This window comes from Pan troglodytes, chromosome X, assembly GCF_028858775.2.
Source record: "Pan troglodytes isolate AG18354 chromosome X, NHGRI_mPanTro3-v2.0_pri, whole genome shotgun sequence".
Classification (NCBI taxonomy): Eukaryota; Metazoa; Chordata; class Mammalia; order Primates; family Hominidae; genus Pan; species Pan troglodytes.
Genome location: NC_072421.2, coordinates 26360870 through 26505048, shown reverse-complemented (window position 1 = coordinate 26505048; position 144179 = coordinate 26360870). Strand labels below are relative to the sequence as shown.

General features: G+C 35.7%; 1 long non-coding RNA gene across 1 annotated transcript; it reads right to left on the bottom strand.

The window, feature by feature from the left end:
* Nucleotides 1-48402: 48402 nt before the first annotated feature.
* LOC107971065 (uncharacterized) lies at nucleotides 48403-113329 on the bottom strand. Its single transcript, XR_001713988.3, has 3 exons — nucleotides 113252-113329; nucleotides 50584-50705; nucleotides 48403-48490 (listed from the first exon to the last, which is right to left on the bottom strand). It is a non-coding gene; the product is annotated as an uncharacterized LOC107971065 (long non-coding RNA).
* Nucleotides 113330-144179: the final 30850 nt, after the last annotated feature.

The following is a 144179-nucleotide window of genomic DNA, read 5'->3' as shown; positions in this document are numbered from 1 at the left end:
AATACCTTATTAAAATTGTAGATTTTAATTCAATAAAACATTTTTATTAACTTTAATAAACAGTCATCCATCTACTTTTTCTCTGAACTTGTAGTATGGGTTTCTGAAATAATTTGGAAATATTGAGGTCCACTTGCCAATGAACTTGCTTCCTTATTTGCAAAATAGGATAATGAATTAACTGCCAGAACATGATTGTTGTGACTATAATGTGACAGATTATAGAGAAAGGCCTAAATAAAAGAAACATCCTACAGAAATATAAAGCATTTTATCACGAAAATAATCAAATATTTGTTCCATATTTTTTGAGAATCAAAAATTATTAATCAAGAAGAGCAAACAAACCCATCTGGATTTTTTAGGATAAAGATCAGTTTATATGACAAAAACGAAAACACACATGGATAAAAGTAGACAAAAGCATATTTATTTCTCAGATGAGCTCAATAGGCTAAAGGTGTGGCTCAGCTCAATCATGGTATACAGTGGTGTAGATACTTTCGACACTGGTGTAGCATCATTCCCTAGCATATAGATTTCTTCTGCATGGTCATAGTTGTTCACTGCCTCATTTGGCTTTAACCAAAAGGGAATAGGAAATAGGGAAAGTTCAGATTCAGAAAAAATTGTTTACGCTTATATTTTATTAGCAAGAATTTAGTTGAGTGTCCAAACATGGCTACCTACAAAGGAGGCTGGAAATATTGTCTTCAATTGGGTTAGCCTATATGACCAGGGAGAAAAGTACAACAAATTTAGAGGAGAAAACTACCAGTCAGTTGCATCCCCCTATGCAGCATATCTGACCACTTCATATTTACTATGGAATTCAGTAATAATATTAATGAATTTCTTTGTATTCATGATGTAATTGACTTTGTGCCTAAGTCATACCGTTTATCTTTTACTCTGTGTGGATTTTCTTTACAGACTATAATTTAGTATGAGATAAAAAATAATTTTGACAAGTCTTCTGCATTTTATAAGGATTTTATCTCTTCTAGTCACAAAGGAACTCTGCTCCATCATCAGATGTCTTGCTTCTCAATATGGCACTGTGTAAAACTTCATGAGCACTATGGAATAAATTAATGGTTGAAATTGGTTAACTTTGATGGTATCTGTGAGGGATACAAAAAAACGGAGAGAGTGAGGAGAGAATGTCTGAGCTATTTCAGAGAAAAACACATTTTATACAAAAAGCTTGTCATGCAACTTACAGATTTGGCAAAATGCCCAAGAGGTAGTTTAACATGCCATAGTAATGGGAGGTTGCTTTAATACTGCTCATGAAGAAGCAATTTCTTTGTTAAAGGGCTTTCCAATTGAATGAGTATGCCCTGTGCATACCGTAGGAGGCCTTCCTTTCCTAGGAACCCATGTTCATTGCTTAATGCATGTCTGGAGACAAACCTAAACTTGATTTTCCAAGGAAAAACAATCTTACCTGTAATTTGAAAAATGGACTTAATATATCAACCCATTAAGCCTTTCATTATTATTAAGTATTATTGCTAGGATTAGGAATAACCTTATACTATTCAAAACTCCCTCTGTTACAAGAAGCATGTGGTTTGGGACAGAAGGTCTCAAATCTAATTTCAAAATTTCCATGGTTAGTGTAAATTACTTTGGGCAGAAAGGTGGTAGCAGAGTTCCTATGAAAGATATTATTTTAAATGTCATGGAGAGAATTGATAATCAAGGTTTGTAACATAAAGTTTCTTTTGGCAGATACAAGAATGAAGAGAGGCTCTATAAATTCCCTAAGATCTTGTGTCTTATTCCTACATAAGGAATTAATAGTAAGTGAACAGTTTGAGGAACTTAAAAAAATAATTCCTTAATGATTTGGAGAATGAAAAATAATGAGATTCAAAAGAATGTGTTAGAGTCATTAAGCAGATATTTCAGAAATTGTGAAAAATAGAGGACGTGAAGTCATCATAGTGAGAAACCAGATATGTGCTTATTTTTTTAAAAAAATTTACAAAAATGTATCATAGATTCAGACAAGTACACAAATCTTAACTGTGCAACTTGTTAAATTTTCACTAAGTAAACACATCCATATAACCACTGCCAAGATCCAGAAGTAGAATATTACCATCACCCTTGAGGTCCTCCTTGTACCTACTTCCAGGCTCTAAGTGCCACAGTAAAAGTAACCACCATCCTGCTTTCTAACACCTTCAACAAATGTTGCCTGGTCTTGAACTTTATATGAATGAAATTATACAATATATAGTCTTTGTTTGGCATCTTTCACTAAATGTTATGTTGATACTTATTGATGTTAATGGTGTGTAACAATAATTTATTTCCTTTTGTTATGTAGTGTTCAATTGTATGAATATTTCACAGTTTATTCTTTCTAGAGATGATATGCGTTTAGATTGCTTCCAGTTTAGACCACATATGAATAATACTGCTATGAACACTTTTGTGTCTGTAGATAGATAGATGATTGATAGATTAGATAGATAGATGCAGGTACACACATTATTTTGGGTTATGTATACTTAGGAGTTGAATTTATTTGTCATAGAGTGTACATGTGTTCAGATTTAGGAGATATTGACAAAGATATTTCCAAAGCAATTGTACCAAAATAAACTCCCACCAGCAATATATGAAGGTTCCAGTTACTCCCTATCCTCAGCAATCCTGAAAATTGTCAGGCCCTTTGGTTTTAGGCATTGTGATTGGCATGTGATTACAACTTCTTCTGTTTTAAAATTCATATGTAAATTTGTATTTAAGCATATAAGAATAGGTTAATTCATATATGATTTAGGGGCAGTAAAATTATATAATATCACTAAATATAATAAATCATTGCAAACGTCAAGCATTCTGCACTATATATGAATATATATGTATAGAGAGATTTCAGTTTGTGAATTATTGACATGTTACCTTAATAGCAATTTATTTTAGTGGAAATTTTAAGACCTTCATTATCCTTTATTTAGGAATCAAATGAAACGTTTTCTACATTTCCATTTGACTGAATCGGTTATATCATAAAATATAATCAAATTATTGAAAGAATCACTTTAAATTAATAGCACATGCTGAGTTTCTATCACAAAATTTGGTTCAAGGAGTTTATGTTCCTTTCCGTTTAAGGAGTTGAGTCATTATGCTGCAATAATGAGAAATTAATAGATTTTTTAAGTTCTGCAAGCAACAAAGATCTTACACTCCTACATTATTCTTAATTATAAAATGTTATGGCTGATTTCCTTCAATGTTGATCTATACAACAAAGGTACAATTTTAAATGGATGTAAACCTTTCACTAAGACACTCGGAAAATTTAGTTTGTTCTTTTTTTATTTTATTTTATTTTATTATACTTTAAGTTTTAGGGTACATGTGCACAATGTGCAGGTTTGTTACATATGTATACATGTGCCATGTTGGTGTGCTGCACCCATTAACTCGTCATTTAGCATTAAGTATATCTCCAAATGCTATTCCTCCCCCCTCCCCCCACCCCACAACAGTCCCCGGAGTGTGATGAATTGTTCAGAAATTAAATAGCCTGCAATTTAAGAATCATAGATTTCCTGCTAAAGAAATAGTTGATACAAAAACTAAAATGTCCTTATAGCTCACTATCTCCAGACCTTCTTGAGAGACGGAGCTGGTCTTCAATTATCACTGTTTTGTAGGTATAGAAAATAATCTAAAAAATAGTAACAAGGCTTCATAAATGTTTCTTTCATTGATTTTATTTCTTAATATAACATAGTCTGATAATAAGGTGGATTAATCTGTACAAGTTCTCAAATGATCTAAGGTTAGAGGCACTGAATATAGAAAATGAACCCACAGGTTAGAACTCAATAACATTCATTTACCCTTTAAACAACTGGAGAAATCCATGATCACTCTGTTTAAGATGACTATCTTATTGCCAGCTGTACAATGTTTTATCTGCTTTGTCAAGAATTAAACTCTAACCCTGTTGGAGCAATTTAAACTCAATCCTACTGCTTTCCTCTCTGTAGCATGCCCTTTCTCATGTGACTTTGTAGTTTCTCTAGAGGCAGAGTTAACTTTCTTCTTGATTTGGGCTCAACCATATGACTTGCTTTGGCTAATATGTTTTAGCAGAAATGATGCAACCAAAATCATGAAACCTACTTGGTTAGTAGGGCTATGCTCTTGAAATTGTGCCATCACTATGAGAAGAGAATGGGTCTCAAAATGAACTTATGTTGAATAAAATGGAGCCCAGTATATAGCCAGGAATCATGCCCAGCAGAACTTGAAATTTGAAGCAGCCACTCAGATGATTAAAGGAGTGATTACCCAATCCACAGTTAACCTCCATACCCATGTATGTGGTATATGTAAAAGTAAATCTTTATGGTTGCATGCCACTAAGTTCGTTATATAGCATTGTTTTTGCTGTAAGTCATTGATATAATTCTTTTTTTTTTTTTTTCAAGATGGAGTTTCGATCTTGTCACCCAGGCTGGAGTGCAATGGCTCAATCTCGGCTCACTGCAACTTCTACCTCCTGGGTTCAAATGATTCTCCTGCCTCAGCCTCCCGAGTAGCTAGGATTACAGGCGCCCACCACCATGCCCAGCTAATTTTTGTATTTTTAGCAGAGACGGGTTTCACTATGTTGGCCAGGCTGGTCTCGAACTCCTGACCTCAGGTGATCCACCCGCCTAGGACTCCCAAAGTGCAGAATTACAGGTATGAGCCACCATGCCCAGCCTCACTGATGTAATTCTTAAAGGCAGACACTTTGTTGAATTTGAGTTTGTCCATAGCTTTTATCTAAATGCATATAGTAGGTGATCAAAAAAAGATTATGATATGAAATATATGAAAAGAATTATTTTCAAAAGCTCAAGCTTTGAGGACTTCATTTTCTTCTCAGTATTTTATTTATTTATTTGCTGTTATTTTATTATTTTATTTTTTATAATTTCAACTTTTATTTTAGATTCAGGGGATAGCATGTGCAGGCTTGTTACATGGGTATATTGTGTGATGCTGAGGTTTGGGGTATGATTGATCCCATCACCTAGGGACTGAACATAGTACCCAATAGTTAGTTTCTCAACCCCCACCCCTTCCCTGCCTCCCGCAACTATTAGTCTCCAGTATCGTTGCCATCTTTATGACCATGAGTACCCAATATTTAGCTCCTACTTATGAGAGAACATGTGTTTGGTTTTCTGTTCTTCCATTAATTCACTTAGGATAATGGCCTCCAAATGCATCCATATTGCTGCAAAGGACATAATTTTATTCTTTTCATGGCTGCGTAGTATTCTGTGGTATATATGTATTATGTTGTATTTATATAGTACACCATTGATGGGCACCTAGGTCCATTCCAGGTCTTTGCTATTGTGAATAGTGCTGTGATGAACATAGGAATGCATATTTTTGGTATAATAATGTATTTATTTATTTTTTGATATATACCTAGTAATTGGATTGCTGGGCCAAATGGTAGTCCTGTTTTAAGCTCTTTGAGAAATCTTCAAACTGCTTTCTACAGTGCCTGAATAATTTGCATTCCCGCCAACAGTTTATAAGCGTTCTCTTTTCTCTGCAGCCTCACTAACATCTGTTGTTTTGGGACTTTTTAGTCCCATTCTGACTGATACGAGATGGTATCTCATTGTGGTTTTGATTAGCATTTCTCTGATGATTAGTGATATGGAGCATTTTTTCATATGTTTGTTGGCTGCTTTTATGTCTTTTGAGAAATGTCTCTTGATGTTTTGCCCACTTTTAATGGGGTTGTTCTTTGCTTGCTGAATTGTTTAAAATTCTTATAGGTTCTGGATATTAGGCCTTTGTCAGATGCATAGTTGGTGAATATTTTCTCCCATTCTGTAGGTTGTCTGTTTACTCTATTGCTAGTTTCTTTTGTTGTACAGACGCTCTTTAGTTTAATTGTGTCTCACTTGTCAATTTTTGTTGCAATTGTTTCTGGGGACTTACTCATAAATTCTTTCTGAAGGTTGATATTCAGAATGGTGTTTTCTAGGTTTTCTTCTATGATGTTTATAGTTTGAGGTCTTACATTAAAATCTTTAATCAATCCTGAGTTAATTTTTGTATATGTTGAAAGGTAGTGGTCTAGTTTCATTCTTCTGCATATGGCTAGCCAGCTATCCCAGCACCATTTATTGAATAGGGAATCCTTTCTCTGTTGTTTACTTTGCCAGCTTTGTTGAAGAGCAGTTGGTTGTAGGTGTGCAGCTTTATTTCTGGGTTCTGTATTCTGTTCCATTGGTTTATGTGTCTCTTTTTGTACTGGTTCCATGCTGTTTTGTTTACTGTAGCCTTATAGTATAGTTTGAAGTCAGCTAATGTGATGCCTCTGGCTTTGTCCTTTTTGCTTAGGATCGCTTTTGCTATTTGGGTTATTATTTTTGTTCCATATGAATTTTAGAGTAGATTTTCTAATTCTGTGAAAAGTGACATTGGCAACTTGATAGAAATAGCACTGAATTTATAGATTGCTTTGGGCCATATGGCCATTTTAACAATATTGATTCTTCCCATCCATGAGTGTGGAATTTTTTTTATTTGTTTGTGTCATCTATGATTTCTTTCAGTAGTGTTTTGTAATTCTCCTTGTAGAGATCTTTTACTGTTGTCAGTATTTATTATCAACATTGATACTCAGAAAAGCTGAAAGAATAGTACAGAGAACACCCATATACCCACCACTTATATTTGCAAACCTAACCTAAAAGTTGAGATGCCATTTACAATAACCAATAAAATAAATAATCTCATAGAATGTTCATGCACTTTTCCCCCATACATTGTGGTTATCACTTTGTATTATCATTTATTACATTCCTTAAGTAACTCAGAAAAAAAAAAAAACAGATCAAGGCTAGTATGCTAAAGGATAACTATTTCAGGGCTTATCATTCCATCCACTATACATTGTGTAACTATAAATAAAGACTCAAAGGTGTTTAAAACAAAGAGGTTATGAAGTTGAGGCAGCACAACCTGGGCTAAACCACTCAGCATGCTATACATCTCTCTCATGCTATGTGCATTTGTGTTTTTTGTTGTACTGTTGAAGCACACCAAGTGTGCATTTAACTCATACTAATTTAACTACATACACTCAAAAGGGAAGAATGGAGGAATAAGAGAGAGAAGAAAAACAATTAAAATAGTGGCAGTGATTCGGTAGTTATTCCATTCAACCAAACATACAGTTAGATAGAAGAAATAAGTTCTGTTGTTCAGTAGCAGGATAGGGTGACTATAGTTTGCAACAGTATATTGTATACTTCAGAATATTCTGAAAAGACTTGAAATGTTCCTAACACATAGTTATTATGAATACTCAAGGTGATGAATGCCCCAAATTCCCTGACTTGATCATAATGTATTCTATGCAAGTATCATATACTCATATGTACTCCGTTAATATGTAAAATACTATGTATCAATAAAATATAAAAAGTAAAAAATACATATTTTCATATAGTATAACCTTTAAATATAAGCAAAATAGTTCATCTGTTGCCAAACTGAAGAAAGAGAGCTCTCCTAAAGGAAGAGCTAGAGAAAAAGCTATCTGTGAGATGGGATGTCCAGACAAAATCAACCCCCACAATTCTAAGGATGATCAAAGGTAATTTTGACTTCAAATGATATTGTGTACACTGATGTTAAAATCTAAGTCTCATGAAAAATTAATTTCAGTCCCCTGAAATGAAAATAAAACCTCCAACTCTCAAATGAATTATGAAGTATCCAATCTATCACATAGAAATAAGATTTATTAAATTTTATAATGAGTTAATATTTATCACATACTGCTATTATATGAATCATAGTTTTACTGTTTACCATCTGTAAAACGATTTCCAGTAGTTATTTGCCTAAGTTTCTTATCTCCTATACTAGAATCTGGACGTTTTGCTCTCTTTGCATCGCTCAGAGCAGTAGAATATTTCACTGCATAATCTTGTGAATGAACAACTAAATAAATTAATTAAAAAACATGAAATGTAAACAGATACCTGAACACTTGGGAATATAGATACTATGGTTTTATATTATGCTAACTCAAAATAGAATCAGACAAATTATGTTAAAAACAAAAGAGGAAAAAGCAGTGTTCTATAACAGCACTTCCATTCAGACCCCTGATATTTGGTAAATCTTTTATTTCATTTTGATAAGCTGTAAAATTACAACAAAAGGCCACTTTGACCTTAATTACAATATACAGTTAGAATTTGTTAAATATAATTTCAATATTAGGTAAAGGTACAATATTAAAAGGTCAAATGTTACTTCCACTGCTTGCTTTTTAAATAGCCTGTGTCCCCAAATAAGCAATCACATATATCAGCAAAGACACATTTATACTCTAAAAACGAACTTCCACAATTAAAATACCTAAGCTTTAAAACTTCCAGAGGGAAGGTTTCTAATTAGGAAGAGGGGAACATAACACTTTCATCGGTAGTAAGAAAAGTGCCTAACAAAGGATTTTAGCTAATCCTATGTGAATGGAAATTTCAGTCAAGAGAAAAGAAACCTTATAAAAAAGACGTTGAATAGAAAAAAATAAACTTTTTTTAATGCTATAGGAAGGAGAAATACAGTAACTTTCCAAAATTTGACACATTTGTCTGTGTCACCAGATTATAGGGCAAACATGCTATATGCGTCTATCAGAGTCAATAAGAAAACACCTTTTTAACACCTCCCATGTGATATGACCTAGGTCAGTAAAACTCAGACCTAAGGAGGAGACATCCTTTTTTTTCAGATGTGAGTGGGAAAATACTTTGCAACACCATTGAGGTCATTATGATGAAAGTGATTAAAGGTGATCTGGGGCAAATATAACAACATAGTTTACTGACTGACGGTACAGAGTCTTAAGGTTGAAATAGCTGTATTTGATCCTGGTTCTCCTATATTTTTCTGCATGGCCATGAGTAAATTATGCAGCCTTTCAGGTCTCATCTTGCTTCTCTTTATATAATACCAAAGTAATAGACTTCTTATAAGGAATAAACAAGATTTTGTATGTGAAGCTCTTGGGACAGTGTCTATAATACAGCAGAGCTGTAGTTATGGGTTTGAGATGTTAACAAGTCTCATAAGACAAAATTAGACTTTACTCTGATGCTACATTTACTTAGTTTCATAGAACAATTCAAGGCAGGAGATACAACAGGTAGATCATCAGCATCTCATTGGCAGGCCCAGCATCTATCCAAGTTCACAGATTCTTTTTCCCTGTTATTCTTCTACAGCATGAGCACCAAGGTGCCTGTGGGTCACCTTGAAATACAAAAGCCACAAGCCCATCTCCTTATTAATCTTTTATACGGTCCCAGTCACATAGGCCAGAGTCCTGCATGCCAAGGCAGAGCTCTGTCAACATAGGCAGTTTCCCACAACAAAGGGGGAAGACATAGCTTTTCCCATTTATTCTTTACTGTTTGCAAGGAAACAATGATTCAGATCCACAGATCATTCTCTGTAAGGTCTGCATCAGCCCAAACCTGATGATAATCCCTGATTCACAGTCAAGAATGTAGAAAATGTTCTAAAAATGTTGCCTTAGCAAAACAGGTAATATTTTAGGTGAGTTAGTGTGTACTCTCACGGCTAATGAAGGGTACTGACAATAACACATAAAAGTGAAGACTGTGGAAGAATTTAAATTATCCATTGAGTATTGAGATAGTAACTGTATGTTGAAAATAGTAGGAGTTGCTTTTTTTGTCTGATCAGTATCCACTTCCTCTTTATTCTGGTAAGAATATACTATTGCAGTTTTTCTTTGTGAGGTTCATTCTTTCTTCAATCCCATGTAGTTCTGATGGGTTGACCCACACTTCTATCTAATGGTAGGACTTGCATCACAAACATCTGCCCCTGTGGTTAATTCAGGACTGACATGTGACTTAAGCTAGGCCAATGAGTATTACCTTGGATTTTTCCAGAGACATTACGAAAGAAAAAATGTTTTTCAGCCATTAGTTTGTCACAGTAGCACTTCCTGGGAGAGTGTCAATGAACAGATACCAAAGGATAAAGCCTACCTGGGAATAAAGGAGACACAGAGAAAATCAATTACAAAAGATGAAAAGAAGATAAAATCTGAACTCTCTGGAATTTTCAAAAATGTAAGTCAATAAATTCCCTTTTTATTTTCAATTCAGTTTGAATTTGATGTCTGTTAAATGTAGTCTATAGGATTCTTGACTAATACAGGGCATGAATTGGATGGGGAGATGCACATGGAAAGAGCCTGCTTAAAGAGAAAGAGCAAAATCCATAACAAATAATTCTAGCAAGTATTTGCCAATGTAGATCAATTCCATACATGTATCAATGGCTGAAAGAGGTGGTCTGAGAAGGACTAGGACTGAGGTTGGAGAGAGGGTCAGGTAAACCATTTATTGAGAATAGACACTTATGAATGTCCCCTGGCAGATATGAACGGTCTATTGTAAAGCAAAGATGAATTGCAACAAGCTTAGTTCCTGGATAAGATTGGCAAACCTTTGGCACACAAGACATATCCAGTCTGTTGCCCAAGACATAGGACGTGGCTTCTTTCAGGAACCGGAAATCCAGTGGGGATGGAAAAACCTGGGGTTATCCCAGAGACAGAGGCAGAAGCAGCCAGAGACCAGAGGGAAGATGAAACTGACATTTAAGAAAACTTCCTGATTGTGTTAAAAAAAAATTCTCATGGATCCAGTGTGAGCAGTGTGGAGATGAAGGAGGAACATGGCTGGTATTTGGGGAGGGACTACTATGGGGCAGGCCTTGCTAGTTTACATTACTAGGAAAATATAAAAGATATTATTTGTTTCCCAAAATTACTGGGTAAGAAAATAAGAGGCCAGTAGAGCTAAAAGATTTTTTAAATGTTTGCCATTCAAATGAAATAAATACTTTTATTGAATCCAGTAAAGTTGTAGGATACAAAATCAACATACAAAAATCAGTTGTTTCTCTATTCACTAATAATACACTATCTAAAAAGAAAATTAGTAAAGCAATCCCATTAACAATAGCATCAAAAAGAATAAAGAAGTGAAGGACTTGTACAGTGAATCTCTGAAACCATAATAAAACAAATTTTAAAAGACATGAAAATATCTCCTGTTCATGATAGGAAGAATTATTATTGTCCAAAACAATCTACAGCCTCAATGCAATCCCTATCAACATCCCAATGACATTTTTTCCAGAAATATAAAAAACTATTAAAATTCATGTGGTACCACAAAAGACCCCCAAACAGCCAAACAATCTTGATAAAGAAGAACAAAGCTGGAGACATCACACTTCTTGATTTCAATATATATTACAAAGTTACAACAGTGAGAACAGTAAAGTACTGGCATAAAGACAGACATACAGACTAATGGAATGGAATAGAGAATCCATAAATAAACACACATATATGGTCAACTGATCTTTAATGAAGCTTCCAAGAATACCCAATGGAGAAATAATAGGCTCTTCAACAAAGGGTGCAGGGAAAATTGAATATCCAGCTGGAAAAGAATTAATTTGGATACTTGTCTTACACCATACATTTTATTCCAGTCAAAATGGATTAACGACTTAAGACCTGCAACTATAACACTTGTTGAAGAAAACACAGGAAAATTCTTCATGACATTGGTCTTGGCAATGATTTCATAGATATGACACTAAAAGCACAGGCAACAAAAGCAAAAATAGATAGTGGAACTAAGTCAAGTTAAAAAGCTTCTGCACAGCAAAGCAAACAACAGAATTAAAAGGCAACCTGTGGAATGGGAGAAAATATTTGCAAACCATATAGCAGATAAGGGGTTAACTGCCAAAATATATAAAGGACTCAATAACAACAACAACAAAACCCTAATAACCCAGTTAAATGGGCTGAGGACTTAAATAGACATTTCTCCAAAGAAGATAGACAAATGTTCAGTAAGTATATCAAAAGATGCTCATCATGACTAATCATCAGGGAAATGCAAATCAAAATTATAATGAGATGTCACTTCACATCTGCCAGGATAACTACTATCAGAAAAGTCCTCTAAAACAAAAGACAAATGTTGGCATGATTATAGAGAAATTGCAACACTTGTACACTGTTAGCAGGAATGCAAAATGGTGCAACCACTATGGAAAACGATATGAAGGATCCTCCAAAAATTAAAAATAGAACTGTCTTATGATCCAGCAATCCCACTTCTGAGTATTTAGCCAAAAGAACTGAAATCAGGATCTCAAGAAGTTATTAGCACTCCCATATTCACTGCAGTACTATTCGCAACAGCCAAAATGTGGAAACAACCTAAATGTTCATCAAGGGATGAATGAATAAAAAATACAGCATATGCATACAATCGAATATTACTCTAAATATACAGAAGGAAACCCTGCTATATGCAGTAACATGGATGAGCTCTGAGACACTATGCTAAGTGAAATAAGCTAATCAAAGAAGGGCAAATACTACATGATTCCACTTTTATGAAATATCTAAAATTATAAAATTTATGGAAGCAAATAATAGAATTTGGGGTATCAGAGATTTGGGGAAATGGGGAGTTGCTAATCAGCTATGCAAGGTGAATACATTCTAGAGATCTGCTACACAACATTATTCCTGTTAACAATATGGTATTGTATACTTTAAAATCTGTTAAGAGGGTAGATCTCATGTTAAATGTCTTACCACAACAAATTTTTAAAAAAATGAGTAACATAGTTAACAGCAAAAAAGCAGTGATTATATATTTTTTAAAAATAGTAGAAAATGGGACAATTTCTCTTAAGGACAGTCTCATTAGTGGAGATGTTATGTAGCATTAGATATTCACATAAAAACATCAAAATTTTTAAAAAAGCAGTATCATATATATAGCAATAAAATATTTCTCTTATTGGTTAATAGAAAATATTGATGACACACAAATATACTAGAGACTTAAAATCAAACTTGATATAACACAAGTAAACATTACAGGGTTATGTGATATATTCTGGTCAGGCATTTCTGTAAATTAGGTAAAATGAAGCGTATATATACAAAAGTATCAGTATATAAAACATCATTCCTAAAAACTGCAGAAGATTGAAAGTTAAGCTGTGTTCTTTAATAGTCTAATATAATTTATTCACAATTTACCACATGATAATGTTAACAATAAGCATATAGTACTTAATGAGGGCTCACTATGAATATGTTGAGTAGTTTCACATATGTTTTCTAATTTATTAAAAGAATTCCCTCAGGCTCCAGCACACTACAAGATCAAATGGCATCATATTAAAAGTAAAAACCTAGATTTCCATGGCTCTTACCCCCAGTGCTTATAAAGGACCTCCACTTACCTGCAAAAATCTCACGCAGTTATATCTGAGAGTCTGCAGGTGTGAACCTATGTATGTTCATTTAAGTGCCTAAAGTTGCTGGGTACCTTCATAGTCACAGACAATGGGCATACTATTCAAAACTATTTATTTTCAGGCACTGTGGGACACTCTGTTATTCCTCCAGACATCCAGAGACAAAGTCTCTCCTAGTCATCCTCTGGGTGCCATGTCCTATTTCTGTTAGGTCAGACATCTAGAATCGTCACTGAGCACTACAAATGAAGCCCTGACACACTTCTGTTGGCAAAGCTGTCCAAGACTGGTGCAGTGAAGTAGTACAGTGAACCCTTAAATCAGAGTCTCTGGGTCTACCTGCCTACTGTGGCATGTGCTTGTTCACTGTTATTAGTATACTGCAAAAGATGAAGCATCTGATAAATGTTGTCTTCTCTGCTGTGTTTAAGTTCCCATTCAACCAGATATTTGGCTCTTTGTTCATGCCAACTTGCAAAAAAGTAACTGACAGCCATGTATTAGCAATGAATTGGCTGGCCATCAGTTCAGTGTTGTTTTGGGGATACTGCCAATGCAATGGCTCAAACTCCCCATAACCGACCCGATACTCTAGCCAGAGATTTTTTAAAAATTATATGTTAGAGATGCTCTAAGTTTGCGTGGAAACAAACATGAGAGTATTTTCTCCATCTATTTAATACAACATTGAATCAGTATGTCATTAGCTCTTCCCTGGCCACCTCTAAAAGTCACCATATTGAGAAAGCTCCTCAGCTTACCTTCATGATAAAATTAAAAGCTTAAAGAAAAAGAAGGAGGTTGTTTCTCCTGTTAAGAAAATTAAGGCCTGAAATGATATTTTTAAATGCCTATGCAGTTGAGAACACAAAAGCAGTCAAGAGTAAAATCAACCAGCAAGGATCCATCCACAAAGGAGCACTTGCCCAAGGATCTGCATCCCTAACATTTACACTCATTAAGATTTGAGAAACAATTTGAGGCAGTTGTTACCAACCCTTGCAGTATAGTAGAAGCATCTGGGGGAGGATTAACAAACACTGTATTCTGTATCCCAGCCCCAAATCTCTGATGTAATTGGTCTGGCATAGAGTCTTTGTGCTCCACGGGTGATTCTAATATGCAGTGAACGTTGAGAACCACTGTGACAGGGGAATATGATATTGATTGCTGAAAACATTTACAAAGGTGTTTTCAAGGCCATTTCTCTTCTGAGGAGAAATGTGAAGAAAGTGTTCATCAGTATGACAAAAGAAACTGGGGAGGTTTTTCTAGGAGAAATAATGGTGAATATGAAAACTCAGAGGCAAGCCTAAGACATGAACTCTCAAAAGTAATTAGGTTTGGAATACAGAGGTTTGTGAACATGACCGGGTGGAAAATAGGGACGTTTAGATAAAAGTGAATAAAGAAGTTGAGTACCTTACTACCTGGAATCAGGAAATTAAATTCAAATTGAGAGCCAATTAAGAGCCATCACAGGAGTCTGCAAATGGCAGTGGCATGATGAAAGCCATGTTTAAAAATGAAAACGTTGGCCGGGTGTGGTGGCTCATGCCTGTAATTCCAGCACTTTGGGAGGCTGAGGCAGGCGTATCACTTGAGGTCAGGAGTTCGAGACCAGCCTGGCCCGCATGGCAAAATTCCATCTCTAACAAAAATACAAAAATTAGGTGGACGTGGTGGTGCGCGCCTGTAATCCCAGCTACTCGGGAGGCTGAGGCAGGAGAATCGCTTGAACCCAGAAGGTGGAGGTCGCAGTGAGCCGCATTGTGCCACTGCACTCCAGCCTGGGTGACAGAGTGAGACTCTGTCAAAAAATAAATAAATAAAAAGAAAAAAGAAGAAAACATCACTAATAGCATAGCAAGGTAGTCAATCCAATGTATGTTTTTAAAAAACCACCTCAAGGGAGCTGCATTTCCTTGTTTCTCCCTAAAAGGCATTTTAAGCTACAACAATGAAATAAATATATCCACAAGGAAACTGTGTGTAGGATCATTAAATCATCTAATATTTAACAATGCAATTTTATTATGTCTGTTGAGTTAGGCCAGATTACAATTGTTAGTATATGTTTAAAGATTGATGAAAATGAAGATTTCAAGTTAATTTGACTTTGTTGCAAACAAGCAGGGCAAAGGATCCATGTACCTGCACGTGACGCCATGAAACCTGAGTTGTTCCTTGGCAAGCAAGTATGCTTGAAGTTAGATTGCCAGAGTAAGCAGGAAGTGAGGACTCTATCATGTGAGAAGAGCCAAGAACCATGGACTCAGTACTTTTAAAATTATTCTGCTTAAGGTTTTTTTTTTGTACGTCAGCATTCAAAGATCCCCTTCAATATAAAAGGACATCGTTGCAGGACCGCAGTAACATACTTTCTTGTTCTAATTTTTACTTTGTTCTTGGGACAGCAGTGGGCCTGAAGACTACCAACCATACCTGGCAACAACCAAATCAGGAATGTGTTCTGTTGAACCACTGGGTATGTTAACGGTGCTTGTCAATGGAGCTGAGTAGATTCAGATAAGGAGATGCTCTATCTAAGAACTAATCAGTGACTGGATGATTCGGTTTAGGTGTCGTGCTTCTAATCTAAATATATCAAATTAAAAGTCTTTAATTTGGGACTTACAAAACAAGGATTTGAGGAGAACCCAAAAAAATATTTTGGTAGAATCGTATGAAAGATGTATTAAATAGCTAAACTTAGCACTTATATAATTAATTGTAACAAATTTGGCCCAGTTATTGTCAGACTCTGCCAGGTTTCCAAGGCTTATATTCCCCTTTCCCAACATATGAGACAATTTGCCTTCCACCTGATGCTTCAAATTTTAAGACACATTATGACCTTATGTGGTCAGAGTTCCTTAAGGTATAATCCTTGACCAGCTGTATTAAAATCCCCGAGCTTCTTTCTCCAAAAATGTGACTCCTTGGTCCTATCAGAGACCTCTTCACTCAGAACATCTGGTGGATAGAGACCATTAATATCGATTTGTCTATGTTATCCAAATACCAAAGTTGAAAACCACTGCTCTGGTAACTTTCAAATATAGTACTTCCTAAAGTCAGGGAGTTGTATACTAAGCAGGAGTTTTATGCTACCAGACTAATACCAGACTGGGTACCAGCATTTGGATACTGATGTTCTAAGGCCTGCAGGTATCACATCCCCACTTGACACAAATTCCTCCTGGTCCTGTTGACCAGTTTTGGTCCTCGCCTAGTATTAAAGTCACTCTCCCAGACTATCACATATTTTGGTTGTTAATAACCCCACTGATGCTAAATCTCAGTGATTGCTATGGCCTCCACTAGCACATTGTCAGCTTCTAACAGTTCTTTCTCTATGGTCTGGGATGGAAAATGATACAATATTTCAAGATACTGCTGATTATGGTCTGATTAGCAGTAATGAGACAGAAAAGAATAAGGAGAGCCACTATCTCAAAGTAGACATACCCATTTGAACAGGTATATTCTAGAGGGCAAACCCAATTATTAGCTTAGATAGGAAATCCAAGCCCTAGGGTGTGGATGAAGGATCAAAGTGTTTTTTGTTGTTGTTGTTGTTGTTTTTAGTATTTATTGATCATTCTTGGGTGTTTCTCGGAGAGGGGGATTTGGCAGGGTCATAGGACAATAGTGGAGGGAAGGTCAGCAGATAAACATGTGAACAAGGGTCTCTGGTTTTCCTAGGCAGAGGGCCCTGCCGCCTTCCTCAGCGTTTGTGTCCCTGGGTACTTGAGATTAGGGAGTGGTGATGACTCTTAACTAGCCTGCTGCCTTCAAGCATCTGTTTAACAAAGCACATCTTGCACCGCCCTTAATCCATTTAACCCTTAGTGGACACAGCACATGTTTCAGAGAGCACGGGGCTGGGGGTAAGGTTATAGATTAACAGCATCCCAAGGCAGAAGAATTTTTCTTAGTACAGAACAAAATGGAGTCTCCTATGTCTACTTCTTTCTACACAGACACAGCAACAATCTGATCTCTCTTTCTTTTCCCCACATTCCCCCTTTTCTACTCGACAAAACCGCCATCGTCATCATGGCCCGTTCCCAATGAGCTGCCGGGTACACCTCCCAGACGGGGTGGCGGCCGGGCAGAGGGGCTCCTCACTTCCCAGATGGGGCAGCCGGGCAGAGGTGCCCCCCATCTCCCGGATGGGGCGGCGGCCAGGCGGAGGCGCCCCCCACCTCCCGGACGGGGCAGCTGGCCGGGTGGGGGCTGCCCCCCACCTCCTGGACGGGGCGGCTGCCGGGCAGAGACGCTCCTCACTTCCCAGACGGGGCGGCTGCCGGGCGGAGGGGCTCCTCACTTCCCAGACGGGGCGGCTGCCAGGCGGAGGGGCTCCTCACTTCTCAGATGGGGCAGCCGGGCAGAGACGCTCCTCACCTCCCAGACGGGGTGGCGGTCGGGCAGAGGCTGCAGTCTCGGCACTTTGGGAGGCCAAGGCAGGCGGCTGGGAGGTGGAGGTTGTAGCGAGCCGAGATCACGCCACAGCACTCCAGCCTGGGCAAGATTGAGCACTGAGTGAGCGAGACTCCGTCTGCAATCCCGGCACCTCGGGAGGCCGAGGCAGGCAGATCACTCGCGGTCAGGAGCTGGAGACCAGCACGGCCAACACGGCGAAACCCCGTCTCCACCAAAAAATACAAAAACCAGTCAGGTGTGGCGGCGTGCGCCTGCAATCGCAGGCACTCGGCAGGCTGAGGCAGGAGAATCAGGCAGGGAGGTTGCAGTGAGCTGAGATGGCGGCAGTACAGTCCAGCCTCGGCTCGGCCTCAGAGGGAGACCGTGGAAAGTGGGAGACAGAGATGGAGATGGAGAGAGGGGGAGGGGGAGAGGGAGAGGGAGAGGGCAGGATCAAAGTGTTAAATGTAGGGATGGTACTCCAGGGACTCTTTATTGGAGGATTCAAAATAAAACTGTGCTGATTTCTTAATTGCTGGCAATGGCAATGGAAGAAACAACAGTCAACATTGGAAAATCAGGATTGACAGATTTTGGGATCATGTAATCTTAGAAGTGGGTAACAGAGTTCCAAGTATTGGTCTTTACTATAACGGCAGAATTCCACCCAATTGGAGTGAATTTTTTTTTCTTAAACTTCATTTCTTATAGAAGCTACCAAGTCAATAACTTACAAACAGGCAACCCCTCTTTGGCATATGATATAGGGACATATCTTAGAACCTACCAGAAGAAAGGGTGACTTGATGGGCTGGAGCCTCCTAAATCTCTCCTGTGTTAGGTTGAGCCTGAGGCTGCTTATCAGAATTATCCTCAGAGCATCTTTGTTATTATTATTTTGTTGTTTGTATACAGATCCAGAAATCCAAGAAGCATATAATGAGAATCTCCTATGTTTTGTACGTTTTAAAACTGCACTGGTCATTCATATGAGCTACCAGTCCTAAAAATCAGAATCAGGCTGAGTCTGAAAGGGGTACAGGGCAATGGGCAGTAGTGGTGAAAGTGTCAAGTGGATGTAGCTATTGGGCCAATCAAAATAAACCTCTGGGCAAAGTGCTATTAAGAATATTAATCCTTAAGAAACATAAAGCAATTCTTTTTTTCTGGTCCACCTACTCCCTTGAATCATAAAATGTAAATAAAAAGAGTTCTGCTTTGTATTCCAAAATTGTGGAGGGTTGAGAATTACTGCAATCCCAGGAACGGGGAGCCTTTTCAGCACTTTTACCTTTCTCTTGCCCCTGCAAATATAGGTTACCTTGACACACAAGATTTTGTTTATACCCTATGGACCATTACACATTTAAGTCTGTTATTCAAAAGAATTTCCTACTATGAAAAATCTCTGAAACATCTAAAGAAAGTAATTTTGGCATTTTTCTATCATTCAAAAATTGATAAGTGATTCACTTCTCACCTCCCAGTTATATTATTTTAGATGAGAGAATTTTGTTATCAGTGATTCTTTCATATCTGTCCAGAAAACCCATTACAAACAACCACAGGAAAGCAACCATCATCTCTCTAAAAGTGAGAGTAAACACAAGGCTTAATTTGTTCATGTGCAGTAAACAGTTTATTTTTGAAAGCAGAACCTAAAGTGATTTTATTTCTTTGTGGTCATTTTGATCTCCCCAGTTGAAAGATATTACTGAGATAAGAAGTGTCAAAACCTAGCACCAAGTAATCAGAGTTGAAGGAATATAACTTTCTTTGGCATTATTGTCTTAAATCTTCTTTGGCTCGGGATAGTAAAGCTTGTACCCCTTACGGGCTTTCTTCTGAGATGGCTTGAGATACGAATCAAGCCTGTAGAGACTTTAGTAGCCAAATAGTGAAATACAAAGATTCAGTTGGTAATTAGGTGCTTGGGATTCAGATCTTGCTGCCAAATGAGGAAAAGAAGGCAAAATCTGTTATATTGCTTCTAAGTTGGAAAGGCTAGGTCACTTTGTGATTATGTTTGTCAGATACCCAAGATCATTATCACCATGGAAAAAGACAACCAACTCCAAAACAGCTTTGATCAGCAGGAGTACACACCATGGATCTGGGACTAGAGAGGACATCATATCCCTGAGACCAGAGTGGCTTTAGAGTGGGAGTTTAGTATTGCTAATTGGCTCACTATTTACTGAGGGATACACCCTCCTGTTGCAACATGCACTCAGACTAGTAGAGCTCTTGTATGCATTGTCTTTTTCTTTTAAATGAAAATATTAATTCTATGAAAGATGATTTCACAGCAGGTATAAATATCTAAAGCTGCAGTTCTTTACTGATGCCAAGGAATCCATACTATTTGTTGTTTAAGTTGAAAGTCAGTTCTCTTGTGACTGTACCTTATTCAGTTATATTTTGACTTTGACAGACATTATTTTTCCTCACGCAACCTTTTCTGAAGCTGAACAGACAACCTCCATAAACAAATAATTGATACTTCTCTAGAAAATATAAACCTCAAGGTGCAATATTCTGTCTTTGGAAATAGTAAAAATATATACAAGGAATAAGCTGGTTTATAACAAGAAAGCCAACTATTATTTCAAATCTCCAGACTAACACTTTCACCTTTTCACTTTATTCCAGATAACTGCTGCATGAAGGTAAGTATGGGGGAAAAAGGAATCTGACACAAACTTGGTTTCTAGTGTACTCTGGAATGAGATGATCAGTGCTGGATCGGACCCTGATCCAACTTGGGTCAACCATGCTCTTTTCCATGGCAATTTTAAAGTCAGACTGAGAGAAAGAATGGCTAACCCTGCTAAACATAAAGTCAACATCTATGAGTTGTTTTTGACAAATCATCTACCATATTTTTTTCTTTAGGAAAATCAGGGGAAGCCTATCTCAAAGGGAAAAACAAAATAAGCAAACAAGCATAGAGTGACAAACAAGATGTGCAAAAGGAATACCAGGGAAAACTGCTTATAGTTCACTTCTGTGTTCTGGAAAAATCCCTGACTCAAAGTTCATTGAGATACCTCTGAATCCTGATAATAAATATCACCCCCACATTTTGTATGTATAGTCTAACGCAAGTAATGCAGTTTCCCTGACTAGCAACAGCAATCTTTTCTAATACATTAATTTTAAAATGTGGAAAAAAAGATCTTACTGCTAGTGATCAAAAATGTAAAATCTCTGGTAATAATAAACTTAATACAATGTTATAAATGATATGGGATTTTATATCAAAAATATATTACTAAAGTATATAAAAGATTTACATAAATGGAAAGAGGTAATCAATTTCTATGTGAAAAAGACTCATATAAAGACAAATTCTCATTCACTTAAATTATATTCTGGATAAATTATGGCTATCTTTTAACTTAACAAAATGATTCTAAGCTTCTTTTTGGAAGAATTAACAAAAAAATTAGAAGAAGGTAACTTCCAGTGCTGTATATTAGAATCTATATTAAAATGCTAATTATTACAATACTGTGTAAAAGTGCAGGAATAGAGAGATCTCTGAAACATAAAATCCAGAAACAGATCAAGTTTTACCTAAACAATTACTGTTTAATTAAGAAGGATAATCTAATAAATAGGGCTTGGTTAAATTATTATTTTTGGAAATATAAATTAAAATTGGAGCCATATATGCAACTATACAACAAAATCAAGCCCAGGTAAATTAAATACAGAAATGTAGTTAAAAATCACACATGTACACAAATTAGAATAATGTATGGTTAAATATTAATTTGATTCCTGGTCAAGGAAGACCTATTTAAGTACAAAAGTAAATAAATAAATAGGAAGGCCTAGCTGGAGGAATCAGGCAAGAGAAAGAAAGAAAAGACATCCAAATAGGAAAAGCAGAAGTCAAAACATTATATCTCTTTTCACTGATTATATGATTCTGCACCTACAAAAACCTAAAGACTCTGCAAATAAGCCTCTAGATCTGATAATTTCAGTAAGATTTCAGGATACAAAATCAATGTACAAAAATAAGTAGCATTTAAATACACCAACAGTGTTCAGACTGAGAGTCAAATTAAGAACACAATACCATTTACAATGACCACACAGAAAATTAAATACCTAGGAATACAGCTAACTAAGAAGGTGAGGGATCTCTAAAAGAACTACAAAACACTACTGAAACAAATCAGAGATGACTCAAATTAATGGAAAAACATTCCATGCTCATGGATTAGAAAAGTCAGTATCATTAAAATGGCCATACTGCCCAAAGCAATTTACAATTTCAACACTATTCCTATCAATCTATGAACATCATTCTTCACAGAACTAGAAAAACTATTATTAAATTCATATGGAACCAAAAAAGAGCTGAAATAGCAAAAGCAATCCTAAGCAAAAAGAACAAAGCTGGAGACATCAGGCTACCTGACTTCGAACTATACCGTAAGGCTATAGTAACCAAAACAGCATGGTACTGGTAAAGAAAGAGACACATAGACCAATGGAACAGACTAGAAAACTTAGAAATAAAGCCATACATTTGATCTTCAACAAGGTCAACTAAAGCAATGGTGAAAGGACTCCCTATTCAATAAATAGTGCTGGGATAACTGGCTAGCCATATGCAGAATAACGAAACTGGATGCTTACCTTTCACTACATATAAAAATTAGCAATGAAGTATTCTAAAAATGTGTCAAGTGTCTCTTTTTTCTATTGTAAGTTCTGTTTGATTCTCAGTAAATATTATGGAGTAATGATTTGGAAAAAAGTCATTAAACACTATTGAATGAAATATGGCTCATAACAAAAGATGACAGTACTTACCAAAATAAATAACATGGTAGAAATGCAAAAAAAAAAAAATTAGCTTAAGATGGATGAAAGATTTAAATGTAAAACCTCAAACTAAAAATCCTAGGAGAAAACCTAGGAAATACTCTTCTTGACAGTCTTGGCAAAGAATTTTTGGCTAAGTCCTCAAAAGCAATTGCAATAAAAACAAAATTTGACAAGCTGGACCTTAATATTTAACCATACATTATTCTAATTTGTGTACATGTGTGATTTTTAACTACATGTCTGTATTTAATTTACCTGGGATTGATTTTCTTGTATAGTTGGATATAGGGCTCCAATTTTAATTTATGTTTCCAAAAATAATAATTTAACCAAGCCCTATTTATTAGATAATCCTTCCATATGGCTGTTTGTTGGCCATGTAGATCTATGGCATTTAGGGATTCTTGAATTTTAGTTTTAAGTTGCTTTATGTCTGCTGTTAAATTATCATGTAAGGTTCCCCAGAGGTGTTGTTTCACCTCATCCCAACTACATATTGATTGATTCCGTGGTAGAGAGGTGACACAAATATGCTTATGTTCCCAGTCGCAGTTTAATTGCTGTTGGAATGCCAGTGCATCTTGTCGTTCCCCTACATATTCCAAGGCAGCCTCAAGGGCTTGCAGACGTGCAAGAATTTTTTTTATCTATACCCTGCTGTAGGAGAAGTTCATTAGACACATTTCTGGCTAAGTTATCCACAAAGGTAGCTGTTTGTACCAATTCAGTAATAGATGCAACAGCAACACTAGCAGTGGCTAGGATGACTATGGCTGAGACTTATAAAGGCTATAAGTGTACCTATGAATCTTTTGTGTCTGACCTGGGACAGGGCTCACTCTAAGGTGGCAAGAGCAGAGGAACCTTGCCAATCAGGTGTCAAATTGACCGGTAGTAATGCCTCCGATTGTCTTCTTAATACCATGACACTAGTAATATTTAAATTACATATATTGTAATTAGTGATACATGAGGCGAACCAAGTCTGTCCCTGCACTCAGGTCACAAACGTGGAGTTTTGGGGTGTTATGGAAATACTGGTTTCCATAAGGAAAATGTATGGATGGGAAGTGCAAATCAGGCATTGAACTGTGTTATTACGAATAAAGGTCATACTATAATTGTTACTGGAATTTTGATATTTCCTATGCCAGGTTTTAAGGGTGGTGCTAAGATGTCCCAGGCACCATAAAGTGTCTTGGAGAGGCATGGACTTAATCTGGGGTCTGGAATATCCCATCCCCCCATCGGCCCAAATCATAGGGGAATGGGATGTGCCTACGAAACTGTGATTGATGCCACGATGGATGCGGACATCAGTATGGTTAGCCTGCAAGTGGCTGTGGTGGCTCCAGTCTATGATATTATAATCGCCTAACTGGAGGCTATGGGCTTGTCCCCTATGACAGATCTCCCAGCCAAAGTGGAATCCATTACTTTCCTGCCTTTGTTCTTTAGCACAGGGAGGAATGTCGGGAAAGTGGCATTGGTTGCCTTGCCTGGTTTGAGGCTACCTGCAACCAAGAATGTTAAGGCATTTCCTTTGCCATGATGTAGCTATAATTATTTTTAGGCAGGTACACAGTAGGGGTTAGAACTTTTATAACTTGCACACAGTGGGAGGATAGTGGAGTGATATGTAGTGTTACCTGGCATCTTAGTCCAATGTGTGCCATTAATGAGGGACCCTGCTGGGGGTATGTCAGTCCCTCCTAGCCAAGTAGTCACATTGTTAGAGGCTGGGAAGGGGGTGTCCGCCCAAGTAACAGGGTGAAAGAAGGGCAGATCCAGAAGATGGGCCCAATAGAGGTAGCAGGTACGGGTTGCAGGCAGAGTGAGAGAATAAGAAAGGTTAATAACCTATGAGAGTTGCAGTGTACAACAGAAAGCATAGCAAGGAACAAATTATCTGGAGTGAATGGCATCTGTGTCCAGAGCAGGATTCGCTCAGCCTTCTGAGTTGTCATCTTCAGCATCCCCCAGGTAATATCCAAGGTCTGTGTCATCCAAGGAAGCCGCATCGTCTGGGGCTGTGGGTCCTGCAGGGTCATTTTATTCATTTCTGGTACCAGGTTGGGTCCTAGCCACACCACAGTATGGTTTGGTGTGCTGTCCAAAGAGGACCTGGGGGGGTGTGAACACGAGCATATTGTCTTCCCCATGTTAACAAATCATTTGGACCACACAATACATTACTATTTACATCTTTCCAGAAAGCCGTGGGTTTTGTGTCTTAAGGGGCTTTTGCAAAATGCTTTTCTATGGCTGATTGAAATTTATCTAAATTTAAAAAGTCAAGGGTAAATAAGGCTTGTGCCAATAGTGTTATAGGGTCCTTACTCATATTCCCCCTTTTTTGTTTTCTGAGTACATTTTTAAGGGTGGAGTGGACATGTTCTACTATGGCCTGTCCTTGGGGGTTATACAGGATGCCTGTGAAATGTTGGATGTTCCATGTGTGACAAAACTTGTGAAATTGTGAACTGGCATAAGCCGGACCATTATCAGTTTTAATTTCTGTGGGCCATCCCATAAACGCAAAAGTTAAGTTGTTTAATGACATATTGGGCAGACTCTCCAGGAAGAGCATGAGCACTAATTAGGTGGGAATAGGTATCACTGGATATATGTACATATCTTAGTTTTCCAAATTTAGGGATGTGTGTAACATCTGTTTGCCATAATTGATTAGGTTCTAGTCCTCTAGGGTTAACACTTGTTGAAGGAGGGGATGTGCCTGTGAGCTGGCAATCTGGGCACTGTAAAATAATTTGTTTAGTCTTTGGGTAAGTTGAAATTGTTAAGTTTCTCCAATTTTAGTGGAACAATTGATGCGATTGGGTGGCTTGGTCAAGCAGTGACGTCATAACCGGCAGGTCTGCTTGATCATTGTCATGAATTAGTGGACCGGGAAGCAAGCTGTGGGCCTGAATGTGTGTAATAAAAATAGGATATGTACATTGATCCAGCAATTGCTGAAGTTGAAGAAAAAGTCCACACAGGGTGGGCTTGACAGTGGACTTAATGAGGGCTGTCTCAAGGTTCTTCAATAAATAAACAGAGTAAGCAGAGTCACTAACAATATTGATATGCTGAGCAGAAAGGGTTTCTAGGGCCAATATTAGGGCTTTAACCTCAGCTCTCTGAGTACCAGTAAATCCAGATTGAGGGAGTTATGCGGTTCCTACCAAATAGCTGCTTTTCCATTTTTACCAGAGCCATCACTGCAAAGTGTTAAAGCGTTAGGTATTGGGGAGTGAACTACCTTTGTAGGTATAACTATAGGAGTATGAGATAAGAACTGGAATAGTCAGCGGGAAGGGCGTTTTATATGACCCGCATATTCAGAGTGCTATCTGAAGGTTTAGAGATAGGGGCAGGACTGCTTCAAATTGTTTACTTAAGGGTATTCTTATGACATCAGGGTCTTAATCCTAGCAATTGATTGCATCGTCTGCGGCCTGTATAGATGACTTTACTAAGTAGCTGGACATAGGGAGATAGTGTTTTAGTCCAGGTATGTGAGCAAAAAACCCATTCTAGGAAATGTAGCCCTGGGGCCATGTGTCCTATTAATCCTGTTGGGGAACGTTTAGTAGGAAATACAAATAATTGGACTGAATATCATGGGTTTATGCGATCTAGTTGCCTCTGAGAAATAGTTTGCTTTATTTCCTCAATTTCCCTTTTTGCAGTGGGGGTTAAATACCTGGGAGAGTCCAGGGCTGCATTGCCCTTTAGCATAGAAAACAGGTTCTGTAATTTATCAGTAGTTATGCCCAAGGTGGGGCGAAGCCAGTTAATATTGCCCAGTAATTTTTGATAATTATTTAAGGTATGTAAGTTGTCAGTGTTCAGTTTAACCTTTTGAGGTCTTACTGACTGGGAAGTTAGTATGTATTTAAGATATTTCCAAGGAGAGGTCATTTGTCTTTTTTAGGTGCTATGATTAAACCTTTTAACTGTGTATTCTTTTTGACAGAGGCATATACATTTGAAAGTATTGGCTCTGTTGGGGCTGCCAGTAAGAGATCATCCGTAAAATGGATGATCTTGCAATTAGGAAATTCTTTTCTATTGGGGAGCAAAGGCTGATTTACATGATACTGACACATGGTAGGACTGTTTAGCATTCCTTGAGGAAGTACTTTCCAGTGAAATCTGCGAGCTGGCAATTCATTATTGACAGCTGGTATTGTAAACACAAATTTTTTTCTGTTCCGTTTTGCAAGGGGGAACAGTATAAAAACAGTTTTTTAAGTCAATAATAACAATGGGCCAATCTCGAGGAATCCCTGCGGGGGGAAGGGAGCCCCTGCTGAAGGGGCCCCGTAGGTTGCAAATTAGCATTGATAACATGTAGGTCATGCAAAAGTCTCCATTTACCAGATTTTTTGGGAATGACAAAAATGGGCGAATTCCAAGGACTGTTTTGTTTTTTGTTTTTGTTTTTTTTTTTACTTTAAGTTCTAGGGTACATGTGCACAACATGCAGGTTTGTTACATATGTATACATGTGCCATGTTGGTGTGCTGCACCCATTAACTCGTCATTTACATTAGGTATATCTCCTAATGCTATCCCTCCCCACTCCCCCCACCCCACGACAGGCCCCGGTGTGTGATGTTCCCCACCCTGTGTCCAAGTGTTCTCATTGTTCAACTCCCACCTATGAGTGAGAACATGCGGTGTTTGGTTTTCTGTCCTTGCGATAGTTTGCTCAGAATGATGGTTTTTAGCTTCATCCATGTCCCTACAAAGGACATGAAATCATCCTTTTGTTTGATGGTTTTATATGGCCAGCTTTTAATTGTTCCTGAACTAATTCATGGGCTCTTTGTAATTTCTCTCCCTTTAAAGGCCACTGTTCTACCGAAATTGGATTATGAGAGAGCCACGTCAGGGGCAGGGAAGGAATAAGTGGCTGTTATTAGAAAGGGGTCAGCAGAGTGACCCCCTCATTGGGCTAATAGGTCCTGTCCCCAAAGATTAACAGGGATGGGCATGATTAGAGGTGTATGACTGCTTTCCTTCCCTCTGAATCGCTACATGTTAGGGAGTGCGTGCTCTTCTTGGCTGTATGTGCTTCCCCAGTCCAACGATTTTTTTGTTTCTGAGTGACCCACGGCCAAGTTTTGATCACTAATGATTGAAATGTCTGCCCCTGTGTCTAATAAGCCAGTAAAATTTTCATTTCCAATTTTTAAGGTAATCATGGGTCTCTGATCAGTGATTAATTGGTCCCAATATACTCTTGTGGCTTCTGTGCTTCCAAAATCTCCTTCTCCCCTTTCCTTTCCCTGGGCGCTGGGGACCCAGGATGGTACAACTGGTAACTGAGCTATTTTAGATTTAGGGGGAAGAATATGTAGACCTTTACATTGCAACATAACTAATATCTCACCTTGATAATCACAATTACCCTGGTGAGCACACTGATTCCTTTATTGGATACGATGATCACCCTAGGACTAATCACACTGTTCCCAGAGGCTGTGGGCCCCAGATTCATATTGCAACCCTTTTAGGGTCTTCTCCTCCTTTTAGCACTAATTCGTTGGGGCAGAGTAAGTCCAGTCCTGGGCTCCCTGAGGTGGCTGCTCTAAGAGAATTGTGGGCCTCCCATCTGACCAAGGAAAGCCGCTGGCATTGCCCCAGTTTGGAGTGGGGCTTATGGCTGGCCCTGCATTAAATTTCCCACTTGATTACTTAGGGGGTTCCCATTTTTATCAAATTTAGACTTGCATTGATTTGCCCAATGTTTCCCCTTTTTACATTGGGGGCATATAGAGGGGGGTACTTTTTCTGAGTTACTTTGGTCTTTACTATTGGGGCATTCCCGCTTCATATGACCTGGCTCTTCACACAGAAAACAATTTGGGTTTTTCTCCCTTTTCACGTTAGGAGGCTTTAATGCCATAGCCAATATTCTGGCTTTGTGTGTTTCAGTCCCCACCAGCTGACATGCTCATATAAGTTTCCCAACTGTAGCTGCCTTTCCTCTGATTGCCTGCATTGCCTGCTGGCAGTCTACATTAGTATTTTCATAAGCCAACTGCAACAATAAGATATCAGTGGCCTGTGCATGATTGTTTTTTAATTGCCTGGGTTAGCCAATTGATAAATTCAACAAATGGCTCCTGAGGCCCTTGTCGAATATTTACAAAAGATCCCTGTTGAATTCGGCATTAGAGAATTCGGTCCGAAGCCCTGAGAGCACACAAAGACACTTGTGCACAGGCCTGGGGAACAAAACTTAATTGTTGTTGCACATTCACATAGGGACCACTGCCCTGGAGCATAGCAGCCATTGTGTTTTGCCTGGCAAATTGATTCCGGTTGGCTTGTTGTTTGCACAACTCATCATATTCTGCCTTCCAAAGGAGGTATTGACTGGGCTCTAAAGTTGTTTTAGCTAGCACTGACCAGTCCCATGGGGGTCACATGGAAGTAGTCTGCTGTGGTCTCAATTAATCCTTTCATAAATGGGCTAGTGGCTTCTTTTTCTCTAATGCTTTTCCTTATCTCTTTATAAGAAGTATTACCTTGTTGATCTTGCATCACCGGGCAGGCCAAGAGCTCCCCTTCTCATGCTGCTTGCCTAAGACAGGGTTCCATAACTGTAGTGTCTCCCTTGTCTTTTTTCCGATGTGTTCGGGGAGGGGGCTCAGGGAAAATCTTTTTCGTCTTTTGTATCTTTTCCTGGTAACAGCAGGGCTGAGGGAGGAGGAGGAGGTGGTAAAGTAGGTGATGGTTCTTCCTCCCTTCCCTTTATAGGCTCTTCTGTGTAGAGTAGGGCCAAAGCAGTCCTAAGGCCCATAACGTTAAAGATGTTTACTGGGACCCGTTGCCGTTGTGCAGGATGTTGTTTAAGATTTCTCCCCACTTGCTCCCAGAGCTCTAGGTCTAGTGTACCTTCTTCCGGGAACCATTACAGGAAACAACAGTTTGCATTAGATCCCTTAATTGAGCTTGAGAAACCGAGGCTCTGCTAGCTTTAAGCAGCTGTTTCAATACTTTTATATACTGTTGCTGTTGATCTGATAACTGTTGTCCCATGATGAAACCCTAGCTTGATAATTCCCTCAAACTTGGAAATCCCAAGTGGGCACCAATGACTTACTGACTGCACAGTCTCTTCACCTTCATTTTTGAGGGTGCTGTCACGATCCGTTGCAGTGATCCTCACACAGGGCACCAGCTGCCAGGTCCGTCCCGCAGACCCTGGCTGAGCAATGGATGAAAGGAGTACTCAGACACACGTATGAAGTGTAAGAGCAGCTAGGGGACTGCCAAAGAGTGAGCAGTTTTAATAAGCTGGAGCGCTTGCTTTTATTTAGTACAGACATAATGCCGAAAGCCTGGAGCCAACGTAGTCTGTGGGTAATTAACATTGTTCCCCCTTTCTGGGAGCAGTCTCACGTGCGGATGATCAAAGGTCGGTTCCTGGTTAACATAAGTAAACAAGCCTGTTTATGCTAAATTTCCTTACACTTCCTTGTACCTACTCCTTGCCCTCTGCCTCAAGGTAAGAGAATGACTGCCTTCAGCTTCTCCCCCGATGCTATGCAGAGCCTTCTGACTTTTCAGAAGGTTTGTGCCCTTTCCCTATAATTTCTCCCACCACTCTGACCGATCTCCTACAGTTGAATGTAATTGTGATAGTTAAAAATAGTTATTAGATTATCAAATAGTAATAATAGAAGCTCACAATATTACAAGGAATGGTAGATTATAAAATAGCATTCATGATAGTCTATAAGAGTTTAAATTATAAAGTTGTTCAAATAAATGACTAGACATATACAGACCAAAACTACAGTTATAGATAGATTTGGATGGTGAGATTTTTATTTTCCAAAACATTCCAAATTTCCCAGAATTAAAAGAAAACCAGAAAAAAGTACAATCATGCCAATAGAAAAAAACAAGTTAAAAAAATAGTAACAATATCAACAATTCAAAACAATAAAGCAAAAATGAAAGAGATAAAGTAGGCAGGAAAAGTCACTCCAGACACAGGACCCATGTACAAAAGTACTAAAGTAGAAAAGTTTGAGATATTCGGGAAACTCCAAGCAATTCCATGTAGCTAAGACACAGGCTAAAAAAGGGATAATACCAAAAGATGCAGTTCAAAAGGACCTTGTCCTAGCATAAAAGAGTGTACTAGTTTCCTGGTGATGCTGTACTGAATTAGTACAAACTCAGAGCCTGCCATGAGGTGTTTGCTCTGGAGATATATTGGTGGTGGGGAGACCAGTTATAAATGTTACGTTAACAACTCAGGAGTAAGTAAGTTTTTAACTGGCCTGGATAAAATTTCATTTACACAGAGACTTGCAGAACATGAAAGAATGGAGGGTAAACTGGTGTCTTCAAAATCAAGGATGAGAGAGATTACCTACCTCACTCCTTTCCACAGATCCAAAGCCCGTGCTTAGGGCAATGCCTTGCATGTAGCAGGGGCTCAAGAGATTCTTGTTGAGTTACACTTGCGGAGTTACAACTTGCTGATTTGACCCAAGCAATAATTCATTCTATTTTTCTAAGTTTCTAGAGTTCAATGATACCATCTCAGATTTCCTTAAATCTGTCTGAACCTTTTAGTTTAGCATTTGGTCAAGCAACAACATTGTTTTGCTCGTATTATTTCACCAACTATGTTGACATATTATTCTGTTATTTAGATTGACCTGTCATATTAGCCACTATCTAGTTGGTGAAAGTGTGGTATTCTATGAACTACACCTTTGAAAGCTTGTTTCTATAAGCAAACTTTCATACTATGCGGACTCTCCATGTAGATATGGCTGATATATTGCCAGGTAGATATGACTAAAACCTCTGTTCTCTTTTCTTTTTTGTACTTTTATTATGGCTTCAAGAACAAGTACTACATAATCATAAAGGGATTTATTGAGTAGTTGTGAGGTTACTAGAATAACAAAGAAAAAAACTTTTCTGTATATTTTGCATAGGCTTACTTCCCTCTCCAGTATTCTGATATATCATAAAATTTTGAATAGTAGTCAGAGTTTGTTATGTCAATTACTAAAATGGATAGCTCTGTTATTTTAAATGTAGCTGAACCTGAATAAAGTATAAAAAGAGCAGAGCTCAAAAGTTCAGCATCTTAGAAACATTATGTGAATATTTAAAATAAACTCCATGCTATTTCTCATCTTAGTAATTTTAGAATTTATTCTGAATCATCTTTACATTGAGTACATAAGTATAATATGCATCCTCAAGTAATATTAATGAATGATACTTATACTCAAGTTATGTCAAGATTAAATATATTAATGACAAAGACACCAGAGAATATTTTGTATGACAATAGAATGATCTTATACAGCAGAAATAGCTGATAATTCAGGAGAAAGGAGGACTCACTGCAAAAAGAATATCTCTTAGAAAACAAAATGTAAATGAGATAAAGAGATCATGTGGAAGGTAAAGCATTTTGCCAGGTAAGTGCAGTATGAAGGGCAAGTAAGTTAGTAATGGCCAGAGACTTGCTACAATTGAAGGACTCCAGAATATAAGCTAAATAATAAAGGAAGTGAGTGTATGGGGGGGGTGGGATTGTGGGTATAGAAATATTAATGTAATATAAATAGATTGGAGATTTAGGGGTCATTGAGAAATAATGGAGTGAAGATAGGGAGTAGACTAGACGGACTGGCAGGGGTGGTCACAGTTGTAATTACAGTCATGCACAACATACCAATGTTTGGGTCAACGACAGACCACATTAATGAAGGTAGTCCTATAAGATTATAAAGGAGCTGAAAAATTCCTATGCCTAGAGATATCGTAGCCATTTGTAAAGTCATAGCATAACATATTACTCATGTATTTGTGATGATGCTGGTGTAAACAAACCTACTGCCCTGCCAGGCATATGAAAGTATCACATATACAACTATGTACAGTACATAATACTTGATAATAAATTACTATGTTACTGATTTATGTATTTTACTATACTATACTTTTTTGGTTATTTTTGTGTGTACTCCTACTGATTTTTTTAAGTTTAACTGTAAAACAGTCTCAGGGAGCCCCTTCAGGAGGTATTCCAGAAGAAAGCATTGTTATCGTAGGACATGGCAGCTCCATGTGTGTTATTGCCTCTGAAGACCTTCCAGTGGGACAATATGTGGAGGTAGAAGACAGTGACGTTGACATTGATCCTGACGCTGTTTAGGCCTAGGCTAATGTGTGTGTTTGTGCATTTGTTTTTAACAAAAACATTTAAAAAGTAAATAAATAGAACAAAGCTTATAGAAAAAATATTTTTGTACAGCTGAACAATGTGTGTGTTTTAAGCTAAGTTTTATTAAAAAAGAAAGAATCAAGCTAAAAAAATTGAAAAGTTTAAAAAGTAGAAAGTTTAAAGTAAGCAAAAGTTAAATTTGTTTTAGAGAAAGAAAAATATTTTTGTAAATTTAGGGTAGCCTAAGTGTACAGTATTTATAAAGTCTGTAGTATTGTATAGTAATGTCCTGGCCTTCATATTCACTCACCACTCACTCACCCAGAGCAACTTCTAGTCCTTCAGTCTCCATCCACAGTAAGTACCCTATATAGGGTACCATTTTTAATCTTTTATATCATATTTTCGCGGTATCTGTTCTGTTTATTTATGTTTAGAGAAACAAATACTTGTCATTGTGTTACAACTGCGTACAGTATTCAGTAGTCACATGCTATAAAAATTGGTAGCCTAGGACCCATAGGCTACACCATATAGTCTAGGTGTGTAGTAGGCTATACTATCTAGGTTTATATAAGTACACTCTATGATGTTTGCACAACTAAATCGCCTTATTGATGCATTTCTCACAATGTATTTCCATCATTAAGTAACTCATGACTATACAAGATTACACAATGAGCTTCCTTAATCTGAAAATCTGACACCTGAAAAGCTCCAAAATCCATAACTTTATGAGCAGTGACATGACACCACCATGGAAAATTCCACACATAAGTACTTAATATAAACTTTGTTTTATGCACAAAATTATTTAAAATATTGTATAAAGATACCTTTAGGCTATGTGTATAAGATGTATATGAAACATAAATGAATTTCATGTTTAGCCTTGAGTCCCAAGATATCTCATTATGTATGTGCAAATATTCCAAAATCTGAAAAAAATCTAAAATCTGAAACACTACTTTCTGGTCCTAAGCATTTCAGAAAGGGATACTCAACCTCAGTACTACTATTCTGAGTGTTAAGTGGGAGAAATAGGTGTCCTGGGAGCCTAGAACCAGACAGACCTAACAAAGTTTGCAATGTCAGGCAGTCTTCCTAGCAGAAGTGATGTTTAAGCTTAGCCTTATAAGATGCGAAGGGGATAGGTTGAGAAAGTTGAAAGTGTTATATTTAGAAAGAAGGCCTTGATCTGTTAAACTTAAGGTGCATTGGAGGAGTTAATTAATTTATTTATTCAAGTAGCAAATGTTTGAGTGTCTTCTATGTTCCAGGCACCATTTAGAGGTAAGAAAGAGTAGGGACAGAAAGAGGTAAAGCCAAGGATGGAGAGTTTGGGGAAGCCACAGTGTAGGTCTTGGATAAGGATTTCAACTTTTACAGGCAAAAAGAATCCATTGAAATAACTTGGACAGTAAAGGAACAGATTTCCATTTTTTCCATTATAAAAGCTATACATGATTATGGTTTAAAAAGTAAAGGTTAAACTAAAAAAATAAGATATTCCCTTTTTCTGGTTATTTATCCCACAGACATAAAACTATTGATATTTCTATTGTTTCCTTACAAATAGACACACACACACACACACACACGTGTATTAGTTTCCTTTACACAAATGTAACAATACAATACATTTTTCTGTAACTTGCTCTTTTAGATTTAATATATTTTGAACATTTTTATATTAGTACTTACATATCTACCTCATTTATTTAAAAATTTTCTTGCAGTATTTTATTTAATTTTCCATCTGTTTCAGACATCTAGGTTGCTCCCAGTTACTTGCTGTACTAGTTCCCGAGGGCTGCCATAACAAAGTACTACAAATCAAGTGGCTTAAAACATTAGAAATGTATTGTCTCACAGTTCTGGAGGATGGAAGTCCAAATTCAAGGTGTCTGCAGGGCAATACTCCCTCTGGAACCTGTAGGGGAATCTTTCCTTTCCTCTTTCTAGCTTATGTTTATTTGCCAGCAATCTTTGGCATTCCTTGGTGTGCAGCTGCATAATTCCAATATTTGTCTTTGTTATCACATGACATTCTCCCTATGTATTTCTGCCCAAACTTCCCTTTCCCTGTAAGAATAACAGTCATATTGAATTAAGAACCTAGTGTACTCCAGTATGACCTCATCTTAACCAACTACATCTGCAATGACCCCATGACCAAATAAATTCACATTCTGATTACTGGGGGTTAGGACTTCACGTCCTTTGGTGGGACACAACACATAACTCTAATAGAGAATGCTGCTAAAACCATTCTTGTACACATTTTTTCCAATTTATGCAGTGAGTGCATTTATGAAAACACTAGTAAGAATCAAAATGTAGCCAGGAACTCAGCACTGTCCCTATCCATACCTCCTCCTAATCGCTAACCTTTCCAACTCCTATCACAATTAATTTTACCTTTCTGAAGTTAATATAAATGGAATCACATAGTAGATTCAATTTTGTTTTTGATATATTTGGTCCTTTGAGGTTCATCCATGCGATTAGTTTCTGCACTGTTTTATTTGTATTGATACATGGAATCAGTTCTCAAAGTGTAGTCTGGGCACCCTTGGGAATTCCCGAGACCCTTTCAGAGGGTCAGTAACATCAAAAAACTATCATCATCAATATATGTTCTTTGACTTTTCATTTTCTTGTGAGTATATAGAAGTTTCCAAACGCTATATAACATGTGATATCAAAACAGAATGAATGCAAAAGCAGATACGCTTCTTTCACTAAACCAGACATCGAATAGATTTGTAAAGTTGTAAAGCAATGCCACTCTCTCCAATAATTTTATTTTGTTTTGGAAAATAGCCATTTTTCATAAAATGTTATTTAACATGGAATGAGTGGGCTAGAGGATAATTCTTTGAATCTCTTCTGTTTCTGTACTTTCTTTTTTTATTTTATTATTATTATACTTTAAGTTTTAGGGTACATGTGCACAATGTGCAGGTTAGTTACATATGTATACATGGGCCATGCTGGTGTGCTGCACCCATTAACTCGTCATTTAGCATTAGATATATCTCCTAATGCTATCCCTCCCTGCTCCCCCCACCCCACAACAGTCCCCAGAGTGTGATGTTCCCCTTCCTGTATCCATGTGTTCTCATTGTTCAACTCCCACCTATGAGTGAGAACATGTGGTGTTTGGTTTTTTGTCCTTGGCAATAGTTTACTGAGAATGATGATTTCCAGTTTCATCCATGTCCCCACAAAGGACGTGAACTCATCATTTTTTATGGCTGCATAGTATTCCATGGTGTATATGTGCCACATTTTCTTAATCCAGTCTATCATTGTTGGACATTTGGGTTGGTTCCAAGTCTTTGCTAGAATGGAAGCACTCACTGCCTTTGTTCCAGAGTGCTTTTTCAAGGATGTTTATATAAGGAATAGCTTTGGAAAAGAGAGGTAGTGTCTCCCTCCTGAACAAAGAGAAGGTATGCTTATTGCTCATTATAAAATAATCAGGCTCCTAAGCTCAGGGTTTCTCTTCTGTAACATTACTCATTGCATGTGCTGCTGTCACTTGGCCCTAATCATGTTGTCCTGGGGAACTTGGGCTTGGAAAACTGACACAAGATAATGCTGATACTCTGGGTACTGCTATTGCTGTAAGTTATAATGTCCTTTGTCTTTGACCTGATATTCTTATGTCTTCTACCAGCATACATGAAACTCTGGCAGGCTAACTTGTTAGCTTGCAAGCACAGGAAATTCTCAGACACTTCACAATTCTTGACAGAACATTTAAAACATCTCAGTTTCAGTTGCTAATACTGTAAATATCGATAGACAAAACTCGTATAAACAAAAGCATTTTAAGGTCTTCAATTTTTTGTTAGAATGTAAAACTGTCCTTAGATAAAAAGTCTAAGAACCATTGCTATTATAGGTTTTCATTGTATGATGTGTCCTATATTTATTTATCCATTTACTAACAGACATTGGGTTGTTTCTCGTTTTGGCAATCACAAATAAAACTGCCACAAACATTCTAACATATGTTTTTTGATTCAGTTTTATTTTGGGAAGATATGTGTGCTTTATACTATTATAAATGGTACCATTTTAACATTTTATTTTCCAATTTTGCTAGGATATAGAAATGCAATGGATATTTTTGTATTAAACTTGCCAATACCATTATTTATTTGATTAGTCTTCCTGTTATTTTTAATTTTCTGAATAGACAATGATATATGAGAATTACAGTTTTATTTCTTCCTTAAAAACACACGTACTTTCGTTCATTTTTCTGACATTTTTGCACTCTTGGAACTTTCAATTCAATGATGAATAGAAGTGATTATAGAGTACGTCCCTTTATTCTTTATCGTAGAGGGAAGCCTTTCAACATTTTGCGATTAAATTCAATGTTTCACATAGTTTTATTTTTTGTAGAAAATCTTGACAAATTTAAGAAAGCTGTCTCCAATTTCTAGTTCGCTAAGAGGTTATTTTTTCTTTTTGGTAAGTAATGTTTGGACATTGTATTTTATCAATTGCTTTCCCCATATCAGTTGAAATGATCATGTGATTTTTTTATCCTTTATTTGATGGTGTGCAAAATGGCACTGATCTATTCTTAAATATGAATCCAACCTTTAATTCTGGTAAAGCTACTTGACCATAATACATTTTATTTTATGTATATTTTGATGTGTTATGCTAATTTTTCATTTTTGATTTATGTATCCATTTTTCTTATATTGGCCTGTAATTTTCCTTTATTAAGAGTCTCATTAGGTTTTTCAACTCAAACTTTACATTAGAGTCACAAAACAAGTTGGGAAGTCTTCACTTTTTGATTCTCTAGAAAAATTTATATCAAATAGATATCATTTTTAAAATTGAACTTTTAGAAGAATTTACTTGTGAAGTAATATGTGCCTGGAGTTTTCTTTGTGAGGATTATTTAATAATCAATTTATTTAATAAAATGTGGCCATTCAGAATTTTAACTTTTAATTTTTTTCCTTTTCAGTTAATACATAATAACTGTACATATTTATGGGATATATTCAATAATGTGTTTTATTAAGAAATTGCCCATTTTATATAAGTTTACAATTTATTATTCTAACATTATTAACATCCTTTATGCTCTCTTAAATATCTGTGTAATCTATAGCAATTTATCTTTATTCCTGGCATGCATATATATATAATTATTATTATTACACTTTAAGTTCTGGGGTACATGTGCAGAACGTGGTTTGTTACATGGGTATACATACATGTGCCTTGGTAGTTTGCTGCTCCTATCAACTTGTCCTCTACAGTAGGTGTTTCTCCTAATGCTATCCCTCCTCTAGCCCCCCACCCCCTAACAGGCCCTAGTGTGTCATGTTCCCCTCCCTGTGTCCATGTGTTCTCATCGTTCAACTCCCACTTAGGAGTTAGAACATGCAGTGTTTGGTTTTCTGTTCTTGTGTTAGTTTGCTGAGAATGATGGTTTCCCGCTTCATCCATGTCCCTGCAAAGGACATGAACTCATCCTTTTTTATGGCTGCATAGTATTCCATGGTGTATATGTGCCACATTTTCTTTATCCAGTCTATCACTGATGGGCATTTGGGTTGGTTCCAAATCTTTGCTATTGTGAACAGTGCCGCAATAAACGTACCTGTGCATGTGTCTTTATAATATAATGATTTACAATTCTTCGGGTATATACCCAGTAATGGGATGGCTGGGTCAAATGGTATTTCTAGTTCTAGATCCTTGAGGAATCGCCACACTGTCTTTCACAATGGTGGAACTAATTTACACTCCCACCAACAGTGTAAAAGCATTCCTATTTCTCCACATCCTCTCCAGCATCTGTTCTTTCCTGACTTTTTAATGATCACCATTCTAACTGGCATGAGATGGTATCTCATTTTGGTTTTGATTTGGATTTCTCTAATGACCAGTGATGATGAGCATTTTTTCATATGTTTATTGGCTGCATAAATGTCTTCTTTTGAGAAGTGTCTGTTCATATCCTTTGCCCACTTTTTGATGGGGTTGTTTTTTTCCTTGTAAATTTGTTTAAGTTCTTTGTAGATTCTGGATATTAGCCCTTTGTCAGATGGATAGATTGCAAACATTTTCTCCCATTCTCTAGGTTGCCTGTTCACTCCGACGACAGTTTCTTTTGCTGTGCAGAAGCTCTTTAGTTTAATTAGATCCCATTTGTCAATTTTGGCTTTTGTTGCCATTGCTTTTGGTGTTTTAGTCATGATGTCTTTGCCAATGCCTACGTCCTGAATGGTATTGCCTAGGTTTTCTTCTAGGATTTTTATGGTTTTAGGTCTAACATTTAAGTCTTTAATCTATCTTGAGTTAATTTTTGTATAAGGTGTAAGGAAGGGATCCAGTTTCAGCTTGCTGCATATGGCTAGCCAGTTTTCCCAAAACCGTGTATTAAATAGGGAATCCTTTCCCCCATTGCTTGTTTTTGGCAGCTTTGTCAAAGATCAGATGGTTGTAGATGTGTGACGTTATTTCTGAGGCCTCTGTTCTGTTCCATTGGTCTATACCTGTGTTTTGGTACCAGTACCATGCTGTTTTGGTTACTGTAGCCTTGTAATGTAGTTTGAAGTCAGGTAGCGTGATGCCTCTCGCTTTGTTCTTTTTGCTTAGGATTGTCTTGATTATGTGGGCTCTTTTTTGGTTCCATATGAAATTTAGTTTTTTCCAATTCTGTGAAAAAAGTCAATGGTAGCTTGATGGGAATAGCATTGAATCTATAAATTACTTTGGGCAGTATGGCCATTTCCATGATACTGATTCTTCCTATCCATGAGCATGGAATGTTTTTCCATTTGTTTGTGTCCTCTCATATCCTTGAGCAGTAATTTGTAGTTCTCCTTGCAGAGGTCCTTCACAGCCCTTGGAAGTTGTATTCCTAGGTATTTTATTCTCTTTGTAGCAATAGTGAATGGGAGTTCACTCATGATTTGGCTCTATTTGTCTGTTACTGGTGTATAGATGCTTGTGATTTTTGCAAATTGATTTTGTATCCTGAGACTGCTGAATTTGGTTATCAGCTTAAGGAGATTTTGGGCTGAGACGATGGGGTTTTCTAAATATACAATCATGTCATCTGCAAACAGGGACAATTTGGCTTCCTCTTTTCCTAATTGAATACCCTTTATTTCTTTCTCTTGCCTGATTGCCCTGGCCAGAACTTCCAACACTATGTTGAATAGGAGTGGTGAGAGAGGGAATCCTTGTCTTGTGCCAGCTTTCAAAGGGAATGCTTCCAGTTTTTGCCTATTCAGTATGATATTGGCTGTGGATTTGTCATAAATAGCTCTTATTATTTTGAGATATGTTCCATCAATACCTAGTTTATTGAGAGTTTTTAGAATGAAAGGTTGTTGAATTTTGTTGAATGCCTTTTCTGTCTATTGAGATAATCATGTGTTTTTTGTCATTGGTTCTGTTTATGTGATGGATTATGTTGATTGATTTGTGTATGCTGAACCAGGCTTGCATCCCAGGGATGAAGGTGATTTGATTGTGGTGGATAAGCTTTTTGATGTGTTGCTGGATTTGGTTTGCCAGTATTTTATTGAGGATTATCGCATTGAAGTTCATCAGGGATGTTGGTCTAAAATTCTCTTTTTTTGTTGTGTCTCTGCCAGGCTTTGGTATCAGGATGACGCTGGCCTCATAAAATGAGTAAGGGAGGATTCCCTCTTTTTCTGTTGATTGGAATAGTTTCAGAAGGAATGGTACCAGCTTCTCCTTGTACCTCTGGTAGAATTTGGCTGTGAACCCGTCTGGTCCTGGAATTTTTTTGGTTGGTAGTCTATTAATTACTGCCTCAATTTCAGAATTTATTATTGGTCTACTCAGGGATTTGACTTCTTGCTGGTTTCATCTTGGGAGAGTGTACATGTCCAGGAATTTATCCATTTCTTCTAGATTTTCTAGTTTATTTGTGTAGAGGTGTTTATAGTATTCTCTGATGGTAGTTTGTATTTCTGTGGGATTGGTGGTGATATCCCCTTTTACATTTTTTATTGCATCTATTTGATTCTTCTCTCTTTTCTTCTTTATTAGTCTTGCTAGTGGTCCATCTATTTTGTTGATCTTTTCAAAAAACCAGCTCCTGGATTCATTGATTTTTTTGAAGGTTTTTTCCTGTCTCTATCTCCTTTAGTTCTGCTCTAATCTTAGTTATTTTTTGTCTTCTGCTAGCTTTTGAATGTGTTTGCTCTTGCTTCTCTAGTTCTTTTAGTTGTGATGATAGGGGGTCGATTTTAGATCTTTCCTGCTTTTTCTTGTGGGCATTTAGTGCTATAAATTTCCCTCTACACATGCTTTAAATGTGTCCCAGAGATTCTGTTATGTTGTGTCTTTGTTCTCATTGGTTTCAAACAACATCTTTATTTCTGCCTTCATTTCGTTATGTACCCAGTAGTCATTCTGGAGCAGGCTGTTCAGTTTCCATGTAGTTGTGTGGTTTTGAGTGAGTTTCTTAATCCTGAGTTGTAATTTGATTACACTGTGGTCTGAGAGACTGCTTGTTATGATTTCCATCTTTTGCATTTGCTGAGGAGTGTTTTACTTCCAACTATTTGGTAAATTTTAGAATAAGTGCGATGTAGTGCTGAGAAGAATATATATTCTGTTGATTTCGGGTGGAGAGTTCTGTAGATGTCTATTAGGTCCACTTGGTCCAGAGCTGAATTCAAGTTATGGACTTCCTTGTTAATTTTCTGTCTCGTTGATCTGTCTAATGTTGACAGTGGGGTGTTAAAGTCTCCCACTGTTATTGTGTGGGAGTCTAAATCTCTTTGTAGGTCTCTAAGAACTTGCTTTATGAATCTGGGCACTTCTGTATATAAGGATAGTTAGTTCTTCTTGTTGCATTGATCCCTTTACCATTATGTAATGGCCTTCTTTGTCTCTTTTGATCTTTGTTGGTTTAAAGTCTGTTTTATCAGAGACTAGGATTGCAACCCCTGCTTTTTTTGCTTTCCATTTGCTTGGTAAATATTCCTCCATCTCTTTATTTTGAGCTTATGTGTGTCTTTGCACGTAAGATGGGTCTCCTGAATACAGCACACTGATGGGTCTTTTAACTGGGGCATTTAGCCCATTTACATTTAAGGTTAACATTGTTATGTGTGAATTTGATCCTGTCATTATGATGCTAGCTGGTTATTTTGCCCATTAGTTGATGCAGTTCCTTCATAGTGTCGATGGTCTTTACAATTTGGTGTGTTTTTGCAGTGGCTGGTACCAGTTGTTCCTTTCCATGTTTAGTGCTTCCTTCAGGAGCTCTTGTGAGGCAGGCCTGGTGGTGACAAAATCTCTCAGCATTTGCTTGACTGTAAAGGATTTTATTTCTTCTTCACTTAAGAAGCTTAGTTTGGCTGGATATGAAACTCTGGGTTGAAAATTCTTTTAAGAATGTTGAATATTGGTCCCTACTCTCTTCTGGCTAATAGGGTTTCTGCGGAGAGATGTGCTGTTAGTCTGATGGGCCCCCCTTTGTGGGTAACCCGACCTTTCTCTCTGGCTGCCCTTAACATTTTTTCCTTCATTTCAACCTTGGTGAATCTGATGATTATGTGTCTTGGGGTTGCTCTTCTCAAGGAATGTCTTAGTGGTGTTCTCAGTATTTCCTGAATTTGAATGTTGATCTGCCTTGTTAGGTTGGGGATGTTCTCCTGGATAATATCCTGAAGAGTGTTTTCCAACTTGGTTCCATTCTCCCCATCACTTTCAGGTACACCAATCAAATGTAGATTTGGATTTTTCACATAGTCCCGTATTTCTTGGAGGCTTTGATTCTTTTCACTTTTTTCTCTAATATTGTCTTCTTGCTTTATTTCATTGAGTTGATCTTCAATCTCTGATATCCTTTCTTCCACTTGATTGATTTGGCTATTGATACTTGCGTATGCTTCACGAAGTTCTCTTGCCGTGCTTTTCAGCTCCATCATGTCATTTATGTTCTTCTCTCAACTGGTTATTCTAGTTAGCAATTCGTCTAACCTTTTTCCAAGGTTCTTAGCTTCCTTGCATTGGGTTAGAACATGCTCCTTTAGCTTTGAGCAGTTTGTTATTACCCACCTTCTGAAGTCTACTTCTGTGAATTCGTCAAACTCCTTCTCCATCCAGTTTTGTTCCCTTGCTGGCAAGGAGTTCTGATCCTTTGGAGAAGAGGCGTTCCGGTTTTTGGAGTTTTCAGCCTTTTTGCGGTGGTTTTTCCCCATCTTTGTGGATTTATCTACCTTTGGTCTTTGATGCTGGTGACCTTTGGATGGGGTCTCTGAGTGGACGTCCTTTTTGTTGATGTTGCTACTATTCCTTTCTGTTTGTTTGTTAGTTTTCCTTCTAACAGCCAGGCCCCTCTTCTGCGGATCTGCTGGGGTTTGCTGGAGGTCTACTCCAGACCCTGTTTGCTTGGGTATCACCAGCAGAGGCTGCAGAACAGCAAAGATTGCTGCCTGTTCCTTCCTCTGGAGGCTTCATCCCAGAGGGACACCCACCAGATGTCAGCAAGAGCTCTCCTGTATGAGGTATCTGTCGGCCCCTACTGGGAGATGTCTCCCAGTCAGGATACATGGGGGTCAGGGACCCAGTTGAGGAGGTAGCCTGTCCCCTATCAGAGCTCAAATACTGTGCTGGGAGATCCACTGCTCTCTTAAGAGCTGCCAGGCAGAGACGTTTAAGTCTGCTGAAGCTGCGCCCACAGCCACCCCTTCCCCCAGGTGCTCTGTCCCAGGGAGATGAGGGTTTTATCTATAAGCCCCTGACTGGGGCTGCTGCCTTCTTTTCAGAGATGCCCCTGCAGCAGCCTTGCTGAGCTGCAGTGGGCTCCACCCACTTTGAACTTCCAGGATGCCTTGTTTACACTGTGAGGGGAAAACTGCCTACTCAAGCCTCAGCAATGGCGACGACCCTTCCCCCCGCCAGCAAGCTGGAGAGTCCCAGGTGGATCTCAGACTGCTGTGCTAGCAGCAAGAATTTCAAGCCAGTGGATCTTAGCTTGCTGGGCTCTGTGAGGGTGGGACCCATTGAGCCAGGCACAGGAGGGAGTCTCCTGGTCTGCTGGTTTCGAAGACCATGGGAAAAGTGCAGTATCTGGGCCAGACTGCAGTTTCTCCCGGTACAGTGTCTCACGGCTTCCCTTGGCTAGGAACAGGAAATCCCCCAACCCCTTGTGCTTCTGGGGTGAGACAATGCCCCACCCTGCTTTGGCTCACCCTCCCTGGGCTACACCCACTGTCCAACCAGTCCCAGTGAGGTGAACTGAGTACCCCAGTTGGAAATGCAGAAATCACCCACCTTTTGCGTCGATCTCGCTGGGAGCTGCCCTGGCATATATATTTTCTTTATTGTCCCAATCATTCTTGCCAGTGCATTAGCCATGTTTTAGTCTTTTCAAAGGACCATCTTTTCACTTGTTTATCTCCATCACTTTCCATTCTATTAATTTCTTTTATCTTTATCATTTCCTTTTTATTATATTTGTGTAGAATATGCTGTTCTTTTTCTAATGTCTTGACACAGTTGTTTGTTAGGATGCAGTCTGGAAAATAGAAATCACACAAATACTTAAAACAGATTACTTTTAACAAATAGCACTGTTTAATTCCTATTCTCAGCCTCAGATAACCACTAATGCTTTTTATCATTATAATTTAGATTTGTCATGGCTTGAATTTTATGTAAATAACATCATATAATATCTACTCTTTTATACCTGGCTTTTTCACTCAGTAAAATGTTCTCCAGATTCAGCTAAGATATGGCATGTTATCAGTAGTTCTTTCTTATTACTAAGTAGTATTCCATCATATAGGTATACCATAATTTGTTTATTCATTTATTTGTTGACAGACATTTGAGTTGTTTGCAGGTTTTGGCTATTAGGATCATCTTGATTTGTTTTCTGTTGCTAATAACAGAATAACTGAAACTGGGTACTTTATAAAGACAATATATTTATTTCTTACAGTTCTGGAGGCTGAGAAGTCCAAAGTCAAGGGGCCACATCTGATGAGGGTCTTCTTGCTGGTGGGGACTCTGTGCAGAGTCCCAAGTTGTCACAGGGCATCACATGGCAAGGGGACTGACCATGCTAATGTGCTAGCTCAACTCTCTGTTCCTTTTCTTGTAAAGCCACCAGTCCCACTCCAGTGATAACCCATTAATCCATGCATGAGATTAAGTCATTTATGAGGGCAGAGTCCTCTTGACCCAATCACCTCTTATAGCCACCCCCCACCTTGATAATGCCACATTAGGGATTAAGTTTCAACATGAGTTATGAAGGAGACAAAAATTCATACCATAGCAGAGATAAAGATTATATGAACAGTACTATATAAGTTTTTGTGTAGATATATATAATTTTTCTCAGTTAAATAACTTGGTGTGGAAATTCTCAGTTATATGGAAATCATATTGAGATATTAAATGCAATTCTTAAGAAGGTTTAGTTAGTGGTAACCCCTCTTATATTCTCTTAATAGCTTAACAGTATACTTTTCAGTATTAGGCACTTTTTTCACTGGAACTTCATTGATATATTTGTGGGTTGTTAGGTGATGCTACACTTAAATTCTAGGCCTGAATTCATGGTAGTAAACATTTGTTAAGTGCTAACATAGTGTTAGCAGTATTGTAATTACTTTATGTCGTTTAATTTTTATAATAACCCAAAAGAGTCTGTATTCTCAATTTTTAGATGAGTTATAAACTGAGGCAAAATCACATTAATTAACTTACCCAAAGACACAAACCTAGTAAGTTGCAGAGCTAGGAATTGAGCCAAGTTGTCTTCTCAAGTCCATGTCTCTGTTACCTTAAATATAGAATTAAAGGGTAAGTATGTACCTAAAAGTTGAAACAAGAAAGAAAAAAGATGCATGTGGATTTAGCAGCAACTGCAATGTTTATTTAAATGAAGTAGATTCTGGATGTCTCTTTTTGTTCAATATATGTAAATTACAGATTAATTAAAGTATAGAAATTAGGCTAGAAAAAAGAAGTTGAGGTATATTTTAAAACTCTCATTAATTTTGTCTATCTTGTGAGACTCTGATAGCCTAACTCAGTTTGAGAACTATTTATTTCAGAAGTCAGAACTCAAACTTCTATTTATCTATAACATATACACACTGTATTAGTCTGTTTTCATGCTGCCAATAAAGACATACCCGAGACTGGGCAATTTACAAAAGAAAGAGGTTTAATTGGGCTTACAGTTCCACGTGGCTGGGGAAGCCTCACAATCATGGCAGAAGGCAAGGAGGAGCAAGTCATGTCTTACATGGATAGCAGCAGGCAAAGAGAGGAGCACTTGTGCAGGGGAACTCCCCTTTTTATAACCATCAAATCTTGTGAGTCTTATTCACTATTTCGAGAACAGCATGGGAAAGACCTGCCCCCATGATTCAATTACCTTTCACCGGGTCCCTCCCACAATATGTGGGAATTCAAGATGAGGTCTGGGTGGGGACACAGCCAAACCATATCACACACCAAATATTGTTTATGTATTATTTTGGTATTAGAATAGTTTTTGTAAACACTAATAGTACATAATTGATTAAATAATTAAAATGATACATGCCAGTCTTGGTCTGTTTTTGGTGCAATGGCAAAATACCGTAGACTAGGTAATTTATAAGTAATACAAATTTATTTGTTATAGTTTTGGAGGCCTGGGAAGTCCAAGATAATGGTGGCAGCGTATTTGACATCTGACAAGGGCTATTCTATAGATGGCCCTTTGTTGAGGCATTCTCACATGGTGGAAAAGACATAAGGAATAAACACTGTCTTCACACATGACAGAAGAAATAGAAGGGCCAGGAAGCTGGAGCCTCCATGGTAAGGACACTAATCCCATTCATGAAGGCAGAGCCCTCATAACTACTTCCCCAAATGGTCCACCTCTTAATACCACCACAATGGTAATTAAGTTTCAATATAAAATTCAGAAGAGCACAAACACTCAAACCATAGCAATGTCATAGTTTTGGGTTTTCTTCTACTTTTTGCAGCCGTTGTTTGTTTGGGTTTCTGTACAATTTCTTCTATCAGTTGTATAAAACAAATGCCTATATAGCTGTCATATCTTCACTTTATTTCTCAGCTGTTGACAACAAGGAATGAATGAAAAATCTACAGTGTTACCGTATTAATCATGATGATAGGAAAAGTTCAATTACATGTCTCTTTCAAAGAAGAAAAGTAACAGTTGTTTAGTACCAATTTTTTGACTACTTGAATCTCTTGTTTTTTAAGAAATTATTTTAAAACTTGCTAGCAAGAGAGGCTTTAAAATAACAGTTTATGTTCTCAAATATAGAAACTACATTACAATCTATGTAAACAATGTGTGTTTGTTGGGTGCAATGCTTTTCAGTTAATCACAACTCCTATTGATATAGAATATTGCCATTGAGATCTCTAAAGAGAACAGTAAATAATAATTTCCTGCAAAAAAATAGTATCTTTATCAGATAAGTGAAAACAGTTTAATTTATTAGAGACCTATAAGACAAACATTTGAGAGAAGAAAAGTCACACTTTCCACATGCCGCCTGAAAAGGGTTGCTTATAGGAAGCAAAGGGGCCATGTGCATTGTAAGCTAGAAAGACAGGAATTTGAACTACTTAAATAAACAAACATAAAATATCTGCTCACATAATTAGTACTTGTAATACAGATTACAAATATTTTTCTGTTTGCCCAAGAAGAGAATTCCCTTGTATGAGCCATCTCTGATTTTATAAACTGTAGAAGAAAAATCATGAAAACAATAGCCAATTTTGTTTAAAAAAATACAACATCCAAGGTTTTAGAACTGATATTTAGTTATTACAAACTGCACAAATTCTCAAAACTATTAACTGCCTTAAAAATAAACTCTCATATCCATTATAAAAAGGCACATTCACCACTCACAGAAATGCTGATTTCAGATTGCAAGAAACCCATGCAAAATATATATGGAATGCCATTTAGAGTGTCGTAAAAGTGAAATGTGGCTAATGAGCCCTTCCCAGTGGTTTGCATCATGCTCATTTCTAACTCTGCTTTTATGGCAGCTACTGTTCAGAAAAAAGCCCATCCATTCCATGTAAATCCGGCTGTTCCTTGCTCTAGTACCAGTGTTAGGAAACTCAATTTAAATCAAGCCTAATCACTTCTGCCAGCTGCAGTGCACTTCCCAGTACTCCTCACCCACCTGTACATTCTAGCATGACTTTGTTTCTTGCATCTCTCAGCCTTACCCCAATTCAACCATGCTCTAATTGGCTGGCTGGGGATTCCACTGTCACTCAAGCTAAACCCCAGGCTCATTGAGAGAATTGGAAGCTGAGTTTGCAGTTTGAGTTTGGCTCCCAGGGTACATATTTCCTGGTCTTTTTATTTTTTCAAGCTCCTATAAGTAGCCAGAGAGAAAGTAAAACAATGCATGAAACTGTACCTTAAAATACAGCAGCTTTTTTTTTTTTTCTGACAGGTTTAATTGTTTAGTTCCATGCTGGTGGTCAAGAAGGGAACTGAAGGCTTGTCTTCACATTTTGCTGTGAAAAAAATGAATCATGACATCATTCCGTGGCCCTTTTCAACAACCACTGGTTTATCACTTTTTAAAATGATCTCTTGTGACCTAAACATTATTTGGTTTCTGAGAGGAAAGTTAGCATTACTTTTCTGTGAGTACCAACTCAGACAATTTAAGATTTAGTTTTCTGCTTCTAAATTGGAGCTGTTAGCCTCAAATCATTTAAATGTTTTAAATTCACAAAATGTGAAATATTTCTGGATGGTTACTAATGTCCATGATACTAGATAATATAAAAGACAAATTGTATCTCAGTTATGCTGTGCAAACGTCAGGGGAGATATTATTAGCTCTGTGTCACTGAGTTTTAATTTCACTGACAATGAACAAAGGACCAGCTGGTGGAATCTCTGACTGTGTGATAAGTGTAGGGGGGTGACAAGAAACCTGACACAAAGTCCTTGCCTTCAAGTAGTTTCCATCTTTTGAAGGAGATATTTAAATATAAAATGCCCAGTTACATATAAATTAAGTACCAAATTTGTAACACAGGCCAAAATAAATAAAGTACTCTGAGAAGGTGAGAGACGACTAAGGTAGGTATTTGTCTCAGTTATCACTCTTGACTAGCCATTTTCTCCCCTGCTTCTCTGGTCAAAGGCAGAGCAGCAGCAGAAGTAAACCCAATAATTGGTTAACCTCAGCCCTCAAATAATTCTAAGTGGCTTTGTGTCATTCAGCAGGAAAACATAGTATGGCCATTGCACAATCCATTTCCAGGAGTGAACTGCAAATCTGACTTATATCAAAACTACAAATTTGCCAAATTGACTTCTGCAACGAAAAACAATCTTTTTACCCTAGATTTAAATTCGTGCGAACAAGTACCAGACTAGAGTTGACTCCTAGAGAACCGAAGTGAGCTTTTCTTTTTCTTTCTTTTCAGGATTTTTTGGTTTTTTTGTATTAGCTTATAGCATTTACTTTCTTTCTTTAAAGATGTTGGTATGTGTATACATATGTTTGTTGATCAAATATCTTTAACACAATCTTTTTTAAATGCCTTGTTTTCATTTCCTAGCATAAAATGTCCCTATGCTCATTTTTTATTTCCAATCTTGGTCAATTAAATATTTTAGTATATACTTATTTTCCCCCTTTTCACAATTATCTTATTTAACTTTATCATATGCTTGACCCATTTTGTATCTGCTAGATAAAATGTAAGCAAATCTCCTCAATAAAAGAAACATTTGTTGTTGCTCCATTAAAAACAACATTAAATGGAACATGAACCTTACTTATAATGTTCTCACTTCTGAGGCGCTGTCATGTCATTGAGTTGGCTTTTATTAACTCTGGGAATTCAAATGGCTTATCCCTTTAAAATGGAACAGCCAATCAAACAGTAGATACAGAGTACCTACCCTGCTCCTAGGCTCACACAAATCACAAATCTAAGTCATTGGACTAGGCACTGAGAAGGACAGAATGAGTCTCATTGTCTCATTTCATGTTATATAAAATCGTTCTGTATAATTTCAGATTTTTTTCTCTCTAGAAAAAGGTCCCTTAAGTATCTTTGTCTGAAACAGGCTATTTTATTAAATACTCTAAGCAATTTTCCTAAATCTTCATTCTTTGTTGATGAGGACGAGGATAATGTTAATTTGGGAGGTTATCTAGTCCAAAATAATCTTTCCAAGTATATTGCAAGCTAGAGATTTATATGAGATTTTTTTTTTCAGTGATTTCAGCTTTACCAGAAAGCTGGTCTCTTCTCTTGTAGCTAACTTGCGGAAAGACAATAACCAAAACCCTGTGGCATAGAAGGAAAAAATACCAGTTTTTAAAATATGTAAATTTAACTATTAATCATTAGCAGGTCCCTTAAATTCCCCGAACCTCAATTTTCTCATCTCTAAAATGAAAACATTGAACAACACATTTTTTAAGATCTGCCATAGATAGATATTGAGATAAAGATCAAGATAGATATGGAAAGAGCTGCAATTGCATGAAAGCAAACTTCTTAGGAAATTTAATGATTAAGCCCATAGATAGCCCAGAACCACTATTTACTTAATTTTCCCAAACTCTTCCTTTTCCTACCATCCAGATGAATCTCCATCAGACTGGACCACCCAGTGTTCTCACTTTTTCTACTTTACTTCACCATTGTTCTTCCGGTCTTCTCAGATCCCTTCCATCCTCACAAGTCCAGCTTCCTTTTCCTGTCAATCTCATCACACACATTAAGGTAAGGGGCTTCAGATTCTGAGTGTAGCAGGCAGGGATGAATGAAATGGTATAATGAAAACAAATCATAAATTGTTTTCCTGGTAAAATGATAATTTAATGATATAACATCAATATATTGTTACACTAACAGCATATCTGTTCTCCCCATCTTACCTTATTACTATTGCCCTATCTTTGTTTTGATCAGGACCTAAGGGAGCTACATCAATATATGCTAATATCACACTTTGGAAAAGAAATTAGGAGGTAAATAGCATGCCTTCAACATATGATCCTGAGGCACTCTCCACATTATTTGTCTTTTCATAAGCAGGTATGTCCTGGTGAAAGTTGTTGCTTTCCTACTGTTTTCAGTGACTAGCAGTCTCCACTGTAATAGGATATTCAAGCTCTTATTTCCCTAGGGATCAAGCTCATTATGAAATTGTACCTTCTGATTTCCATCTCTAATCAAAAGGATGCCTGTTCTATGTATTGATTATTCAAGTCCTTGTAGATAAGCTGATAAATAATTTTAAATAATATGCTCATGATTGCTCATTAATGTGTCCACACTAGTATTTCATTTTTTAATTTTATTTATTTATTTTTGGAGACAGGGTCTTACTCTGTCAGCCAGGGTGGAGTGCAGTGACACAATCATAGCTCACTGCAACCTGGAATTCCTGTGCTCAAGCAATCCTCCTAAGTAGCTGGGACTACAGGTATAGGCACCACTCCACCCAGCTAATTTCTGTATTTTTTGTAGAGACAGGATCTCACTGTTTCCCAGGCTGGTCTTGAACTCCTAACCTAGTGATCCACCCGTCTTGGCCTCCCAAAGTGCTGGGATTACAGGCATGAGCCACCGCACCCGGCCCAGTATTTCTGTTTTTAAAAGTCTTCAGTGACTATACTAAAAGAATCCAAGTATATAACCATGTGAAAATCGTAAGTTCAACTGTAGGACTAGAGGGGAGGAAATATTTTGGGCTTGGGAAATTTTTAGAATTCCTCTATTTATACCAATGAGGAGAATGCTTATGAATAAAATTATCAATAAGTATTTGAAAACAAAATGAATGAGTTTGTCTACTAAGGATCTACATACAGAAGACTGAATGATTATATACATAGAATTGACTGAAGTTCTTTTTGAGACAGAGTCTTGCTCTGTCTCCCAGGCTGGAGTGCAGTGGCGCAATCTCGGCTCACTGCAACCTCCACCTCCTGGGTTCAAGCAATTCTCCCTGCCTCAGCCTCCCACGTAGCTGGGACTGCAGGCACCCGCCACCCCGCCTGGCTAATTTTTGTATTTTTAGTAGAGAAGGGGTTTCACCATGTTGGCCAGGCTGGTCTTGAACTCCTGATCTCAGGTGATCCACCCACCTCGGCCTCCCAAAGTGCTAGGATTACAGGCATGAGCCACTGCACCTGGCCAGAAGTTCTTAAATACAAATGCATGTGTATATGGCAATTCAGACAGAATGTTCATCTGTATCCTCTGACTCTAAAGCTTCCAACTACTTCCCATAATTTTGTTTCCCTGTTCAATAAGCAAAATGCCAATGTAACAAGGTACCATGAGGCAAAATTTTCTCTTAGAATTTTGCTATCACAAAATTCCTGTCCCTTTCCCATACCTCTTTCACATTTAGAGTACTTAATCAGTGGTTAAAACTAAACAAACATAGAGCAGGCCTTGCTTCAGTTTTCTACCTTTGGGATAAACTACTTAAACTGACATCCAAAGTACTTGAAGACTTTGTGAAGGAAAAGATCAGGAAACGTTGAGGACAAACCATATGGAATTTAGAGGAAAAGTAGCTACAAGTAAGAGGGATTTTTGAACATGTTGACATTTAATGAATATGTAATGTTTTATGCAAATAAACATACATAACTTTTTCACTGAATCAGTACTTCTGATACTCAGAATCTAAACCAAGTGACAATGGTATCAAACAGAAATATTTTGAGTAATTCAATAACAATTCAACCATGTGACTATTTTATTTAGGAAGCAGTCTAATTCAACATCCATAAGCTAACAATATGCGTCTGAATTTCTTAAGCAGATCATGATTATGCAATGTTTTCAGCAATACAGAACAACTGAAATACAAGATATTTGAACTGGATTATTCCCTCCATGATTCTTTTCTAATATTTAAAATGATACTTATTTCCGTCCCATTAATGTTCCTCCTTCAACTCTGATGTGTAAAGGCATCTCATACTTCAAAATACCAAAAAAACGAAATATGACTGTTGGTTCTTTTTCCTCCCACCCACAACAATAACACCTACTTCACATTAAGTCATATTTAGTTTGAACAGCTGTCCCTATTTGCCTAGGACTAAGGGTTTTCCCAGGACACAGCTCTTTCCGTGCTGAAACTGGGAAAGTCTGAGACATGCCAGGATGAGTAAATCACACTAAGCCATCATCCGTGTACACTCATGCATCACTTAATGACAGGAATACATTCTGAGAGGTGCAGCATTAGGCAATTTCATTGTTGTGCAAACATCATAGAGTGTACTTACATAAACCTAGATGGGATAGCCTACTACACACCAGCCTATATGCTATAAACTATGCTCCTAGGCTATAAACCTATACAGCACATGACTGTACTTCATGCTGTAGACAGTTGTAACACAATGGTAAGTGTGTGTGTGTGTATTTAAACATATCTAAATATAGAAAAGGTATAGTAAAAATACTGTATAAAAGATAAAACAAGGGTACACCTATACATGGCATTTGCCATGAATGGAGCCTGCAAGTCTGGAAGTTGCTCTGGGTGAGTCAGTTAATGATTGGTGAGTAAATGTGAAGGCCTAGGACATTACTGTGCACTACTTTAGGGCTTTATAAACATTGTACACTTAGGCTACACTAAATTTATTTTTCAATTTTTCTTTCTTCAGTAATAACACTGGCATCAGCACAAATATGTGAGTAATGTATTGTTACAACAGCTATGACATCTATAGGCAATGGGAATTTTTCAGCTCCATTATACTCATAAGACCACTGTCATCTATATGGTCCATTGTTGACTGAAATATTATGTGGCACATGACTGGTTTTTCTACATCAAAATCTAAGTGTCACCCAAGATCCCTCCTTCTTCTTAATTCTCTTAGATCTAAACATCAGTAAATCTTGAAGTCCCTGCTATTAAAATGACCCCTGAACTTACCACTCTATGTCTGTCTCAGCTGTAGCTACAGCAGGTGGAGCCAGCATTACCCCTCACCTGTGCTACTATGAGGGCTAAGGAAGTATTCCCCTTGTAGCCTCGCCCATTTACAAAACTCCGTACGCGTGACTACCAGGTCATGCGTGATCTTGTCTCATCTCCTATTACTCTTGAACCTGCCACTACAATTCAGTTACGCTGTCTTTTGTTCCTGTTCCTCAAACATGCTGAGTTTGATCCTGTCCGGAGATCTGTACACCACTGTTTCCATAGCTTGCACTGATATTCACCTGTTTTTTCCTGCAGCTAATTACAGTGCTTGCCATATATTCTAAGATTACGTAGAACTTCCATAGAGAGCCTTCATTGACCACCCAATTTAAAAATCCACTCAGTGACTTTCAGTCACATCACCACAATTTAATTCTCTGCATAACAACTATTACTGTCTGATATTTTCTTGTTTCTTACTTGTTTATTCTGTATTTTAAAGTTAAATTTTTACACAAGATGCATAATTATGCACACCATGACAACACAATCCTTTAAAACAGATGCAAAAATATATGCAATGAAATATTTAAAACTAATACTAATGGGTATCTTTGGGAGGTAAGTCATGGGTGATTTGTATTTTTTTTATTTATGCTTTCTATATATTCCATATTTCTATTATATTCAATGCTTTTATAAGTTTATAAGTAAACAAAATCAATATCATAAAAGGGTTCAAGCCTCTGCTATGGCCTCTGCTTGGAAGCCTCACCCAGAATTGTTTAGTAGGCCATAATCCCCGTTGCTTTTTCTTTTCATTTTTTTTTTGTATGCCTTTATCATAGTACTTATTGGGTCATTTGCAATTTTCTCTTTGTAAGTCTCACTCTAGGTTCTGAGCTCCAGTGATGAATAAAAGGCAAGGTCTGTGTCTTTGGGTTTTCATTTCTAGTATCTACAGCATATATAAACAAAGTCTGCCTTTGAACATTTCCATTCATAGTTATGCCATCTATACTGCTATTTATCCGTAATTTTAAAATGGTTTTACACTTCTAATTCCTATCTATACGTTCGGTTGCATAGTTTTTCTTAAAATAACAATCTCAGCATACGTCAATAAACTATCTTAAGCACATCACTTGAAACTGCTCAACCAACCAGTTCACTCCCCTTTTAAATTTCAATAATCATACATGGCAAACTGCTCGGGATAGTCTAGATTTCCTATATTTTGTTGCATCAACCACATAAATATGCCATAACTGGGTTGATTATGTGTTTCACTTGCTTGGGTTTTTTTTTTTTTCAAAAATAAATGTCCGCTGTAGAAAGTTTTCTTGGAAAAATAAATTTTTTAATTTAAAATTTTTCCTTAATGAGCAAAATATTTGAACAGACACCTCACCAATAAAGACATACAGATGGCAAATTAAACCCATGAAAGATGCTCATAACCATTAGTCACTAGGAAAGTGCAAATCAAACCCACAATCAAATACCACCACACACCTATTATAATAGATGTAATTAAGACTGACTATACCAAGTGTTGGCAAGGATGTAGAACAATTAGAACACTCAAACAATCCTGGGGAATGTAAAATGGTGCAAATTATTTGGAGAATAGTTGGACTGAGTCATGTAGTAGGTGCATATTTAAATTTTTCAGAAAATATAATTTTTAATCCTATCAGAGTTTTAAAAATTAAAAATCTTGGCATATATATTCTGGAATTAATATGCCTGTCTTTATCTCCCTGGATTTGTCTGTCTTCTCATTGAGTGTGCAAAGGAAATAGCACAAAAACTCACAACAATCTAGTGATGTGGAAAACATAAATCTATCACAAGACAACATTTTAAGTCCCGCAATTGTTATGTAAATCATTTACCATTGACTTTGCAACACAGGAAAAGTTAACAAACATTAGAAATTCTAATTATATCACTCTAATTTATGTCATGTACCATGGAAATTAAAGAGAGAGCTAACTTCTCTTGGGAGAATTAAGTAAGGTGATATATGTCTTGCAGCTTACAAATAAGAGGTTTCCAGGTGAAAGTTAGGAAAAGGTGATCCAGGAAGACTCAACAGCATTATGAAATGTATACAATTGGGAGGAAGTTAGAATGCAGGGAATTTAGAGAAAACTGGAAGGAGAGAGGGTTACAGATATAGATAGGGAATCAAGTTACAAAGGAATGTATTTGTATGTGGAACTGAGGAGAGAGTGTTTATTCACTAGAAAACTGGGAGCCATTTGAATAGAAGATTAGAAGTTTTAGGTGATTAATCTGACAGAACTGTAGAAGATGAATTTAAGAGGACTTAATGTTAGGAAGAATGCCTGAGTATCTTAAAATAAAATATACTGGTACAATTTATTGCCTTTGAGATAGCTTCAGAATGTATCTTATTTCTTATTTTAGATTATTTAGATTTATCAAGCTATATATTATCAAACTGTCTCTTACTCATTTCCTTTTGTGTTTGGTTTGTTTTACCTTCTGAAACACCATGAAATTAATATATTCTTTCACACCAAGCGTGTATATGAGGCAATATCTAAAAATCATTCTTTAAGACAATACAAATATTTTAACACTTAGTAATAAATAATACTGAGCAAACTAGACAATACAAATACTTTAACACTTAGTAATACTGAGCAAACTAGTAATAAAGCATACTCAGCAAACTACTAACATTTTTTATGCACCAACAAGCTTGTAAAAAAGTTAATAGATAACAAAATAAAAATTCAGTCCTCTAGACCACCATTCTATGAAATTTAATTACCATCCTAAAATGGCTCTAATTTAACATTTATCTAAGCTACTTTTGAGTGGTGTTTTTCTTTTCACAATAGTAATTTTAGTTCTCACAGATATAAGGAAGATAAATATTTTTCCTGAGGAATCACTCAAGATCTCATTATTATTCCACAATTTACCACGTTATTGTTTAGAATTTTGAATAAGAGATATAAATACCATGTCTTTTATCTATGAATGAAGTTTCATTTCACTTCATTTCTAACGTTCAATAGCAGAGTATCTTGACTATAATAATGTATTACATATTTCAAAATAGCTAGAAGAGAGGACTTGAAATGTCCTGAGTATAATCAGTTATATATTTTTTCTAAGCAACTGTAACAAACATAGAGAAAGCTGAAATACATCTCTAGATCTATGTTGGAAGGCATTGGAGAAATATTAAGGCAGTGAAGATTCAAGGGGTCAACATGCCAAGAGAAAGAAATCCAGAGCAGTGAGCCTCAAATACCACACTGCTTTACTTTTTGAGGCTTTTGTAAATTCACAATTAGTATGAATCCAAACAGAAAGCAGTGGACTAAGAGGATGGGAAGAGGAGCAGAGCTGCTAGTACTCTTACGCAGGTCAAGTGATAAAAGCTAAGGTTATGGCCCATCAAATATGAGGGGCCCTGGTAGCCACTACAGATATTCAGTTGTGATGGCCAAAGGATTAAGAGTGAAATAGATTAGCCTGTAAAAATACTGAAGCCCTGTTTTGAAACAGCTCAACCCCAGATTGGGTTAGGTTTACTTACCTTGAATATCACTGCCTGCCAGAATCAATGTAAATTCCCTCAAGAGTACATCATCCAGTGATGCAAATTATTTCACAGTGTGTTCTGCATAATGTCCAGCAATCCATTAAAAAGTAAGCAGTCCTATGAATATAAGACCCAATGCATGAAAAAGAAAAGACCAAATAACCAACAGGAGCAGAATCTAAGAGATCCAGATATTAGAGTTATCAGAGGTGAGGTTTAAAATGACTGCAATTAATATGTTCAAGAAAGTAGTTGAAAGCATGAAGAATTTCAGAAGACAACAGAAAACTATGGCAAAAATGAAATATCTAGAACTAGAAAAGATAGCAGCTGATATCAAGAACGCAATGAGTGTGCAATAATAGCACATTAGACGTTAATTTTAAAAAGGTGTAGTGAACTGGAAGACAGTTCAGTGGAAAAATGCATATTAAAATATGGAGAGACAAGGGGTAGAAAATACAGATGAGATCATAAGCATCATACTGAACATGGTGGAAACATCTAACATACAAGTCATTAAAATAGTAGAAAGAAGAAAGAAAGGGAAAGAAGCAATATTTGAAGAGATAATGACCAAGAATTTTCTCCAGTCCATGAAAGACATCAAGCCATAAATTCAAGAAATACCCCAAATACCAAGTAGAAAACATGCAAAGAAAACCACTCCAAGACACATCACGGTAGTAAAACTGCCAAAAAAAATCTAACAGTTGATGCCAAAAGACAATGGAATTAGTCTTCAATGTGTGATGGAAAAAAAACTGCAAGCATAGAATTTTATACCGAGAAAAATGTCTTTCAAATATAAAGGCAGCAAAAAGACATTTTCAGAGAAATAAGAACTGAGAGGAATCGATCATCTCTAGCCAACCTGCAATAATGAAAATATTAAGGGAAGTACTTAGGCAGATCAAAATGAATCCATTTGGAAGCAGAGAGGATTGAAGAGTAACACAAAATATTAAATTAAAATAAATAAATATTGGCTGTCTAAAAAGTAAAAATATGGTATTTAAAATAAATGTATTATAAGAGTATATGAAAATGAAAGCACAAAAGATGGGAGGTTAGTAAAAGTATTCTCAGTCTGTTTTTCTGGAAGTGACTGAAGTACTAATTTACAATATACTTTAATGAGTTAATGATGAATATTTTAATTGCTTAGATAAATAAGACAAGTTAAAATATAAGCTGACCAAGTGTAAACGGTCAATATTTACAAAAGCAAAACAAAAGAAGGCAAAGAAGGAGAGAAATGGGCTAAAGAAAAGTTAGGGGAAATTAAAGAGCATATAGTTTTATAGTTGATTCAAACCCAAATATATTACTAAATGCATTAAAGTGTTTGAATGTGAATTGGATTGTAGTAAAACAAGGTTGGAAGCAAGGATCTCACTGTGATGGTTCAAGAGAGAGAGGTTGAATGAAATGATGCCAGAAAATATCAAAGGGACTGTTCAGAGACACAAAGTAGAAAACAAACTAGGCAGATAAACATGGTCATGGCTGGTTGCAGTTAAGATGATAACATGAAGTAGATATGGGATCTTTAATTTACTCTAAGATGGTGTATTAGTTTGCTAGGACTACCATAAACAAGTGTCACAGACTAAGTGGTTTAAACAATAGAAATTTATTGTCTCACAGTTCTAGAGGCTGGAAGTTGAAATCAAGGTGTTGGTAGTCCTTCTGAGGAGCGTGTGGAAAGGATCTGTCCTACGCCTCTCTGCTTGGTTTTGTGGATGGCTTTCATCTCCCTAAGTCTTGTCACATTGTCTTCCCTCTATCTATGTCTGTGTACAAATTTCCTTTTTTAGGGACATGAGTCATATTGGATCAGGGCCCACCCTAATAACCTAATTTTAATTTGATAACCTTTGTAAAGACCCTATTTTCAAATAAGGTCACTTCTGAATCACTGGAGGTTAGGACTCCAACAATGTGAGTTGGGGGTGGGAGGACATAACTTCAGCCATAATAGATTGCTTATCATTAGTGTAGTGATTTGAAAATAAAATGCATTTGGACTGCTAAATAAGCCTTTTGAAAATGTTAGCAGAGCTATAAAAATGTTAGTGGAGTATATAATTCCTGTTATATATGAGTGGAAGTAGATTCTGTCATCATTAGCAGTAAATCAACTGAAGGATCTCTTATCTGTATACAATTATGGGTCCCACACATAGAAAGATTTCAAAATGCTGTAGATTAATGCAGAACTTCCAATAGAACTAAAGTGTTAGTGGGATACCAGTTAATATCATTTACAAAGAATAAGAGATTTGAAATCAATTATTTAATAAAAGGATATTCACTTCTTTTTTTCTCATCCCCAGAGCACCCAATACCCACCCCAAAAATGTTGGATGAGGTTCTACAACTCCTTTTAAATACTGCCTGTGGCATTTTAATGACATCATAATTGAATACACGCTGATATACACTGATATTTTTTAAAGTTCTACTTAGAGTACATAAATGTTCAGCTATCTTGCCTCTTTTATTTTTAAATAATACCTTAATACCATCATATTAAATTATATTTTTGTCCTTCAAAGTGGGTTGTGTGAAAAACAAGAAGTTTGCAAGATATTCAATTTGGGTAGAGGAAGGAAAATGTAATTTATTTTAATTCCAGAAATATAAAAAATTAAGCTTTGATTTTTCTGGTAAAATTTGTGCATTTGAAACCTGATCCCCAATGCAGACATACAGGGAGGTGAAACTGTTAAGAGGTGTTTAGATCATGAGGGTACCATCTTTGTGAATGGATTAATTATGTGGATTTGTTATTGTGGGAGTGGGTTACCTATAAGAGAATGAGTTTGGGCCCCCTCCTGCTCTCTCTTTTTCTTGCCCACTCTTTGCCCTTCTGCCATGGCTTGACAGAGCAAGAAGGCCCTCAGAAGCAGCCCCTCAATCTTGGACTTCTCACCCTCCAGAACCATGAGCCAATACATTTCTGTTCATCATAAATTAGCCAGTCTGTGGCATCCTTTCTAGCAGCACAAAATGGGTTAAGACAGAAAATTGGTATTGGAGAAATGGAGTGCTGCTATAACAAATACTGAAAATGTAGATGCAGCTTTGGAATTTAACTCTTGTTCATATCAATGAGCTTATTGAAAATTGGTTTTATTATACATTGTTTCACTTAAAGTCACAGTGTCCAAGAACCTATCAATGACATTAAGTGAGGACTTACTGTACAGGTATTAGAGTTTTCTTTTTTTCTTAGTTTCTGTAGAAAAGTATTTCTGAATATTGTTTGTCTTTTCAAAAAAACTTAGTTTTTTATTTTTAAAAATTGATACATAATTGTACACATTTTTGGGGTACATGTGATATTTTGATACATGTAAATAATGTGTAATAATCAAATAAGAGTATTGGGATATTTATCATGTATCAAACATTTATCATTTATGTTGGGAACATTCCAAATCTTCTAGCTATTTCAAAATGTATAATAAATTACAGCTAATTGTTGTCACCTTACTGAACACTAGAACTTACTCCTTCTACCTAATTGTATTTTTGTACCCATTAACCAATCTCTCTTCATCTCTCCCTCCCGCCTACTTGCCCCAATCTCTGGTGACTGGCATTCTACTCTCTACCTTTGTGAGATAAACTTTTTTTAGTTCCCACATATAAGTGAGAATATGCAATAAGCATCTTTCTGTGCCTGGCTTATTTCACTTAACATTATGACCCAGTTACATCCATATTGCTCTAAATGACAGGGATTCGTTCCTTTTTATGGCTGAATAGTATCCCATTGTGTATATATACACCACATTTTATCTCTTTATTCATCTATTGATGCATACAGATTGATTCCATATCTTGGCTACTGTGAATAGTGTTACAAAATCATGATAGTGCAGATATTTCTTTGCTAGGCTGATTTCCTTTCTTTGGATAAATAACCAGTAGTGAGATAGCTGGATCATATGATATATCTATTGTTCGTTTTTTGAGTAACCTCTATACTGTTTTCCTTAGTGGGTGTATTAATTTACATTCTTATCAACAGTGTGTTAGTGTTCCCCCTTCTCAGAATTCTCACCAGCATTTGAGATACGGAATAAGAAAAGATATGCATTGAAACATCAGTAAATCAAAATGGGCTGAGAGATGATGTTAAAGTTTAGAGTTTGTTTTGTTCCTTTTTTTATTTCCTTGCAATTAAAAATAACTTGTTATAACTAAAGAAGTCTTTTATAAACCTCATGGTAACTACAAAGCAAAAACCTATAATAGATACACTAAATATATACAAAATATATATATCACAGAATAAAAAATGTGCTACTAGAAAAAAAAAATCATTTAACCGCTAAGGAAGATGGTGAGACGGGAAAAAAAGGCACAAGGAATCTAAAAAAAAAAAAAAAAAGAAAAAGAAAAGAAAGAAAAAAGAAAACTAGTAACAAAATGGCCACAGTAAACTCTTACTTATCAAAAATAACTTGCATATAAATGGATAAAATTCTCCAATTCAAAGACAGAGTGCCTAAATGGATTAAAAATAAGACCCAACTATATGCTGTCTACAGAAAACACTTCACCTATGAAGAAATGCACAGACTGAAAGTGAAGAGATAGAAAAAGTTACTCCATGCAAGTGGAAACCAGAACAGAGCAGGAGTAGCTATACTTTTTTTTTTTTTGAGACGGAGTATCACTCTGTTGCCCAGGCTGGAGTGCAGTGGCGCGATCTCGGCTCACTGCAAGCTCCGTCCCTTGGGTTCACGCCATTCTCCTGCCTCAGCCTCCCGAGTGGCTAGGACTACAGGTGCCCACCACCACGCCCGGCTAATTTTTGTATTTTTTTTTAGTAGAGACAGGGTTTCACTGTGTTAGCCAGGATGGTCTCAATCTCCTGACCTTGTGATGTGCCCACCTCGGCCTCCCAAACTGCTGGGATTACAGGCGTGAGCCACCGCGCCCAGCCAGGAGTAGCTATAGTTTTAACAAATAAAAATATGCCTTAAAAATGGAAAAGAAAAAACAAAGAAGACCTTTATATGATGATAAGGGAGTCAATATAACAAAAGGATATGACAAATTAAAAATGTATATGCACCCAAAACTAGAGAACCCAAATATATTATTTATAACAAATGTTGCTATTTTCTATTGCTTTTCTATTATCTAGTTTATTTATTTCAGTGCTGATCTTTATTACTACCTTTATTCTAACTTTGGGCTCCTTTTGTTCTTCTAGTTTCTTGGGGTACAAAGTTAAATTGTTTATTTCAGATTTTTCTTTTCTATCAGTGTAGACATTTATATGCAGCAAAATCTGTTCTAAAAGGAATGTTGTAAGTTTTTGTGTGTTGTGTTTCCATTTTCAATTGTGTTAAAATACTTTTTGATTTCCCTTTTGATTTCTCCTTTGATCCATTGGTTTCTCAGAAGTACATTGTTTAATTTTCACATATTTATAAATGCTCCATCATTCTTTATATTATTGAGTTCTAGTCTCATACCATATCATTGGAAAAGATATTGATATGATTTTAAACTTCTTAAATTTGTTAAATTGTTTTGGGGACTAACATGTGATCTGCCTTGGAGAACATTCCATGTGTGCTTGAAAAGGATATGTATTCTGCTGCTGTGGGATGGTATGTTCTGTAAATGTATTTTAGGTTCATTTCGTCTGCAGTATTGTTCAAGTTTGTTGTGTCCTTACTGACTTTCTGTCTATGATCTATCCATTGTTGAAAATTGGGTATTGAAATTCCATACTATTATTGCATTGCTATTTCTCCCTTCGGTTCTGTTAATATTTACTTTATGTACTTAGGTGTTCTGATCTTGACTACACATTTACATTTTTATATCCTCTTGATAAATTGACCCCTTTTTGTTTATATAATTGCAATATTTGTTTCTTGTGACAGTTTTTTTTTTTTTTAAGTTGTAGCGTCAACTCCGATCTCTCTTGGTTACCATTTACAATGAAATATTTTTCAATCCCTTCACTCTCAGCCTATTTGTATCTGTAAAGCTAAAGTGAGTCTCTTATTGGCAACATATAGTTTCATCTACTTTTCTTTCATTCAGCCACTCTACATCATTTGATTAGAGATTTAATTATTTACAGTTAAAGTAATTATTAGTAGGTAAGAACTTACTACTGTCATTTTATTGTTTTCTATATGTCTTATAGTTAATTTTCCCTCTTTCCCTCTCATGATGCCTTCCTTTGTGTTTTATTGATTTTTTGTAGTGACTTTCTTTGATTTTTTACACTTTATTTTATGCATCTTCTATAGTTATTTCCTTTGTGTCTACCATGGGTCTTGCATAAAACATCTTATAGTTACAACAGTCTATTTTAAGTTGGTAACAACTTCAACTGCATACAAAAACTTTGCACTTTAACTTCTACCCCCATATTCATGTTATTGATGTCAATTTACATCTTTTATGTATCTATCCACTAAAATTTACTGTAACTATAGTCATTTTAACACTTCTTTCTCTTAACTTTTGTACTAGAGTTAAAAAGTGGTTTACACATCACTATTACAATATTGGAATATTCTGAATTTGACTAGTAAGGTTTATACTTTCTTATATTTTCATATTATTCATTAGTGTCTTTTCATCTCAACTTGAAGAGTTCCCTTTAGCGTATCTTATAAGGCAGATATAGTGGTGAAGAAGTCCCATAGCTTTGGTTCATCTGGGGAAGTCTTTAGTTCACCTTTATTTATGAAGGACAACTCTGAAAGCTATAGTATTGTTGGTTGACAGGTATTCTCTTTCAGCAATTTGAATATATAATCCCTCTTTCTCATGGCCTGCAAGATTTCTGATGAGAAAACTATTCATAGTGTTGTATCTTTGACAAAGCAAATAAAAACATAAAGTGGGGAAAGGACACCCTGTTCAACAAATGGTGCTGGGATAATTGGCTAGCCACATGTAGGAGAATGAAACTGGATCCTCATCTCTCACCTTCTACAAAAATCAACTCAAGATGGATCAAGAACTTAAATCTAAGACCTGAAACTATAAAAATTCTAGAATATAGCATCAGAAAAACCTTCTAAACAAACATTGGCTTATGCAAGGATTTCATGACCAAGAACCCAAAAGCAAATGAAATAAAAACAAAGATAAATAGCTGAGACTTAATTAAACTAAAGAGCTTTTGCATGGCAAAAGGAACAGTCAGCAAACAGACAACCCACAGAATGGGAGAAAATCTTCATAATCTATACATCTGACAAAGACTAATAACCAGAATCTACAATGAACTCAAACAAATTAGCAAGAATAAAAACAATCCCATTAAAAAGTGGGCTAAGGACATGAATAGACAATTCTCAAAAGAAGACATACAAATGACCAACAAACATACGAAAAAAATGCTCAACATCACTAATGATCAGGGAAATGCACATTAAAACCACAATGCGATACCACCTTAATCCTGCAAGAATTTCCATAATCAAAACATCAAAAAATAATCAATGTTGGCGTGGATGCAGTGAATAGGGAACACTTCTACACTGCTGGTGCGAGTGTAAACTAGTACAACCACTATGGAAAACAGTGTGGAGATTCCTTAAAGAACTAAAAGTAAAACTACCATCTGAATCAGCAATCCCACTACTGGGTATCTACCCAAGGAAAAGAAGTCATTATACGAAAAAGACACTTGCACATCACGATTATAGCAGCACAATTCACAATTGCAAAAATGTGGAACACACAAATGCCCATCAATCAACTAGTGGATAAAGAAACTGTAGTATATATATACACAATGGAATACTACTCAGCCATAAAAAGGAGTAAATTAATATTCTTTGTTAGGGAGTTTTTGGATTTCCTTTTCTTTAAGGTTGGTTACTGGTGCTTTATTTTTTTTTTCCTTTGCTGGTTTTAAGTTTCCCTAATTATTCATAATCCTGTGACCTAGCATTAGTATTTGTACATATAAAGAAGTAGGAACCTCTTCCAGTCTTTTTGCACTGGATTTGGCAGAGAAATCTTTCACAAGTCAGCCCATCCAGACATTCTGGGTGGGCCCACTGGCAGGGACTGCAGGTGAGCTTGCTGCTAGAGTCCTTGGACTGGCTTTCCTGGTGCTAAGGCCAGCAGGCATGTGGGCCTGGCTACTGTGTCCACAGGGGCTAGCCTAATGCCTTTGTCTATAGGAGCAAGCCTGGAGCCTGGGCCAACTGATGCAGGTCTGGTGCCTTCATCAGCTTGGGTGAGTTTGGCACCTGCATAAATGGGGCAAGCCTAAACTATGGGTCCACAGGTATGGGCCTGGATTCTGGGTCCACAAGGGCTGGCTTGTCCTGGGTCTCTGGGGTCCAATGGGTTAGGCCTGATGACTGTGTCCACAGGAACAGGCCTGGAGTTTGCATCCATAGGGATGGACCTAAAGACTGGATCCATAAGAGCTGGCTGGGGGCCACTGGGGCTGGCATAGTGCTAAGGTGGGCCTGGAGCCTGAATCTGCTGGGGCCAGCCTGGAACCTGGGGCTACAGGGGCCTGCTTATACTGGGGGATACCTGAAGCCTGGATCTTCAGTAGCGGGCTTGGAGTCTGAGACCTTGTGAGCTGGCCTGGAACTTGAGTCTGTGAGGGCTGGTCTGGTGAAGTGGTTCACTGGGGCTTGCCTGGTGCTGAGGTCTGTGGTAAAGTTGAATGCTTAATTCACTTTCCTTTCTCTGTACATAGGGTATCTCTCTCCATACTTTACTGTGCAGATGTGAGAAAGGGGTAACACATGTAATGTAAAAGTATCTTTTCTATCCTCTTCACTGCATTTTTCTTATTTCTGCATTCCTCTTAAGTGCCGTAATCTCTCACCTGGATTCCTTAGCTCTTGTGAAGGTATTTTTATGGGTGGATGATTGTTCAAATTGATGTTTTTGTAAGAGCATGAGAGCTGGAAATTCATATTTTTCTATCTTGCTGACATCAGCCTCTGAATATATTTTGCGGGTAAAACCAATAGTACTTGATGTGGAATTAGGAGAGAACAGGAGAAAATTGAAAATAGCTCTAAGGTTTAGGGCCAAAGCAATTCGAATTGACATTGGGAAGAGCATGTTTGGTTCAGGTGGGGTGGAGGAGGTCATTAGGGAGAATGATGGAAGGTCATTAAGGACAAAGGAAGTGCATTAGCAAGGAGAAAGAAAGTTTGGAAGTGTTATATAGGAACGAGGAGTGGGCCCGCTCTAGATCCATGGTACAAACAATGAGTTTATGAAATACTAGAGCCAGTAGAGAAGGAAGCTGCAACGGAAGCAGTGCTCTCAGGGGAAAGCAAGGTTTCAGACAGAGTAATAAGATGAAGAGAACATCTTAAAGATTTAAGATACACAGATTTATGATGTGGAGTTTTGCTGATCAGAATAAAATGAGGTTCAGAGACACTAGTGGGAAATATTTGTGAAAAGAGGGTTTGGGATAGATTAAGGAATGTACAGAGTCATGTGGGTATGAGAGGCAGGGAAGAGCGATAATCTTGTTGAGTAAGTGACATTACAAAATGGAGGGCATCATATAGTAGTGCCTACTGACCTAATATTTAGATAATTGATATTATGATAATGTCATTTGATTAAAATATATCATTATTATTTCAAATATAAAGTTCCAAAGAACTCTTGAAGACAAACCATGTAAAGAAGTTCAATGCTAAACATGCTAATAACAAGGCACAAACACCACCTTCAAGGAAATACCAATTTAGTTGGAGATCTAATCCAAATACATGAAAATTTGTATAAATTTAGTAATTTATAAAAATTAAAAATATAAAATTGTTATAAGGCTATATTTAAACAAGCACCAAATGTGTGACATATTTTTCAAAGTACAAGTTCAGAGGAGCGATAACTAAGTGTGGTCTCAGGTTGCCTGAGGAGGTATAATAAAAATAGTGAAAAACAACACAGTTTCAAGGGGGAAGAAGAATTCTAGGCAGACAGAAAGATAAAAATGTAAGGAACTTTGCTGAGTTTCTAGGTAGATTTTCTTCTATTCAAAACATAAATTCTATATGAATATTGAAATATTGCATTAGTATGATTATTATTGGATGATTATATTTATTTTCAAATGCATTAACCAGCTTGTCTCTACTGACATAGCAAGACATTTTTATTTTTAATTATGCTACTGACATAAAAAGAAAGCAAAGAGAGCAGATGTGTATTCCACAGGATTTAAAGATTAATCTATCCTCCATTGCACCCACTTAGTTTCAGGCAGGAAGAAACACTTGCTAATGAGTCAGATGATTACCAGCACAGAGTTTATTTAGAGGAATTCCATGTGTGAGGGTGGGCTTGGAGTGAGTACACTCAGAAGTGAAAATGCGAATGCCATTCTTTCAACATTATTAATATAAAGACATGCTGACATTGCTTTGCACAATTGATGTTTATCAATTGTTAGTGTTTTAAAGTGAAGCTTAAATCAAGATGTTCTCCTAACAGAGACTAATTTTATAGGTGTTGGTAGGCTGCCCACACAGCAGAGGTATGCACGATAAAAACCAGAAATTGAAATAATGCCATGTACTTGGAAAGTCTATGACAAGAATTCTACTGCCATCAAGAGCATCTTTCCTTCATAGCAGGTTAAATGTGTCTCTAATTCAATTTGTAAAATGCTAAATCTTTGTTGGAGAAATAGCTGTACCAGCTCCCCCAAAGCACTATGAAATACTCTGTCTACATCAAGCTGAAATTTATTTTACAATAACTATTTGCTTTTAGACGTAAACTAAACAATTCACTACAACAATACATGCTATTAATTTGCTAAGAACGTTAGAGGGACACACACATACTAATAATCTGCCACAAAAAAATGAAAGCATTTCTTCTGATTTCAGATTATAATAATTGCTTGGTTATTTTGTTTTAGTAAACAAAATACTTCAAATTTATAAGTTAATGAGTCTGTTTGCAAACACGTTATAAAAATATATTTTCTAACTTTGAATTTTTCAATTCTATGTTAAAATGCTGTTTTAATTTTCGTCTTTTCTCCAAATAGCCATCTTATCTCTTTTCAGGAAATCTGCTGATTTCAGAAATATTTAAGATACTTGTTAATCTGAAAGGGGCTCCACAGTTTAATTATATCCAATCTTAGGTAATACTCTTGTACAGCTACAGTGAAAAAATCATTAATCTTTCTAGAGTGAGTCTGACATATCCCCAAATAAAAGATTTACTTGAGGATTGTCTCCTTAAAAATCATAGTATCACAGAGTTTATAGTACCGTTGCTCCAAGGTCTGTACTAAAAGGTGATTCTGAGCAATATTTACAGATGTTGACATTTATCTCATAATGTAGATTAAGATTTTTGAATTAAGTGACTGTGCCTTTCTCATAATGGTGCAAATGGTCAAATATATTAATGAACAAAACCGTTGCTTACAGCATTTTTGTTTTCTAAGTTTATAAATAAGCTGTATGCTCTAGTGGAGAGAAAACAGATCCACTATCTAGAATCCAGATACCTGGGTGTGAATCTTATTTGCTGTTAGTAAAGCTAACTAACCTGAGTCTGTTTCTTTTCATCTTTAAGACAGTGACCTTAACTTATACTTCATGGTTGTTGAAAGAATTAAATGATTGCCTGTCACATATTTGGTCACATCATAACTAAAACTAATTAACTGCCTATATTGGCTCTAGCCCCATGAAAATTATTTAAATCAATTACACGATTATAAAAGGTGATAGAAGGGAAATATTCACTAATAGGTAACAGCAAGTTATCTGGGAAAATAGTTACTTCCACAGGCATAGAATCAGTATTATATGCTCTCTATTTTCCCATCCTCAACACACACATATGTGCCACCATGGTCTCCACACTACCAGAACGCATGAGGCACCCATTAAAGGAAAGACTATTACCTCCATATAGTAATTGAAAGTAGGAATTGATGGGAAAAAGAAAGATACAAAGGCCAAGATCTAAATCTGAATAACATGAAAGTCAAGGCATAAAAGAAAGGAGAACATTAGTGCAATGAATAAACAGTGATTCTAGGATTTTGACTTTAGCAATTCGAAGAGCATCTGGAAGAGGCAAAGGCAGCAGAGAGTGGATATAGGTATCTAGAGTTCAGGAATGAATTCTAGATTAGATGTATACATTAGAAGTTCAACAGCATTTAGGAACTAATTGAAGACATGTGTGTGGATGAGATTTCTCTGCAAGAATACATAGGATGAGAAAAGGCAATGTCGAAAGATAGAATATTACCGTAGGGGCGCTTATATACAAGCATAGTCAAAGGAAAAGAAACCCACATTGGGAAATAAAATATTGGGTAGACAGATATAAGGAAAACAAATATGAGTGTTCTCACAGAAATTTGGGAAAAAGGAGAAATAAGAAATAGGAAATAAGAAAAGTGATCATTGGATTTAATGGTTTACTGGTTATTTTCTAAGAAAAGTGACAACAATTGCCACATTTGTTTGATGAATACAAAATTAGTGACTTAGAAATTGCAAAAACAGTAAGTATAGCCTATTTCATTAGGAAGTTTGGACACTATTTATTATGGGACATAGGCTCTAAATACGGTATTTTCAGAATATGTCTTAAGCAGAGGAATATTCAGTATAAAGAAAGAAAGTTGAAATGCAAGGGAGAGAATAATAGATACCAGAGGAGAATGGAAATGACTCCTGAAGAGGGGGAATGGATTAAAATCTAAAACTTAGTGTGATTTCCCATGACTCCAAGGAAGGATAGATAAAAGGTTTCATTAATGCATAAAAACTGTCAGATACAACATAACATCACTTGGTCATCTGCTAGAAGTCACATTCAGCTAAGATAGTTCATATAATAAATTATTGACTTTCAATGCTGATAATTCTAATATTTCAACAGTTGAGAAGGCAGCCTATGAAAAAGTGCTAAACTCTACCCACTAGAAAATTGGAGGTGAGGTAGAAGGGATAAAATGTCTGGAAGAAAGTGACTGAATCAGATGAGAAGTTTCAACTGAAATTAAGGAAATGTCTGGAGCCTGAAATGGGCTACAGACAAGAAGACAGCTTCTAGAAAGTTCACAGTAAAAGCCACTGTGCTGAGTTGGGTGGAGATTACAAACACAAGATTCATACCAAAGGATAAAAGATATCTGGGAAAGATAAATAACAAAATTTGTTTTACTTCTGATACTGCGAGCTAGAAAAAATACTATGAATCTAGATCAGAACATGATGTCCAGAAACAGCTGGTTTTATCTGAGAATACAGAACCTTTCAATATTTATTTTGATTGAATCTTTGCTACCAAGGACCATAATTTTCAAACTGAAAATAATAAAGCAAGCATGGTCAAAAGGTATTTGAAACTCACAGGAGGTGACATAAGAGAGAATAATTTCTGGTATTAAAGAATACATAAATAATTCCCAGAGCACAAAAAGTACTAGCAAATCCAGCAAATACAATCCTTTGAGACTGTTATTTTTAAATGGAAAAACAAGAAAGGTGCAAGGAAACATGAGGGAAAAATCATCTTAACTACTTTTCATAAAAGAGAGATCATAGAATCTAGGAACCATAATGCCAGAATAGAAACCAGAATGCTAAAGGCAAAATGCTATAATGTATTATTATATAAATACTTTGTACATATGAGAGATCAAAGAAGGAAAAAGTGATAACACATAGCTTGTGGGGTGTCTTAGTCCATTTTGTGCTGCTATAACAGAATACCACAGACTAGGTACTTTTTAAACAATAGAAGTTTATTTGGCTCACCGTTTTGCAGGCTGAGAAGTCCAAGAGCATGGCACTGGGATCTGGTGAGGGCCAGGGCCTTCCTAGTGCATCATGCTGTGGCTGATGGTGGAAGAGTAAGAGAGCAAGAGTAAGAGGAAACGAAGCTGACTTTTACCAGGAGGCCACTCTTGTGGTAACAGCATAAATCCATTCATGAGGACAGAACCTTCGTGGCCTAATCACCTGTTAAAGGTCCCACTTCTTAATACAGTTTTGGATGGGTATTCAAACCACAGCATGGGGATATCCACAAAGGCTCTTTGGAAGAGATGCCTTTTGAACAATAAAGAATGGGAATATTTTAACTTGGGAAAGAGGGCAGGAGCAGAGCAGGGGCAGTGGGCAGGGCATGTCAGACTATGGAAATAGCACTTCAGAGAAAGAAGCAAGAGTCTACTTGTTACATTTGAAAAAAATAAGTGGTATACATATGGTGGAGTAGAAAATAGATCTGGAACTAAAATGTAGTAAGTGGGTATATTATGCTTTTCCTGGTAATGATAGTGTTAGCAAATGATAGGTTAGCTTGAATGCCAAGCTAAATATTGACCTTTTTAAAATTTCAAGGTAGCATTCATAATATTAAAAAAAACTCTATCTACTTTAAACTCACAACCAAACCAACAGGGAAGAAGCTAGGCCTCTATCAAGACATCTTTGCAAATTCTAACATGTTAGGGGTCCTTTAAAGAAAGCCTCGCTAACCCTTCACCTTACTGTAGCATTCCAAGTCAATACTCCAGTGCTTCCTACACACTTTAAAGGTTTCCATTATTCATTTCTTAATATGCCTTGGGTCGTCTCCAATACATCCCTTCACAGTGTAGGTGTTCTGATACGGGTTTTGCTCTATTTTATAAGATGTCAGCCTGGCAGGCAGAGTTGTGGAAAGAGCGAGTGATGAGAGTCAAAGATGTTCAGAACTCCGATGACCTAAGTATTAAATTTTGATCATGTGCATCTTTTTAAATAAAAAATTCAATAAAGGTCTTGATACTTCAAAGACTTTTACCAATCAATACTAGTTCCCTTATTGTCAAGGTATTGTCACCACCAGCCTTCTTCAGACTAAATGCAGAATGCAATATGGCAATTTTATTTATGCATGAATAAACTTATTCCATTGCCTTAAGTTTACGTAGTAAAGCAAACAATATAATTTTCTGGGCAGTTGGAAAAATAACACTAGTACATTTCAGTAGCATTCCAACAGATGTACTGGTAGATATTTTAATAGCTTAGGCAATAACTTAAACAATAGTGTTGATTATAGACTTGGAAAACTCAATTAAAATTATAAAACGCATACATAAATTGAATTTAGAGTACTAGCAAGGGACGCATGTTACACTGACATAAACTTGGATGAATGGTATCTGGTTTTGAACTAGGGATCCTTATGTTTGACTCAGATTTAGCCTTCCAGTTAATCATCTGTAAGATGGGAATCACTTACATAATTGTGATAGTATCAGAAAAAAATTAAATATAAAAGTATATAGTACATAGTAAATGTGCAATAAGTGAAGACTCTAATTTTATTGTAACATTTATATTTGTGTCTTTTAATAAGGGTATTTCTTGACCCAGATTTGGCACAGACATTTGTCTAAATGATTATTTAAAATATTTGAAATTTTTGGAAAACATATGTAAACTCAAGTCTATTAAGACCATTTTGTTTTGAAATATTAATTTTTCTCAACCAACCTATTTACTTCACAAGGACTTCTGTTGTATCTTCGACACAACCCATTTTTTTTCACAAGTAACTCAGCTTCAACTTGCAGGGAATATTTCATCTAGTCAAGTATTGACATAGAAAATGTATTCCTGTCCTAACTCAGGCAATAAACAGCCGACACATAGAGGTTCAATATTTGTGCACCAACTGTTATACAGATGATTTGTGATGACACAAAAGTGTACTTTTCATCTTTTTGAAAGCATTTCCTTGGCTTTCTGCTGAAAGAGGGGAAAAACCTGCCATCACTCGTTTCTATTTAGACACCTGAATTTCATTGAGAAGGAGACTTGGTGACAGAGTGACATGATTACATGCTGCCTAGTGCTTTTGCTGAGCAGGGGGTACCAAGGCAGGTTTGAGGATGAGGGAGAATGTGAGAAATGAGGAGTTAGTTCATGCATTTGATATTTGCTTATTCTCTTAACCAAAATGACTATATTTAGTTATAAAAAGACACACTGCTTTTGTATGCATCTTTCACCGGCCATATTTTAACCCCCAATTAGCTGAAGTCTCCCTGGTTTTCCCTAATGCCCGGCCAGCTGGCTTCTGAACATAAGGCAGGCCTGATGCCAAATCCTAGAGTATCTGGCACCTACAGGTATAATGACCTGCCTGTGGCCGCAGGTCACCTACATCTACCAGGCAGGAGTGACAATTTGATTTTTATATCTCTTGTCATTACAGTGAAGCCGACACACAGTACTCATGGCATCTATTTCCTGTCACTGGGAGAAGAAATTGGTAACTTTTTTTTTTAAACTAGGTCAGTTTACTTGCCAATGAAAACAGGTTTTCCTGAAGCAGCTAATAACCTCAACCTTGGATGAGACAAATTTCTTCAAAATGGGGACATAATTTCTTCTCAAGCTGTTGAATTCGTGTCGCCTTAGGCCAGAGGAAACTGGGAATGCAAGCCAATTGAGAAAAAAGTACTTGGGGGATGACCCCCAAGTATAGAGCACTCATTTTACAAAACAGATTAGGTCTATTCAATACACAGAACAGCTACAGTTTTACCTGGTTCATACATATCTCCTCAATCCCAATAGATAAATTCACCAGTTCTCCACAAGAAATAGATTAAAAGGGAGTACCCATCCCAATGAAATGCTCTTAGCAGTCCAGTGAATGGAAGAAATGGAGAGCAAAATGCAGTCATCCATCAATGACAGCCACCACTGTGCTACTTTTAGCATCTTTGGAAGCCAGCAGCTAGAATGGCAGTCCCACTCAGAACACCCACATCTATACCCAGCTCCTACCTACACAGTAAAACTAGGAAGCTTTTTCTTCCTGGTTGATCATTTTCCATTTTTAAAGTTTTCTTTGAAGAATATCAAAGAAGTGAAATGCCTAACATTTTCACTAATGGCCTTGATCTCCTACAACTCCAAACACAAATACTGAATAAATCAACCACCAAAGTAATGTTTTTTATTTGAGATATTTTACTCTTCTTCAAAAATGGAAGCATCTCAAATGAAGCATAGATCTAAACTGGTAAGGAGTACAATAAAAATGATATATACATATATATATAGTGCATGTGTATGAATGTGTACATATATACATACTTGATGTTTCATATTTAATATTTGGCATTTCCTCATGGGAATATATTTCTATTCATTTCTGCATTAAAAAACAAATTTTGAAGCAAAAGTGTTCCTTTTACCTTTCAACATCTATTTAATTAATTATGTTTAGGAATAGGGCTTTAAGATTATAACAAAATCTACATAGTTATTCTGCTTCCTCCAAATACTATTGGTCCTAAAGCAAGTTCACAGTTAAAAGGGCATTAGTCTCAGTCTAAGAGAGTCATTCTATTTTTAACAAATTAAAAAGTCTAGTGTGAAGGGAGACAAATGTTTAATCTCTCCATTTGGATTGGTAAGGTATATACAGTTTGTGTTTCTCTCTCTCTCTTTGTGTGTTCACCCTGTTATATATCGTGTAACTTACCTCCCTGGAGATAACTTTAACAGACACAACTCAGGCCCTGGAAAGTGCCCCAACACCTTGGGAACAGGCATCAGGCCAGGCTGACAGATGGATATCAGTTTGACAAGAAATATGCTGGGCTACGCATCATGTTAGAGCATCACAAGCCAAATTCTCCTTTGAAACCACTCAAAGGGAAGCCTGTGAATACTTGCATGCTTTTATACGTGAAGAGATTTTCTAATTAGGCTATTGCAGTATTATCTTAAATGGATTACTTAGAAGTAAATTTAGTTGTTCTAGTTTGATTTACTTTTTTGTTAGACTTTGAGTTTATACACTTATCCATACACAACACGAAATGGTTTTTATATTGCTGAAATTTGTGGAATGCTCTCAGAAATTGTATCCAAAAGTCTTCTGTCCTCCTGCGCAAGCCTCTAGCCAAAGCAGGAAAATAATCACTCAGGACTGTTTCTCCTGGATGCTGAAGCTTGCTACGGAATTGCTAAATGTATTTTACCCCATCTTGTACTTGATTGTATCTGCTCTATAAACTAAATGAAGATGAAATATCACCTTCTTTGATTATCACTAAATAGTTCACAGATTAGCATGAAACTGCAAATGAAGGGATAATGTGTCTTTCTGAGAAAAACAGATGCTTTCTGTTCTAAAGTATATATGATAACACAGTGGAATAGTTAATGTACAATGCATGCCATCTGCTGACTAATACAGAGTATTTACAAGGGTAAATACTTCCAATAAACTGTGCTTAGTAAATGACTATCTGACTTAATACAACTACATTTGAACCACAAATTTGATTTTGCCCATTGTTTTAACTTTTTAATGGCCAAGATTTGGCATTGAACTAATTAGAAAAAATATATAAAGGTAATTGCTTTGAGGTCAGATATCATGGTAAGTTCTCAAATGCCTCTCAGAGATGTAATGAATAAATCTGAATGCTTCTCCCTTTATCCATGTGAAGTGAAGAAATACATTTCTTAAAACCCCATAGGGAGAATCATGAATTTCTGAACTTTTCCTGTTTCTAATGTATGTTTTGTGCTACTTTACAAATCAATTTGAATTAAATGTAAAAAACACAATTGAAGAAATGTGATTTGTTATGTCTTTGTTTAGTAACAGCAAGTAACAGATGATTTTTAGAGATTGTGGACAATTTATAAACAGAAGAAACAATTCAAAGAAATGATGATTACCTATCACTGTACTGTTAATTTAATAGTTCAATCCATACAACTGGAATGTGTTTATATGTAAATCCATTTAGCAGTGCAAAGCAATTTTCAGGTAGTAATTTTATGGCTATAATAATTTCTGTCATTAAAGATAAATAGAATAACAGAATGTTAATTATATTGTTTTCTAAACTAAAATTTTACCTGTAATGATCACCTTTGATTTACTGCCACAGATAATACATATTTTCAGTTTCCAAGGTCAAATATCATTTTAAATGTCATGGAAACTTTATCACCAAATTCATTTGATTTGTACATGTTATCAGATTATAATATCAGCACCTCTACATAGGTATTTATTTGAATTGATGATGTGAATTCCCATTTTAAGGGTCATGAGAAAATAAAGTATAACGCAGACAGAAACTGAAAGTAATTTGAGTCTTGAAATAAAAGAATCTTACTTTGTGATCAATTAAACACCTTTTCACCTGAGGGCACTTCTTAGTTCTTACAATGAGGAATAGTTAGAACTCAAGGGAAATCTCAGTCTTACTGCCTTGAGGAGTCAGAATATAAAGTTTTAGGTGGTCTGAACGGTTGGGAATTGAGGAAAGAATTCACAGAAAAGAGAGTCAAAGAGCAGGGGCTCCAAAATCTGCATATAAATTCCATTCAAATATTTAATTGACCCCCAGATTGTGCACATGCAGGAAAGACCAGGAACAACAAAAGGAAGGATAGCCGCCTATTTCAGCAAAGACAGAGTTTGAATCCAGCCAAGGTAACTATGTACTACAACAAAATCAACACAATTCAGAAGAAGAAAACATAACATAGAATTTCTACAACATATAATTGAAATGTCTACTAAATAATAAAAAATTATTAGACATAAGTGAAATGTGATTCATGTTTAATAGAAATCAAGCCTGAAATGACCCAGATGTTGAAATTAGCAAGCAAAGGTTTTAGATCAGCTATGAGAAATATGTTCAAAGACTTAACAGCTATGAATGTACCAATGGGGAATGTCAAGAGAGAAATGGAAGTTATTTTTAAAAGGACCAGATAGAAAGTCTAGAAATGTAAAACACAATATCTGAAAGTACAAATTCAGTAGAAGGGCTTAATAGGAGATTAGGAGAAGACAGAAAGGTTGCAGTGAACTTGAAGAGAGATCAACAGCAATTATCTAATCAGGAGAGCAGGGAGAAAACATACTGAAAAACAAAATAGAGACTAGGGACCTGTGGGACAATATCAGGTGATCTAATACATATGTAATTGGAATATTAGAGACTAGCAGAGAGTGAGAGGATGAGGCAGAAAAAAACTGAAAAAAATGGCCAAGGTTTTATAAGTTTGGTAAAATATATATAATATATATATTTTATATATATAATTTATATTATATATAATATATATAAATTATATATATAACATTAGATTATAATATATATAATAGATAATATATAATATTATATATATATTATAATAGATATTATATAATATTATATAATATATATATAATAATAATATAATATATATTATAGATTATATTATAATATATATTATATATAATATATATTATAATATATTATATTATAATATATAATATATATTATAAATAATATATAATATAATATATATTATAATATAATATATATTATATAATATATATTATAATATAATATATATTATAATATAATATATATTATAATATATATATTATATTAATATATATAAATTTTATATATATATACATTTATATATTATATATATAAATGTATATATATATATAAATTTCTTACAAATTCAAGAGGTCCAGAAAACCCAAAGCAGGATAATGCCAAAAAAACACGCCTAGGCATAGCATAATCAAACTTCTGAAAGCCAAACATAAACATAAAATTTTAAAACAGGCAGAAAAAATAACATATTATATAGAGGAGAAGAATACAAGTAATGACTACATTCTCATCAAATGAGACCAGATGTTATAATTAAATTTCTGAAAGAAAAAAATCATTTAATTCAGAATTATATGTCCAGTGAAAATATCCTCCAGAAATGAAGCTAAAATAAAGACGTTCTCAAAAAGAAGACCTGCAGTAGAAAAAAGAAATGCTGAAAGTATTTCATCAACCCAAAAAGAAATTGTACCATAAAATCCCAGGTGTTAAAGATGAAATGAAGAACACCAAAGAAGGCCAATATCTGGGCAAATGTAAAGGACAAGTTTTTATTGCCATATATTTTATTTTCTTAAATTTATTAGAACCATGACTGTTTAACTCAAAATATGAAACAGTAATTGTGGGTTTCATAGCTATGGCATAGTAAAACATAAGATAACAAAAATTAAAATAGCAGTAGGTATAAATAGAGTTATGAAGGCTTTAATATTATGATAAAGTAAAATATTATGTGGACTTTGATTCTGTAATTTGTAATCTCTAGATCAACTGCTAAAATAACACAAAAAGGTACAGTTAAATGTCAGTATAGCAGGCAAAATAGAATCTTAAAAAAAAAAATAGGCCATACTCCTTAAGAAGGCAGGAGATAGGGGAAAAGAATATGTAAGTATAAAAATTGATATACCATGAAAACATTGGTCTTAAGAAACCTGATATGGCTATTGCAATGTAAATCAGTGTAGACTTCAAGACCATGCATATTGCTAGCAGAGATAAGGATGAATATTTCACAATGATAAAATGATCAAATCAAGAAACTGTAGTCCCATATGTGCATGCACCTAGCAATAGAGATTCAAAATATGTGAAGCAAAAAACTGACAGAACTAAAGGTCAAAAGTAGATAAATTTATAATCATAGTTGAATATTTAACACCCATTTCTTAGCAATTTATGGACAAGTACACCAAAAGAATTGAAAAATACATAGAATATTTGTACAAGTACTCAAATGATCAAAATCAACCAACTTAATTGAAATATATGAAAAATTATACCCATGAAGAGAATACATTTTCATTCCAGAGCACTTGGAACAGAACAATGACCAAGATAAATCAAACTTTGAAAGGACTGAAATTGTAGTGAATATGTGCTCTGCCTACAATGGAGTGAAATTAGAAATCAATAAAATAATGTATCTAGAAAAGGCTCAAATGTTAAGAAAAATTATCAACTTACATGTAAATACCCACGGGTCAAATAAATTAACATCATTTTTTTCAGGAATATTCAAATTAAAACAAAACTGTGATACAATTTCACAAACACTAGGATGCCCCCCCAACAAAAAAAAAAACAAAAACAAAAACAAAAACTACCAAAACCAAACCTGAAAACACCAAATGTTGGAGAGTATGTAGATCAACTGCAACTCTCTTATTTTTCTGGCAAGCAATTAAAATGGTACAACCACATTATTAAATATTTTAGTAGATTTTTACAAAGGTAAGCACACACCTGCTTTTTGCCTCACCATGTATACCAGGTGTTTATTCAAAAGGAAAGTAAACATATATTGATGAAAAGACTTGTACTAGAATGTGTATTGCACTATATCCATAATAGCTAAAAATCAGATACAACCCATCAAGAAAAATAAATAAATTAGGGTATATCTATGCAATGGAACTTCACACATAAAAATAATGAACTAGTGATACACACAATAACAATAATGAATCTAAAGAACTGTATGTTTAGTGAAGAATCCATACATGAAAGAGTATGTTTTGAATAATGTTGTATCTGTGAAGTTAAAGGAATAAGCAAAATTACTGTATTGTGATGGAATCAAAAAGAGGTTGCCAGTGAAGGTTACAGGTTGGCTGAGTGGACATGAGAAACTTGTCTGGGGCTACGGAGTTTTCCTTTTTATTGATTGGGATAATTATTACCAAATTACATACATATTTATCAAACTGTACCCTTCATAACTGAGCATTTCACTGTATGTAAATTTCACCTAAAAATAACTGTAAACAAATCTTGAACTCTAGTTAGTAGATGAGGTTTGCTTTTTGTAGTGGCATGGGTTAGCAATTCTGAAACTAATTTTATATTCTAGGTGTGAACGAGTAAGTTAATATATTAAAGATAATAGGTGGAAGTTTTCTCATTATTGGACAAAAGTTACAAAGATGGAAGAGAAGGCTAGAATAAACCCTTTAGTACGGAATTGGGGTTATCAAGGAAATAAATTGTGTGTGTGTGTGTGTGTGTGTGTGTGTGTGTGTGTTGGTCTGTTTGTGTTTTCTAGTTCAGTCCACTTAAAGTAGCAATAGTTTCCCAGAACATGGCCTACCTACTACCTACATCTTGGTTTCTAAATACCATTCTCCACCAAAAAAAGAAATATGGCTTCCTAGGGAAACAGCTGACTCCAGCATTGAGACTGTGCCAGAAAATAATTAAGTGCTCAAAGAATTGCAAGAACACACAAAGCATACCATAGCCAGCTGAAAGAAACTTGCACAGCTCAAATATGGGAAAATTTGAATATCAAAATAAATTTAAAAATACTAAGGGAATACAGCCTATTGAGTAAAATAAGAGTCCAAGAATCCATGTTTTCATATTAATACTAATAAAGAAATGAGTTAATACATAAAGAAGGAAAAGATCTTCATAGTACAATGCCAACTAATAGATGTAAAATCCATAATGGTGTTAGAATATTATCAATGGAAGATAAAGCTAATGGGTGAAAACTGAATGAAAAAGGATATTTCTATAGCCTCATTTCATCACTCCACAACTTATAAATTACAAACAAAAATATAGTTACTTTACATTGGCACATTCTGGCAGACAGTATTTTAACCAAGTTCAGGGAATGTATGCATACACACACACACACACACACACACACAAACACACACACACACATATTTATAGGAGGGAATGATTAAGGAGCAAAACAATATATAAACAATTGGTAGACTTGATAAGGATATATGACAGTTCTTTGCACTATTTTTATATCTTTTATCTTTGAATTCATATTAAAATTAAAAGTTAAAAAATAAAATATCATCAATGTTCTGGTTCCACTGTAGTAGTATAAACCCACTGCAACCCATTGCCCCATTGATGACAACAACAACTCTGACCAAAATATAAAAGCCAGCTACCTGAGGACTCTGAAAAGTAAAGAAAAGCAGGAAGATTGTGGAGGGAGGGGATCAAAACATGGTAAAGCAACCTGTTAGTAGGAGCCTATACTCAGCCTGTTTTCTAAGCGTTTTTAGACTCTTGCTTTATTTTCACAAACACAAAACTGAAAATCATACACAGTCCATCATGGTTGCAGTTATGTAAAAAAAAAAAAAAAGTAAAGTTCATGCAGTGGGATAAAATCCAAAGAAATTTTAGTGAATAGATGCAAGCTATATTTTTTTAGTATAGGTAAGTATTTTTAAAACGTTATGGTTTGCCATTGAGTACATGGAAACAAAGAAAGGAAAAGACACCAGGGCCAACTTGCAGGCGGAAGCAGATAAGAGGGTACAGATAGAAAAACTACCTACCTATTGGGTACTATGCTTATCAGTTCAGTAACAAAATAATCTGTACACCAAACCCCTGTGACATGTAATTTACTCATATAACAAACCTGCACATGTACTTCTGAACCTAAAATAAAAGTTTAAAAAATGTTATGGTTGGTATATATCATATTTTATGATTTCCCACTTACCAAACTTTTTCAATTTACCAAAACTTTTGGCCATAATCTTGTGACATGATGGAGTTTCTACTCTACTAACAAATTCACCACTGGCAAAAATAATGAAAAAATTTGGTATTTGGTCAATATAATATGCACACGTACAAAATTTTGCTAAGATTGTGCTTCGTGTTTTGTACTTTCCAGCTTTAACCAAGGAATTTCTTAAATTCCTATGAGATTAAAAGAAAATTAGATTAGATTAAAATTAACCCCAAAATGTAATGATATAGAAGATTAAAAATGGCAAAAAGTCTACGTAAATGCTAGACCTTTTAGTTTTGAATATCTACTGTTTGGAATACTTGGAGGAAGTTTGAATATTTTATAGAATTGGGAGTTATTAAATTAGAATCCTTGCAAATGATAAAGTATAATTTTAACGAAAGCATAGGAAGAATATAAAGTTTAAAGTTAAATATAAATGTCTTAAATTTTATCATAGGTATTATCATTATTATTACCATAATTTTTATGTGCTACATCACTAAAATCACTCTTACTGAGGAGATCTTGAGGAAGCATACAAAAGCGATGGGACTGGAGAAAGAAAGTACCTTGATCTATTGTACATTAATAGAGAACAAACATTAAAACACAAGTCATTGTAACAGATAATCACAAATTTTTGCCAAAAAAACTCCATATGGTTATGGAACAAGAAGATCAAGAATTGAGTGACTGTTATCTTCAACAATTTGGGGGACAAGGTGGAAGACAGATTAGAGAAGGTTACATTTTAAGGTGATTTTTCCTTTTCAATTTCTTTGATCAGTGTTTTGCTATTTTCATTGTAGAGGTCTTTCACTTCTTTTATTAAATTTAGTCCTAGATATTTAATTTTTATAGCTCTTGTAAATGGGATTGCTTTCTTGATTTCTTTTTCAGAGTACTCACTGTTGATGCATAGAAATGCTACTAATTTTTATATGTTGGTTTTATATCCTGAATTTATCAGTTCTAAATAAATAGAACTGATTATTTATTATAGGAATAGTTTTCTTTTGATGGAGTCTTCAGTTTTTTCTAAACATAAGATCATGTTGTCTGCAAATAAGACAATTTAACTTCCTCCTTCCAATTTGGATGCCCTTTATTTCTTTCTCTTGCCTAATTGGTCTGGCTAGGACTTTCAGTAGCTATGTTGAATAAAAGTGGTGAAAGGTGGCATCCTTGTCTTGTTCCAGTTCTTAGAGGAAAGGCTTCCAATTTTTCTCCACTCAGTGTGCGGTTAGCTGTGGGTTTGTCATATATGGCATTTACTGTTTTAAGGTATGTTCCTTCTATGTCCAATTAAGTAAGGGTTTTTGTCATGAAAAGATGTTGAATTTTATCAAATTCTTTTTCAGCATCTATGTTTTCTTGGTCTTTTTTAAATTTTAATTTTTGGATTCATGGGGTACATGTGAAGGTTTGTAACAAGAGTATATTGCGTGATGCTGAGGTTTGGGTTTCTATTGATTCCATCACCTAGATAGTGAACATAGTACCGAATAGGAAGTTTCTCAGCCCTTCCCCCACTCCCTCCCTCCCTCCTTTTGGAGTCCCCAGTGTCAATTGTTCCCATCCTTATGTCTGTGTGCACTTACTGTTTAGTTCCTACTTATAAGTGAGAACATAGAATATTAGGTTTTCTGTTCCTGCATTAATTCACTTAGGATAGTGGCCTACAGCTGCATCCGTGTTGCTGCAAAAAAAAAAATGATTTTTTCTTTATGGCTTCACAGTATTTCATGCTGTATGTGTACCACATTTTCTTTATCCAATCCACTGATGATAGGCACCTAGGTTATTTCCATGTCTTTGCTATTGTTTCAGCATCTATTGAACTGATCACATGGTTTTGGCCTTGATTCTACTAATATGATACATCTCATTTATTAATTTCCATATGTTGAACCATCTTTGCATCCCTGTGATGATTCCCACTTATCCCACTTGATCATGGTGAATGATATTTTTAATGTATTGTTGAATTTGATTAGCTAGTATTTTGTTGAGGATTTCTGCATCTATATTTATTACATATCGGCCTGCAGTGGGGTGTGTGTGTGTGTGTGTGTGTGTGTGTGTGTGTGTGTGTGTCCTTGTCTGGTTTTGGTATCAGGGTAATGCTGCTGACTTCATATAATGAGTTTGGAAGTATTCCCTATTCTTCAATTTTTTGGAATACTTTGATCAAAATTGGTATTCATTATTCTTTAAATGTTTGGTAGATTGAACGATATCCCATGTTTATGGATTTGAAGAATATTGTTCAAATGACTGTACAATCAACTGTGATAAACAGATTCAATGCAATTCCTATTGAAATATCAATGACATTTATCATGGAAATAGAAAAAACAATCCTAAAATTTGTTTGGAACTACAAAGGACCCAGAATAACTAATGCAATCCAGTACAGAGAGAATGAAGCTGGCTGCATCACACTATCTCACTTCAAAACACACCACAAACTGTAGTTAAGTAAGCATGGTACTGGCATAAAAACAGATGCATATACCAATAGAACACAATAGAGAATAGAGAAATAAATCCACATGTTTCTAGCCAACTCATTTTTGGAAAAGGTGCCAAGAACATAGATTGTGGGAAAAGCAGTCTCTTCCATAAATGGGACTGGAAAACCTGCATATCCATTTGCAGAAGAATAAAACTAGATCCCTATCTATCACCATATATAAAAATCAAATTGAAATGGATTAACGACTTAAATGTAAGACCTGAAACTATGAAATTACTAGAAGAAGACATTGATGAAATGCCTTGGGACACTGGTCTGGGCAAAGGCTTTAGCAGTAAAATCTCAAAAGCATAGGCAATAAATAAAATACCAACAAATGGGATTATATCAAGCTAAAAAAATTTCCACCCAGCAAAGGAAACAATAGAAGGAAGAGACAAGCTACAAAATGGGAGATAATATTTGCAAACTATCTATTTGATGAGGAATTAATAACTAAACAACTCAATAGCCAAAAAAACCCATTTTAAAAATAGATAAATGATTTGAATAGACATTTCTGAAAAGACATAGAAATGACCAACAGCTATATGAAAAAAAGGCTCACCATCATTAATCACCAGGGAAATAATACAAATAAAAGCCACAATGAGGTGTCACCTCACTCCAGTTGAAATGGCTATCACTGAGAAGACAAAAAATAAAATGCTGGTGAGGATGCAGAGAAAGGGGAACTCTCAGACACTGTTGGTGGGAATGTAAATCAGCATAGCCATTATGAAAAAGAGAGGTTTTTCGTAATGGAGGTTTCTTAAAAAACTTAAAATAGAACTCCCATATGATCCAGCAATCCCATTACCAGGTATATATTCAAAAGAAAGGAAATCAGTATTTCAAAGATATATCTGCACTCCTATGTTTATTGCAGCACTATTCACAACAGCCAAGATATAAAATCAACCTAAGTGTCCATCAATGGGTGAATGGATAAAGCAAATGTGGTATATACACATGATGGAATATGATTCAGCCAAGAAAAAGAATAAAATTCTTTGATTTGCAGCAACACGGATGAACTTGGAGGGCACTATGTTAATTGAAATAAATCAGGCACAGAAAGGCAAATATTGCGTGTTTCCAGTTATATGTGGGAGTTTAAAACTGGATCTAGAGGTAGAGAGTAAAATGATGACTACCAGAGGCTGGGAAGGATAGAAGAGAGGGAGGAATGAAAAGAGTTTTGTCAATGGGTACAAACATACGGTTAAATAGAATGAATAAATTCTAATGGTCAATTAAGGTGCTATAGTTAATAATAATTTGTTGTATATTTCAAAATGGCTAGAAGAGAAGATTTGGAATATTTCCAACACAAAGAAAATATAAATATTTGAAGTGATGGGTATCTCGATTACTTTGTTTTTATTATTACACATTCTATGCGTGTTCCTTTGTTTAAGTTCAGGGATACATTCGCAAGTTTGTTACACAGGTAAAGCCATGCCATGGAGGTTTGTTGTACAGATTATTTTGTCATCCAGGTATTAAGCTGAGTATCCATTGGTTATTTTTCCTCATCCTCTCCCTCCTCCCACCATCCACCCTCCAGTAGGCCCCAGTATCTGTTGTTCTCCTCTATGTATCCATGTGTTCTCATCATTTAGCTCACACTTATAAGTGAGAACATGCAGTATTTGGTTTTCTGTTCCTGTGCTAGTTTGCTAAGGGTAATGGCCTTCAGTTCCATCTATGTTCCTGCAAAGGACATGATCTCATTCCTTTTTATGGCTGCAAAGTAGTCCATACTGTGTATGTACCACATTTTATTTATCCAGTCTATCATTGATGGGCATTTAGGTTGATTCCACATCTTTGCTATCGTGAATGTGCAGCAATGAACATTCGCATGCATGCATCTTTATGACAAAATGATTCATATCCCTTTGGGTATATACCCAGTAACGGTATTGCTGGGTCAAATGGTAGTTCTGTTTTTAGCTCTTTGAGGAATCCCCACATTGTTTTACACAATGGTAGATATAATTTACACTTCCACCAACCGTGCATAAGTGTTTATTTTTCTCCACAACCTCACCAGCATCTGTCATTTTTTGATTTTTTAGTAATAGCCATTCTGACTGGTGTGAGATGGTTTCTTATTGTGGTTTTGATTTGCATTTCTCTAATGATCAGTGATGTTGAGCATTTTTTTCATATGCTTGTTGGCCGTATGTGTGTCTTCTTTTGAAAAGTGTCTGTTCCTGTCCTTTGCCCACTTTTTTTTACATTGGATAAAATTTATTATTTCTTCCATGTATGTTTGCATGAATTTCCCAGAGAAATATTGTGGGTCTTGAATTTTCTTGTTTTTATTTTTTATTTCAATAACTTTTGGGGTACAACTTTTTTGTTACTTGGATGGTGGTGAATTCTGAGATTTTAGTGCATCTGTCAACTGAGTAGCGTACATGGTACATAATGTGTACTTTTTTTTTTTATCCTTATACCCCTACCCCTCCTGACCTCCCATTTCTGAGTCTACAAATTCCATTATATCACTCTGTATGCCTTTGCTTACTCATAGCTTAGCTCCCATTTATAAGTGAGAACATACAGTTTTCGGTTTTCCACTCGTGTGTTACTTCACACAGAATAATGGCCTTCATTACAAGTTGCACAAAAGACATTATTTCATTCATTTTAATGGCTGAGTAGTATTCCATGGTGTATATATACCACATTTTATTTATCCACTCATTTGTTGATGGGCACTTAGGTTGTTTTTACATCTTTGCAATTGTGAATTGTGCTGCTATAAACATACGTGTGCAAGTGTCTTTTTTATATAATGACTTATTTTCCTTTGGGTAGATACCCAGTAGTGGGATGGCTGGATCAAACGGTAGATCTACTTTTAGCTGTTTAAGGAATCTCCATACTGTTTTCCATACAGGTTGTACTAATTTACATTTGCACCAGTAGTCTATATGCGTTCTCTTTTCCCTACATCCATGCCAACATCTATTGTTGCTTGGCACTTTAATAATGGTCATTCTTGCAGGAGTAAGGTGGTATCTCATTGTGGTTTTAATTTGCATTTCCCTGATGATTAGTGATGTTGAGCATTTTTCCATATGCTTGTTAGCCATTTGTATATCTTCTTTTGAGAAATGTCTATTCATGTCCTTTGCCCACTTTTTAATGGGATTATTTGTTCTACTTGTTGCTGATTTGTTTGGGTTCTTTATAGATTCTGGATACTAGCCCTTTGTTGGATGTACAGTTTGTAAATATTTTCTCCCATCCTGTGGGTTGTCTGTTTTCTCTGTTGATTATTTCTTTTGCTGTTCAGAAGCTTTTTAGTTTAATTAGGTCTCATTTATTTTTGTTTTTGTTACATTTGCTTCTGGGGTCTTACTCATGAATTCTTTGCCTAGGCCAATGTCTAGAAGAGTTTTTCCAATGTTGTATTCTAGAATTATGGTTTCAGGTCTTATGTTTAAATTTGTGATCCATCTTGAGTTCATTTTTGTTTAAGGTGAGAGAGAAGGATCCAGTTTCAGTTTCATTCTCCTACATGTGGTTTGCCAGTTTTCCCAGAACCATTTATTAAATAGGGTGTCCATTTCCCAACTTACGTTTTTGTATGCTTTGTCAAAGATGAGTGGGCTGTACATATTCGGCTTTAATTCTGGGTTTTCAATTCTGTTCCATTGGTCTATGTACCTACTTTTATACCAATACCATACTGTTTTGATAACTATAGACTTGTAGTATAATTTGAAGTTCTGTAATGTGATGCTTCCAGATTTATTCTTTTTGCTTAGTATTGTTTTGGCTATTTCACCTTTTTTTGTTCCATATTAAATTGAGGACTTTAAAAAATTGTTTGCCCACTTTTTAGTTGGGTTGATTTTTTCTTGTAAATTTATTTAAGTTTCTTATAAATGCTGGATATTAGACCTTTGTCAGATGCATAGTTTGCAAATAATTTCTCCCATTCTGTAGGTTGTCTGTTCGTTGATAGTTTCTTTTGCTGTGCAGAAGCTCTTTAGTTTAATTAGGTCCCATTTGTCAATTTTTGCTTTTGTTGTGATTGCTTTTGCTATCTTTATAATGAAATCTTTGCCTCGTTCTATGTCCAGAATGGTATTTCCTAGGTTATCTTCCAGAGTTTCTGTAGTTTTAGGTTTAATATTTAAGTCCTTAATGCATCTTGAGTTGATTTTCGTATACAGTATAAGGAAGGGACCCAGTTTCAATCTTCTGCATATGGCTAGCCAGTTATCCCAGCACCATTTATTAAATAGGTAGTCCTTTCCCCGTTGCTGGATTTTGTCAGCTTTGTCAAAGATCAGGTGGTTGTAGGTGTGCAGCCTTATTTCTGGGCTCTCTACTATGTTCCACTGATCTATGTGTCTGTTTTTGTACCAGTAAACTGCTGTTTAGGTTACTATAGCCCTGTAGTATAATTTGAAGTCAGGTGACATGATGCCTCCAGCTTTGTTCTTTTTGCTTAGGATTGCCTTGAGTATTTGGATTCTTTTCTGGTTCCATATGAATTTTAAAATAGTTTTTTCTAGTTCTGTGAAGAATGTCATTGGTCGTTTGACAGGAATATCATTGAATCTATAAGTTGCTTTGGGAAGTATGGGCATGTAAATTATATTTATTCTTCCTATCCATGAGCATGAAATGTTTTCCCATTTGTTTTTGTCATCTCTAATTTCTTTGAGCAGTGTTTTGTAGTTCTCATTGTAGAGATATTTCACCTCCCTGGTTAGTATTCTATCACATGTACCCCATGAATATATACAACTATTATGTATTAATAAAAAAGGAAATAATATATCAAATTTAAGAATATTAGTTGGGAGGCTGAGGCAGGAGGATCACTTGAGTCCAGGAGTACAAGACCAGCCTGGGCAAAATGGTGAGACACTATCACTACGAAAAATAAGTTTTAAAAGTTAGCTAGTTGTGGTGGTGTACACCTATAGCCCTTGCTACTCAAGAGGCTGAGGTCGGAGGATCACTTGAGCCCAGGAGATTGAGGTTGCAGTGAGCTGTGATCACACCACTGTACTCCAGCCTGGGCAATGGAGCAAGACCGTGTCTCCCAAAACAAAACAACACAACAACAAAAAGGAATATTCATGGGATCCTTCGAATAATATAAACAATACACATTTTAGAACATTAAAAGAAAATTTGAAAAAAGTGATGTTTCAAAATACCTAGGCATTTAAACTAATTTTTTACATCATTATAAAATTTAATTTGAGGCGCTAGACTATACTTAATTTAAATATGCCCTAATTCTTAGAAAATGCCTGAGATTAGGTTACTGTATTAGATGACAGTGAAGAAGACTATGTAACACTATCTAACATCTTAAAATTGTTTTTGATCCTTGGCTTATTGAGAAACACTTGAATTCATCAATCTAATCCAATTAATTTAATTTGTATTCCTAAGAATAGTAGGGCTTTTGCATTTTAAAAATTAATTTTTACATAACTCAAAGCCACTTTATTCTTATATTTTTCTAAACTTAGAACATGCGTCAGGAAACAATAATAAGTCATGAGTTATTTCAATTTTATTCTTCTTCATTCCTTTCTGCAACAGCTCCAAAATCCTCTGACATCCAACATCTCTGTAGGTTTGCATTTGAAAACCACAATAGCCAAGCCTCAACCTCTGTAACTTTTATTTCTTCACATCTCTCATTTATTCTGCTTTCCCTGGTGTATTTTTCAGATGCTGGTGCTTCATTTCTTTAAAATGCAACTAGATTTTTAAACCTAACTCATCTCTCCAAAGCTTCCCTTGACAAAGACTTATAGAGCCACCTGGGGATCAGTATAGAAGACAGTCTAATAAAACAGAACAGTCTCAAGACTTTTCACTTAGGCTGCATTGAAAGAGGACGTGTAAACCCTTATTGCAGAGATCATTGTGAGGAAAATGGAGTTGGAGTTCCATGAAAATGAATTGCTCCCCCTCAAGTAAAGGAAATAGAAAATATTTTAAAAGGTAACACAAGTAAATTAGATCTGAACAAAATACATAAATTAGATTTAAATGTAAAGAAAAGATGGTAGAAAATGTTCTTTTTTAAAAACGGAAATACCGTTATTTGCAGCAACATGGATGGAACTGGAGGTTATTATGTTAAGTGAAATAAGCCAAGTACAGAAAGACAAATGTTTCATGTTCTCACTCATACGTGGGAGCTAAAAAAGTAGATCACAAGGAGGTAGAGAGTAGAACGATGCTTATCAAAGGCTGGGAAAGGAAGGAAGGGATGAAGAAAAGTTGGTGAAGGATGCAAAAACACAGTTAGATAGAAGGAATACATTCTAGTATTGGTAGTATGATACAGAAATTATAGTTAAAAATTATTTATTATATATTTAAAAATAGGGTAGGCACAGTGGCTCATGTCTGTAACCCCATTGCTTTGGGAGGCCAAGCTGGGAGGATCTCGTGACCCAAGAGTTCAAGGCTGCAGTGAGCTGTGATTGCAACACTGCACTCCATCCAATCTAGGTGACAGAGCAAGACCCTGTGTCAAAAAAAAAAAAAAAAAAAAGCTAGAAAAGAACAGTTGTCATTTTCTCAAAACAAAGAAATGATAAATGTTTGAGTTGACTGATATCCCAATAACCCTGACTTGATCATTACACATTGTATACAGGTATCAAAATATCACATGTATCCCTCAAATATGTAAGACTACTGTAGATCAACAAAAAATTTAAAGATTAATATGTAAAAAACCATTCAATGCTGAAATAATAATTGAAAATATTGCATTCAGTAAAAACATTTACTTCACCGATATAAGAAACACATATGTGTATCTCATGTAAGAAATATATGTATTATATAATATGTAATATATTTATATAAAATACGTATTTCCTATAAGAAATCTAATCAACCTTTATATCTGTGTACAGTTACTGAGGCATAGAATGTTCACATATTTGTTATGTTCTTGATATACAATATATTAATGGTTTTAGACGCTAAATGAACCAAAACAAAACCATCTCACAATTATGAGACCTTAATGTAACCTAATCCAAGGACGAGGCTATGAAAAGCCTGCTAGATTTCAACTGATCTTCAATCCTTACATTGAAAGGTGACAGTTAAATTGCATTGTAGTTGTTCAATACTTAATTTTACATAACTTAATTTTTAAATTTTTAATATATATGACATATTTTTACCCCAAGGCTTCATTCAGAAAATGGTATATTTGTTTAAAACATATTCTGCAGCACTTAAAATAGATCTGTCTCCATCTTAATATAAAAATGACCATCCATTTGATAAATATTTCCTAAATAATATATATTATTCAATAACTATGAAAGGTATCTTTGTGACCAAAACCCATCAGGTTACCAATCTGTTAGGGCAATCAATCATCATCACAGAAATAAACTCAATAAAAACCACTTAAAAGGAGGGCTGAAGCCAGATAAAAATTATCAATAGAGATAAAGCAGGGAGTTAGTAATATCCTTAGAAAGTGAATATGTGCACTTGGTCAGACATTATTAGCTTTCCATGTTCTTAAGAACACTCCTCGATACTCCAAGGAAAAACTTTCAAGGAATTTTGAGTGCTATTTGTCTTGCCTAGCTTTATTGCAAATATTTATCTTAAATTCTTAACATCATGCTTTAACATAATCAGTAGAATAAAGCACACTGGTCCATCAACATACATTTATTTAGCAATTGTAATGTGTAAGGCATTGCCAAACTCAAAGTCTGTTGTTGATCTCTAGCTAAAATTTGAGGTTTTTTCCCTCCAAATAGGTTCTTCATAATGTTTTAAAACATCAAAACCTCTTCACTTGGTAATCAATAGACTTTAAAACTTGTAACTGAAGTGTAATATAATACATAAAAGGACATATTTCATAAGCTGACACTTTGATAAATATTTACCAAGTATATAATTGTACAATCAACACCTTGTATTAAGGGTGCTAACTGTGGCATCAACATCCTGTATTAAGGGTGTTGACTGTTCTCTGTATTAAGAAACAGAGCATTACATGCATTCCAGAAGCCTCCTTATTTACCCTTCCAGTGATTCCATCTCTACAAATAACTACTATCCTGCCTCTAACTGGATAGGTTAAGTCTTTGCCTCATATTGAACTTCATGTAATGGAATCACATAGTACAAGCTCTTCTGTGACTGGCTTCTTCCAATATTACATTTGTAGGATTCATCCACATTGTTATATGTAGCTATAAGTCATTCGTTTTCATTGCTGTACAGTATTCCACAATGTGAATACACCCATTTATTTATCTATTTTTCTTTTGTAGAACTTCAATATTTCCGTTTGAAGCTATTACAAGAGGTGATGCTAGGAACATTCTAATGTATGCCTTTTAGTAAACATGATTATGTAACTGGGATGTAATTGCTAGGTTATATATACTTATTAATTTGCAAATACATGTTAAAGTTGAAAAATGAAAGTGTTAAAATTCACTAGGAAGTTCACCATTTTGAAAAAAACATACAAAGTGAGAAGTTAAAGGAACATTCCCCAACTTTAACCTAATTCTTATCCCATGCCAGATAACCACATTTTGCAATCTTATATGTACTTCTCCAGACTTGTTCTGTGCTACGTGGAATTAATAAAGGCAGAACAACCATTACAAATGAGAGTCAAGAGTGAAATCACACCAGGTGTTCAGTGAGGCTGTTAATTCTCATTTCAAAAATATCTCATGACCAATGTACAGAAAATACTTCCGATCACATCATGGTAATTAAACTGAGAAGCAGACAGCATGAGATTGGGAAACTACCACTATCTTCACCAGTAGATAGCCAGCAGCTCGAGAAATTTGTTTACTGACATTTTAAGGTACTTTCATTGACTTTATAATTTGAATGGCACTCAGCTATGTGATCCCTTATGGTAATAGCAAAATTTTACAGCTTTACAAGTGTTTAACATAAAAGCATCTGAATGAAAGCACTTCTGTTTCAAATTACAGGAGATACATGTATTTTTCCACCAGAAAAAATAAGCTTCACACCTTTAATTCTCTCAGTTTACATACTATTTCCAAACTTAAAAAAAATTAAACACAAATATTTGTCACTATCTCTCATATAAAGAAACATAAAGCCAGACAAGGACACAACAAAAAACAGAGCTACAGATCAATATCCCTGATGTACACAGGTGCAAAAATCCTCAACAAAATACTACCAAAACTGAATCCAACATCATATCATGAAGATAATATACCACAACCAAGTGTGTTTTATTCTAGGGATGCAAGCATGGTTCAACATATGCAGATCAATAAATGTAATTCACCACATAAATATAATTAAAAACAAAAACCCTATTATTGTCTCAATAGATGCAAAAAAAGAATTCAATAAAATTTAGTATCTCTTCATGATAAAAACCCTCAACAAACTAGGCATAGAAGAAACATACCTTAAAATAATAAAAGCTATATATAACAAACCCACAGCCAACATCACACTGAATGAGGAAAAGTTGAAGCCACTCCCCCTAAGTACTGGAAAAACAGAAAGGATGCCCATCCACCACTCTTGTTCAACATAGTACTGGAAGTCTTAGCCAGAGCCATCAGGCATGAGAAAGAAAAGGTATCCAAATTGGAAAAGAGAGAGTCAAATTATCTCTGTTTGCTGACGATATGATTTTATACCTAGAAAACCCTAAAAACTCCTCCAAACGACTCTAAGATTTGATCAATGAATCCAGTAAAGTTTCAAGATCCAACATCAACATACAAAAAATAGTAGCATTTCTATACAACAATAATGATCAAGCTGACAACCAAATCAAGAAGTCAATCCCATTTACCATACCTACAAAAAAAAGAAAGAAAGAAACCTAGGAATATTTATCTAAGGTGGTGAAATATCTGTACAAATAAAACTACAAGACATTGATGAAACAAACTATAGATGACACAATCAAATAGGAAAACATCCCATGTTCATGGATTAAAAGGATCAATATCACTAAAATGACCAGACTTCCCGAAGCAATCTGCAATTCACTTCCATTCCTATCAAAATACCAATGTCATTTTTCACAGAATTAGAAGTAACAATCCTAAAATTCATAGGGAACCATAAAGGAGCCCAAATAGCCAAAGCAATTCTAAGCAAAAAGAGCAAAGCCAGAGTCATCACACGACTTGATTTCAAATTATACTGAAAGTCTGTAATAGCCAAAACAGCATGGTACTAGTATAAAAACAGACACAAAAATCAATGGAACAGAATGAAGATATCAGATATAAAGACAAATACCTACAGCCAGTTTGATCTTTGACAAAGTCAACAGAAACATACATTGGGAATAGGACACCCTTTTCAATAAATTGTGCTGGGAAAATTGGATTCCCATATACAGAAGAATGAAACTGGACCCCTATCTCTCACCATATGCAAAAATTAACTCAAGATGAACAAAATACTTAAATGTAAGACCTGAAGCTATATATACTAGAAGTAAACCTAGAAAAAACTCTTCTGGACATTGCCGTAGGCCAAGAATTCATAACTAAGACCTCAAAATTGAATGCAATAAAAACAAAAATAGACAAATGGGACTGAAACTAAAGTTTCTGCACAGCAAAAGAAATAATCAATAGAATGAACAGACAACCTGCAGAATGGGATAAAATGTTCAAAAACTATGCATCTGACAAAGGACTAATATCCAGAATCTACAAGGAACTCAACTCAACAGCAAAAATGCAAATAATCCAATCTAAAAATGGACAAATGATCTGAATAGTTATTTCTTTAAAGAAGACATGCAAATGGCCAAAAGGCATATGAAAAAATGCCCATCATCACTAATCATCAGAGAAATGTAAATTAAAACCACAATGAGATATCATCTTATGCCAGTCAGAATGGCTGTTATTGAAAAGTCAAAAAATAACAGATGTTAGCAAGCTTGTGGCAAAAAGGCAACTCTTGTATAGCATTGGTGGGAATGTAAATTAGTACAATCTCTTTAGAAAACAGTATAGAGATTTCTCAGAAAAACGAAAAATAGATCTACCCTGTGATCCAGCAATCCTACTACTGAATATATACCCAAATATATATCAAAAAGATAAGTGCACTCATATTTTTATAGTACTATTCACAATAGCAAAGATATAGAATCATATCTTTGCAAAATGGATGGAACGGGAGGCCATTCTCATAAGTTAAATAACTCAAACAAAGTTAAATACCAAATGTTCTTACTTATAAGTGGGAGCTAAATAATGTGTACACATGAACATAAAGTGTGGAACAAAAGATATTGTAGACTCAGGGAAGGGAGACTGGGAGGGGGGTGAGGGATAAGAAATAAAATAATGTGCAATGTATATTGTTTGAGTAATGGTTAAAGTCCAGACTTTACCACCACACAATATATCCATGTGACACTTGTATCCCCTAAATTTATACAAATAAAAAAAAGAAATATATTTAACAATGATAATCTTAAGCAAACAATTTTTAAAACCCCACTTTCTCTTCTCACAGACATTTACCTACTTCAAATATCCCCACCACTTTAAATAAGTTTCATTTTCCCCACTATTTAAATCTGCATTAAACAACAGGTTTTCTTTGAACCTCACTTAGTTCTCTTACTGCACTCTACTCTTCTTTTTCTCTACTTTTAAATTTGCTGAAGATTTTGAAATATCACAGGAAACAGAAGGTAATAGTTTACTTTTGATTTTAGACTAAAGATATTTTGAAGCATCCTTGTTTTCAGATAAATTATTGTACTACTTCCTCAACAGTAGCCTTAAAAGCATCTCAATGCCAAAGATTCCTTGTCTCTTTCTCCTGAAGTTACTCATACATACAGATCTTACTTGTAAATAAAATCGACATCTCAGTGTTTTAAAAACAATTCTCACTGAAACTTATTTGAACAATAGTTTTTAAAAGTACACTTTTCCTTTGTAACCAACATTTATTGAGTGCTTAGTATACATCATGTCCTAACTTAAGTGCTTTGTATGTATAATCTCACTTAGGCTTCACCCCCTCCTCAACAAAAGGAAAGCTAAGATAAATAATATTATTGCGGTCATCATTCTCGTTTAATAAATTAAAAAATAAGGCATAGTGAGGTTAAGTAATTTTCTTAAGACCATGCGCAATCAAATGCGGGAGCCAGGATCTGACCCAAGGCAGAGCAACAGTGAAGTCCACCTACTTAACTACCATGCTGTCTCCCAGTTTCACGGATATGTCTGTATATTCAAAAGACTTTTAATCTACTCACTGTTCCCATACAAAACTCTCAAGAACAGTAAGAAATATCTTCATTCACCAAGAACTGGAATAATTACTTGGAGTAACATTCAGTACCCCTAGAGACTGGATTGTCAAAAAACTAAGGTGGCCTATTGACATCAAGTGAGCATCTTAAGACTGATGGCCCTTGTAAGTGGATTCAAAAGGAAGACGGAACAACTCAGGCATCCACACTCCATGAAAAAGATCATCATCTCGGGTATGTGCAGTGACTGAAGGAGCAGGCAAAATGTGTCAAAGATTCAGGGAAAGTGGGTGCACGAATGATAGGAGTTGGAGTAAGGGAAGAAATTAAGGAAAAGAACAGATCATCAGTATTTACAGTTCAGAAAGAATATTTGCTATCCTACTACAAAAATGCTCACATTTCCTACTCAACCCCCAAGAGTCAATGCTATATAAGCCTGCCTTAAGACTGGTGGGAGGTGAACACATACTGATGGTACCTGAGGGCAGGAAACCAACCCCTAAATGAGAAGAGATTGTCCTTATGTCAGATTAGCATAGGAGCCCTGCAAAGGGAAGTGGGAACAAATCAAGCACTATAAAATACTCCAAGTGGGGAAAAGGTGCCAATTCCAGTGTCAGAGCCACTCCAGGTAAACTTCCCCTGCTTAGAAGTTTTACACTGAGCAATACACAAAATTATGGAATTACAATATTAGAGGGATTTCACAAAGTTTAAGTATGCATATCTCTAAATATCTTGTTTACCCACCTCTACTGCTTTTTTCTTCTCTCTTCCAATCAAATCAGCAGGGGAAGATAAGATAAAAGAGATAAAAGTTGAGAGGGAGGAAATCAATCTGAAAGTTTCTTTAAGTCTCATGCACATGCATATAACACACATACAAATGTCTCAATTCTATAACTGAAATATTAAGCCCTTGAAATCATCAAAACTCTGGACTATATTTAGTGTTAAATCTTTTCCCCTTCCCTAGCTGGGCTCTGCCAGTGTGAAGTGAGGAAGAGTAAGGGAAGGTAGAAAAGCAGAAAGAGACTTAGTTGTCTTTGCTTCCAAAGGATGTCACCATTATTTTCCGGGCCAAAAAAAATTTATTATGTTAATTCTGTCTAATGTAGGTATTTTTATGGATTCTTCCAAAGCCCCTACTAAGAAAAATCATTTGCACTTCTCATGACACAAGAGACTCCCCTTGAGGCAGACCATTCTACACAGACTATTGTTGCTCCTTGGCCTTTCTAACTTGTCCCCTTTGGGCAAGATTTTTAAAAGGCCCAGGCCAGATCTGTTTCCTCACTTGACCCCCATCTGGTCCAACTGCATCTTTTGGAAGTCCCACCCAAATTCCATGTAGCTGCCTCTCCTCATTGCATCATCAGAGCGAGCAGCCCCATCCAACACCTCTCAGATGTACACTCCTGAACTGTATGTCAGATGATAGGCCACTCTGTCCCCATACAGCAGCATACACAAATCAAGCCCTTTGAATGTTCCTGTCAAGTGTTATCTCACCTATGGTGAACTGAAAGATAAAATTCCTCATGTCTTCTTCTCAGGAGGGTGAGTTTACAACATGCTAGCAATTCTCCCCCAGCTAATCTTAAATATAAGGCTGGGTGTGGTGGCTTACATCTGTAATCCCAGCACTTTGGGAGGCTGAGGTGGGTGGATCATCTGAGGTCAGGAGTTTGAGACCAGCCTGGCTAACGATGATGAAACCCCATCTCTACTAAAAATACAAAAATAAGCTAGGCATGGAGGTGCATGCCTGTAATTCCAGCTATTCAGGAGGCTGAGGCAGGAGAGTTGCTTGAATCCAGGGGACGGAGGTTGCAGTGAGCCGACTGCACCACTGCACTCCAGCCTGGGTGACAGAGAGAGACTTCCTAGCAAAAAATAAATAAATTAATTAATTAAATTAAATTAAATTAAAAATAAATCAAACCTTTCTTGATTACCACTTAAGACAAGGTGGAAAGTAAATGATAAATAGTAGGAGACCAGAAAAAAGTCTTTAATTTGGGCTTAATATTATTAAAATATGCTTATTTTATTTTATAAATAAGTTTAGTTGCAATGCTGCCCTATTTATTAGAACAAAATAAGAATAAATCAAGTCCAGATTTTTTTGCCTAAATAATTTCAACAAAACTGTACAATGTCATATGACAGTTTCCATTTAACTTTTGACTTTAGGTGGCTATCTTTTAAAGAAGATCATGTTGTAAAAAATACTAGAGGGCTTTATCCTTAGTTTCAGTGTACCCTACGAAAACTTTGTTATTCAAGTAATCCATTTCTGAAAAGCTTTTGCAATTGTTTTGCATTGTTATTTCAGTTTATCTTTGCAACTTGTGGCAACCAAGGAAAGACCAACAGGAGAGGCACTAATGTCAAACAGAGAAGGATTTGGTGGGGTGCGGGGAAGACTGATTGTATATCTCTTTATTTATTAACAAATGTTTTAACATTGCAACAACTTTTATTTTTCTAAAAATTTCCCCAAATATGGGACTCTGATGATGAGCACTGAGATAATAAAGACCCACTATACTCAGTTATTGTGGACATATTTATATATTGATAAAGGCACAGAATAGCATCTAGAAGGAAATCTACCAATCATACATGTATGGACACTAATGAGGTAAACATCTGTCAGTTTAATTAGTTGATTCATTTATGTCCTCATTATGAGCCTTATTTTCCCGCATCTTTGCATGTCTGGTAAATTGTGATTGTATTTCAAGACATCGTGAATTTTACTTTGTTGGATACTGGATATTTTTGTATTCCTAAAATATTATGAAGCTTTATTCTGGGATGCCATTAAGTTACTGGAAATAGTTTTATTATTTCGGATCTTCCTTTTAAGATTTGTTTGGAAGGACTAGAGGAGTGCTCAGTCTAGGGTTGATTATTCCTCACTACTAAGGCAAGACTTTTCTGTATACCCTACCTAATAATATATGCTTTCCTTCTCTGACTGGTGGAAACAGGTACATTTCTTAGCCCTGTGTGTACATGGGACACTTCTACCACTAATTATTTTAAGTTTTTCTTTCCCCTGACTCAAGTAGTTTTGTCACATACACGTGCTGATCAGTACTCAACTGAATACTTGGGTGGAATTCTTTGCAGATCTTTGGAGCTCTCTCTATGAAGCTCTCTCCTCTCTAGTGTTCTGTCCTGGAATCTCTAGTCACCTTGCTCTCCCAGTACTCTCAGCTTTCTCCTTAAATTGGTGAGTTTACTGGACTTTGCCTGATTTCCACTCCTACACTCCCATACGTGCACCATGGCCAGGAAACTTTCTGCAGGCAGTAAGCTGGATTTATCATATGGTTCTCCTTATTTGTTTCTTATCTCCCAGAGATCTGTGCCCTTCATTGCCTGATGTTCAGGAGTTCATTTATTTTATTTTTCCTTTTTATTGTTATTGTTTCAGGCAGGAGGTTAAATCCTGCCCCTTATTCCTTCTTAGCTGAAAATGGAATTCCTCTGTTTGTTTTAAAGAGAAGAAAAGGAAGAAGATATATACACACACAAACCCCTTCTGTATCTTCTATATATACGTGTGTGTGTATAGATACATATATAGATATCCCCCATACACACACATGTGAATGCGTGTGTGCATATTTTAAATCTGTCTTCCAAAGGGGGCTTTGTTTTCATCTCAGAGTCTGTTAGATCTATTCCAATGGGCCCACTAAAACTGCTTAAATTGGCTGCTAACGATTCTGCTGTGGCCGCAGCAAGCACCTGTTGTTCAGGAACCAACTTTTGTGACCTTTTTCTCTCTGTGAACTTGACAGCTGTTTTATGAAGCTCCCAAGAAAAGAACCTGGATCTCTCTTAGAGTTGAGAACAACTTTCTCTGGGATGTACTGAAAGAGAATCTCTGGTACCACTAAGCATCACATAAAAATGCCATGACTCTTATCTCCCAAAAGACCCCGAGCAACTCTCCCACACAGGTGCAAACTTTTTTCTACACTCTAAGGTCAAGACTTTCCTACTGTCCCTTACTTCTAGCATCATTACCAAAGAATTGGTCTAGAGACTGCATTTTCAGATGGCATATCTTGCCCCTCCACCCTTTTCCACCTTTCCTCACCAGGGTTCCTCACTGTGCTTAAATAATAGAATGTGTATGTTTTAAATACCTTTTGTTCATTTTATGTAAAATGATATTTCCCATATCTGAGATATTCTATTGATGAATAATGTAAAATAAGATTTTCCCACATGAAACGGAGATTATTACTCTGTTGAAAATTTAGACTGGTTATGATCAGAATACATGTAAGGCAATGTTTTATTGCTCTCCAAGAATAAAGGAACAAATTTAAAGTTTTCTATGTGACATACATAAACTCACTTTTAATAATGTAATTGGAAACATTAGCTGTTCCTGTTTGTCCCTTACTTCTCATCTTTGATTTCTTTTTATCTCTCAGCCCCCTATTTTTCTTTTGCATTTGAAAATGTTTTACTTCACTTGTATCATCCTGTCCCCTTTCAGCCCTTCAACGTATGTAGACACTTCTGGAGTGCCTTTGAATCTGCTTGGTATCTTTACAAAAAGTGGTAGTATAAGTTGAAGAGTTTACTTAGCTTTCCTTTTTCCTAATCCATTAATAATTGCCTAATAGACCCACAAAACCGAATCCTGGGAGACGTGATAGCATGTTCTTATTTGTTTTATCTGTAAATAAATAAATCTACTTAGAAGACTTAATCTTAGAATCCTTTTAAGAAATGGGCCCAAATGTCATTGACTTCCAACTGAGAAGTCAATTTTTTCAATTCAGGAAAATAACACACCATCTTTCATGAGAAAAATCTTTATCGTTTTTGGATTTTTAAGAATATTATCATATCAATTTAAAATACACTTAATGTCAGACTGTACAGATCAAACAAGAAGAGTCATTCTTAGGTTCATGTTACATAAGCTTTTAGATGATGTAGGAGTGTGTGGTGGTGTGTGTGTGTGTGTGTGTGTGTATGTATGTTGCATATTAGTAACATGAGAAATACAATGATTATAAGAAGATGCCTTTCTTTTTTGATAGATAAATGGATCAATGGATGGATGCATTGGAAAAAAGCATAAATTATGTCTGCACTAAAGACAGTACAAAGAAAATTTCTTATACATATACATAAAGCCAGAAATGTATCAAATATACTTTTGACCGCAATCTATACTATTGATTGAAATCGTAAAATCTTACTTTTGTGAAATTGGAATAAGGAAAGTAAGTAGCCAGAGACCAGGTCTGACAAATAGTGAATCTATTGACAGTGATGGATAAAAGTATAGATTCTGGAAATAATTTTAAAAAGAATTCTTTAAGATCTGGCTAAGTGTCAAAATAAATTTGAAATTGGGAAAATGAGGAATCAAAGAAGACTCTAAAATCATATTTTGGAGCCTTGTACTAGACAGAAAGAAGAATGATGAGGAGGAACGTCATGGGAAATGTGTAAAGTTCAATTTCCCACAGAATCTTGGCAAGACCCTGGGAAAGAGAATAACCTCCTTTCATGAAGGTATTTAAATCAAAAGAATCTATTTACCTGAATTGGTTTGAAAGCAATTCTACCTAGAGCTAAGAAAGATAAACTGGAAAATATTTTACAATATTTAAATCACAGAAGCCTAAGCCACAACTCAAAGGTGAACATTTCTATTTATTTTTTATTCAACAAGAATTTGCTAAGTGCTTAAAAGGTTTTAAACAAGCTGATGTGTTCAGTACTGAATCTAAAAGGGAGGTAGCTCATGAAGTAAGAAACTTCCTTTCCTCTATAAATATAACACTATATAAGTAACTGTATTAATACAGGTTTCGGTTCAGGCCAAGAACAGTGAGCTAATTTTCTATCCTTTTCACTACAGAGATGGCACTGCTGGCATGCCACCTCTAGGTGTTTCCCTCTGAGTTCTTCTTCAAATGGTAAGGAAGGATATGACCCAGTCTATCTCTACTTTTGTACACAATTCCCTTAATGAATAGAGAACACTCTTCTAAAGGGTATACCCAAATGTAGTAGCTATGAAGAAACCATGAGAGAGTTGAATGTACAGACATACCTCATTTTATTGTGCTTTGCTGCACTGCATTTTGCAGACATTTTGTGTTTTCTAAATTGAAAGTTTGTAGCAAACCTGCACCAAGCAAATGTATTGGCATCATTTTTCCAACATTGCGTGCTCACTTCACATCTCTGTGTCACATTTTGGTAATTCTCACAATATTGCAAACTTTTATATTATTATTATATTTGTTACAGTGATATATAATTGATGGTCTTTGATGTTACTATTGTAATGGTTTTAAGGTGCCATGAACCATGCCCATATGAGGCAGTGAACTTAATGGATCAATGTTTTATGTGTTCTGACTGCTCCATTGATAGGTCATTGTCCCATCTCTCTCCCTCTCCTCAGGTGTCCCTATTTTCTGAGACACAATAATATATTGTCAATAACCACATATATATAATAATATATTGTCAACACTACAATGATCTCTAAGCGTTGAGGTGAAAGGAAGAGTTGCACATCTCTCTCTTTAAATCAAAAGCTAGAAATGATTAAGCTTAGTGCAGAAGGCATGCTGAAAGCCAAGACAGGTTGAAAGCTAGGCCTCTTGTGCCAAACAGCTGAGTTGCGAACGCAAAGGAAAAGTTCTCAAAGGAAAGTGAAAGTGCTACTCCAGTGAACACACAATGATAGGAAAGTAAAACAACCTTATTGCTGATATGAAGAAGGTTTTGGTGGTCTGGATAAAAGATCAAACCAGCCACAACATTCCCTTAAGCCAAAGCCTCATCTAGGGCAAGGCCCTAACTCTCTTCAATTCTTTAAAGGCTAAGAGAGGTGAGGAAGCTGCAGAAATAAAGTTGAAAATAGCAGACGTTGGTACATCAGGTTTAAGAAAAGAACTATTTCCATAATATAAAAATGCAAGGTGAAGCAGCAAGTGCTGATTGATGTACAAGCTGCAGCAAGTTATCCAGAAGACCTAGCTAAGATCACTGATGAAGATGGCTACAGTAAAATACAGATAGAGACAATGGAAGCCATTTTCAAGGGAAACAAAAAACATCCATTTAATGGACTAAGATATCATCTAGGACTTTCATAGCTAGTGAGGAGAAGTCAATGTCTGGCTTCAAAGCTTCAAAGTACAGGCTGAATATCTCATTATGGGCTAATGCAACTGGTAACTTTAAGTTGACTCATTTACCACTTTAAAAATCCAAAGGCCCTTAAAAATTATGCTAAATCTACTCTGCTTGTGCTCTTCAAATGGAACAACAGAGCCTGAATGATAGCACATCTGCTTACAGCATGTTTTACTGAATATTTTAAACCCACTGTTGAGACCTGTTTAGAAAAAAATATTATTTTCAAAAATTACTGCTCATTGACAATGCAGCTGGTCACCTAAAAGCTCTGGTGGAGATATATAAAATTAATCCTATTTTCATGCCTGCTATCACAACATTCATTATGTAGCCCATGGATCAAGGAGTAATTCTTGACATTCAAGTCTTATTATTTAAGAAATAAATTTCATAAGGCTATAGATGTTATAGATAATGATTTCTCTGATGGATCTGGGCAAAGAAAATGGAAAATCTTCTGAAAAGGATTAATTATTCTAGATGTCGTTAAGAACATTCATGATTCATGGCAGGAGGTAAAAATGTCAATATTAACAGGAGTTTGGAAGAAATTGTTTCCAACTCTCATGCATGACTTTGAGGGGTTTGAGACTTCAGTGGAGGAAATCAATGGAGATGTGGTGGAGACAGCAAGAGAACTAGAATTTAAAATGGAGCCTGAAGATGTAACTGAATTGCTGCGATCTCATCACAAAACTAGAACAAATGAGGAGTTGCTTCTTATGAATGAACAAAACAAAGTGGTTTTTTGAGTTTGAATCTACTCCTGGTGAAGCTGCTGGGAACATTATTGAAATGATGGCAATTGATCTAGAATATTAAATAAACTTAGTTGATAAAGCAGTGGCAAGGTTTAAGAAGACTGACTCTAATTTTGAAACAAGTTCTATTGTGAGTAACAGCATCACATACTACGGAGAAATCTTTTGTGAAAGGAAGGGTCAACTGATGTGGCAAACTTTACTGTTGTCTTATTCTAAGAAATTTCCCCCATCACCCGACCCTTCAGCAACCCCTATCCTGATCAGTCAGCAGCCATCTATATGGAGGCAAGACTCTCCACCAGCAAATAAGATTACAACTCACTGAAGGCTCATATTTTCCTTAGCATTTTTTAGCAATAAACTTTTCATTTTAAAATTAAGGTATGTATGCTGTTTTAGACATAATTCTATTGCATACTTTATAGACTACAATATACTGTAAATACAAGTTTTATATGCACTGGGAAACAAAAAAATTTGTGTGACTTGCCTTATTGCAATATTTGCTTTATTGCTGTGGTCTGGAACCAAACACACAATATCTCTGAGGTATGCCTGTAATTGGTTCACAAGTTCATTAAGGACACTGGTGGAATCATTAAAAATTCTAAGCATCAAATCTAATGAGGCATAGAGAAAGAGATTAAATTAAAGTCTGTAAAATTGCAATGGCTATAGATTTTAATTCACTATGGAATGAGGTGGTCTATTTCTAAGAAGTCTATTTAACCGTACTAGTTTAATCTCCCAAAAACAAAAGACAATAATCACTCAAAAGAGCAGAGAAATCGTTGGTGCACAGGCAAAAATGGTAAAATAGGATATAATTCCCATTTATGTGTATGCATTTGTGTATTTGTGTATGTGTAGATTAGAAAGCAGACAAGAGACATAAAGCTTGCTTTAAGATTGCTATCTTAATCACTGAAGTTTTAGGCTGAAGGTTAGTTTCCATATGCGTTTAAATTATTCAGTGGAAGTTCTGATAAAAAGAATTATGTAGTCAAAAGAAGTTCCTACTACTTATATTAAAATGCTTATTATGCTTCTCTATGTTTTTTCCAGGAGCATTTTTGGAGTCCTGGTAAAATGTCTATATAAGGGTAACAAACTATCACCATTGTGTAAATATTTGTTTCAAAGCTGTGAAGAAATTATAATGAGACAGTAGGAAAGTAAAATAAACAGAATAAGATCACATGAAAATCAGATATAGGTTGCCACCATGAATGAAATATGTATTCAGTGCCTCCCTAATCACCATGATTAAAATGATAATATACACAGAAAGTTTTGAAAATGTATTACATATGCTCAGGAATGTATAACATAGCTAATGTAAAATTATTCACTTTTCAATAAAAACCTGAGGAAAATTTTTATTAGTATCATCTTTCTTCTTTGTTGTGCATATGCATTATCACAAATTGGCAATTTTGAAAGGATGCATTTTTCCCTTAGAAGGAGCACTGCCACTTCTAAGTGACATCAACTACCTCATTTGGAATGAAATATTGAGAGATTTAATATTGGAGAAGCCCAATAATACTGATTATTATAAAAAGCAGAATGATACTATATCCCCAAGACACACACACCTACATGCCACTGTACATTCCACTAAAACAACTAGCAATAGTAGTGGTAGATCTCCTAATAAGATGGTAGCTGGCTCAGGGCGTTTTGATCAACATATCTGCATTTTTATCATACAATAATATAGTTCCATATGCCCAGTATTTGATTCTATGCCTCAGTCTTCAGAGCAGATGTTCCCTAGGCTTCCTTTTTTTGCATATGGAAGGTGGATTTCCAACAGCAAATTTGAAAAAGTAACTACTGTACTTTAATTTATCAAGGAAATTAATTACATATTCCCTGCATCTTGCCCTCAATTCCCTCACTTCCCACTTCCATTATACCATTCAGAGATGGCCTTAAAAGCAGTTGTGGTCTGCCATCAGATGATTTCTAGAATGCTAAATGTTGTTGATAACAATAATAGCTAATGTTGCCTTAGTAATTTCTATCTGCCAAGCACTTCTCTAAGTGTTTCAACCATTTTTATTAACCACATTTTCAGAAGAAACAGAAGCTTAGAAAGATTGAGTACTTTATTCAAAATTACACAGTTATTAAAGGGTGGAGCTAGAACTCAAACCTCCTATGTGTCCTACTCAAGAAAACAAGCATTTAATCACTCTTACACTGCTTGCAATTCAAAAGTAACTATAGAAATACTGGTTATGTGCCAATTTCTGACGTCTTGAGGCTAGACAGGAAAAACTGAGGGTGACTCAGAAAATTCTAGAATCACAGACAGCATATGGCTCATTGAGCATATGCTGATGGTATTTAGTTTCAGTCCCAATCTTGGCTTTAATATATGTCTGTGTCAAATCAGGCAGCAAGATATTCTCCGACCACTCTAGACATTTAGATCACTGATGTTCTCTCTTTTGTCTACGTATTTGGAATATCTGTTACTGATGCAAGTTCAAGATCTTCATCAGTCACTTGCCTATCTTTTTGTGAAATTTTTTATCAACTATTTGTTCATACATTTTTTTCTCTATTTTTCCACCAGCTTTATTGAGGTATATTTGATATACAAAGAACTGAGCATATTTAATGTGCACAATTTGATGACTTTGAACATAGTTAAACACCCATGATACCGATACCACAATCAACATAACAGACATATCCAACACCTCTTAAAGTTTCCTTGTGTCCCTTTGTCTTTGTTTTTGTGGTAAGAACACTTCGTAACAAATTTTGAAGTGCACAATATGGTATTGCTAATTATAGGCACTATGTTGTACAGCAGATCTCTAGAACTTACTCATCTAGCAAAACTAAAACTTTGTACCAATTAAACAACTCCCTACTTCCCTCACCCCCAGCCACTGGCAACCACTATTATATTCTCTGTGTCTATGATTTTAACTATTAGATAACTCATACAAGTGGAATCATGCAATATTTGTCCTTCTGTAGTTTGCTTATTTTATGTAGCATAATGGCCTCCAGGTTTATCCATGTTGTCACAAATGGCAGTATTTCCTTCTTTTCAAAGCTGAATAATATTCCATTATATAATATTCCATTATATTCCATTATATACTGTTCCATTATAAAATATTCCATTATATTCCATTATATAATGTTCCATTATATAACATATTATATATTATATATAATGGAATATTATATAGCATATAAAATGAAATATATATAATATATATTTCATATATTATATAAAATGGTATATATTATATATAATGGAATATTATATAGTATATAAAATGAAATATTATTATATATAATATATTATATATTATATATAATGGAATATTATATAGTATATAAAATGAAATATTATATATAATGAATATATATTATATATAATATATAATGAATATTTATATTATATATTATATATATTCATTCTATATAATATTAATTATATATTATATATAATATATCTTATTAATAAATATATATAATATATATGATATGTATAATATATATTATATATGATATATCATATATAATATATATTCATTATATAATGAAATATATATAACAAAATATTATATAAGATATATTATACATAATATGTATAATATATATTATAAAATATATAATATATATTACACATTTTGTTATACATATTTCATTATCTATAATATAATACATATATTCATTATATATGATATTCCAGTATATATTTCATTTTATATAATATATTTTATATATAATATATATAAAATACATATTATATATTTTATATAAAATATACATAATATATATTATATATTTTATAAAATATATATAATATATTATATATATATTTTATAAAAAATATATATATCATATATAATATATATTTTATATAATATATAATATATAATATATTACATATATTATATAATATATATAATATATTACATATATTATATAATATATATAATATATATATTATATAAAATATATAAGATATAATTTATTATTATATAAAATATATAATATATATTATATATTATTATATAAAATATATATATTATATAAAATACATAATATATATTATATAAAATATATAATATATATTATATATTATATAAAATATAATATATATTATATATATTATATAAAATATATAATATATATTATGTATTATATATAATATATATTATATATAATATATAATACATATAATATATAATATATAAAATATATAATATATATTTTATATATTACATAAAATATATAATATATAGTATATATATTATATAAAATATATTATATATATTATATAAAATATATAATATTATATAAAATACATAATGTATATAATTATATAAATATTATATTTATTTGTATATTTTTATTATTTATATATTTATTTATATATTTTATTTTTATTTATATATTTTTATTTTTATTTTTATTTTTTATTATATCATTATATATTATATTTATTATTATATAAAATATATAATATATATAATATATAATATATAAAATGAAATAATATATAATGGAATATATTATAATGAATATATATATTATATATAGTGAAATATATATAACAAAATATTGCATATTATATATAATGGAATATTACATATCATATATAACAAAATATTGTATACTCTATATAATGGAATAGTATATAGTTTTTATATAATGGAATATTATACATATATATTAATCACACACCATACATTATTCATTCATACATCCATCCAGACACTTGGTTGTTTCCGTATCTTGTCTAATGTGAATAATGCTGCAGTGAACATGGGAGTATAGATATCTCTTTGAGATTATTATTTCAATTATTTTCAATATATACCCAGAAGTAATAGTGCTGGATCATATGGTAATTCCATTTGTAATTTTTTGAGGAACATCCATGCTGTTTTCCATAGCTGCTGTACTATTTTATATTCCCAACAATAGTGTACAACAATTCCAGTTTATCCAGATCCTCACCAACACTTCCTTTTTAATAATAGCCATCCTAACAAGTGTGAGGTGATATTTTATTGTAGTTTTGATTTGAATTTTCCTGTCAATTAATGATTTTGAGCACATTTTCATATACCTTGTTGGTCATTTGTATGTCTTCTTGGAGAAATTTCTGTTCAAGTCCTTTGCCCATTTTTAATTGGGTTTATATGTTTATTTCCTATCTATTTGTAGGAGTTCTTTATATATTTTTGAAATTAGCCCCTTATCAGATGTATAGTTTGCACATATTTTCTCCCATTCTGTAGGCTGCCTTTTCATTCTGTTGATTATATCATTTGGGGTGTAAAATATTTTAGTTTGATGTAGTACCATGATATTATTTGGCCCTCTGTCCCCACCCAAATATTATTTTGAATTGTACTCCCATAATTCCCATGTGTTGAGGGAGGAAACTGGTGGGAGATAATTGATTCATGGGGGCAGTTTCCCCCTACTGTTCTCATGTAGTGAATAAGTCTCATGAGATATGATGGTTTTATTAGAGGTTTCCGCTTTTGCGCCTTCCTCATTCTCTCTTTGCCTGTTGCCATACATGTAAGACAGGACTTGCTCCTCCTTGCCTTCTGCCATGATTGTGAGGCTTCCCCAGCCACGTGGAACAGTAAGTCCAATTAAACCTCTTTCTTTTATAAATTGCCCAGTCTCACGTATGTCTTTATCAGCAGTGTGAAAAAGGACTAATTCATAACACTTCTCTGTTTTTTCTTTTGTCATCTAAGCTTTTGTCATCATATCCAAGAAATCATTGCAAAGACCAGTATCCAGAAGATATTCCCCTATGTTTTCTTCTTGAGGTTTTATGGTTTCAGGTCCTACATTTAAGTCGTTAGTCCATTTTGAGTTGGTCTTTATGTGTGGTGTAATATAGGGGTCTGATTTTATTCTTATGTATGTGAATATCCAGTTTTCCCAACACCATTTGTTGAGCAGTTCCCTTTTCTCATTGTGTGTTCTTGGAACTCTTCTCAAAGATCAGTTGGCAATATATGTACGGATTTATTTCCGTCCCTTGGTCCATATCTCCATCTTCATGCCAGTACCATATTGTTTTAATTATTGTAGCTTGTAATACATTTTGAAATCAGGAACTGTGATGCCTCCAACTTTGTTCTTTCTCAAGATCACTTTGTCTATTCTGGGTCATTTGTGGTTCCATATGAATTGCAGGATTGATTTTCTCTTTCTGCATAAAACTTGCTATTCTAATTCTGTTGGAGATAGCACTGAATCTGCAGGTTACTTTGGGTAGTACAGACATTTTAACTTAAGTCTTCCAATGCATGAATACAGGATGTCTGTCATTTATTTGTGTATGCTTCAGTTTCCTTAATCAATGTTTTGTAGTTTTTAGTGTATACACCTTTCACTTCATTGGTTAAGTTTATTTCTATTTTATTCTTTTTGATGCTATTGTAAATGGGATTGGTTTATAATTTCTGAGAGTTCATTATCAGTGTATAGAAATGCAATGACTTTTGTATGATGATTTGTATCCTGCAATTTTACTGAATATTTTATTAATTCTAACAGTTTTTTTGTGGAGTCTGCTTTGTGAAATCTTTATAATCTATTGCCTAATGTCTGAGAAGTACAAAAGACTTGGGTTCTGTACATTATAATAAAATCTTTTTTATTTACATAGATAAATTCTTTATAGGATTTTCTTTATAAGAGTACTAATAGTCAAATTTTACTGTTTAAATTCTATTTAAAGAGTTAAATAGAATTTCATATGCTTCAAGAGCTCTGGTGAAGATGTTGGGATATGGAATAAATATCTCAATCGTTATCCACTTTTTAACCTGCATCTGAATAAATGTAGCTGCTCTTAGTCATCTCGGTTGCCATCATCACAGGTTCTATATAGCAATCAGGTGTGGCTAGTCAAAGTAGATTCAATTATACACCTATAGAATGTTTTTACTTATAGCACAAAAATGTCAACACAGATACATTTTGAATTCTATACAGTAGAATTATAGTATGTTAGAAAACTTACTTAAACTTGAGCAACTCCGAAAGCTCTGAAAACCTTCTTACCCTGCATCCCTCACAGATTGTAAATGGTACATAGATGTCAGTGAGAAAACTCAATTTTATTTTTCAGAAAATTTTATTTCCGAAAAATAAAATTTTCTAAATTTTATTTTTCACCATGGTATGTTTGTTAAAAGTCCATTTCCAAGGCCAGAGAGTCTGTTGCTATTCAAGTAATTTTCCAGGTGTTCTGAAGAAGGACTTTATTCATGGTTTCTATGTTGCTAAAACTTAATCACTTAATCTCCTACCAAGTCCTGAGATGGCACAAAGTAAATAATGCTTTACTGAACAACAAGGGGAAAGTTAATGAAAAGGTTAGGGAGGGGAAAGAAAAAGAGCAGGACCCCAGAGGAAAAAACAGAATTGGATTTCTTCCATTTAGTTCTGGTATATCATGAAAACTAATGATATAACTCTCATGAACTGCATGCAAATCAGGGCATTAATCTCTAGCAAAATGGCTTATGTTATAGGAACCCACAAACAGATTTCCTTCAACTGCAGTAAATCAAACATGGTGGGTAGTTTCCGTTTGACTGATGAGTACACATGTCACTGGCGGGAGGGCAGTGACATATGGAAGAGCAATAAATATTTTTTTCTGACACTTCAGCAGCCCTTGTTCAATGACACTAAAGGAAGATAGAAGACTTCAAGAGAAAATGCAAGCCTGTCTGTATCAGCAGTCGTACCACTGCGGAGGCAGCAACTCCAAGGTGATATGGTGTTCTTTGGTGTAGCTTGCACATTTGTCTTAAACAAATGAGTAGTCTGAAAGCAAAGAATCAATAGTTTTCTCAGAACAGTGCTTGCATTTTCCTTCTAATTATGGCATTCTCTCAATAACTTAGATGTCCTTTAGTAACAGTGATATTGGGCATCTTTAAATTCTATGACACAGTGCCCAATCAAATTTTGTTAAAGCCTTTATTCTTTGTCCCCCTAAACAATACAATCATAAAGAAAGAAAGTGTCTTTATAATTTCCCATTTTTAATGGGAAAAAATCAGGGACAAATGTGTTAAAATATATTACACATGATGCATGTTACATATTATATTATAATCCATGTCCAAGAGATTTTGAGGTATTTGGTTCCAAAATGCCTTTTACTAATTTTTTCAACTACCTCAGCATTTTCCCAACCTCTTCAAATGTTATGATTATGTCACTGATTAAGCATGTTTATTAATTGCTACCATAATTCCCTCTAATAGGCAAAATTGAACTGTATTAAAATATAAACCTGAGTTATTTGCAATTTGACACATGTGGCTTCTAATTCCTTGTGAACACCCACTGTCATGTACCAGAAGACACCCTTAATGTCAAGTGCTGAGTTGACTCAACTCATGGTTGACCAAACACATTTCAAAATGGACCTCTACCAATTCTGGTGCCAGGAACCAAGTATAGTGAAGTATAAATAACTCACGTGATTCAACCAGATTCTGTGAGCCAGTACTGGGAACACAGAGTCCTGAGTTTGCCACGGGGGACTGATCCAACCAGACAGTCAGCTGTTTTCAGGGCTGCCAAGCAAATCACACAAAGAGATGTATGTGGCAATTAATAGCAATAGGAGACAGGCAAAGTATCCATTTTGAGATCCAAAGAAAATAAGCTGGGGAGGTATGGATACCACATCATGGTAAAAGTATTATAAGGCTCTTTGGTCATGTTACTAGGAGCTGTGTTTGCTTATTGAAAGCCCTTATTTCAATTTCCTGATTGCACATTAAGAGAAATTAACAAATGTGTCTTGGCCTCATATTTATTCAAAATTTCATACTTAAAATGTAGGAGTATTATGGAACAGAAAAAGAGGTCAGAAATTTGGAGTTAAAATTTTCTTCTGCCACTAAGTATCTTTATGACACTGGGCAAATCACTTATCATTTGTAGTTATTTATGACATGTTTTCGTTGTGCTAAATGAAACCTAGGGTAGTTCTACCTCTCAAATTCTGACATTTTAATTCTACTCATTATTGAAGAGATATATTTACAATCATCTCTTTCTATTTAGCTGTTGTGTTATAATCACAATTTATAAGGAATCATTCTTGCTTATAAATTATGTTATGCATTGTCAATTTTACAAAACATATTTCAAGATTTAAAGTTTTCATGAATTGCAAGTGTCAATATACCTAACATATAATGTAGTTTTCTTCAATATACCTAATATATAAACATTACAAAACTAAAAATTAAAAAACTAATATATAAAAGCTAAAACATTTGACAGAACAGATAAAAGTAGAGAGATAACTCTTCACTATACTAAAAGTTAATTTTTTTCATCAATTAATTCAACAACTATTCATTGAACAAATACCATGAGCCAGATCCTGTATTAAGGGGCTTAGGATAGAGCAGTGAATAAGGAAGATAAGGACTTTATCTTCATAGACCCCATATGTTGGGGGGAATTAAAATCAGCTAGGGAATATTTATATTGTCATTTATAAATGTCCTGTGCAGTGTAGTCCCTGTCCTAATGAAACATAGTTTAGCTGGAAGAAACATCGTTTAGCTGTAAAACAAGTGGTTACATGAATACTTTCACTCATGACAGGTGTTACAAAGAAGTGCAAGGAATAGAGGGAACATAAAACATTGGAAATGAACCTGCTCTGGGGATCAGAGGATGCTTTTCCAAGAAAGTGACTTTATCCTGTAAGATAAAGGAGAGAATTTTGCTTCTTAAAAGTGAGAAAAGCAAAAGGAAGAGGGAGGAAAAGAAGAGTGTTTCTGGTGTGGAGCATGTGCAAAAGCCTGAGACAGAATGGATTTTGGAACACTGGAGGAAATTAAAGGCCACTGAGTATTATTGGTGCAGAGTAACTGAGAGGTAGAATTGCAAATCAACACTTTGGGGAGATGGACAGTGATCGTATCAGCTAAGGCCTGGTTGCCAATTTTCTCATTTCTTTGATTTTAAAATAACAAATACATTTTAAATACAATTCAACCCATTTAAAATATTGTGTAAAATTGTTTAATATATATCTCTTTTTTAAAGTGAGAAAAATAATATGTAAAGCTGAGATTATCAAAATGTTTGAAATACTGATGTTAACCTGCCCCTGAGTATATATGCCATATCATTTTTATGTATGTGTGTGCACGTGTACATTCTATTACTGATAACTTCAGAATTGTATAAGCTCTTTCTCAAGGGACACATATGTCTCCTATAATACTCAAAATAAAAAACTATTTTGCTGGCAAAACATTTAAAAATATTATCTGGTTAGTTATGACACTGCTGGGGAAGTGACATAAATTGTAAGGACGACATTAATTTTCTACGGCAGTTCCAAACATTATATACTTAGTTCATGTACTATAGAGTAAAGAAAAAATTCTAGTGTTCCCAGCCCAGATTCTGACTCAAACATTTTATTTTTCCTCATGCAGAGGCTTAATCAGGCCAATTGAACACAATAAGGAATTCAATCTTATATTTATAAGTAATCTTGAATAATAAATTATTCATAGACATAAGAGAAATAAATTATCCTCCCTAGACATTGTATCATGAAGATATATACCCTTTATATCAATAAACTATTTGTAGAATTTACTCTGAAACTTAGGTATTCCAAAGCTTAAGAGAAGCTCTTAGAAAGGACACCAACACAGCTAGATTCATTGATGAGGACTGGAATAAGACACAAAGCAATGCTCTTAGTGGCAGATGCCTCTAAATCATTCTATTTTCTAGCAAGCCCTGAAAACTTAGCTGCTCTGACATGAATCACACCCATTCCTTACATTAAGTACAAGCTAGGAACATGCAGCCAGAAATTGATGAGGGAAACAGTGCACTTTGAGTGTAAACATTTCTTTTTGAGGTTTTTAAATTTCCCATTTCAGTTCCATTAAGTCTAGCTATATTTCCACTTCTTTTCTTTCATCTTTTTTTTTCTGATACATCCCTCTATCAAACATTGATAAATGTATGAAGTAAATACATGTATTAGTTTATTTTTGTGTAATATAATGTCACATTGTGTAAACTATGGGTTCAAATTCCAATTCTGTATCTGACACCATTTTCATTTGTTATTTTTATTTTTCAGAATCTGGGGCAGAAAGTTCAGGCTTAAAAAAAATAGCAGTTAAACTCAATCTACCGTATATTTTAGATTCAGTCTGTAAACAAGGAATAGTTTTTTTGTTTTTGTTTTTTTCTTTTTATTCTTTGAATCTCAGAAGATTAAAGAAGAAAATATAAAACCCAATTTAGATCAACTTTATAACATGTTAAAATTAAAGTTTAAAACAAGAATCAATGCACAATGAATATTACATTTCAAAGTCAGATTACTACATGCAGAAATTATAGGCCAGATGCAGTGCCCTATTCCTATAATCTCAGCACTTTGGGAAGCCGAGGCAGGAGAATTGCTTGAGGCCAAAAGTTCAAGACAAACCTGGGCAACAGTGTGAAACCCCATCTCTACAAAATTAAAAAAGTATTTGGGTATGGTGGTGCACACCTGTAGTCCTAGCTACTCGGGAGGCTGAGGCAGGAGGATCACTTGAGCCCAAGAGTTCCAGCCTGGGTGACAGAGCCAGACTCTCTCTCTGTCTCTCACCCTTTCTCTACCTACCTACCTACCTACTTACTTACTTATATGTGTGTGTGTGAAAATATGTGTGTGTGTGTGTGTATATATATATATGAAATATTTTTTTAACTTTCAGATGCACATTGAAATAACCCAAGGAGCTCAGGAAAATACTGATGCCTCAGTTAGTTCTATCTCAAGGAATTATTACATTTGGCTGATATAGCTTGGGAATTGGGATTTTTAAAAAGCTCCCTGTATTAGCGTTCTCCAAAGAAATATAATGAATAGAGGAAAGAGAGTAAGAAAGAGAAATAGAAATAGGTAGATGAGAGGAGATTTATCGGGGAAACTGGCTCACAGAATTATGGAGTCTTGGAAGTCCCAGACCATCTGCATGCTGCAGACACTAGGATATCAGTAATATCAGTAGCATGGCTCAGTCCAAGTCTGAAGGCCTCAGAACCTGGGGGACTGCTGGTGTTAAGTGTTGGAATCCAAAGACTGAAGAGCCTAGAGATCCTGTCCAAGGCAGGAGAAGAGTGTATCTCAGCCCCAGGGGAGAGAGAGGGGGAGGGGGAGGGGGAGAGGGAAGGGGAAGGAGAGGGAGGGAGAGGGGGAGAGGGAGAGAGAAGGAGAGAAGGAGAGAGGGAGAGAGAGGGATAGAGGGACAGAGAAGGATAGAAGGAGAGAGGGAGAGAGAGGGAGAGAAAAGGAGAGAAGGAGAGAGGGAGAGAGAGGGATAGAGGGAGAGAGGGAGAGAGAGGGATAGAGGGAGAGAGGGAGAGAGGGAAAGAGGGAGGGAGAGAGGGAGAGAGAGAGGGAGAGAGAGAGGGAGAGAGAGAGGGAGAGAGAGGGAGAGAGAGGGAGAGAGAGAGGGAGAGAGGGGGAGAGAGGGAGAGAGGGAGAGAGAGAGGGAGAGAGGGAGACAGAGAGAGAGGGGGAGAGAGGGACAGAGAGGGAGAGGGAGGGAGAGGGAGGGAGAGGGAGGGAGAGGGAGGGAGAGGGAGGGAGAGGGAGGGAGAGAGAGGGAGAGAGAGGGAGAGGGAGGGAGAGGGAGGGAGAGGGAGGGAGAGGGAGAGAGAAGGAGAGAGGGAGAGAGAGAGACCAATCAGACTTTCTTCTGTTTTTGTCCTTTCCAGGCTTCCAGCTGACTGGATGGTATCTACACACGTTGAGGGTGGCTCTTCCCCCACTTAGCCCATCTAGACTCACACACCAATGTCCTCTGAAAAGACCCTAACAGACATACCCAGAAATAATGCTTTACCAGTTCTCTAGGTATTCCTTAATTTACTCAAGCTGACACATAAAATCAGCCATCACAAAATCACCCGTTGTCAACTTTGCACCCATTTGTATCTCCTTAAATCATAATTTCCTGCATACAACCAAAAATGCACTAATTCCTTTCTAGAAGAAAAGATAAAGTCATTGGGTGATGTTTACTCTTCTCCTGCTATCCCATAACATATACTATACTTTTTTTTTTTTTGAGACAGTCTTGCTCTGTTGCCCAGGATGGAGTGCAGTGGCATGGTCTCAGCTCAATGCAACCTCTGCCTCCCGGGTTCAAGCAATTTTAGTACCTCAGCCTCCCGAGTAGCTGGGATTACAGGCATGCACCACCACCCCCGGCTAATTTTTGTATTTTTAGTAAAGACGGGGTTTCACCATGTTGGCCAGGCTGGACTCGAACTCCTGGCCTCAGGTGATCCACCCGCCTTGATCTCCCAAAGTGCTAGGATTACAGGTGTAAGCCACCATTGCCCAGCCTATGATATAAATTTAACAATACTTAAATACTGATATAAAGTCAATAAATTTTGTTACATGATAAAGAAAAGAAAGAATATGTACTTAATATTGAAAGCCACCATTTTAGCTAATAGTAATATTCAGAGAACATTAAGAGGATATACTTTCCAAATAATTAACCAATGTAGTTGCTCAATAAATATTTGTTGAATTAAATGAATAACCAATGTCTCAAATCCTAAGGCTAGTGAAATATTATGTAGGAATTCTGTTTAAACTAGTGAAATAGAGATTTAAGTATTCCTCAGTTGATACTGCTTATGGACTTGCTAGGAATAAAGCCAGCTGTCTTTACAGTCTTTCTATAAGAAGTGTAAGACCATAGCTAGTTCTTCTGTTATTTATTGAATCATATACAGTGTAGGTTTATTAATGTCTAGATCAGTTATAATTTGATCATATGTGTAGAAACTTTTATTAAAGTCTAAAAACAATATTCTTGGAGTAAATGTTATCTGGACAGTACATTTTCAAAATAGATTCTACCTATTAAATTTGTAGGTGTTGTGTTACAGAAAAGTAAGGAGTATTCTTCTTATACAGGTCACAAAATAACAGTTACAGACCTGAATTTGGGAAATAATTTAGGACTGTCAGAAAGCTCTACCAGCTGAGAGGTTTTAGCAAAATAATAATTAATTATTTCAATTTCCCATCAAGCCTTCTACAATTTACTCTGTACCTGCACCCTTGTGTGTTACCATCACATTCACACTCTAGCACAACCAGAACTTTTTACTTCAACTATTCTTTCCTCTTTTGTACTTAACACCAGTCAATTTGCTTTGCTTCTTGTATTTCCAACAACTTTAAAACTCTAGTCTGAGGGATGCTCTATAGTATTGGGATTAAAAGCAGATACAGTGGCAGCATATCAACAAGAAAGCTGCATTGTCCATACATATGGACAATTAACTTTGGGAGTTTCGAGAAGGACTGGGAATCACTGAATATTAATATCTCCCATGTAGCATCATAACTAGAGAGGTTTAGACAGTTGTCCTTTTCTTTAGCCAATAGTGATATAAATTCTTTCAATGGTCCTTCTGCTTGCAATATCATAAATGTCTCATTGATAGGCTCTCAATTTGCAGAGAAAAGATAACTTTTGAATTTTGTTATTTTATTCAAAGAAACAGTTATTTTATGTCATGGTCAGTTAATTTCTGCCTGTCAGTAAGGAAACTATTTTCTTAGTTGCTTGATATTTGAAAAGACTGGGCATATTCTTTAATGACACTGGCTGAAAACCAATAAAAGACTTCAGTATCACTTCCAATGAGATACATTCGTTATTATCCGTATTAAGAAACTCCTCAAATTGCATTTCACAAAGTGATTATATTTCTGCTGAGGCTGTTACTCAATACTCTAGAAAAGTAGAAAGCACTATATTGTAAATTTCTTTGTGTAAACATCACTGTAATATTTAATAATGATTTACATAAAGTTTCTATCATCTTCATCCACCTCACCATAACTCTTTTTGTTCATAAATAAGTGCAAGTGTAGGGTATATGGCCGTTTGACAGCATGTTTTTTTCTCCACCCTGAGTACCCCAAAGGTTTAGGACAGATTCCTAAAATCCAGCAGAGTTAACAAGACTGAGATACAGAGAAGACTAAAGACGTAAGGAAGAACTAGCCTACTGATTTCATTTGTTTCCGTCCTGTTACAGATTTGGCCTGGCAAAGTTGACAAACTCATGAAACTAAGCTCAATAATGTCCTCAAGGACAGGTATTGTTAAGTACAAGTGTAGTCAACCAATAGAGGAGCAGTTCTATAGGGAGGAGGCAATTACTTTGCAATTAGACAATCCTACTGTCAAATGCTAGCTCTACTACTTACTAATGATTTAACTCCTCTAACCCGCAAGTTAACATTAGCACAATAGAAAGAAGTTTCTGAGAAAGCTGAGTGGTATTCAGTCAGTTTCGACTGTTATTCAGCAAATATTCATAGATCATTTACTGTATCTCAAGTATAACACAAGGGCTGAGAATATGAAAATGAAAAAGGCGGATTCTGCATTTAAGGGGACTAAGAGGTGACAGGGATACAGACATATAAACCACTATAATAGAATATGATAATCACTGTAATTACAGTGTGTGGTGGGTGGAAAGGGGAAGGAAGTCCAGGGATGCTTAGAAGAATAAAGGAACTCTCCACAAGGAAGATAGCCCTGGGCTGAGGCTTTGAGGGTTCAAATAAATTATTAGAGATACTATCTTAGGGATGGCATTCTAGACAGAAGGAAGAATGATATAAATGACATAAAGATATAAGATTAGTCTTGGGCAAGAGATTAATAGAGGATATTAAAGAACAGTTATAGAAAATTGCATTGGTCAGGGAAGTGAGGGCCAAGAGTGAAGACACTAGTATATCATGCCAAAGAATCTGCTATTTTATTCTACAGGTGATGAGATATTTTGTGAAAATCTCAAGAAGAGATTAACTTCTTACAAAAAATATTTTATCCAAGAAAGATGATTATCAAAAGATTTTTGGAAGATGGATTGGAGATGGGTAAAAATTAAGGAAGAGAGAACAGTGAAGAGGATATTCAATGGTATGGGTAAGATATAATGAGTGGCAGTAGGGCTGGAGACAAAGTTCATAGATCAAGATATTAGTCATGGAGTAGAATGAATAAATATGTGTACACATGGAGTATGGGAGATAGGGAGAGCTAGAGCTAGTTTTAGGTTTGGAACTTGGACAACTGAATGGATGATACTGTTAATTAACAAGATAAGAAATTTCAAAAGAAGCAGGTAGAAATGAGGAGGTGGTGAATTTCATAATAAGCCTCCAGAATACGAGGTGTTTATGACATGTTCATTTGAAAGTGTAAACCATCTGGAAAATAGTCTGGCACATCATAGTCAATAAATTGTAAATCATCTTCATTTTGCACCAAGAAGAATTTTCATGAAGATATTGAATACATGTAAATTAACTTGAAGAAGAATAACTGATATCCTTTCAGTTTAATAACAAGTTCTTTTCTAGAGACATTGCACATGCTCGTCCTTTTGCCTATACATTTCTGCCTGCCCAGTCTTTCACATGGCCAGTGAAAGACTTCTTTCATGCTTCCAGTCTTGATTTGAACATCTACTAAGTCAGGCTTTTTCTGGTCATGCTAAGCAACAGTCTTTTCCCAACTTAGTATGTATTGTGTATTTCTATCTATAACCTTCATAGAAAATTTCTCAATTTTCAAATAAATAATTGATATTGATTTATTTTCTTATTAGATTATCTGCCTTTCCCACTAGATTCTAACCTAAGGTCTACACTGAATAAATGAATGAAATCAGTACATTCTGTTTTATTCTTAATTATTCAACTTGTGGATATGAAAATTATTTAAGTTGTGCATATTATAAATATATGCAAAACTCATTGTTTTCAGCTTTTGCTTATTTTACTCCTAAACATCTCAGAATAAAGCAGGGAAAGAAGAGGACGTTAATAAAACACAAGTAAAACTGTGAAATAGTCTTTTCCACAAGTATTAATAAATGCCTGAGGTTTTTGCACCATCCCATGGCAAATGTATTGATGATTAGAATTCTAACAATAACAAAAAAAGAACCAACAAGGAAATATCCCCAAGAGCAATAAAAGTCGAGAAAATCCTACTTGAGCATCTATTACAGAAAAAACACTGTACCATTTTTCACATGTGATAAAAATGATTTACAGTATCTTTCTTAAATGAATTTACAATTTAGTAATGATGATAAGAAAATTACAAATGACTAAACCACATGGCAGAATGTAAAACAAACTATGAGAGATGTTCAAACACAGCAACATCAGAAACTATAAAAGTCATTTCCCAAGTCAGCAATGTGCTTTCTTAAAATATAGTGACATCATTTTTAATGTAAGCATAGACAAAGTAAAAATCCTGAGAGCAAGGGAGTGAGTCAGGCCATGGGAATGTGATGCTGTCTTTGGAAATACATGTCACGCGTGTAATGCAATCATAGGATCAGAAACCACAGAATAAGTTCATGGTCTTTAGTGTATATTTGGTATCCATATCTTCTTTACCAAATTTTTGTGAGTTTTTAAGCATCTTAGTGAAAACAGTTTTAGTAAAATGTAACAGTGACTACAGAATACATTTTTAAGGAATTCCATATTCTACCTAGGGGGATGCTAAATTACTGCATATACTACTATGTTCTAATTGTTTTTCTTTCATGTAACTTTTGACTTTCAAATACACATAAAAGACCCATAATGTCTATAGCCTGAGAAATTATATTTGTGATTTTTATACTTATAGTCCTTGTACTGCTTACCTTGTCACCTGAGAAATACAAATCAATGGTCAATTCATTTCCTTAATGATGTAGGACCAAATAAAACCCAGGCCAATTGTCCTGGTTGTGAAGTGATGAGAAATTTTGTCAAAGTAAATAGGATATCAAGACATCGAATGATACATTAAATAAGGTTTCAATGATAGAGTCATCTTTATCATTAATTCCACAAATTAATTATTAACTATCTGCTTCCAAAACTTTTCTTCATGTTGAATTTTAATACACCAGAATTTTTTTAAAAACATAATGAAGAAATTCTACAGTAAAATTAAAAAATCTTACTTCTTTTGGCCAGGCGCGGTGGCTCATGCCTGTAATCCCAGCACTTTGGGAGGCCGAGGCGGGCAGATCACGAGGTCAGGAGATCGAGACCATCCTGGCTAACACAGTGAGACCCCATCTCTACTAAAAATACAAAAAATTAGCCAGGCATGGTGGTGGGCGCCTGTTGTCCCAGCTACTGGGGAGGCTGAGGCAGGAGAATGGCGTGAACCCGGGAGGCAGAGCTTGCAGTGAACCAAGATCTCACCACTGCACTTCAGCCTGGGCAACAGTGTGAGACTCTGTCTCAAAAAAAAAAAAAAAAAAAATCTTACTTCGTTTACAACATAGCTCAGGCCAAAATTTACAATAATGCTTATGACTCCCATGACTATTGCTTTCAGATTAAGTTCAATGTCTGTATTCTTCCACATATGTTAATTTGTGTCTTAACAATTTAATGCAGTCATTTGATAATGAAATAGATCATTTTATTTCTACCATATTCATTATAGTTATTATTTTGTCAGTAATATTTCCTTATGTGTATGATTTCATTACAATTTTACATTAACTGGAAGAATTTACTGGTGTCAATGACTCCATTCTTTCAATAGATAGTAGCAATGCATTCTCTCTAGCACTCCACTCATCACTTTATCCTTTTATTAACGTTTTATTTATTAACATTAACTTTTATTAACATTATATGCATTAATAAAAAGTCCTATGTTACTCCTTAGAAGTCCTATGTTACTGACAAAGGATATAATAGTTGCAAATTACATGAAACTCCCTATTTATTTGTAAACGGTACAGCATAAAGAAATAATTTTCATAACAAAACATAATGCACTGTGGGGGAGGGAGGGTGGAGCAAGAGGGCAGAACAGAAGGTTGTGCCAATTGTCCCTCAATCCCCCTGCAGGAACATCATATTTAACAACTATCTACACAAATAAGTCACCCTCGTAAGAAACAAAAATCAGGTGAGCAATCAGAGTACCTGGTTTCAACTTCATATTCCTGAAAGAAGCACTGGAAAAGGCAGGAAAAAAAGTCTTGAATTGCCAATGCCACCCCTCCCCCAGCCCCATGGCAGTGACTGAGTAATGCAGAGAATCCGTGCATTTGGGATGGAAGAACACAGCAATTCTGAGACTTTGCATTGAACTCAGTGCTGCCCTGTCACAGCAGAAAGCAGAACTGGGCTGTATTTAGCTGACACCCATTCATAGATGGAGCATTTGGACCAGCCCTAGCCAAAGGGGAATCACCCATCCCAGTGGCTGGAACTTAAGTTTCTCTGCAGGCCTCACTACTGCAGTATAAAGTGCTCTGGGGTTCTAGGTAAACTTGAAAGGCAGTCTAGGCCACAAAGACTGCAACTCCTAGGTGAGTTCTAGTACTGAGATGGGCTCAGAGACAGCGGACACATGAACTGCTGAGACACCAGTGGAGGCAGCTAAGGGAGTGCTTGCACCACCCCTACCCCAACCCCAGGCTGCACAGCTTGCAGCTCCAAGAGACTCTTTCCTTCTGCTAGAGGAGAGAAGAGAAAAGAGGACTTTGTTTTACATCTCAGATACCAGCTTGGCCACAGCAGGATAGGGTACCAGTGAGAGTCATGAGTCCCACTTTCCAGGCCCTAGCTCCTGCCTGACATTTCTAGACATATCCTGGGCCAGAAGGGAACCTGCCTCCTTGAAGTGAAGGACCCAGTCCTGCCAGGACACATCATCTGCTGACTAAAGAGCCCTTGGGCCCTGAATAACCAGCAGCAATACCTAAGTAACATGCTATGGGCCTTGGGTGAGACTGAGATTCGCTGGTTTCAGGTGAGACTCAGCACATTCCCAGCCCTGGTGGCCATGGGGAGAGATTCCTCCTGAGAGAGAGAAAAATAAAGTAGACTTTTTCTTGTACCTTAGGTACCAGCTGGGCATCAGTGGGGTAGGGTACCAAATGCCCTCTTGAGGTCCCCAATTACAGGCATTGGTTCTTAGACAGAATTTCTGGATGTGCACTGGGCCACAAGGGAACCCACTACCCTGAAGAGTGAGTCCCAGGCCAGGCAGCATTTACTGCAAGCTGCCTGAAGAGCCCCTGGGCCTGAAAGGAACATCAGTAGTAGCCTGGCAGCACTCCCCATGGGCTTGTGGTGGTAGTAGCCATGGAATGAGGCTCCTCTGCCTTTGGAAAGGGGAGGAAAGAGTGGGAAGGACTGCGTTTTGTGGTTTGAGTGCCAGCTCACCCACAGTACAACAGAACACCAGGTAGACTTCTAAGGTTTTTGACTCCAGTTCCTGGCTCCCAGACAGCACCTCTGGACCTGCCCAGGACCTGGGGGAACTTGCTACCCTAAAGGGAGGGACACAAAACTGGCTGGCTTCACCACCTGCTAATTGTAGAGCCCCAGGGCTTTGAAAAAATAAACACAGGCAGTAGCCAGGTAGTGGTTATAGCAGACTGTAGGCAAGACCCAGTGCTGTGCTGGCTTCAGGATTGACCCAGTACAGTCTCAGTGCTGGTGGCCACAGGGGTGCCTGTGTCACCCCACCACCAGCTCCTGGCAGCTCAGAACAGAGACACAGACTTTTTTTGATTGGGAGAAAGTAAGGGAAGAGAACGAGAGTCTCTGCCTGGTAATCCAGAGAATTCTCCTGGATATTACACAAGATCATCAAGGCAGTACCTCTACAAGTATGCAAGTACCAGTGTTACTCAGCTTGGATTCCCCTAATACAAGCTTAAATCACAACACCCAGATCCTTTCAAATACCTGGAAAGCCTTCCCAAGGATGGGTACAAAAAAGTCCAGCCTGACAAAACTACAATAAATAACTAAGCAATGGCCAGACACAGATGAATATCCATAGGTATCAAGATCATTCAGGAAAACATGATCTCACCCAGTGAATTAAATAAGTATCAGGGATCATCCTGGAGAAACAGAAATATGTAACCTTTCAGACAGAGAATTCAAAATAGCTGTTTTGAGGAAACTCAAATTCAATATAACACAGAGAAGGAATTCAGAATTCAATTAGACAAATTTAACAGGGAATGAAATAATAAAAAAAGAATCAAATAAATTCTGGAGGAGAAAAATGCAATTGGCTTGCTGAAAAATGCATCAGACTATTTTAATAGCAGAACTGATCAACCAGAAGAAAAAATTAGTCAGCTTGAAGACAGGCTATTTGAAATTACACCGTGAGAGGAGAAAAAGGAAAAAGGAATAAAAGAAAACAAAGAAACATGGCTACGGGATCTAGAAAATAGCCTCAAAAGGACAAATCTAAGAGTTATTGGCTTTGAAGAGCAGGTAGAGAAAGAAATAGGGGTAGAAATTTATTCAAAGGTATAATAACACAGAACTTCTCAAACCTAGAGAAAGATATTAATAACCAAGTACAAGAGGGCTAGAGAACACCAAGAAGATTTAACCCAAAAAAACACTACCTCAAGGATCCCAAAAGCACTAAGAGGAAAGAACCAAATAACATACAATGGAACTCCAATACATCTGGCAGCAGACTTTTCTGTGAAAACCTTATAGGCCAGGAGAGAGTGGCATTGAGAGGTGACAACGTGCTAGCAGCCCTTGCTTGCTCTTGGTGCCTCCTTGGCCTCGGCGTCCACTCTGGCTGTGCTCGAGGAGCCCTTCAGCCTGCCGCTGCGCTATGAGGGCCCCTCTATGGGGCTGGTGAGGCCAGAGCCAGCTCCTTCTGCCGGCTGGTGCGGGTTCCGGATGGGCGCAGGCTCGGCGGGCCCTCGCACTCCGCGCAGCTGGCTGGCACCTGCTGGGTTTGATTGGAGGCAGGGTCCCATGCATGGACCACTGTTCCCTTTTCATGGGGTTGTTGGCCACGATGACAGGTCTCCGTCTTTCTTGCTTCCCCTCGTTTCCTCTTGGTTGTCTGGGACTAGCTCCCTCTGGGCTGCCAGAGTGCCTGGGCTAGGTGCTGCAAAGTCCCACGGCAAGTGCCAGTGAGAGGTGAAGCCGGCTGGGCTTCTGGGACGGGTGGGGACTTGGAGAACTTTTCTGTCTAATTAAAGGATTGTAAATGCACCAATCAGCACTCTGTGTCTAGCTAAAGGTTTGCAAATGCAGCAATCAGCACTCTGTGTCTAGCTAATCAGGTGGGGACTTGGAGAACTTTTGGGTCTAGCTAAAGGATTGTAAACGCACCAATCAGCACTCTGTGTCTAGCTAAAGGTTTGTAAACGCACCAATCAGCACTCTGTCAAAATGGACCAATCAGCTCTCTGTAAAACAGACCAAACAGCTCTCTGTAAAATGGACCAATCAGCAGGATGTGGGTGGGGCCAGATAAGGGAATAAAAGCAGGCCACCCAAGTCAGCAGCGGCAACCCGCTTGGGTCCCCTTCCACACCGTGGAAGCTTTGTTCTTTCACTCTTTGCAAAAATCTTGCTGCTGCTCACTCTTTGGGTCAGCGCCACCTTTATGAGCTATAACACTCACCGGGAAGGTCTGCAGCTTCACTCCTGAAGCCAGCGAGACCACGAACCCACCGGGAGGAACGAACAACTCCAGACTCGCCACCTTTATCAACAGTAACACTCACCACAAAGGTCTGCAGCTTCACTCCTGAGGCCAGCGAGACCACAAACCTACCAGAAGGAACAAACAACTCCAGAAGTGCCGCCTTTAAGAGCTGTAACACTCACCGCGAAGATCTGCAGCTTCACTCCTGAAGTCAGCGAAACCACGAACCCACCAGAAGGAAGAAACTCCAGACATATCTGAATATCAGAAGGAACAAACTCTGGACACACCATCTTTAAGAACTGTAACACTCACTGTGAGGGTCCGAGGCTTCATTCTTGAAGTCAGTGAGACCAAGAACCCACCAATTCTGGACACAGCATGACATATTTAAATGTGTTGAAGGGAAAAAAAAAACATACACACACACACAAACTTTTACCCTAGAATAGTATATCCTGTGAAAATATCCTTCAAACATGAAGGAGAAATACATGCTTTCCCAGACAAACAAAAGCTGAGGGATTTCACAAACACTGAACCTGTCCTACAAGAAATGCTAAAGAGAGTACTTCAATCAGAAGGAAAAGGACGTTAATGAGCAAAAAGAAATTATCTGAAGGAACAAAATTCATCGGTAATAGGAAATACACAGATAAAAACACAGAATAGTAAAGCAATGTAACTGTGGTGTGTAAACTATTATCATAAGTAGAAAGACTAAAAGATGAACCAATCAAAAATAATAACTACAACAACTTTTCAATACACAGACAGTACAATAAGATGAATAGAAACAACAAAATGTTGGACATTTGGGTTGGTTCCAAGTCTTTGCTATTGTGAATAATGCCACAATAAACATACGTGTGCAAAGGGACATGGATGAAATTGGAAACCATCATTCTCAGTAAACTATCGCAAGAACAAAAAACCAAACACCGCATATTCTCACTCATAGGTGGGAATTGAACAATGAGATCACATGGACACAGGAAGGGGAATATCACACTCTGGGGACTGTGGTGGGGAGGGGGGAGGGGGGAGGGATAGCACTGGGAGATATACCTAATGCTAGATGACGAGTTAGTGGGTGCAGCGCACCAGCATGGCACATGTATACATATGTAACTAACCTGCACAATGTGCACATGTACCCTAAAACTTAAAGTATAAAAAAAAAAAAAAAAAAGAAACAACAAAATGTTAAAAGGTGTGGGGAATGAAGTTAAGGCATAGAGTCTTCATCAGTTTTCATTTTGCTTGCTTGTTTGTTATGAAAACAGTGTTAAGTTGTTATCAGCTTAAAATAATGGGCTATAAGATAGTATTTGCAAACCTCACAGTAACTTCAAATAAAAAGTAAAATGGATAAACAAAAATAAAATCAAGAAATTAAATCATACCACCAGAGAAAATTACCTTTGCTAAAATAAAGGAAGGAAGGAAATAAAAGAAGACCAGAAAAAAATAACAAAATAAGAGGAATAAGTCATTACTTATCAATAATAACATTAAATGTGAATGAACTAAACTCTCCCATAAAAAGACATAAGAGTGAACTAATTTACACTCCCACCAATAGTGTAAAAGCGTCCCTATTTCTCCACATCCTCTCCAGTATCTGTTGTTTCCTGACTTTTTAATGATCGCCATTCTGACTGGTGTGAGATAGTATCTCATTGTGGTTTTGATTTGCATTTCTCTAATGACCAGTGATGATGAGCTTTTTTTCATATGTTTGTTGGCCACATACATGTTTTCTTTTGAGAAGTGTCTGTTCATATCCTTCACCCACTTTTTGATTGGGTTTTTTTCTTGTAAATTTAAGTTCCTTGTAGAGTCTGGATATTAGCCCTTTGTCAGGTGGATAGACTGCAAAAATTTTCTCCCATTCTGTACGTTGCCTGCCATTGTGGAAGACAGTGTGGTGATTCCTCAAGGATCTAGAGCCAAAAATACCATTTGACCCAGCAATCCCATTACTGGGTATCTATCCAAAGGACTATAGATCTTTCTACTATAAAGACACATGCACACATATGTTTATTGCAGCACTATTCACAATAGCAAAGACTTAGAACCAACCCAAATGCTCATCAATGAAAGACTGGATAAAGAAAATGTAGCACATATACACCATGGAATACTATGCAGCCATAAAAAAGGATGAGTTAATGTCCTTTGCAGGGACATGGATGAAGCTGGAAACCATCATTCTCAGCAAAATATCACAAGGACAGAAAACCAAACACCACATGTTCTCACTCATAAGTGGGAGTTGAACAATGAGAGCACATGGAGACAGGGAGGGGGACATCACACACTGGGGCCTTTTTTTGCGGGGGGGGGGGGGCTAGGGAAGGGATAGCATTAAGAGAAATAACTAATGTAGATGATGGGTTGATGGGTACAGCAAACCACCATGGGACATGTATACCTATGCAACAAAACTTCACATTCTGCATATGTAACCCAGAACTTAAAGTAAAATAAAAAAAAAAAGAATGCCTGAATGAATTTAAAAAAAAAAAGACCCAATGATCTGTTGCCTACAAATAACACCAAGAAACACACTTCACCTATAAAGATACACATAGACTAAAAATAAAGGGATAGAAAAGGATATTTTATGCCAATGGAAACCAATAAAGAGCAAGAGTCACTATACTTATATCAGACAAAACATATTTCAAAACAAAAAGTACAAGAAGAGACAAAGAAGGTCACTATATAATGATAAAAGGGTCAATACAGCAAAAGGATACAAAAAGTATAACTACACATACACCCAACATTGTAGCACCCAGATATATAAAGCAAATATTATTAGAGCTAAAGGAAGCAATAGACTACAATGCATTAATAGCTGGAGACTTCAGCATCTCACTTTCAGCACTGGACCGATCTTACTGACAAAAAGTTAACAAAGAAACATTAGACTTCATCTGCACCATAGAACAAATGTACCTAATAGATATTTACAGAATATTTCATCCAACAGTTGCAGAATACAATTCCTTTCCTTGCATATAGATTATTTTCAAGGATAGACCATGTGTAAAGTCACAAAACAGGTCTTAAAACATTAAAAAAAACACCTAAGTCATACCCAGTATCTTCTCTGACCACAATGGATAAAAACCAAAAATAACAAGAGGAACTTTGGAAACTATACAAGTGCATGGAAATTTTAAAATATGGTCCTGAATGACCAGTGGGTCAATGAAGAAATTAAGAAGAAAATTGAAAAAAAAATTCAAACAAATGATAATAGAAACACAACATATCAAAACCTATGGGATACAGTGAAAGCAGTACTATTATAAGTTTATATAAATTCATAGCTATAACTGTCTATATTATATGCCTACTATTCTATGCCTATTATTACAAATTTACATAAGTTTATAGCTATAAGTGCCTATATCGAAAAAGAAGAAAAACTTCAATAAACAACTTAATAATGCATCTTGAAGAACTAGAAAATCAAGAGCAAAGCAAACACAAAATTAGTAGACAAAACAATAATAATGAAGATCAGAGCAGAAATAAATGAAATTGAAGTAAAGTTCATGGGTACATTAAAAAAAGAAAGAAATAAGACTTCCTATTTGATAGGACTATTTGGTGACTATAGCCAATAATAACTTAATTGTATATTTTAAAATAACTTAAAGAATGTAATTGGATTATTTGTAACTCAAAGGATAAATGTTTGAGGGGATGGATATCCCATTTTCCATGATGTACCAATTTCACATTACATGCCTATATCAAAACATCTCATGTACCCCATAAATATATGCACCTACCATATACCTATAAATTTTAAAAAAAATCAAAAAATTTAAAAAAGGGAACAATATAAAAGATCAATGAAACAAAAACATAGTTTTTTGAAAATATGAACAAAACTGACAATTTTTTAGCCAGACTAATGAGGAAAAAGAGAGATGATCCAAATAAATAAAATCACAGATGAAAAAGGAATATTACAACTGATACCAAAGAAATTCAAAGAATCATTAGTGGCTAATATGAGCACCCATATGCCAATAAATTGGAAAATCTAGAAGAAATGAACAAATTCCTAGACATATACAACCTACCAAGATTGAGCCAGAAGGAAATCCAAAACCTAAACTCACCAATAACAAGAGTGAAGCCATAATGAAAAGTCTCCCGGCAAAAGACAAAGACTAGGACCTAATGGCTTCACTGCTGTATTCTGCCAAATATTTTAAAAAGAACTAGTATAAATCCTACTCAAAATATTCTAAAAAATACAGGAGGAGGGAATACTTCCAGACTCATTCTATAAGGCCAGTGTTACCCTGATACCAAAACCAGACAAAAACATATATATATATAAAGAAAACCACAGGCCAATGTGACTGATGCATATTGATGCAAAAAGCCTCAACAAAACACTAGCAAGCCAAATTCAACAACACATTAAAAAGATCATTCATCATGACCACATGGGTTTACCCCAGGAATGCAAGGCTGGATGGACATATGCAAAGCAATCAATGTGATACATCTTATCAACAGAATGAAGGAGAAAAAATATACAATTGATAATTTCAACAGAGGATGAAAAATCATTTGATAAAATCCAACATGCTTCATGATAAACATGCTAAAAATTCTGGTTATATAAGGAACATATTTCAACATAATAAAGACATATGTAAGAAATCCACAGCTAATATCATACTAAACGCGGACAATTTGGAAACCTTTCCCCTAAGATACAGAACATGACAAGGATGGCCACTGTCAGCACAGTACCATTTCTATATGCCAACAGTAAACACTGTGAAAAATAAATTTAAAAAGTAATCCCATTTACATTAGCTATAAACAACATTAGACACCTAGGAATTAAGCAAAGAAGTGAAAGATGTCTATAATGAAAAATATAAAGGATTGATGCAAGAAATTGAATACAAAACAAAATAGGGAAAGATATTCCATGTTCATGGATTAGAATAATCAATATTGTTAAAATGTCCATATGAGCCAAAGCAATCTACAGATGTAATGCAATCTCTATCAAAATACCAATATATTCTGCACAGAAATAGAAAAAAAAAATCACAAAAGACCCAGAATAGCCAAAGATATTCTAAGCAAAAAGAATAAAACTGGTAGACTCACATTATCTGACTTCAAATAATACTAAAGAGCTATTGTAAACAAAACAGTATGTTACTAGCATAAAAGCAGACACATAGATCAATGGAACAGAATAAAGAGCCCAGAAACAAATCCACACATCTACAGTGAACTCATTTTTGACAAAGGTGCCAAGAACATACACTGGAGAAAAGACGGTCTCTTCAATAAACGGTTCTGGGAAAACTGGATATCCATATGCAGAAGGATGAAACTAGACCTTTATCTCTTACCATATACAAAAATCAAATGAAAATGGATTACAGACTTAAATCTATAGTCTCAAACTATGAAACCACTACAGGAAAACTGTGAGAAATCTCTTGGACATTGGACTGGGCAAAGAGTTATTAAGTAATACCCTACAAGCACAGGCAACCAAAGCAAAAATGGACAAATGGGTTAACATCAAGTTAAAAAAGCTTCTTTACGGCAAAAGAAACAGTCAACAAAGTGAAGAGACAACCCACAGAATGGGAGAAAATATTTGCAAGCTAGCCCTCTGACAAAGGATTAATAACCAGAAGATACAAGGAGCTCACACAACTCTATAGGGAAAAAATCTAATAATCTGATTTTTTAATGGGCAAAATATTTCAACAGACATTTATCAAAGGAAGACATAAAAATGCCAAACACACATATGAAAAGGTACTCAACATCATTGATCATCAGAGAAATACAAATCAAAAACTAGAATGAGATAGCATCTCACCCCAGTTAAAATGGCTTTTATCCAAAGGCAGACAGTGACAAATGCTGGTGAGCATTTGGAGAAAAGGGAACTCTCACATACACTGTTTCTGGGAATATAAATTAGTACAACCACTATGGAGAACAGTATAGGGGTTCCTCAAAAAACTAAAAATAGAGCTACGATAAGATTCAGCAATCCCACTCATATGTATATACTCAAAAGAGAGGAAATCAGTATACTGAAGAAGACATAACTGCACTCTCATGTTTATTGCAGCACTATTCACAATAGCAAGGTTGGTAAGCAATCTACGTGTTCATCAACTTAGAAAATGGGGTGCATATACACAATGGAGTAATTTAATATTCAGCCGTAAAAAAGAATGAGATTCTGTCATTTGCAACAGCATGGATGGAACTGGAGGCCATTATGTTAAGTGAAATAAGCCAAGCAAAGAAAGACAAACATCTCATGTTCTCACATCTGTGGAAGCTAACATTTAAAACAAATGAATTCATGGATATACAGAGTAAAAGGATGGTTACCAGAGGTTGGGAAAAGTTGTGACGAGGGAGTGGAAGTGGGGATGGTTAATGGGTACAAAAAATAGTTACAAAGAATTAATAAGACCTAGTATTTGCTAGCACAATAGGGTGACTATAGTCCAAAATAATTTAATTGTACATTTTAAAATAACTAAAAGAGAATAATCGGATTGTTTGAATCACAATGCATAAATGCTTGAGGTGATGGATATGCCATTTACCCTAATGTGATTTACACATTGCATGCCTGTATCAAAATATCTCATGTAACCCATAAATATATACATCTACTATATACCCACAAAAATTTAAAAAGTTAAAAAAAGCACTCTATTAACAGAATAAATTGAAGCTATAGGAACTACTTTTGTAGACATGTTGATTTTAAGTAACTTTACTTTTTAATATCACTTGTTTCCACTCAATTCATTTTAAGTCATTTTAAAAAATCATTATAAATTGTAGGGTTTTTCAAATAACATTTATAATTACAAAGTAAATGAATTGAAAATTGCATACCTAAAATTACAACCATTGAATCTTTCAATACACTGCAATTTACCAATATTTTTCTACTAATAATTGATTATGCAGCAACTCTGACTTCTATTGAACCCTAATGACATTATTCTTCTAAATTTTGGGGAAGTATCTGATTTGTCAGTAAAGTTCCCACTCCAGCTTTAGATTCTGTATTAGTCCATTTTCCCACTGCTATAAAGATACTACCCGAGGCTAGGTAATTTATAAGGAAAAATAAGGGTTTTGTTGTTTTTTGTTTTTGAGATGGCATTTCACTCTTATTGCCCAGGCTGGAGTGCAATGACGTGATCTCAGCTCAATGCAACCTCTGCCTCCTGGGTTCAAGCGATTCTCCTGTCTCAGCCTCCTGAGTAGCTAGGATTACAGGCATGCACCACCACGCCCAGCTAATTTTGTAGTTTTAGTAGAGATGGGGTTTCTCCATGTTTGTCAGGTGGGTCTGGAACTCCCGACCTCAAGTGATCCGCCCGCCTCGGCCTCCCAAAGTGCTGGGGTTACAGGCGTGAGCCACCGCGCCCAGCCGGAAAAAAGTTTAACTGACTCACAGTTCTGCATGGCTGGGGAGGCCTCAGGAAACTTAACAATCATGGCTGAAGGTGAAGGGGAAGCAAGATATGTCTTACATGGCAGCAGGCCAGAGAGAGAGAAGGGTAAGTTCCAGACACTTATCAAACCACCAAATCTCATAAGAACTCACTCCTGGCATGAGAACAGCATGGGGAAAACTGCCCTCATGATCAGATCACCTCCCACGAGGTTCCTCCTTCAACACATGGGGATTACAATTCAGATTACAATTTGAGATGAGATTTGGGTGGGAACACAGCCAAACCATATCAGTATTTCCTTAATGGAGAGTGGGAAATTTTTCAATATATTTTTAGTTTGTCTTGTCTTCATTACAAACATAAAGAAGAAACATTAAAGGTGTTCCTTTTGTGAAACACAATTAAAGGAGAAGTATAATTAAAGGTGAAGCTAGTTCCTCCAACTTTGGACAAGTTCTATATACAAATGTGCACCCTCTGTTCCTCAAATATGTGCCTCATCCTACAAAATATAGTATTATATCTTCAATTAAAAATGGCATGAACTTGAAACAGGCTTACCTTCATTCATTCAAGGCAAAAAGTATATTCATTTCTAGCTCACTGCTGACAAATGCCGCTAATACACATTGATTTTAATCATTCCCATACATGAAGTGATCCTACAACTGAGGAAGAAGCCAACAGCCTATTAAGAATTGTAGGCAGATGATGTGACCAGGCAGTTCACAAAAAAAGAAATTCAAATGGCTATTAAACATATAAAAGGATGCTCAACCTCACTCAAAATAAAAGTGCAGATTAAAACTCTACTAATATACCGTTTTTCATCTTTTCAATTGGCAGAAATCAAATATTTTAAGAACGTATCTACTTTGAAGATACGGTGATACATACATTCTCATATACTGTGAGTGGGAGTATCAACTGGGAGAGCCCCTATGGAGAGCAATCTGGCAATATCTGTCTAATTTAGAAATACATACACTGTTTTACCAAACAACTCCCACCTCTGGGAATTGATCCTACACATACACATACATGTGTGCACGTGCCAAATGAGACACAAACCGGATTTCTCAGATTAGCATTCATCCCAACTCCTCTTGAAGTTAGGTATGATCACATCACTAAGTGCTTCCCAGTGAAATGAGGGCAGAGGTTATGGGTACCTTTACCAAAGAACCCACAAGTTTGCTCCATTCTTTCCCCTTAAGCAGAGGGACATTGGAAGTCACATTTCTGGATTCTGTAAATGTCATTTCTGAGTTTTGATTTATTATTAGAAGTGACCCATAGCATGAATAATCAGAATACACATCTTATATACTTTGACAACATGAAAGTGGTGTTATAACTGATAGAAAGTCAGAGGTACAAGAGTAAAGCTGAAGGGAAGTGGTGAGAGGGGGCTATGTTTTTCATTTGACATAGAAGGGGATCAAGAGACACTTTCTAAAATTGATAAAGAAAGAAATGTATGTTTATGTAAATTATGAAATGTAACAAGAGAAACCAAAAATTGAATTTAACTAACCCATATATAGATGAGGAGGGTGATATATGGCATAAGGAAGCTAATCTTCCTCTTTCATAACATAGAGTCAATGCATATTGCTTAAATATGATAAATCAAAAAACAGAGGGAGAAGCAAATGTATTCTTTTAGAGTTACTAAGGAATATCTTAAACTCCTAAAAAAAAAAAAAGTCAAAAGCCATTATCTCTGAGGAGTGAAATTTAGCAAGTACTTTATCTTTACCTATTTTTTTTCCTGTTAACTTCAAACAAAATTTATTTGAATAATTTTATTTAAAATTAGATTAGCTTCCAGTTTCTGAACATCAGTGCTACAGAATAAAAGTACAGAGAGGGCAATCCTACAGCTTGTACCTTCCTTCTATCCGTCCCTTCGTTTCCTCCTTCCTTCCTTCTTTCCTTCTCTCGCTCTCTCTTTCTGATTTTTCCCCTTATGTACACTCATTTGTTTCTATATGTGGTCAAAATAAGGCTTATCAACTTTGCAGTATACAAATATTCTCATATATAAGCACTCAGAAAAAAAAGAGAGCTGGTATTATTTAGCATGGTATAGGAGCTCAAAGCAGTCGGAAACATGCAGGTTTTATTTTATGATATTTCCTAAAAATTATGCACCTAACCTCTGATTTGACCTATTCCTTTTCTACCCCAGTGTTGTCTTACTCTTTTCCTTCCTCAAATGCTTTATATCTAATAATTATTGCTCCTGGAAGCACAGTCTTCTTTCCTGCTTCACATAAAACACTTACTTCTATGCTACAATATCTAAATCAAATCCTATGGTCTGGCAAAAACCACCTGCCCAGATTCTCAGACAACAAAGTAGTCCTTCCTGGGTCACATGAAGCTATTGAGACTTTAGGAGTATTTTTTAATGATGAGCAGCACTTTAAAATGGTAAAAATATATTATGATTGCAACACTGTCCAAAGCATAATGAGAACAGAACTTTCGAATTCCCTAACCTTATGCAGTGACCACCTTGCTAGAAGGTAGTTCTTTTTCCAGTTTGATAGCCCTGCAGCCATCTTAGAAATAAATATCTCATTAGAAACCTAGTATTCAGTTGCCATTTCAAATTTCTAAGGCAAAAATAAGCATGAAGGGCAGCAAATCTAAATTCTGCCAAAACAAAAACCATTTGACTTTATAAAATGAAACAGCAACTCTGACTTCAGTTGAAACCTAATTCATCTAATAATTTATCTATCTCACAAAATCACTTAACTCTCTCACTAAAGCAGAGATGTAGCTACAAAAATTTAAGTTCGAAGCTCTTGATATCAGCACAGAATTAATACCACTAAATTTCCTCATGTTCTTATAAATCATTGATAAAAAGGGTCTTAGACTATGAGTCGAAAAATAACAACTATCTTAGATAGAATGTTTAATTCTCACATTTTCTACTGATTCCTTGCCAAAACATACAATGAAAAGGAGCTAGAGTGTGGCATTATAATTATAGGGCAAAAATGCAGAAAAACACATGAATTGGGACTAGAGCAAAGATGATTCTGCTGTGTTGAAGAATATTCTCACGAGTTTTCTCATTTTAAAATAAGTATAGTGAAGAAAGCAAACCAAGCTAATAAAGTTTGCTCATTCTGTGATTGAGCTGATCTTTACGTTGGAGTTACTTATAATAATATATATGTATATTATTACAAAAATGCTTTGGAATGCTTTGAAGGACTTTGAATATGGTCCTCTTAATTTTCAAAATCTCAACCAAGGTAAAGAACCTGCTAAACAAACCCAGGCTTTTACCGTGTAAGCCTAAGGAACCTGTTAAAGAAAGCAGTCAGGCTCTAAGTGACTTTCAGGCCAGGCCTGTGTTCTTTCTTTTTATTTTGAGCCTAGCGTTCATAGTATATGCTTAATATATCTTTGTTAAACTAAGGACAAAAATAAAGAAATAAGAAAAATGGAAGGGAGGGTGGGAGGAAGAGATGGAAATGGGAAGAAAGAAACAAAGGAAGGGAGGAAAGAAAGAAATGAATCTGAAGAGCAATGCCATGTTCATTTCCTTCTGTGAATTGCTCAAAAATGACATGTTCATTTAAATATACCTAAATATAAACTGATTAAATGAAAGGAAAAAAGGGCAAAATACATTAATGGCTATATAAGGAGGAATACTGATATTGTCACAAGAGAAATCATAAGTGAGGAGAATTTATGGGGCACGCTATTTTTCTAAGTTGCGCCATCTTAATACGGAACCACATGAAACCCTGTGATCTGGCAAAGACCACCTTCCCAGGTACTACTATGTTCTCAGACAACAAAATAGCCTTTCCTGGGTCACATGAAGCTATTAAGATATTAGAATTATTTTTTATGATGATCAGCACCTTAAAAATGGTATTAAAAAAGACTTATGATTACAGTATTTTCTTTTTTTTTTGTTTTTTGAGATGGAGTCTCGCTCTGTCGCCCAGGCTGGAGTGCAGTGGTGCGATCTCGGCTCACTGCAAGCTCCGTCTCCCGGGTTCACGGCATTCTCCTGCCTCAGCCTCCCGTAGCTGGGATTACAGGTACCCGCCACCACACCCGGCTAATTTTTTGTATTTTTAGTAGAGATGGGGTTTCACCATGTTAGCCAGGACGGTCTCGATCTCCTGACCTCGTGATCCGCCCGCCTTGGCCTCCCAAAGTGCTAGGATTACAGGCGTGAGCCACTGCGCCTGGCCTCTGATTACAGTATTTTCCAAACTGGCAAACTTCTACTGGCAATGAAGACCCTGGAACATATATTTGACTAGGTCTTCATGTTGATAAAATTTAAGACCAATTTTTTTAAATCATCTAGTCCTCCAGATATCACATGATATAATCAATTGGTAAACAACTATGCAGGCTCAATTTTATCTATCTGATACCAGGTTTTAGCAATGTTTGAGGAATTTTTTTGCAGAAAGCAAAAATGTTACTTTAAAACATTATTTTTAAAATTGAAGGTGTTTCTGGGTACCAGAAAGTACAAGGAAGGAGATACAGTGTTTTACTAAGAGAAACAGGAAACCAGGAACTAAAGTTGTGAGCATGGAGATGGAATACCAGGTTTCTGCAAACCACTCAGTTTATAACATTTGTATGCTCTTAGAAAGTTGATTCTTCACTCTAATTATTCAGTTTTTTCTTTACAATTATTTTATATCCACTAAAGAATCTACTACCTGGTGACTTGAAAAAGGAAGTTTACAACATTGACAACTGAGAGAAGTAAAACGTAAAATGCAATGCAACCTAAAATACAAAGGAATGAAGTAGAAAATGCTCATTGAGACAAATTAACTTATAGATTTCCTTTTCCTCAATATAGTTGGAAAGAAATACTCAGCGTTCACCCAGTTGATTTCCCTCTATGCTGGGAATTAGCTTACAGTACTTATAACTTGTTTATTTAATCAAAAGAGGCAGGGGATTTTTATAAATGACATTGATAGCACAAAATCTCAATAAAAGCAATAGTTTTGTTCAGCCCAGAGGTTTTTTTTTTTTTCCATTTCTATTTAGGCCATTTATAGTACATGTGAAAATCAGAACTGTTAGCAGGGATATGGGTCTGAACTAATGAGTGTGCTACAAGACAAATGACTGATTTTTTTTTTTCAACTTTACTCAACACTGTAATGCAAGTCCATGCACAGTGTCTTTAATGCCTATTAGGAAACCAGGGAGGAAGAAAGAATTGTCACTTTCAGTGAAAATAATGAGAACCATTCGAGTATAAATCCCAATTTTGATCAGGCTAACAAAGCAACAGTGAGATACACATTTAACAAGTCCCAAGTTTGTCCCAACAAACTGCACAAGTGACTATTAAGGACTTAAAATGTGGCACACAATTCTAGGGCCCATTACTGAAGTATAACAGTTGTTAAGTTTTGGAATTTGTCTCAGCTTAATCTGAATAATCATGTCAAGCCAAAAAAAAATTTCTATACTTTGACATAAAATACTTATAGAACTGCAGGGAAAATGCCCTTAACTAAGTCTTTTTTGATACATAATAGATGTACATATTTTTGAGGTGCCTGTGATATTTTGATACATTCATATAATGTGTAATGATCAAATCAAGATAACTGGATCATTTCACATAACATAATGACCTCCAGTTCTGTTCATCTTTCTGTAAATGGCAGGATTTTTTTATTTTTCTATGGCTAAATAATATTGCATGTGTATACACACCACATTTTCTTAACCCATTCATCTATTCATGGGCACTTAAACTGATTCCAAATGTTGGCTATTGTGAATAGTTTTGCAATAAACATAGGAGTGCAGGTATCCCTCTGACATATTGATTTCTTTTCTTTTGGATATATATCCAGTAGTGGAATTGCTGGATCATATGGTAGTTTTATATTTAATTTTTTGAGGAAACTACGTACTGTTTTCCGTAGTGGCCATACTAATTTATATCCCATCAAGAATTTACAAGGGTTCCCCTTTCTCCATATCTTCACCACTAGCATCTGTTATTCTGCCATTTTAATAAAAGCTGTGTAAACTGGGATGAGATGATATCTTATTGTGGTATTGATTTGCGTTTCTCTGATGACTAGTAATGTTGAACATTTTTTATACCTGTTGGTCATTTGTATATATTGTTTTGAGAAATGTCTTTTCAGATCATTTGCCCATTTTTAAATAAATTTGATCATTTGGGTTGTTTTTGGTTTTATTTGCTATTAAGTTGAATTCCTTATATATTCTGATTATTAACCCCTTGTCAGATGGACAGTTTCCAAATATTTTATCCCATTCTGTAGTTTGTCACTTCACTCTGTTGATTGTTTTATTTTCTGCGTGAAGCTTTTTACCTTGATAAAATCTCATTTGTCTATCTTTGATTTGGCTGCCTTTGCAGAGTGGCACGATCTTGGCTCACTGCAACCTCCACCTCCTGGGTTCAAGTGATTCTCCTGCCTCAGCCTTCCGAGTAGCTGGAATTACATACACGTGCCACCACGCCCGGCTACTTTTTGTATTTTTAGTAGAGACGGGGTTTCGCCATGTTGGCCAGGCTGGTCTCGAACTCCCGACATCAAGCAATCCACCCGCCTTGGCCTCTCAAAGTGCTGGGATTACAGGCGTGAGCTACCATGCCTGGCCTGAGAATATTTTCTTACAGTTTCTGGGTTGCATTTTTACTTTCTTAATGGTGTCTTTTAATGAACAGAAGTTCTTGATTCTCATATGCCCTATTGTGTCATTTTTCTTTCCTTATTGGGTAGTGTTTCTCATATCCTGTTCGAAAATCTCTGACTACTACAGAATCATGAAGATGTTTTCCTATGTTTTCTCCTAAAACTACAGTGGTTTTCATATCATAATTAGTACTGAAATCCATCTGGAAGTGTTTTTTGTATACTCTATGAAGTATAGTACAGACATGCCTTTTTCAATCTGTATAATGAATACACTCAACACCATTTAGTAAACTATTCTTTTCCCACTGCACCATAATGTCATATTTGTCATAAATCACATAACCATGTGTGTGTCAGATTGTTTTGGGGCTATTCTGTTTCACTGATCAGTTTATCTACCTGTGCATCAACACCAGACTGTTGTAATCATTAGAGCTTTATAATAGATCTTGGTATCTGGAGTGAACATCCTCCCGCTTTGTTTTTTCTCAAGACTGCCTTGGTTATTTTGGGCCCTTTGATTACCATATGAATTTTAGATTTAGTTTGTTGGACTCTCCCAAAAATAAACTAATAAAATAATCTGCTAGGATTTTGACCGTGATTGTATTCGGTCCATAAAGTAAGCAGAGGAGAACTGCCATCGCTGAACATTAAATTTTCCCTAATTTAAAATTTATTTTAAAAATCCCTAAACATTTATTTAGGTCTTCTTTATCTATGTTGAGAATGTTTTGTAATTTTTAGTGTAGAGGACTTGTAAATATTTTGATGGTTTTTTTTCCCCCAGGTATTTAATGCTATTATAAATAGTATCTTTTAACATTTCATTTTCTATGTGTTCATTTCTGCCATATATAATTGATTTTTTGCATTTTTATGTTGCTAATTTTATCTGTATATGTTTTTGAGTTTTCTCACTTTTAGTTCTTCCATTCCAGTCTGTATTCTTTTTTATTTCTTCTATTCTGTGTGCATTTTACTTCTTTTTCTTGACTTATTACATTGGCAACTTCCCTTATTATGTTGAATAGAAGTGTGAGAGCAAGCATCCTTGTCTCATTCCCAATTTCTGGGGGAAAGCTTTCAATAGTTTGCCATCAATTATAAGCATTGATGTACAACTTTTGTAGACATTCTTCATCAAAAGAGGTTCCCTGCTATCCTTAATTTACGAAGATTTTTAAAATTATTAGTGGTTGTTGTACTTGTCAAATTTTTGCATCTACTGAGATAATCTTATGATTTATTTCCCTTGTTAATGTACTAAATTACATTAATTTTTAACAAAAAAGTTACTCTGCATCCAAGGAATATTAATCCTTCTCATTTGTAATATATCAGACTTTTTCTGCATTGTTGGATTAGATATTGTATTCATTTTCTAAGGCTGGCATAATAAAGTACCAGAAACTGTGTGGCTTAAACAACAGAAATTTATTGTCTCACAGTTCTAGAGGTGTGACATCCAAAATCAAGGTACAGGCAGGATTGGTTCCTTCTGAGAGCTCTGAAGGATGGATCTGTTCCAGGCCTCTCTCCATGGCTTGTTAGCTGTCTATGTTTACTTGGTGATTTCCCTCGATACCTGTCTCTAAATTTCCCCTTTTCATAGGGAATCAAGTCCTTTTTTATTAGGGCCCACTCTAATGTCTTCATTTTAATTTGATTACCTCTGTAAAGACCCTATCTCCCAATAAGGTTACATTCTAAGGGGACAGGATATCAACATGAGTTTGGGACAGACACAATTTAACCTACAAGACATATGTTAACATTTTGATTTAGAATTTGTGCATCTTTTTTATGTGAGAGATTGGACTGTAATATTTCTTTCTTGTTATGTCTTTGTAATGTTTCAATATTAAGGTTATATTGATATATTTACAAATTTCAAATTCTTTTATTACCAGAATGATTTGAGACTTTAGAACTTCGCATTTTGTCTTTGTATTTTGTATTTGGTAGATTACATCTTCATATCTTTAGCATCTTTCGCTACGAGGATCCATTTTTTTCTTATCAATTGTAAGAACTTTTATTATGGGATAAGCCTTTCCGCCTGTTGCATGATGCTATATTTTTCAGTAGATTTTATATGTTTTTAACTAGTTAGACATTATTAATACTTAGGTACTCAAGTTTATAATTTTTATGGATTGTTTACTGTCATGCTCTTCCCTTATGAAATCCCTCCCTCATGTCAAAATTATATTATTTGAGGTATTATATGGCCATCTAAGTTTATTATTCATCTTACATACTTGACCTGTTTTCTACAGCATTTAATGTATAATCTAATCTAATATTTTAATGCTGATTTGAAATGCCAACATTATAGTATGATACACTTATGTGTAAAATTACATCTTTTTCTATACTTTCAATTTTTCTCAAGTCATTTATCTATCAATCTGTACACCAATATTTATTTTGGCTACTGTAATTTTCTAATACATTATCATATCTGTAAGACTAAGTACTACCAAAATGTTACATAATACTCACTACATTTTTTTTTCTAAAATCTGTCTGTGCTATTCTCATATATTTAGTTTTTCAAATAAACTATAGAATCCTTATTCTCAGGTGCAGGAAAAGAAATACAC